The 132,838-nt window shown below is 38.6% G+C and overlaps 4 protein-coding genes and 1 pseudogene across 9 annotated transcripts; 2 read left to right on the top strand and 3 right to left on the bottom strand.

The window, feature by feature from the left end:
• Positions 1 to 19,951: 19,951 nt before the first annotated feature.
• Positions 19,952 to 32,792, bottom strand: MAPK1IP1L (mitogen-activated protein kinase 1 interacting protein 1 like). The gene is made up of 4 exons (XM_036264136.1): positions 32,694 to 32,792; positions 25,093 to 25,114; positions 23,743 to 24,450; positions 19,952 to 22,688 (listed from the first exon to the last, which is right to left on the bottom strand). Exons 2-4 carry the CDS (start codon positions 25,108 to 25,110, stop codon positions 22,677 to 22,679), a joined length of 738 nt encoding a protein of 245 aa, XP_036120029.1. The 5' UTR covers positions 25,111 to 25,114; positions 32,694 to 32,792; the 3' UTR covers positions 19,952 to 22,676.
• A 6,292-nt stretch (positions 32,793 to 39,084) lies between these two features.
• On the bottom strand, positions 39,085 to 66,233 carry SOCS4 (suppressor of cytokine signaling 4). Its single transcript, XM_036241607.1, has 2 exons — positions 65,987 to 66,233; positions 39,085 to 42,341 (listed from the first exon to the last, which is right to left on the bottom strand). The coding sequence occupies exon 2, from the start codon at positions 42,247 to 42,249 to the stop codon at positions 40,927 to 40,929; it is 1,323 nt and encodes a 440-aa protein (XP_036097500.1). The 5' UTR covers positions 42,250 to 42,341; positions 65,987 to 66,233; the 3' UTR covers positions 39,085 to 40,926.
• Positions 47,880 to 48,557, top strand: LOC118616176 (ubiquitin-conjugating enzyme E2 L3-like). Of its 2 annotated transcripts, XM_036241633.1 has the most exons (2): positions 47,881 to 47,907; positions 48,004 to 48,345. In XM_036241633.1, exons 1-2 carry the CDS (start codon positions 47,881 to 47,883, stop codon positions 48,343 to 48,345), a joined length of 369 nt encoding a protein of 122 aa, XP_036097526.1. The 2 variants fall into 2 exon arrangements, with proteins under 2 accessions (XP_036097517.1, XP_036097526.1); XM_036241624.1 differs by having other exon boundaries at positions 47,880 to 48,557.
• Positions 66,234 to 66,392: 159 nt separating the features above from the next.
• Positions 66,393 to 129,225, top strand: WDHD1 (WD repeat and HMG-box DNA binding protein 1). Of its 5 annotated transcripts, none has more exons than XM_036265617.1 (26): positions 66,393 to 66,428; positions 66,643 to 66,735; positions 77,098 to 77,209; positions 81,632 to 81,783; positions 82,989 to 83,100; positions 83,293 to 83,343; positions 84,548 to 84,643; positions 86,888 to 86,980; positions 87,765 to 87,871; positions 88,441 to 88,582; positions 95,030 to 95,237; positions 97,639 to 97,826; positions 99,274 to 99,458; positions 101,899 to 102,140; positions 104,956 to 105,093; positions 106,869 to 107,025; positions 112,863 to 112,977; positions 113,608 to 113,739; positions 115,928 to 116,148; positions 116,253 to 116,371; positions 117,777 to 117,833; positions 120,349 to 120,386; positions 120,780 to 120,950; positions 122,627 to 122,757; positions 125,750 to 125,888; positions 127,597 to 129,225. In XM_036265617.1, the coding sequence occupies exons 2-26, from the start codon at positions 66,659 to 66,661 to the stop codon at positions 127,795 to 127,797; spliced, it is 3,384 nt and encodes a 1,127-aa protein (XP_036121510.1). In that variant the 5' UTR covers positions 66,393 to 66,428; positions 66,643 to 66,658; the 3' UTR covers positions 127,798 to 129,225. The 5 variants fall into 5 exon arrangements, with proteins under 5 accessions (XP_036121510.1, XP_036121500.1, XP_036121528.1 ...); XM_036265607.1 differs by having other exon boundaries at positions 66,395 to 66,428; positions 120,343 to 120,386; positions 127,597 to 128,118; XM_036265635.1 differs by lacking the exon at positions 66,393 to 66,428 and adding an exon at positions 73,102 to 73,197 and having other exon boundaries at positions 66,671 to 66,735; positions 120,343 to 120,386.
• On the bottom strand, positions 94,144 to 95,052 carry LOC118632485 (annotated as a pseudogene).
• Positions 129,226 to 132,838: the final 3,613 nt, after the last annotated feature.

Raw genomic sequence — 132,838 nt, 5'->3', positions numbered from 1 at the left:
GGGGTGTGTGTGTGTGTGTGTGTGTGTGTGTGTGTGTTTGGCCCTGAACCAAATGTCCTTGTCCCATGGATGGAGAGAGCCAAACTTTGACCTAACGTATCGTTGTACTTTTTGTCCTTTAAGATTTTCAAGTACCCTGGTCCTTCAAGAAGCAATAAGGGCTAATGAGAAGCAGGCTATCCTCTGGGAAACAGAAATCTGGTTCCGTTTATGACCTCGCCAGGGCCTGCCATGGAATTCTGAGCAGCGTCAGTGTGCTGCCCGTGCTGTCGGTGTCTCTCCTCTAGAGGTGCCTCTGGGATATAGGGGTTAGGTTTCTTGTTCCCCCTGCAAAGTAGTGCTAGTGTCATTGGCTCTTAAAAGTGGGACAGTCATTTGGATGAAATGTTTGCTGTGTTTGGCATACCCTGCTTGGATGGATGTTTTGTTCCTCCTTACTTTCTGGACACACAGAAAGAACATGTGTTTGTGGTATGGGAGGCAGGGGATGGACTTCCTGTGTGGTAGCCCTACTGAAATGCAGTCTTGTACACACAAATGCAAAGGCAGATGCTGACCTGCTCCCTCAACCCCTCAGAAACTCTTCAGGGAATGGTGGTGTTGTCACTGTCAGAGTAGAACAATAAACAAATCTGCTTTAATCAGGAATAAGCTACGTTTGGGCAGTTTAAGCAAAACTAAAGCTTGCTCATGGAAAAGTAATTTATTTAGACAAATCACGATTTTAAAACTTTTTATTGAAGTGGAACATGCATACAGAGAAGTGCATGCATCACACATGGAGATTGGTGAATCTGTGCAAAGTGAACACACCTATATACCCAGGTAACCACTGCCTGGTCAGGAAATAGAACATAAACAGCACCCTGCAGACCCCTCACCTCCTCCCAGTTACTAGTTCATTGAGGTATAACAGCCTGACTTTCAATATTTTACATTAATTATGCCTGCTCTTTTTTTTTTTTTTTTACAGTTTGAAATACTACTTATTTAGTTATCAATATGGATGGTCTATTATGGAACATTACAGATGTCTTTCAAAGCTCTAGTAAAATATAGTCCACTCTCCAGCCCAGGAGAAGACAGTAGACAAGACCATTCTCATAGCAAGTGTAGCATAAGCACTCACAGTCACAGTTCTTTTTTTGGATGTCAAAGGGAATAATCAGTGAAAGGGTTCTTTACCTCCACTGGGATTTAAACCTTCTTGAATTATAGCTGTTTCAGAGTCAAAAGCCCAACTTCGCTCACTCTAGAAATATACTCTAATTGTGCCTGTTCTTGAACTTCCTATATATTGGTGAAATTTACTCACATTTTGTGTACGCTTGTTCATTTATTCTCATTACTATATGGTATTCCATGATAGAAATATAGCACAGTTGCCTGGCCAGGGGGCTCAGTTATTTGGAGCAGTTGTCCCATAGCCCAAAAATGTTTTGGGTTCGATTCCTGGTCGGATGTGTACAGGAGGCTACCGATCAATGTTTCTCTCACATTGATGTTTCTATGCTAATGAGATTTGGGATGTTTTTGGCTATTTCAGATAATGCTGCTATGAACAATTTTGCACATCTCTTGGTGCTCACACGTAGACACTTCTGTGGCGGACATTCCTACAAGAGGAATGACCGGGTCACAGTGTTTGCATACATTCAGCTTTAGTGGACCTTGGAAACAGCAGTGAATGAGAGTTAGGAATGTATTTCTGACAGGTGACAAAGCACAGAGCTAAGAGCAGGCCCCAGGCCTCTGGTCCCCTCCCAGGCTTGGATTACAGGGCAGCCAGAGCAAACCAGCTGTCAATTGGAAATAATTAGTACCTGCTCCATCACTTGCGGTGGGATGGGAAAGCCCTCTGTAAAGTCTCAGCTGCTCCAACATAAGCTGTCATTAAAACGAGAGCAAAGGAGGGAGGTTTTTAATTATTAATGAGAACTAAAGAAAAACTATACTTATGTGAATTTCCATTTCAAATTAAGAATCCAGAGATTAGATTAGCTGCCCTGCTAGACAGAGTTGCAGTGCCAGCGGGGCCTGGAGTGTTATTCTCTCAAACCCAGACACAGTGAGCAGCCTCCAAGCCTGCCCTCTGGATCTCACTGGAAGACTGACTGCCTGGAGCCCCAGGGGTCCTCCCAGTTCTTTCAATCGCCAAGTGTCCCGGCTTCTTCCCTCCCGCCTCAGCCTGAGTTGGCCTGATCTGGAAAACTGGTTGGGCTGTGTCGGAGCAGGCCAGTTACAACACACCAGAAAACAAGGGGTACGATCACTTCACGTCTGCATTAATGAACCTAAAGTCTGAGTCTTGTCAATGAGGTGCTTTGGTCTTACCATGGAACGAAAAGCTCATAGGCACTTATTCTACCAAAATTGAAATCAGGGGCTGTAAAAAATAATTGAAAGTGTCAAAATCTCTTCCATCCTATTGGTTCCCATGCGGATTGTTACACAAGTAGAAGGCAGCGCCCTCTTCTGGCCAATGCGAGGCTGTAGCAAGGGAATTGCCAGCTCATGAGACTGGTTTCCACTTGGGAGCGGGCTCATCTTGAAATGAGTCTTGAGTATCGCGTGTTTGGGGATCCATCCTCTTCAAAAAAGAAAAATCTTGGGGGTGGGAAATGGGGCGAAATTGGGAGGAGGGTGTCTGGGGACAAAAAGGAGAAATATCTGTAACAAAATAAAAATTAATTAATTAAAGAAAAATCAAAGATGTGATGGTTATAATTGGATTAAGAGGTGCTGATTGGTAGTTACAAAATAGGTGCGGGGATGTAAGGTAAAGCATTGGGAACATAGTCAACAAGGTTGTAGTAACTATCCTTGGCGCCAAGTGGACACTTAATATGGGAGGGAAAACTTTGTAACCTATATGACTTCTATCCACTGTGTGTACACCTGAAACTAATACAATATAGCGTTGAATGCAAACTGTAATAAAAAATAAAATAGTAAGTCCTGCCAAATTTGCTCAGTGGTTAAAGCGTCGGGCCCACCCCGTGGATGGAAAGGTCTCGGTTTTGATTCCTGGTCAAGGGTTGCAGGTTATATTCCTGACCCCAGTCTGGGTTGTGAGGGAGGCAACCAATTGATGTGTCTCTCATATCAATGTCTCTCTCTCCCTTCCACTCTATCTAAAAAATCAATAGAAAAATATCCTTGAGTGAGGATTAACAACAACAACAATAAAACAATAAGATAAAAACTGTGATGGTTAATTTTATGTGATTAACACTTAAATCGGCACTTTTTTTTTTTTTACCTTCCATAATGTGAGTGGGCTTTATCCTTAGGAGCAAACACTGAGGTTTCCCAAAGAAGAAATTCTGCTTCAAACTGCAACTGAATTTCTCACCTGCCATGGTGATCGACGGATTCTAGACTTGTAAATTCCCACAACTGCATGAGCCAATTGCTTAAAATAATACACATGCAAACACACGCACTCCCCATTGGTTCTGTTCTCTTGGGGAACCCTGACTAAAACAAAACCTAACTCCAAGACCCATTGTATGTCAGTGACATCTCATTTGAATGAACGTAGGCATAAAGAATGGCAATTGATCTTTGAGTTCAGGTTTAAGTCCTAATCCTACCTAGCTACTCAATCATACTTGGTTCTTCATTTGTATAAAGAATAAAATAGTAATATTTCTTGAATAGATTGTTATAAAGATGGAATAAGAAAACGCATGCTTAGAACAGTGTCTGGCTCAGAGTTAGCACTTGATAAATGCGAGTAGTTATTATTATTATTAAGGTCACGAGGGAAGCTATCAAAGAAGAATGAGGGGTGTGCAGAAGGGTAGCTAGTCCCGCTCGCTCCTCTGCCCCTTGTCTCCCGCGGTTCTCATGCACAGGCCGTCTCTGCCTCTCAGCACCTGTTCCTGGGACATCACAAAACACTTTCTTGTTAAGTGTGTATGTCTTCCCATAGGAACCCAGTCAAGATTAAAAGTTAGATTCCAAATCAAGGACTAAGTCATAGAAGAAACCATTGTTATGGCACAAAAGCCAAGTTCAATAAATCTTGGTAATCATTTAAAACAGTGAAATTATTCTTTTAACACTTAACATGGAGCCTCTATAAAGTTTAAACCTTTCTCCACAATGCAACTTATTGATTTAATTAGAAGTTTTGTTTGCTTCTCACAGTTTAGAAGGACTTTTATATCAAGAATGATTTGGTTGGGCAAAACCTGTTTTTAAAGCTAGCCAATGATCTCTAGGTGAAGGGATTTTGGTTAATTTATATTTTCTTTTCTTTTTAAAAAAATGTGTGTGTGTCATTAGGTGATTCGCCAGAAGGACCCACAGAGATTATCTACTCACTGAGGTTTATTATAGCAAAGTGTACCTAGCAAAAGCAGTAGGAAAAGATATGCATTAATGGGGTCGGAAGAGGTTCAACCCAGGCTCCCAATGTCACTCCTTGTCTGAGGCTACACAGGGTGCTCTTTCCCTGACTGTGGGGGCGTGTGGGGCGTATTTGCCCGTGGAAGCCTGTTTGAGCGTCAGAGTGCAAAGCTTTCATGAGTCACTCAGGGATATATTGCTATGCAACCACCTGTGGCAAACAAAACTCAGGACCCTAACAATAAAACCAGGTGTACATGGTCGATTTTGATGTTTGTGCAAAGCAACCTGACAAGCAGGTGTGTCCATTGCCCCAGGTGTATATAACTGACCCATCAGTCAATAACATAAAAGAACACTCTGCAGTCTCATCCCCAGCGTTTGGCCATTTGGCCGAGGGTGAGTCATGGCTCCCTGGGTGGTGAAGGAGTGAGCACCAGACCTCCTGTGTTAACTCTTTCCTCACAGTCTGTATTTTCTAAAAGGCCCATAATTAACCTGCATTACTTTTACAATCAGAAAAGTAACTATTAACATAAAGGCGTCCGCAGTTAATGATTTCTTTCTTGGTGATTTAATGCTGCTGCTTTGTAATCTCAGTACATTTCCCTGTAGTCAACTGAGCTACTCGACATTTCAGTGATGCCCACAGAACCCTTTATGGAAAACCATAAAAACAGGCCAGGACAGGGCCTGTGAGACCAAGCAGGAGCCATGGCAACACCTAGTCGACTTCCCCACTTGGTGTGAACACTGAGCAGTGAAGACTCACTCACGGTTCTCAGTCTTCGGTGTTTCCTATTTAAAATTTCCCTCAGAGATCCTGAAATGGAATAAGGCAGTGTTTGCTTAGTTGCTTCTAATTGTCTTCATGTGGGCAGAACGGAGGAGCCCTGACTGGTGGAGCTGCCTGAAGCAAGCGCGCGTGGTCCCACCTGCTTTCGCCCGGACAGGCTCCCCACCCTTCGCCAGGGCTCTGCGCCCAGAGCGGTGCCCATGCCTTCGGGGCAATAGTCCGGTTCGGAACCTAGCAAGAACCCGGTTTCATCGTCACTAAAACGTCCCCTTCTCTGACTCTCCTGTGAATTGGGCGGGGGTGGGGGTGGCAGTGTCTGTCTCCCTGCTGGACTGCAAGGTTATACAGTGGCTGTGACTGTGGGCAGTGAAGTGAAATGATCCCAGGTTTGAATTCTGGCTTAGCCTCTCACTGGCTTGTGTGATTTCACTGCTTAATGGAAATAATAGTACTTCCATCATAAGATTATTGTGGGTATGAAAGGAAGTAATAATTATTTTATTTTATTGATTGATTTTAGAGAGAGAGGAAGTGACAGAGAGAGAGAGAGAGAGAGAGAGAGAAACATAGATTTGTTCCACTTATTTATACATTCATTGGTTGCTTCTTGTATGTGCCCTGACTGGATATCGAACCGGCAATCTTGATATATTAGGACAACACTAACCAACTGAGCTACCTGGACAGGTTAGAAGTGATAATTCTGATTAACTAGCATAGAGTTTGGCATATAAAAAGTGTTCAATAAATATTAGTTATTTTTTTTTAAAATAGGTATTTCATTTATTTTGGAAAACTATTTTCTGAACTTTTAAATAGTTTTATTGAAGTAACTGACATACAATATACACTGTACATGTTTAAAGTATACATTGTCATAAGTTTTGACATACATACCTGTGAAATCATCCCCATAATTAAGTTAACAAACCTATCTATAACTCCCCAATGTTTCCTTATATCCTTTGGTAATCCCTTTCCATCCCCAAGCAACCACTATTTACTGTCTGTCTCTGTACATTAGCCTACACTTTCTAGAATATTATATGAATAGAATCATATAGTATGCATTCTTTTTTTGGTCACTCTCACTCAGCATTATTTTGAGATTCATCCGTGTTGCTGAGTGTTTCAGCAACCGTAGACATACTTGCTCCGTAGACATATTACAATTTGTTTATTCATCCACCTACTGCTGGACATTTGGGTTGTTTCTGGTTTTAAGGTATTAGAAATAAAAATTCTATGAAGGTATGTGTACAAGTCTTTGTGTAGACACATACTTACATTTCTCCTGGGAGTACAATGGATGGGTCATAAGTATGTATTTGTGTAAATTTTTAGGAAACTGCCAACTTGTTTTACAAGTGTTCGGACTGTTTTGCATTCCCACCAATAGTGTGTAAGAGGCCCAGATGGCCCACGTCCTTGACAACAGGAATACCCTCCGGCAGTCTTGACGTAGAAATGTAGTTTTTCCAGACAAAGAGTTCCTGTAGTTAAATACATGAGGAAAATACTGAGTTTCTTTTCTTTTTTTTTTAATCCTCATTCGAGGACATTTTTCCATTTTTTGTACAGACAGAGTGGGAGGGAGAGAGAGGAAAAGAGAGAGAGGGAAACATCGATGTGAAAGGGACACATCGAGTGGCTGCCACCCGCACGACCAACCAGGGCCGGGGACAAACTGCAACCGAGGTACATGCCCTTAGCGGCAACCGAACCCGGGTCTCTCCGGACCGCAGGTGGATGCTCTAACCGCTGAGCCAAACCGGCCAGGGCCTGAGTTTCTTTACAATAGAACTTGTTAATGCCTCAATGTACTAATATGGTGGTACCTTTCTGCCAGCAAATTATTACATGCAGTCTCCTCAAACTTACCCATGGAACCCTTCGTTCGAGGTTCCTCTCTAGCAGTGTGTCTTACAGAATACATCTTGGGAAATGCTGTCTTGGGGGTTGCCCAGTGCCAGGCCTGGGGAGTGTAGATGTTACTATAGCAGCATAGACTAAGCAGTTGATCTGAAATTCCCTTGTGTACCTTTTAAGGTAAAAACATTCTGCTTTTCTGGGTGAGGAAGAAAACTATGACATGAAGCCAGATGGAGAAGTTGAAGCTATTTGGGTGTGAGCTGACCAAATTATCCAGTCAAGGGTTTCTCTAATTTCCCTTTTGGAGTAAATCCAAGAGTGATAGATACCCCATCGCCCAATCCTCACAGTGCTGACATTTCCCCACAAATGGCTTATAGATTGTTGCATAATCAGGTGCTTTGAAAGATATTAAGATTATAAAAAGGGGACTTCTTCTTCCACCAGGCTGGGAAAATATGCCTAATGAGACCTTGAGGAAGCCAGATATCTGTGCAAAGATCTCCCCAGTATGGTTACCCTGGAGGGTCAAGGGATTCTAAAGACGTGCAAATGAGTACGCTGGAGCCCTCTGCAATGGTTTTTGGGAGGGCAGCTAACAGTCTAGTAGACCAAACAGAGGGAAAGAAGTTGAGCTGGTCACAGGCTTCCTACCCTATTGTGTTCCACTTCACACCTCTGTCTCCACAGCATGAACCGCAGGCATGAACCCGAGCTCCTGGCCCACTCCTTCCTGCACACAAGGGCTGCCTTTTTCTCGCTCCTTTTGCATCCGCTTCCTGGCACCCTTCCCCCAATTTATCTCCTGCCTAAATCCTGCTCATCCTTCAGATTGCTGTTCAAATGTTGTTTCTCTGGTGAACTCTACTTGACCCCTACATACTAGGTTATACGCCCCCCCCATCACCTATCACAAGTGTAATTAATATTTTTTAATGATCATCTCTTCTACTAGCTTGTGAGCTGCATGAGGGCAGAAATAATTTGACAAGTTTGCTACCGAAGTACCAGCACATGGCACAGAGTAAGTAGTCAATAAGCACCTGCTGAAAGATTGAAAAATCTAGTGCTAATATATTTTTGCTCATTTAATTTAGGGCTGTTCTGTCTCCCTTTGTCCTAGGTCAAAGTCTTCTTAATTCCTTTTGTCCAAGGTTCAGATTCTCCCATATTCATCCCAAGAAATACCTCTGTTATCTCTTCCCGGATCAGAATTGTTGACGTCCGTGTATACGGCTAGTTTCTCATGTAATCTGGACCAAAGGAGCCAGGGAAAGAAAAGCAACTTTCTTTTTATTTTTTTTATCCTCATCCAAGGACATTTTTCCATTCTTTGTTCGGGTAAAGTGGGTGGGAGAGAGAGGAACAGAGAGAGAGAGAAACATTGATGTGAAAGGGGCACATCAAGTGGCTGCCACCCGCACGACCAACCAGGGCCGGGGACAAACTGCAACCGAGGTACGTGCCCTTAGCGGGAACCGAACCCGGGTCTCTCGGGACGGTAGACCGATGCTCTAACCGCTGAGCCAAACCAGCCAGGGCGCAACTTTCCTTTTAAATATGAGGTGTTCCGAGGGCTGGTGGAGGGCAAAGTGGGTAAACTGGGTCAAATCCATGGGAACAGAAGGAAACTAGACTTCAGGTGATGAGCACACAAAAGAGTATACAGATATAAAATTATGTTGTACACCTGGAATTTATATAATGTTACTAACCAAGTTACCTCAATAAATTAAATTTTTTTTAAATGAGGTTTTCAGCCCAGCTGGTGTGGCTCAGTTGTTGAGCGTCGACCCATGCACCAAGAGGTGGTCGCTTTGATTCCCACTCAGGACACATGCCCAGATTGTGGGTCCGATTCTCAGTGGGGGGCATGCAGGAGGCAGCCAATCGATGTTCTCTCTCGTCGATGTTTCTATCTCTCTCTCCCTCTCCCTTCCTCTCTCATTAAAAACCAATAAAGATAGACCCAGAAACATGGAAGTAGGGCACGTCTGACATCCCTCAGAAGAGGGGGTGGGGGGTGGGAAGAGATAAACCACAGAACTTACATGCATATATGCATGACCAACGGACATGGACAACTAAGCCGGGGATGGGGCGGGGGTAGGGTGGGGAGGGGGGTGCCAATGGGGTAAAAAAGGAGAAATATCTGTAACAAAAAAATAAATAAATAATTAAAATTAAAAAAAAAAACCCAATAAAGAAAAAAAATTTTTTTAAGTAAATAAAATGAGGTTTTCAGAGTTCGCAGAGGGTCTGAGACTGCAATGAATAGCTCATGTGTACTCCCCAAACCCAGCAAGAACAAGTGGTGCAGCCGCAGACAGCTCCGAGCCCTTCTATTCCCAGGTATGTCACTGGGGGCAATGCATGGAAAGCTGTTCAGTGTGAGGCCAGTCTCTGGAATGCTGGGAACATGTCATCCCTATTGTCTCCTGTGTGTGTGTGTGGCTCGATTTATTCTGTGACCCTCTTTGTGCTGGTCCACACAATGCCCTACACACGGAAGGCTTTACAACCGCCTCTGCATGCGTCGAGTGCTGGGTTTGGCATGCTGGGTTTATGTTGCAATTATGCTTTCACAAAAATCTCTTGGAGCCATTGTCAGACTCCACACCAGACTCTGTGGCCCACTGTGCAGACCTTTGTGCTTACAACTGTTTGTTTCCTAACGTAACCTAGAGCTTCTCTTTTAGCCTAAAGGAAAAACACTGGCTTGAGGCATGACCTCACCCACTGTTACAGGCCTCGGGCATCAGTCACCACTGAAGTTAGGTCTGCTCACCATTCTCAGAGAGTATGGGTGAAACTGGAGTTTCCTTTCAATATTAGGTACTCATATTCCATAGGCTTTTAGAAAAATGTGTAAATTATATATCCAAAATAGTATTACATATCTTTAGAGTTAAATAATACAATGAATACTCATGTATAGCCATCAGTCCTGTCGACAGAATATTATCAGACTCTATCAAGTCCCCCAATTGCATCCTTCTCCCAGCCCTCCCTTCATAATGGTAATATGCTTTTCATTATACTAGAGTATGAGTGGGCCTTGGTGGGTGTGGCTGTTGGTGGGGCACTGTTCCACGAACCCAAAGGTCGGTGGTTGGATTCCTGGTCAGGGCACATGTCCAGGTTTTGGGCTCGATCCTCAGTAAGGGGTGTGCAGGAGGCAGCTGATGATGTTTTGCTCTCCCATCGATGTTTCTCTTTCTCTCTCTCTCCCCCTTCCTCTCTCTCTAAAAAGTAATTAAAAATTTTTTTAATTAAAAAAAAAAATGAGTTCAGAGTGATGATTTTCTGATGAATAAGTCAGATGTGATTCCTGAATCCTTTGTTATGAAAGGTGCTAACAGCAAATGGATATTCAAATTTAGGGTATTTTGAGGTTTCACTTTCTATTCAAATTGATGTTTTCAGTGAGCTGTTTCTGATTCTGACTTCACAATCATTGCAGCATAATAGTGTGCTGAGAATAGTTGTGTCACGAAATTGTGGTCAACATGCAAAATTAATTTTTGCCACAGTTGGGGATATGTATGTTTTGGCAATGGCTGTCAGAATGTTAAGCTTAGAGGGTGCTACAGATAGTGAAGAGCGGGATTCAGACTGCAGGAGGGAAGAGGGAGTAGCCTATTAAGCCAGCACCAAAGAGAAAGTGTTTCCTGCGACATGCAAGAAATTTGTGGCATAACTATGTGAAAGAACTTGGTTGTGGTAGTAGGTGTTCTACTCAAACAGCTTGATGAGTACTAGTGTGCTAACTCACGAAGCATTTAACCCTTAGAGGAGAGCTACAGGTTCTAGTATTTAAAAATGTGCCCCAGCCCAGCCAGTATGGCTCAGTGACTGAGAATAACCCATGTACTAGGAGGTCACTGGTTTGATTCCCAGTCAGGGCACATGACTGGATTTCGGGCCATCCCCAGTCGGGGGCGTGTAGGAGGCAGCCGATTGATGTTCTCTCATCAATGTTCTCTATCTCTCTCTCCCTCTTCCTTCCTCTTTCTAAAATCAACAAAAAATATTTCTTAAAAAATGTGCCCCAGCCCTGGCCGGTTTGGCTCAGCGGTTAGAGCGTCGGCCTGCGGTCTGGAGAGACCCGGGTTCGGTTCCCGCTAAGGGCATGTACCTTGGTTGCAGTTTGTCCCCGGCCCTGGTTGGTCGTGCGGGTGGCAGCCCCTCGATGTGTCCCTTCACGTCGATGTTTCTCACTCTCTCTCCCTTCCTCTCTCTCCCTCCCATTCTATCTGTACCAAAAATGGAAAAAATATCCTCGGGTGAGGATAAAAAAAAAAAAAAAAATGTGCCCCAAACACCAAAAAACTGAGAACTATTACTTCAACCAACAGATATTTCTGAAGTGGTTTAACAAGTTTTATCACTTACTCCTGCCACTAATGTACCCTATGAAATAATTTCACCGTTTCTTCCCCAACACGGTTACTGTGATTTAGAAACTCATGTCAGCTCAGGTCTGGAGGAAACAAAATGCAATTCTACCACAGATTTGGTAATGTTTGTATGCAGCAATGAAAAGACTCCCCAGCCCCCTTCACCTCAATAAAACCTGGAAATAACTCCAGTGCTACTCAGTTTATGAGAAGATTACATTAGGAACAAACTTGGAACTTTTAAGGGAAATTACTTTCAGAATTGGGGGAAAAAAAGACACAAGCCATGAGGCAGAAACCGTTGGAGAGATGCTCAGAAAAGTAGGAAACCTTATTCCCATTTCTCCTTCTCTATCTATAAAACTTCTCCATCCTAAAAACAAAACAGAAAACAAAATGAAAAACCCCTGTCTTCCTGTCCTACGACTGAAACACGCTCCCTTCTTGCTTTTGAGATTTGCTGAAGACAATGTGGCTGCAATAAAGTGACATGGTATTTTTCTTCACCATTAGAAGATGCAGTGTAAGTAATAATAAATATTATATGTGAATCAAAGTTAACTTCTATGCTAAAACATGATTTTTAGGATGAGTTTCTTTTTTTGGAATATGCTCTTTATTGATTTTTTTTTTTTTTTTTTTTGAGATAAAAACATCAATGTGATGCCCTGGCGGGCTTGGCTCAGCAGTTAGAGCATCGGCCTGTGGTCCAGAGAGACTTGGGTTCGGTTCCCGCTAAGGGCACGTACCTCGGTTGCAGTTTGTCCTCGGCCCTGGTTGGTCGTGCAGGTGGCAGCCACTCGATGTGTCCCTTTCACATAGATGTTTCTATCTCTCTCTTCCTCTCTCTCCCTCCCACTCTGTCTGAACAAAAGGTGGAAAAATGTCCTCGGGTGAGGATAAACAAACAAATAAACAAACAAAATACATCAATGTGAGAAACATCGATTGGCCACCTCCTGCATGCCCCCCACTGGGGATTGGGCCTGAAACCCAGGCATGTGCCCTGACGGGAAATTGAACTGGGACCCCTCAGTCCATGGGATGACGCTCAACCCACTAAATCACACCAGCCGGGTTAGGATGAGTTTTTATCTCAGGAAATAAACACATAAAATCTTCACTAATTCATATTTTGTTATAGTTAGAATAACCATATAATTTATCCTTAAAACCAGGACACTTTTTTTTTTTAATCCTCATCCGAGGACATTTTTCCATTTTTTGTTCTGGTAGAGTGGGAGGGAGAGAGAGGGAGAGAGAAACATCGATGTGAAAGGGACACATCGAGTGGCTGCCACCCGCACGACCAACCAGGGCCGGGGACAAACTGCAACCGAGGTATGAGCCCTTATTGGGAACCGAACCTGGGTCTCTCTGGACCACAGGCCGACGCTCTAACCACTGAGCAAAACCGGCCAGGGCAAAACCAGGGCACTTTTGAGAATGCATGGGGCATGCTATTAATAATTATGCCTGAACAACACAAACCAGAATTGTTCCAGGCAAACTGGCATATCCACTACCTACAGTGCAAGTTTGGTGCTCAGTAAATGCTAATTATCACTTGTGTAACTTTTAGCCCTCAAGCTTAACAATCTGGGGGGGGGGGGGAGGAACTTTCATATAGATACTGTTAGATGTGTATTCTTTTAGTTACACTAATATACCAAATATATCCCTTTGTCTAGAGGGAAGTAAGAATGTTCCGTTTTTCCCCCTTGTGGTATTTTGAGCAATATTATGTTTCACAGATAAGGTAAATGAGCACAGGAAGCAAGTCAATTGCACCAAATCACTGCAGAGCTGAGCTCAAAGCTAAAAACTCTCCCTAAATCCCCAGCCATCGGTTGCTCACTGAACCATGAAGTTTGTCTTCTAGAATTTGAATGGATTTCTATTATGGGTTCACCAGAGGTGGAGACTAGTTACCACCTTTCAGATAAAAAAAATCTCGTGAAGGCCCTGGCTCATAGCTCAAATAAGTGGAACAACAAATCGATGTCTTTCTCTAAACAAAAAAAAATCTCAAGTTGTAAAGAGGCTCTTCCTAGTGCACATGACTGTAATCTCCAACTCTTCACACCACCTCTACAAAGAGCCCAGGACAAGTCCTGATCATTAGTCACGTCATTTCGTCTTTTTTGTTCAGACTTCTTTGCACATTCAAGGGATCCAGGTATTCATTTAGTGTAGTACTTGGGATTTTTGTGTGTTGCAGTAACTAAGCAACAGTTGAGACGTTTTAATTTAGCATGTCCTGCATTGGCAAGTTGAAAAAAGACCTGTCAAGCCATACTTGGCAGGGCCTGTCGGACTCCCCCACCCGCTGTACAGTTCCTGTACATCTTGGCTGCTCATCCACTGCGAACAGAGACCTCTTCTGTCTCGGCCGCGCTGACAGTCCTGTCTGAGCTGTTCCTACTGCAGGGCAGCTGGACACCCGTGGTGTCTTCAATAACTGGCAGGCTGGCACTAGTCATCATTTAGTAGCTTTCACAATTCTCACACCCGTATCTTAAATCTACTCTTAACTGCTACCCCTTTGACACCATTTACCTCTGTTTATGAAAATATAACTAAGTTCTTAGTGTAAGAACTGGGCCGATTCACTAAACTGGAAGGACATGCATATTTCAAACTTCAACGCCGGCTTTTTAGTGACTATCCACTGAAACTCACTCAGGGCCGAACGTGTGCAAACATCTGCCACGCAGCGATCATAGCGGTAGGTGGGTGTGCCGCGCCAGGTGCAGCCGGGAGCAGGCGCAGCATGAGCGGCCCGGCAGCTCGCGGCACAGACCTTCTCAGGGAAGCAGCACTCCGCGCGTGCGCTTTACAGTGAGGCTGACACCGGTCGCACCTAGGATTCTGTCCCACAACACATGGCCTGTGGGGTCCCTACAACTTTCTAGCCTTAGTTTCTTCATCTGTAAAATGGGGATAAGAACAGTGCTTATCTTAGAGGCTTGTTGGGAGGCTTAACCGAGACTGTCTGGGCTAAGTTGTGTCAATTAGACTTATTTCTGTTTCCTCCTGGATGGCATCTCCGAGCAGGAGTGGTAAGAACTGAATGAACTATGTAAAGTATACCTAAGAGCTCTCATTACTAGCTGCCAGGAAATGAAGCTGTGTAAGAACAAGGACAATACATTGAAGCTCAATTTAACTTGGCCTCTTTAAGAATTTGACTAGTTGAGGAGCCCCGCCCCTTGCTTCGCTGCCTCGCCGCCGTCTGGCCCTGCGGACCCACTACCGACAAACCTGCCCGGCTCTCGCGTGGACCATGTCTGGTTCCTCCAGCGCCACCGCTATGAAGAAAGTGGTTCAACAGCTCCGGCTGGAAGCCGGGCTCAACCGCGTGAAAGTTTCTCAGGCAGCTGCAGATTTGAAACAATTCTGTCTGCAGAATGCTCAACATGACCCCTGCTGACTGGAGTATCTTCAAGTACCAATCCCTTCAGACCCCAGTAGTGAAATGAATATTTGAAGGTGTTCTAAGCGACTTTTCTTGAACCGATGACTATTCAGAGTTATTAAATTGGAAGCCTGTATAAATGCTTATCTTACAATGTGCCATACTATACAATCTTCTGCTTTTGTCAGTCCTTAACATCTACCTCTCTGAATTTTCATGAATTTCTGTTACACAAGGGTGATTATTTTATATACACTGGCAGCAGCATACAAATAAAATACTCAGTATAAAAAAAAAATTGACTAGTTGAGTGTTACCTTGGGACAGTTTTCCCACAGCTTTGGGACCTACTCAGAGGTGTCTTCAGGACAAGAACAAGTCAGGATGCCTTATGGGAGAGAGGGCAAGGGTCCACTGGTAACCAGGGAACCACATAAAAAGGGTACTGGATGCTTGAACAAAATATAATCTAGTGGGGAAAACCCTAAGTATTTATGACCAAAGCGCTGGTGTGATCATTTATGTAGTATGACCATGGGAATTTAATTTCTTTAATGATTTCCTTTTTTCTTTTAGGGAAAGAGATACCTTTTTCTTTTTTTTTATCCTCACCCGAGGACATTTTTCCACTTTTTATTCAGATAGAGCAGGAGGAAGGGAGAGAGAAACAGACGTGAAAGGGACACATTGAGTGGCTGCCACCCGCACGACCAATCCAGGGCTGGGGACAAACTGCAACTGAAGCACATGCCCTTAGCGGGAACCGAACCCGGGTCTCTCTGGACCACAGGCCAACACTCTAACTGCTGAGCCAAACCAGCCAGGGCGAGAATACCTTTTTAATCTAAGCTTTAAGGAATGCTAGTCTAAATGACCATTTAAACGTTATCTAACATACCACATGACCACAGCAAAATCTTTTTTTGTTAGTCCTCACCCAAGGATATCCTTCCATTAATTTTTTGAGAGTGGAAGGGAGGGAGAGCAAGAGAGAGAAACATTGATGTGAGAAATACCCATTGGTTGCCTCTTGCACACCGACTGGGGCCAGCAATCAAACCCGGGATCTTCAGTTCCCAGGGCCAACACTCTGAGTGCTGAGCCAAACTGGCTAGGGCGCAAGAACTCAGGAAAATGTCAAATTTCCTCAATTCTTATGCGACACTAACACTTTTAAGCATGGTTTAGAATTCTAGATGGCCTGAGATTCTATTATACTTGTGAAACTGTGATAACAATTTTGGCAAATTGCAACTAGGAGACATGATTATGTATTGTTTTTAAAAGCACAAAGCTTTTTGTCTCCCCAAACAACGTATAAGTGCTATCTAGCAAATTGTGTGCCCCACCAAATTCGTATGTTGAAGCACTAACCCACAATGTGGCGGTATTGAGCTGGGACTTTCGGGATGGGATAGCATCTTTGTGGAACATCCAGGAGCTTCACCAGAGAGCTAGCTCTCCCCATTCCAGCACACGAGGGCACCGAAGGGTGGCCACCTGCAAGTCAGGAAGCACCCTCACCGGGGAATCAAATTGGCCAGTGCCTGGATCTCAGATCTCCTAGCCTCCAGAACTGAGAGAAATAAATGGATCTTGTTTAAGCCACCCAGTCTGATGTTTTGTTACGGCAACCCAAGTTGACTAATACTGTAGGTAAAATACATAGTGGAAGAATGGACCTGGTGGGTAGCTCAGTTGGTTAGAGCATTGTCCCACTACGCCAAAGTCTCGGGTTCAATCCCCAGTCAGGGCACATATAAGAGTCAACCATTGAATGCATAAATGGTGAAACAAACGTTTCTTTCTAAATCAATCAATTAATCAAAATTTTTTTTTTTTTTTAAGTGGAAGAATGGAATTGCTCTAGTGAAAGCAGGGAGCAGAGACAGGCTCTGCCTCCTCAGCTGGAGCTCCAGAGCACCACAAAGCATAGTATGAAAAGAAACTGTTTAATGCACCAACATAAAAACCTGCCCAAATAAGAATAATGTTCAAATGCTACAGGAACAAATTCTAGGAGCTGGCCCATTCTCTTCTGGTATTGAAATTCTAGCCTTGTCTTATTTAAAATAAATGAGCTAACAGAATTCTATATTGCCTGAGAAATCTGTTGCAAAAGGGTTGGTGCTAAGATTTTGTTTGGTGGTAAAAAAAACAAAACAAAACAACCCTGCTTGGGCCCTGGACGGTGTGGCTCAGTGGTTAGAGCGTCAGCTTGCAGTCCAGAGACCAGGGTTCGGTTCCCGCTAAGGGCACGTACCTCGGTTGCAGTTTGTCCCCGGCCCTGGTTGGGTTGTGCGGGTGGCAGCCAATTGATGTGTCCCTTTCATGGCAACATTTCTCTCTCTCTCTCTCTCCCTCCTACTCTACCTGAATAAAAAATTTAAAAAATGTCCTTGGGCGAGGGAAAAAAAAGAAAGCCGGGGTGGTGGCAGCAGGGGCAGATATAACTTTGTATATACAGAGAACCTGGCTACAAAGAATAGCTTGGCCCTGAAGGGAGAAGAGGAAACTCACATTGGCACCATGTTGCTGAAAGAGGGTTTGTGGAGGAAGGGTTGTTCCCAGATAGCCCATATAAATGCCTTAGTGAATGCAGTTCACACACAGAGGGGCATCTCAGGCCCTTTGTCTTTCTTTATGTCAACAAATTTGCAGTTAATTAGGCTCTGGACTTGTTCAAGGAAGCCCAGAATAGGGCCTAAGAATAAAATACATAGAAAAACTGTAAAGCCATGAAAATACATTTTAAAAAAGTTTTCAGGTATAATACACAAAAGCAAACAAGTTTATCTTAAAAAATATCAAGTATCACATCCATAGACTATTCCTAATTATAATTACTTCTTAAAGCAACATATTTGTCTTTGTTTACAAATACAGCAGCAGGTGATAAAACCTAACGTCTGAACAGATTGCTTACAGTTCATAATACAAACAAATGTATATGTCTCAAATCACATTTTAGGCAGTTTAACTTAAAATGCATAGACAATTACATACATTAAATTTGTCATCATTAAGTCAATAAAAAAAATAACAATATCAAGAAAAAAATACAAAAAAACCTTTATAGAGCACAAAGAAATCAAGTTTACTTAATGGCAACAAATCAGTATCTGCTAATCAATGACAGGCAGTGAAAGTGCCTTTATCCAGGGGAAAAGAGGAAAAACATCCCATTAATTTGCATGCTTCAAAAGTTATACTGACAAACCTGTAATTTTGGAAAACATTAATTTCTTACTTAAAAAAGAAAAAAAAAGGTATAGTATACTTTGCTCTTTAAAATGCCCAAAGGCTGGTCTAGAATTTCCACCAGCAGGAATACCAAAATAAGTTGATCTAGGTGGTTGAACTAATAATGGGTATACTAATGAGTTCTGTAATGCCATCCCTAGGCGGTGACCCTCTCAAGGACAGGCATTTTCTTTCCTCTCTCTCTGGCATCTGGCTAAGCACCTGGATCACAGACATTTAAGTGTCTGTTGAATGAATGCAGTTCTCAGAAATATTCTACAGCCAGAAGCTTGCATGGTATTTCTTTAATACTGATTATTTTATTGGCAACTTTTAATTGGCAGAATTCTGAAAATAAAAAGAGCAGTGTCTTCCTACTAAATATTGCTCTATTAGGATTAGTCTTCCCTGAAAGCCACCCACCACTTTCTATGCATAGCACAGTGTATCAGTGTGATTCTTCTGCATTTAGCCTTCTGCTTTTCAAAAACGTTAACACTAGAAGGTCTATGCTCAGGTTTAATTCCTAGGGTTTACAACCGTGGCATTTTAATAAAGCTAGCACTGGATTATTCAGGGTGAGGAAGACATGGCACTAATCATTTAAAAGTGTAGGCAACTGATTGGTAGGCAAACTAGGCACAGTATTTTTATTGAAACTTTTAATAGAGCTATGGTTTATCTACACATAGTTTCAAAAGCTGTATATCTGAGTATAATAGGTAGCACTAATTATTTATGAGGTAAAATGTCATGGGCACAACTTCTTTCCTACAAAATATTCTAATATTCCATTGTAGTGGTGTGACAGCTCAAGGCCAAAAATTCACCCCTTTTCTTCTGTCCTATTACTGTTCTCTACTGAAAACAATGAACAGTAAAATGGACAGGTCTTGTTGCTCCTTCCAGCCAGAGCAAGGCCATAGATTGCCACGATCTCATCAGGTACAAGCTCTTGTGAATGTGCTTTAAATATACTAAGATATGGAGACAGGGTCAAGGAGCTGAACCCCCAGAATGCCCAGTGGGGAGCAGCCAACTCAAATAGAAACAGAAGAGACAGAAGCCAGCTCTCATGGGTCCCTGATCCCTTTGATTGCAGGCCATTTTTCTAAGGAAGAAGAGGAACTGTCTTCTCAGATGTCCAGCTTTAAATGAAGCCATGACTCAGATCAGGGAACTGGAGGAGGGCCATGGAAGAACTCAAGGAGATTATACAGCAAGGGCTAGGCTGCCTTGAGCTCTCTGAGATGACTGAGCACCCAGACTACAACCTGGAGACCTATGTGAACAAGGTAGTCTGCCCTGGCCCAGCAAACCAAGCACCTCTCAGCCCTGCAAGGTGTCATCAAGGCCTTGCGCCTGTCCATGGAGCTGGAAGAGCAGGCCACCAAACACATAAGCAGCAAGAAAAGAAGAAATGCCCCAGTGACACTGCAAATATAGATGTTTGATTTAAACATCAAAAAAGTCTTGTCTGCTCCTGCATAATCAATAAATACCAAAACAGGGCTGTAGAGTCAGAGCTGCAAACAGCCATCCTAAAGCATGAAAAGGTCAGGTAATTCCAGTAAAGACAATCCAAGGTACTTTATAAACTCCTTTAATAAGGTGCCTTGAGTCTTGGGAACTGAATGTGTGAATATATGGTCTATATTTTAATTTTTTGTCATTTTTAGGTTTAACATTTCAAAGTCTAACTCAAATTACAGAAACACTGTTCCTCAATACATCTCAACAATCTCCACCAAATTTACTTAAAAATTCCTGCTCTTAGCTGGGCTGGTGTGGCTCAGTGGATTGAACATTGTCCCACGGACTGAGAGGTCCTGGTTCAATTCCATCAGGGTGCATGCCTGGGTTGTGGGCTAGATCCTTGGGGGGTGGGGGGTAGGAAGAGATCGATGTTTCTCTCTCTCTCCCTAAAAAAAAAATCAATAAAAACATATTAAAAAATTCTTGCTCTTAAATCCAAATGCCAGCGTATTCCATACTTCATATTCACTTATGACTAAATACTTGGTAACAAGTAGTCTTCCATAAACTCATCTTAGCCTAGAATGACTTATTTTTTAAAGTAAATTATTCCCTTGTAAAAAGAAATATTCCTTAGATGTTTCCCCCACTGAAACGTCCGATTTTAACTCCACCCTGAACCTAAAAATATTTATTGCCCAGAATACCCTTGAGAATTGTGGCACCTTTCCCAATTTCAGAAATTAGACTCTAAAGAATTACAAATATAAAAGCAAATTCTGTTCCCTTTGATTTCCATTTTTCATAAGACAAAACAAAACAAAAAACCTCCAAATATCAGTTGGAAAGTCACTGTAAAGCAAAGGTTAAAATAGCAGTATTGTCTAGGGAACACTGAGCAGTATAGGCCACTAGCAAAATTAACATACTGGGAACAGTAATTCCAAATCTTGTGTTCATGGCCCCTCAAATCCTTTAACAAAAGATTTTCTGCAGTAATAAATGGGCTCCTCAATTACAGACCCTCAAAATGGCTACCTCTTTTTAGTTAAACATTATCCTTCCTAGTGTTACATTAAATATCGCACCTAAAGCCAGAGTTGTCGACTTAATCCTAATGCATGGCAACCAAAATAAGCATAAGATACCTTCTCTGCCATCTCAGTTTTCCTATCATCTTATGCCTCCAGGGTTAGCTTACATAATACTGACTGATAATTTATGATATGACACCTTCTAGGGCTATCTGCTTTGTAAATTGAAGGCTACTTTGCAACAGACTCCAACAATGTTGTAAAATAGCTGCCACGTGGCCTTGCAAGGAAGTGAAAGATAAAAAGACCATTTGAGCCACTATATTATAAACTAACACTCACTATCTGAAAATATCTAAACAAATTAGTTTCAATTCTGGAAGCTTGAATTTATCATCTACTTATAAAAGGGAGGTTTAACACTGAATGTTACTCCCAAAGGTGACCATCTTGCTTTCTTAAAAGGAGGTAGCTATCAAACCATTACATTGGCAGCATTTGGCATTCTTGACATTTTAACTATAAGAGAAATAAACTACTAAAATACTTTATTTCTAAGCAAAAACAAGAGTGCTAGCATAAATCTGTCCTATACTGGTGAAGAAATTCACAATACATTTTAGTAATCCAACGGATATATTTTAAGTTTCAAAATGTTATTTCACAAATAGTCAGTTCTATCCCAAAATTAAGAATCTGATTTAAAGATAAGGTGCCAAAAAAACTACTCAGACTATTTTGATGGTTACAAACAACAATTATTTAAGTAATACAATCACACTTCTTTAAACTCAATTGCAGAGATCTACAATTTATTATTTTCAGTGTTAAAGTAAGAGAATAATTTTCAAGATGGCACTTAATTCTACCTATTTACCTGTTAACAAATACAGAACTGAAACCATAGCACTTTACAAACAGATCCAGGAAACTATGCAAGAGACAATGACATAGCTTAACCAGACTCTGAAAGACAGATACAAATTTTTGATCACACTTGTACAAAAAGAATAGTCATGCCTGTGTGACTAAGGTTCTTTAAACATAACCGCTATATCGTGTTTATGACAGACCCCTAGAGTGTGCCAGTTTTCCGTATCAGGGAGGAATTAAGGGATGTGCTCCTAAAGAACTGAGGGAAAAGGCGCTACCAGGAAGGCTCTGGGTGGAACAGTGATTCATGGGATTGCAAATTACTTGTCACTATGATGCAACTCCCAAGGTTTCTCTAGTTTGAGGTTCAAGACAAAGGAGAGAATTATTTCCTTCCTTGAGCTCTTCCCAAAGCAATGTGGACATCCAATCTATTCTAAGGTAATACAGAGATCACCCATTCTTTAAGAGCATAGTTTACATACATGTTGGCCTGCATTAAAAAGGAGAAAGTTTCCATAAATGGCAGATTTTAGAGCTGGTTGACCTATTTGGCTAAGTAACATAAATCAGGTGAACTCAAAATCAAAGTTTTTACTAAAATCTCAAGGATAAAAATGAACACTGCCTAATAAACTCAACATCTGACAATAATTGCTGCCAGTTTTAAAATGTATATTCAAAACAGAACCTCAGGAGAACTAGGTTTATTTATTCTATAGGTAGAACAGCTCAAGATGTTGATAAGCATCATTTGTTTAAATTATGACAATGTTTTCAAAGTGTGTTCACTTAGGGAAAAAGTGATTATAGAAAAATACTTGAAATAATTTGCCAAGGAGGTTGCAGATTCGAACAATAATCCACACATCATCTTAGATTTTTAAGTGTGTAGTTTCATAATTTAAACAAATCCGAACTTTGTTTTAAACAAATTATATCAAAGAGCTATTCAATATACTTATTTTAACTTTCCATAAAAACTGAATAAAAATCACATTTGAATGATTTACTTTTACATTTTTATCTGATTGTATCCATCTGATATATTATACATCCAAGTACAAGAGGCAGATATCTTCTGAGAGGTGCAAGAGTTGTTCTTTCATGAATGCCCTCTAATAGTGAAACCAGCAATTTTTATATATGCGTTCATGCGCATATATATGTACTTCAAAAAGCAAAGCGTCATCTCTTCATCCATTAACTTAATGGTAAGACTGCAATAGAAGAAAAAAAAGTAAACTTCTAGATTTTGTAAAATGGAGTTTATTAACTCCTGGCTGTGGTATAAACTTATTGCTTAATAAATCCAAAGAGCAAGCCATCTCACTTATTTTGGCATACAACTTACAAAAATAACTTTTCAAGAGAACACATAGCAAGAAGTTATACTAATGAAAGGAAACTGGCGGCACTTAATCAAGATTTTCTTCCTTTACAGTTGGGTGGGGTGTGTGTGTGAAGTTAATCTAGTTGGAGATTTGATTATTTTGTTAAGAGTAAATAGATGTTTTCCCTCAAGAAGAATCTTGACTGCATTTGAATACTCACTTGGCTTACTTCATGGGAGAAGTGGGGTGCTTTTCTATTTGGTCATATGCCCAAGATAGGCTCCTCAACTATGATGTCAACCCTACTCCAGCTGGGCTAACAGACAGTAAAGCATAAAGCATTACACATAACTGACAGTTTAGAATATGGTAGAGTCTTGAGCTAATTGCTGCTATGAATCTAACAAAACCTTGGCTAAAAGGCACTATGGAAAGTTGCATAAAAGACAATGTTACACATTCAATGCCCTGGATGCTCTAGTAAAGATCTCTTTGATCTGTTTCTAATAGAATAAAATTTGTGTATAAATGTTATACAAAAATAAACATAATGAGCCCTGGCCAGGTAGCTCAGTTGGTTGGAGCATCGTCCCGATACACCAAGGTTGTGGGTTTCATCCCAGGTCAGGGCACATGTAAGAATCAATCAGTGAATGCATAAATAAGTGAAACAACAAATCGATTTTTCCTCTCTACATTACAAAGTTTTCGGGGATTTTTCAAAATTTTTCCTTTCATTTTTAGTACCGGGAACCATTAACCTGTTTTCATCATTTTAAATGCTTTACCTGAAATTTACTCTACACACACAAACATACACACTTTCTTTTAGAAAGTTTTAAAAGCTTTCTAATCCTTCCCCTCTAACTGGAGACAAATAAATCTTTCAGTTGTGCTTATGTGACTATTGTGCATGCTAAATAACAAATTAAACACTCACATGGGGGCCACCAGGCATTGGTGGAGCACCAGAAGGTCCTGAAGGCACTTGAAAAGGATTATTGGGACTGGGATAGAGTCCTGGTGTGGGATATGATCCTGCAGGGGCAGGATATGGTGCCGGTGGTCCCCAGGCTCCTGGTGGAACAGTGCCCCATGGAACAGGTGGTGCTGCCCCTGGTGCTTGGGGAGGAGGAGGTGCAGGATATGGCCCTGGAGATGGATATGGCATATTAGGGGTAGGATACTGCCCTCCCATTCCTGGTGCCCAAGGTCCAGAAGACATGGATCCCCATGGACCTAAAGGACCAGCTGCAGGTGGATCAGTGGGTGCACCATATGGTCGAGGAAGCTCTGGAAAGGGCATATTTGGTGTAGGATATGGCCCTGTGGGGCCAGGACCTGGCACAGTTGGGGCTGGATAAGGACCACCGGGTGGGGGGCATGATGGTCCAGAAGGAGGAAAGGGTGCTGGGGGTCCTGGAGGTGGTCCAGTGGGAGGCACAGAGGGATACATTCCTGCTGGTGCTGGTCCGAAAGGCACAGTGGAGGGTGGTGCACTTGGTGGGAGTCCGGATGGCACAGAAGGTGGAGCACTTGGGTTATTCCAAGGGTTGGAACCTGGCCAGCCTTGAGGAGGCTGGGTCGGTTTTGTATTGCTCACTGCAGAAGTTTTGGCAGGAGAGTGGTCAGGTAGCGCATCTGCCAACTGCAATACAAAAAAGGCATGTCTTACCGATCGTATTTAGGAGTAAGTCACGCTTAACATGATTATAAACCTCTATAACATCTTCAAAAGCCGTAATGTTCAGTTTAAAAACAACTCATTTAATACAAAACTTGAGGGGTTACCTTGAATATCAACTTTACAATGCAAATTTCTCAAAGAAGCTCAAGTTTCCTAATGCAGATAATTAACACTGTAGATTTGAATCCCAGCTTTATCTCAAACAAGTTATATACTTTCTCTGAGCTTTAGCTTCCTCAACAAACAGTTTTAGGGTTAACTTGAGGCTTAAATGAGATAATTTAAGTAATGCAGTTAACACAGTGCCTGGTATTTAATTTTCAATGAACATTGGCTATTATTAATAATATGAGGTTAAAAGAGAACAGAATACTTAAGGATTCATACAGAAACACTCCAATATATATTTTCAAACGTTATATATAAGCAAATTAAGGCAAATAACCTAACAAAATTGCATACCACTCCCCCCACACCCACAGACCAAAACCCAAGAATCACAGAAAGCATCTCTTTTAAATTGAAAGACTTATGGCCACTATTAGAACTATGCTGTTTTCTTAAGAGCTAAAAAACTTATAAAGAATAAGTGCATCAACTTACCGAAAATTCATCAGACATTTTCCTAAAAACAAAAACAGAAAGAAAGGAAGAAAAAGAAAGGAAGAAGGAATATTTCAAAACCAGCTTTTACTATTTCTTATATATTCTTTAAGGAACTTTCTTTGCATACATTATTTTTATTTAACTGGAATCTTAATCATTCACATAAAGTGTTTTTCTTTATGCAGGAAACATTTCCGTAACAATTTATATAGCTCTATCAACTTCATCCCTTTTTACTGGCTGCACAGCATACAAAAGTGATCCATAATTCAGTTTACACACTCATTTTGGTGGCAGTTTAGTTTGTTTGCATTTTACATTGTTTGAAACAATGACAGCATGAACATGTCTGAACACGTATCTTTGCTCACTCGTGAGATCTATCACCAGGAATTTTACTAGAAGTAAAATTTCCAGTCAACAGGTAGTTATCTAAATTCCACCTCAAAAGCCTATGCCAATTTTAAAGTCCCTTGCCAATTTACATTTCCTACCTTCTCTTCGCCACCACATATAATAAAATTTATAAATTTTCAATTATGGCACCTTGTTTTAACTGATAAGTAGCAAGTAGAGCATCTTTTAAATTTAATACTTCATCTATACTTCTTTTTCTGTAAATCTGCTCATGTGCTTGGACCACTTTAATTAACTTTTAAATTGAAGTAAATTAACACTTAATAAAATGCAAGGATTTTAAGTGTTAGGTCAACAAGCTTAACAAGTCTGTGTGTCCAAGATACAGAACATTTCCCTTACTCGAGGTTTAGCCATGCTCCTCTCCAATCAACTCCCCTTCCTACCTGGTAATCAGTTTCTGACTTAATTTTTTAAATTTCCTATGAATAGAACAAGAGAGTATGCAGTCTTTTGCCCTTGATAAATTTACTACTTAGTAGTATACATCTTTCTTAAAAAAAAAAAAACAAACAAAAAAACAACTTTGTAAGATAGTAAGGAAATTGGCTAGCTCTGTCATATATGAGACAAAAAATAAATAAATTTATCCGGAATTCCCTTTATCTGTAGATACTTTAAATGTTATTTTTTGGGGGTACTACAAATATTTTTAATTTCATATAGTTGAACTATCAATCTTTCCAAAGTATATGTGGCTTCTGTTTTATAAAGTCCTCGTCTACTCCAAGTTTATAAAAAAATTCACCAGCCCTGGCCGGTGCGGTTCAGTTGGTTGGAGTGTCATCATGTATACTGGGAGATCTTGGGTTTGATTCCTGGTCAGGGCATATACCTAGGTTGCAGGTTTGATTCCCCAGTCAGGGCGTGTACGGGAGGCAATTGAACAATCTCTCTCTCTCACATCAATGTTTCTCTCTCTCTAATAAAAATAAATAAATAAATCACCTATGTTTTCCTACAGTATTTTTATGGTTTAATTTGTTTAAACTCTTTCTGTTCTTCCAAACAATAATTATGGAAATATCTATCTTTTCTGAACTGATCTGTGGACCTACCTTTAACATATTCTACTGTTATTAACAACTAATATTAGCCCTGGCCAGGTAGTTAAGAGCATCGTCTTGATAACCCAAAGTTTCAGGTTTGATCCCTGGTCAGGGCACATACAAGAATCAATCAAAACAAATAAGTGGGCCCTGGCCAGTTTGCTCAGTGGTTAGAGCGTCGGCCTGCAGTTCAGAGAGACCTGGGTTCGTTCCCGCTAAGGGCGCGTACCTCGGTTGCAGTTTGTCCCTGGCCCTGGTTGGTCGTGCAGGTGGCAGCCACTCGATGTGTCCCTTTCACGTCCATGTTTCTCTCTCTCTATCTGAACAAAAAATGGAAAAATGTCCTTGGGTGAGGATAAAAAAAAAACATGAATAAGTGGAATAAAAAATCGATGTCTTTCTCTCTCCGTTCCCTCCTCTCTAAAACCAATAAAACAAAAACAAAACAACAACGAGTATTTATTGAACATCCATGGAACAGGCACCATGCTAAGTGCATAATCTCATTTAGTAGCCTCAAAGCCCTACAAATGCAAATTCTATTACCACCCCCAGTTTACAGCTGACGAAAAGGAGGCTTATCAAGTTAACTTGTTTAAGATCACAGAGCTAAATGACCAGTGGAGAAAGGGTTCAAACCCAGGTATAGCCTAATTCCAGAACCAAGCCTCTTTACCACCACCCCGCCATCATTTCCCACAGGTACTGTGGACTCTCTTTTCTACTAATCTGCACCACAAAATTCTATCTTAATTATGCCAGCTTTAGTTTGTAATATATTTTAACATCAGTTGCCCTATTACTATTCGTTTTTTCATATTATTCTGAGTATTGTCATGTTTACCTTTTTCAGATCTTTTTATAACAAAAATTCTAAAAAATGTTGATGTTCTGGCCCTGGCCGGTATGGCTCAGTGGTAAGAGCATCACCCACAGACCAAAGAGTCCCAGGTTCGATTCTGGGCAAGGGCACGTACCTTGGTTGCAGTTCATCCCCAGCCCATTTGGGGTTATGCGGGTAGCAACACCTTATCGCAACACTTTATCGTGTCTCTCTCACATCTCTCTCTCTCTCTCTCTCCCCCCCTCCCTCCCTCCCTCCAGCTCTATCTGAAGATTAAAGTAAAAATATTCTCAGGTGAGGATCCAAAAAAATATGTTGGTGTTCTGGTTGGAATTGCATTAAATTTACAGATTAATTTAGGGGACATTTGATATATTTAAAATATCAAATCCCATTCAAGAACAAGGCATGTTTTCCTAGTTCCAATAACTGTCATTTATTATCACTTAGTAGTTTTAAAAAATCATGTCTCCTATACATTTCTTGTGAGGTAGATTTCTAACTGGTAAAATTTTTCTTGTGGTCATAAAATTGGCTTTCACTGTATTTCTGATTGGTTATTCATATGTTATATGGCAAAGGCTTAAAATTTTTAGTGTACTACTTTTGTAAGCAGCGAATTACTGAATTATTTTATTCTTGAAAGTTTCTCAGTTAATTCCCTGGCATTTCCAGGTAAAGAATTATAGCATTTGCAAAAAATAATTTTACCCTCTTTTCCATCTTTACAGCTCTTTTCTCTTTCATATCAACTAGGACTTAAACAACAAAAAAATGTTAAATAATGAGAGTAAGCACTTGTTCCCAACTCTCCTGTTTAAGTTAATCCTCATTTTTAGTTTGAGGTTGAAAAATTACATTAAAGAAGTTTTTGTTTACGCCTATATTGTTATAATTATTTATTCCTATACACTAGTGTTCTTCAGAAGGTCTTTTGGCATCTAATGAGTTGATATCAGTTTTTTTCTCCTCTGACCCCATCAACAGTGAATTTTATATATACAGATTGCTTAATATTGAGCCACCCTTGCATTCGTAGAGTCATTATTAAGTATAATTTGGTTATCATAAGGAATGATGAAGAAACAGAACACGAGGCTTACTAATTCACAACTGCTATAACTTTGCTTTTTATTCAGAATATGAAAAAACTCAAATGTATAGCAAATATAATTATCCACTCATTCCAAAGTTAAGGTTTGTTTTATACTAAAAGTCAGTCACATAATAGTAAATTCTTAGGACTAACTAACACCTGAAGAAACTTTTATCAGTGAATTGCAAGTCTGAAGTCCACAGTAGGCTAACATGCTTCCAACAGGGTGAACCTTGCTGAAACAGAAAATGGTTGTGTCAAAGTTCACATTAATTCCGGAGCAGAGAACTAACAAAGCAAGCAATTCAATTTCATATGGTCTTGCTGTTCAAATGTTCAGAATTATTCTTTTCCCTCTTAGTTTTTGAAAAACATACATACATAATATAAAGTTAACTAGTCATAGAATTACATCAAAATATAAGTTATACCATAAGTTAACAGTATTAAACAGATTCAAAATTCTTTAAAAACATTTTTTTTAGATTTTTTTCTTTATTGGTTTTAGAGAGAGAGGAAGGGAGGGGGAGAGAGACAGAAGCATCGATGAGAGAGAACATCGATTGGCAGCCTTCTGCATGCCCCCTACCAGGGATTTGGCCCACAACCTGGGCATGTGCCCTGACTGGGAATTGAACTGATGACCTCTTGGTGCAGGGTCGACGTTCAACCACTGAGCCACACTGGCCAGGCTGTCTTTCAAAATTTTTAAAAAATCAAAATCAAATCCTTGAAGGCAGAGGAAGCAATAGAATCTTATTAAAATAATGAAGCTCTGACCAAAGGAACGGAAAATAGGTCACTTCCTGTTCTATACAGGTGCACAATAGTGACTTGCCCTCCATGCCTAGTGTTCATGTTAACTGGAAATAGTCCAAATTTACATCTTGGGGAATACTTTCATCATAAAAAGGTTAAAAAAACAAACAAACAAAAGAAGCAGGACATTAGTTTCAACATAAGAGAGGCAGAATGTTAAAAAAAAAAAAAAAAAAAAAGACTTTCAGATGAGATTAATGTAACCTTGAACTGGCAAAAAAAAAAAAAAAGTTTATAAACAGGGAAGATTTACTTCTTTTTTCTTGGAATAATCTAAAGCTATTCCTTCCAAAACTATGTATCAACTGAAAAATATTCATTTTATATTATGAGCAGTAACAGTAATTTTAAAACTGGTAATTCAATCACAGGAAGGTTTAAGGAAGTTGACCTCCATAAATTACTATTGACTACTGGACAAGAAATATTTCAAAAGACCACCAAATTGCAGTGGAGAAACAGTCTGGGACTACTTGGTTATAAGAACTGCACAACAGTCCTTTAATTTAATTTATTATTTCTTTAAAAAAAATTTTTTTTCTTTACTGATTTTAGAGAGAGGGAGAAAGAAAGATAGAAACATCAATGAGAAAGAACATCTACTGGCCGCCTCCTACATGCCCCCCACTGGGGATTGGGCCCACAACCTGGGCCGGTGACCTCTTCTTGGTATACGCGTCGAAGCTCAACCAGTGAGCCACATTGGCTGGGCTAATTTATTATGTCTTAAAAAGGTTATTTCTGTTTTTAAAAAATTGATTTTAGAGAGGAAGGAGGGAATGGGAGGAAGAGAGAGAGAGAGAGAAAAAAAAGAGAGAAACACTGATTGGTTGCATGCAACTAGACTGAGCTAGAACCTGAAACCTAGGCATGGGTCCTGTCCTGGAATCAAACCCAGGACCCTCAGTTAGGTGCATGGGACGATGCTCCAACCAACCAAGTCACATGGGCCAGGGCCGGACATCAGTTCTTTTAACTGAGTCTTTAGATAAAGACAAGCTTAACCAGAGACCATGTTTTCATCTGCCCAGCAGGTATAATAATTCCTACTACTTCACAGATAATTAAAACTACATTTAATAATTTATCAAGTACTACAGACATGTCAGATGTCTATTATGAGAAATCAGAATTTTTGGTGATTAGTTAGGGGTGATGATGGTAATCAGTGTATTGAAAATACAAATTTTGAATTAAAATATACGACAGTTTTGAGGATTTGGAAGTTTCTGAACATTAAAATTTTTTTTAAAACATAATTTTAAAAAATCATTTTTCCAACTTCTTATAAGCCACATTGTCTACATTTATTCAGCTAGTTCTTGGAACATATGTACTAGGCACTGTGTTGGGCTTTGGGGAAATGAATAGTATTATACAGAATAAATGCTCCAAGAGTTCACAGTCTGGTGTTTAAACATGACTTGGGTTAAACACAGGGCTCTAAGGGAATACTTCAAAGAGCTCCTAAGGAATTAAGAAAGGGAGGAATCCTGAGAAGTGTTCTGTCTCTGCAGTCTCCAAGAACAATAAATAGGGGGATGGTGGATAGGCCTTAGGGAAAGGAGAGCAATTTCTGCAAAAGTTGAGAGGGAGGCCAAAAAAGAATTGTGGGTAGTGTTAGCAGGTCAGATAGGTTAGAATATAGAAAGGGGAGGGATATGAAAGTTTAGCAAAAAAGAGCCTTTAGACCAAGGTTTGAACACCTCAGTCAGTGTCAGTTCACCTGAACAAACCTCAGTTTCTTCTACTGTAAAGAACTGGCTAGTAATGTGACAGACTAAATGGGACTCATAAATCAAGTGCCTATAACACTGGGGGCTAGGAAAACCGCGGGTGGGCAAGAGATATATTCTTTTGTCTTCCTTTGTATATGGGCATACAGCATATGGTTGTAAGAGTGAAGGCTAAAAGTATGACTGACTAGATAAAATGCAGCTCTTCCCTGGCTGGCTCCGGACAAGGTGAACTCTCCAAATCTCAGAGGTAAAAGTAGACAGAAATAGTATCCACCTCACAGATTTGCAAACAAATCTCTTGGGCACTGCCTGGCCTATAGCAAAAACTTAACAAACGTTAGCTTTTACAACTGCTACGATAGATACGTAAACCTTTATCTGCAGTTCTCAACTCAGAAACCTCCAAAATTCAAAGAAACGGTTCTCAAGTATATAGGGCAACTCTTTTGGTGGCAAAACCTGACCTGAGGCTATTTGTAGTTTCCATTAATTCGCTTATGGCTGCACAAATACGAAGGCTGGGTTAGAAGATGCTGCCCCAACCTGCTGGGGGGTGCCACGTCTATGCACTTTATTGTCTTCCTAAAATCTGAAGACAAAATTCAATTTCTAAATTTCAAAACACACCAGGCCCCAGGATCTGTTCCTCCTGGAGGGAGGACAAGAACACGCCAATATTCGAAGTTCCACTCAAGTTCCTGAGACAAACTAATTTTGAATAGGAGGTTCAGAGGCGCCAGCAGCAAGAAAAATGTTTTTTCCCTGCGCAATAAACACTTCTGAACAAAGAACTTCTGAAAGATTTCTGACGACTACCTTCCTTCGCCTGTTATGAGGGTTCGTTTTCGAAACAGGCCTTAAAATCACCAGGTGCACGAGTATTTCTTTAGTGGTAATGCTATAAAAATTTTTTTTCGGTCTGGTGGGCATGGTTTGATGCTTCAACATTAGAATCTTTATATATTAAAAGCACTACTCTTGGTTTTCAAAGAGGAAAATGGCTCAGCTGTTTATAAGCTACCATGCATAATACACGTTCCTAAATCCTAAAAACCAAAATACTACAGAACTCAGTAGTTTCGAATGGGTATTTATCCAATATAATGTACTTGCTAGCAACTCCTCCAGTAAGGATTGACCGGAACGTTGTCACACTCGATAATCTCAAACAAGGGTCAAAGACTCCCCGAAGAATCTTTTCAGGCCTAGCTCTTCCCTTTTATTAGAAATTAATGAATGGGGGAACTCGGGGCCAAGGGGCTCGCGGCCGGCGGCCCTTTAGGGCTAAATGAACAAAGGGAGCCGGGATCAACCGGAACGAACCGGCCTCTGAGCGGGTCTTGCCCGCCCGGCAAGGGGTGGGGGAAGGGCCGGGCCCGCTCCCCGCCCCACCCCCCAGCCAGGCCTGACGTCAGGAGCGGAGAAACCCGTCGGGCGCGACCTCACCCGTCTCCGTCTTCTCCCGGGGGCGGACGGGCAGGCGGGGAACAGCCCGCGGCCCCAAGATGACGGGAAAAAAAACCCTTAGCCCCGGAAGAGCGACTCGAGGCAGCTCCGCTCCCGCGCCCTCCTCCCGCTCGGGCGCGCTCCCTCGCCCCCCTCCGCGACCCCTATTAGTGCCGAAGCAGCCTCACCCGGCAAGATCCGAGGCCGCAGCAAGGCCGAGAAGCAGCGACGGGTCCGAGGAAACCAAGGGCTGAAGTACCAAGCGCAGGCTGACAGCAGCAGCGACGACGGCCCCAGCGGCGGAACCAGCAGCACCAGCAGCAGCACCAACAACGCGCGGCTCCTCCTGGCGCCGGAACAGGAAGCACCGGCGCGGAGCGCACCGCCCCTGCGGGCGCCCCTCCCTCCCCTCGGGGCCGGCCCGCGCACGCCCCCCGCAGGCCCTCGGCAGCACTGCGGCCCGGCCGGCCCCTCCAGCGTGGCTGCCCCTGGCGCTCGCTCCGGGCGGCTGCTTTCTTCCGTGGGCCACCGGAAAGCTCCCCAGTTTTCCGGAGTTCGGAGCGCTCGGAGGGAACGCCTGTGGCTAGTGACGTCTGGGCAGCCTGGCGGAAATTGCTAAATTGTTTCCTGGAATGGCTCAAGGGCAGGCTCCCTACGCTGCCGGCGTTTACAGCCCAGGCCTGGAAGCGCGCTGTGTGCGGCCCGACTGGGGACAGGAACCCTCGGGCCAAAATTGGGGAGAGCTAAAGGAACAATGAAGACGTTGCCAACGGCTTCACAAATTGAAATTAAGGAAACAGCCTCTTTGCAGATTTTTGCTGATCAGTACCTCTTCTCCCCACGTTCATTTTTGAATAAAACCTTTAAAGTACTCCCGTGCTAGGCCTGAAAGACTGACACATGGTCCCAGACATCAAGGAACCTGGTAGCTAGTAGTGATGCCACAATTATATGGAGTGCAAAATATATACATACAGTACTTACATATACATTATAAAAGTATTCTTTAATTGATTTTTTAGAGAGAGAGGAAGAGATTGAAACATCCAACAGGGAATAGGGGCATATATGCTGACCGGGCATTGGACCAGCCACGTGTGTGGGATGCTCAACCAACTGAGCCATACCTGCTGGGCTAAAAGATGCTATATTCTTTCTTTTTTTTTTTTTTTATCCTCACTGGAGGACATTTTTCCATTCTTTGTTCAGATAGAGTGGGAGGGAGAGAGAGGAAGAGAGGGAAACACTGATGTGAAAGGGACACATTGAGTGGCTGCCACGGCACAGCCCAACCAGGGCCAGGGACAAACTGCAACTGAGGCACGTGCCCTTAGCGGGAACTGAACCTGGATCTCCCTGGACCACAGGCCGAGGCTCTAACCACTGAACAAAGATGCTATATTCTTACATTTTGCTTCTTTGTGTAAGCTGTTATTGGGTCAGTGGGTGGACGTTTTACTATAAACTTTTTTTGATTGATTTTAGAGAAACAGATTTGTTGTTCCACTTATTTATGTATTCATTGGTTGATTTTTAAATTTTATCTTGTTTATATTTTTAATCCTCACCCAAGAATATTTTTGTCTTTATCTTCAGAGAGAGTGGGAGAGAGAGAGGGAGGGAGGGAGGGACAGACAGACTAACTGGTTGACTCCTGTGCAACCTGGACCAGGGCCATACAGAACCGAAACCAAGGCACGTCCCCTTGACCGGAATCAAACCTGAGACTCTGGTCTGAGGGCCCAGCTCTAACCACTGAGCAAACCAGCCAGGGCTCACTGGTTGATCTTTATATGTGCCCTGCCTGACTGGGTATCCAACCTGCAACCTTGGCATATCTGGATGCCACTCTAAGCAACAGAGCTACCCAGCCAGGGCTACTATAAACTTCTTAAATGAAGACTTATCTCTGGATATATGGTATAGCACACATAATTCTCATACCAAAAAATAAGCTATAAAGGAACCTCAAATACCTAAGCCTGGGAAGGCAGATTTTTGGATAAAGGCAGCGGTCTATGAAAAATGATACCACTGGTGTGAATGACCTAACCTGCCCTCATAGGAGGCAGTGAAATAGCAGTGTCTTGAGAAGCCATAAGGAAGCCTGAGGCAATAATACAAAACTAGTGTTTAAATTGTTTTACTTTTTTTGCATTCTGATTTTAAAATGTTGCACCATAATATTACTTTTCATGACTGAGCTTTTTGGCCAAAGTACATTTTGTGCCCAAGTTGAGTGCCTCTCACATCACCCTAATCCTGATCGTGGGTATCAGTTACTGATGGCTTCCAACCTCTCCCATGCTCCCAGCCAATACCTGAGCAGGATGGGAATTCTAGCACTAGGTCTTTCCTGTCCCAAGTGGGACAGACAGCCTTGGCTCGGGATCTAAATTGCCATCTAGCTTTTTTAGAACTGCACTGAACTCTGGAGCTCAACCAGTCCAATCCTTCCATTTCTTTCACAGATGTCAAACCTGCAATATGGTATGAAGACTTCAGCTTCTTCACCTTCATAGGTATCTCCCCTCACCCCGGCCCCAGTAAATCTCTTGCACATTTAATCACATCTTGACAACTGCCTCTGGAAGACCCAAACTGACACACTAAACACTGAAAGGAGTGTATTATAAATTAGAAAATGTGTAAGAATATAGACTTTTTTTTCAGATTCTTAGCTGAATGTATGAGATAAGGACATACAATGTTTTTAAAACAAAACACAAAGCCTTTGGATTTTATATGAAGTTTTTAATTAAATGAAAATTTATTCAGTTCAATTTATTTGAACTCATATCCATAAAGAAACAATCAACTTAAGGATTTGAAATAAAAATGACAACAATATTCTTTTTGGGTAAGGTGGATCATACAACCCTGACTGACAAGGGTACTAATATCTTTGTGAGTTACTACTTAAACTCTGCATAATCAAGTATATATCAAATTCATACTTGGTTTATACAGAATTTATCCAGTTCTAGCAAAGTTAGCATAATATGAGTAACCTTCCTTGAGTTTTATACTTTTGAAAGTCTGAAAGCTTAGATTTAATTATAACCACATGAAAATGATTACAGGTATACCTTGGAAATATTGCAAGTTCAATTCCAGACCACTGCAATAAAGTGAATATTGAAATAAAGCAAGTCATGTACTTTTTTGGGTTCCCAGTCATATAAGTTATGTTTATACCATACTGTATTAAGTGTGCAATAGCATTAGGTCTAGGAAGTATATACCTTAATTAAAAATATTTTATTGCTAAAAATGCTAACCATCAGCTGAGACTTGACAAAGATCACTGATCACAGATCATAACAAATATAATAATGAAAGTTTGAAATACTTAGTTACCAAGATGTGACACAGAGACACGAAGTAAGCAAATGCTGTTAGAAAAAAGGTGCCAATAGACTTGCTTGTCACAGGGCTGCCACAAACCTTCAATTAAAAAAAACAATATCTGGGAAATGTAATAAAGTGAAGCACAGTAAAATGAGGTATGCCTGTATCTTTACTTCCTGCAAATGTAATCAACTTTTAAAATAACTTAGGCAAACATCAATTTTACATAAACCTTATTAAGAGTCGGAGGAAATTGCAACTCTTCATCTAATTGCAGAGTCTAAACCATAAATCCAAATTGTATTATCTCTATTGTTATATCAAGCCAAGAAAATCTATTACAGACAAAAACAGTGAGTGTGAATCTGCAGGGTCCACTAAGGGGATACTTTGAAAACCTATTATCACATTAGCACTTAACAGCTATACAGAAATTATTTTAAAGTATGCTCCAAGGATCACCTCTTAACTGAAGAAATTAACCTTTAAAAAAAAGAAATTAACCTTCAGAAGTCAAGTGACAACTATTACCAACATTTTATATCTTAGGAAATAAAGACAAAGAAAGATTTAGGATTGAGTTGCCTATTCAAAATAAAAAAAATAAAAAAGATTCTGGCTTTATTTGAAATAAGGTTCATGTTCCCCCAAATCCCTTTCCATTTGGTTATATCCATTGGTCCACATTTCTACTTAGAAACCAATGCATTTCAAAGTTACCTCCATTTTGTGTCCAATATATATACAGAAGGGTGTGTGTGTATGTGTATATATATATAAATAAAATGTTTTTATTAATTTTTTAGAGAGAGAGGAAGAGATAAAAACATTGATGTGAGAGAGAGACATCGATTGGTCACCTTCTGCACACCCCCTACTGGGGATGGAGCCCAAAACCTGGGCATGTGCCTTGACCGGAAATCAAATCGGGACCTCTCAGTCCACGGGACACTCAATCCACTGAGCCACACTGGCCAGGCTTGTGTCCAATATCTTAATGTATTAGAATAGTATAGACAGATTCTTCTGTTGCTCATTTCTGGTAGGCCATTAAAAAAGTAAACACTTTGTGCTTTCTGTTCATTCTTCAGAAATAAAAATGAATGTAAAACTGATTATATTAAAATCAAAATTGTAAAGATATTTTTTCCAAAGTAGAAACAATTTGCTTGAGTTAAAAATGTTTTTTTTTTTTTTTCTTTATTGATTTTAGAGAGAAAGGGAGAGGGAGAGAGAGATGGAAACATTGATGAGAGAAAACATCAATTGGCCACCTCCTGCATGACCTCCCACTGGGGATCAGGCCCACAACTTGGGCATGTGCCCTGACCTCTTGGTTCATGGGTTGACGCTCAACCACTGAGCCACACCAGCCGGGCTTGACTTAAAATTTTTTCTTCATTTGGGTATTAAATTACCAAACACACACGCTATTTTAAATTTCAGCATTGTTTATCTTGTGTTGTCCCCAGGAATCTTATAATTATTTTAAGTCTACTTCCCTATGAAATTTGCTCTACCAAAATCAATATATAACTGATTTGACTAATTATAGCTAAAAGTGACAAAAATATTTTTAATGTAAACTAAGCATATACTTATGAGTTAGGTCTCAAGGATTTTGTTTCATAGGAAGGAAGCTCTCTATTATGTGGATCTATAAAATGATCCAAACTTCAGAGACAGGAAGCTGATAACTTGATTTATCTTAATGGCTTCGGTTCATGAATAAATGATAATGGTTTGTGTTTTACTTATAAAAAGAAATGGAATTTGTATAATGATATGAGTCCTAACTGCCACATTTATTCTACTTTTTAAAGGATTTCTCATTTCTAAGACATTCTTTGTATTATTATTTATAATAAGAAGTCTAAACTTTAATTGAAAGCCATTCTTTGACCACAGTTTGCCATCAGCTGAAATTCAGGAAAGAACACAGATCTGATCACCAAATCAATAAACCTAGCCACAGGCTGACTAAAAGCTTCCTTGAATCTTTTTCTTTTAAATTAAACCATTGCTGTTATTAATTATTTAAGCGAATGGCATGGTTATAGAATATAGAATATATTTTTGTATTCTTCATACAAAAATGCCCAAGAAACCTAAAAAAATCCATCACCATATTTTAGGAATCATAGTATGACTCAAGATATTGTAGTTTAAAAAAAATGGGGCTGGGGGGCATTAATGTACCGAAAAACTTCAGAGAGAAATAGAAAAGTCAAGTTTATTTCCTGACTAGTGCAGGATGACTCCCAAAGCGCTGTTAAGTGTGTGGTCCAGACTAGCTATTAGCAATTAAGTAGTTCCCTTTCTCTGTCAAGGCTTTTCCCTGAGGTAATGCCTAAATTCTTAAGTTTAATATTTTATCTTGTTTCTTTTAGCCTCATCCTCTCTTAACAACAAGTTTCACACCTTTCTATCATGCTGAATGCTTTCTCAACTCTAGAATTTACTTTTAAAACTGTCACAATATCTTAGAGCTACAAAATTTATATTTAGATATATTGGTTTCTTTCCATATTGTTCTCTCAGAACTTCCTCTTTTTACTTATATATCCATAATTACATTTTAAAATGATTATTGGATGCTCTTCCAAATATGTCCTCACAAAGTAACCGAGAAAAGGGTTAACCTTTCTAAATTCTGATCTCTTAATATTTAAAAAATTTATTATTACTCTTTTCATTTTCTTTCATGGTAAACAACTTCCTTCTCAAGTCCTTATAATTCTACTTTCCAGGTTTCTTTTTACTGTAGTAAATACCAAAGGAAAAATACAAACTATTTCAGAGTAAATGAGTCTCTTCCCTGCTCTCATTTATTAGATCATCTACTTCAAGGCTATATATATGGCAGTATTTTGAAAATGTTAACAGCTATTAATACCTTAAAATAAGAAAGCCAGAGAAAATATATCACAAACAACCAGTTTGGCTATATGAAAAGCTACTTAGATCTTGATTTTTATATAAACACCAATCTTTATCATTATAAAAGACAACATAATTATGCTTCATTTTTCTTTATAAAATTACCTTTTAACAGAATATTTGTTAGTTGGTCATCCTATAGGTTTTTCTGTATTGATAAAAAGTTATTTTTAAAGAAAAATATTTAAAGTAATTGTTTCATAGAAACAGAAAGTCTCATTATCAAATTCTGATAAAAAATTATAGTCATGGATAGAGTATTACCATACTATTAATTTTCTTTCACCAAAAATGAGTATTTAGGAAGTATAATATTGGTAAATAAGATAAGCTTCTCAGTGATCTGCAAAGTGCCACAATAAAGATGAGGTAGTATGAGACTTTTCTTTTGTAAGAGGGAAATATTATCTTTAGAAGAGATATTTATCCTGACATTGGTGTTGAGATCCTGAGCCTCATCCCTGCTAAGAGAGTTGCTATTCTAATAGCTACCCTTCATTGGAACCAAGACAATCTTGAGATCACCGAGAAAAAAAATGCTAGAAGATAATAGGAACAGATTTTCTTGGTTTTATTTTGTGATAATTGCTAAAAACTTACTTTAACACTATTATTGAAAAATGCCACCTTATATTAGCAGAACTGCAGGAAAGAGAAATGCTACTTTAACATAAACGCAATTATACTTAAAAAACATCTGTTCTAACTTGAAAATTTGAGTCAAATTTCTTTCAACCCAGGTAGAATCAGTTTCCTATTAGGGCTAAACTAACATCAAGAAAGTAATTACTACAATATTAAAAATGAGTTTACAAAGCAGTAAACAGCTCATCAGAAGAAACAATTGTCTAGAAAATGTATTACTGATGATTCTTTTAAAAAAGAGGGGATGGATATAATTTCAGTTATCTAATATAGGGATAATGATGTTTCTAAAAATGCTTGCCTGTTCTTGAGACAGTAAATTAAAAATATTACACCTGTTGCCCAGTACTGTTCAGTATGGCATAAGCCAGCCTCTCAAAATGTTTTCCTTTTTTTGAAGCCACAATAAAGGCATGTTAATTCTGAAGGTAGGAATAATTATTTGAAACCTGAAGATCAAAAACAATATTAAGGTTTCTGAATACTAAGCTCTATGTTTACTTCTTGAATCTTTATTCATGCACAATTTAAAATAATGAAAAACTACTTAGGGACCAATGAAAATTTGTGATTGTTTATAAACTGTGGCATTTCCCCAAATAACAAGCTGAGTTTCTATAAAAGAGCTAAGTAGAAGCAACAGTTCATAAGTAAATACAGAAAAACCCCATAGTTGTTTTAGTACTTTAGTAACCACCAGTTACTAACAGTGTTATTATTTTTAAAGCTTCCAGTGAGAAAGGAACAATATTTATGTTCTGAAGATAGTAACTCTTCCAGGTTTCAAGAGAGACCCATTCAAGGAATAAAAAAATGACCACGCCACATTGTAGAAGAATAAAGTAACCTCCAACAATGTCACGCTCTCATCTGATTCTTACTGATGAGATGAATAAAATTGTTATCCTGCTTTAGAGCCAATATTTAAAATACTGTAAAAACACACCAAGTTGGATTTTAAGCCATTTTGTTACTTCTAACATCCCTATTAGTCAATTACATTAGTATGGGTTGTGAATTATAACTTAGTTTTACTGAAGAATTTTAAAACTCTGAAAAGAGGGATGAGGAAACCTCATTTTATGTATAGGAATGTCAATGGCACAGGTTAACAAAGCATTTTACATATAGCAAAGGACACAGTATTATTTTTAAAGAAAATAATGAACTACAGATTAACTGTGTTTACAATGCCTACCAATTTTCATATATCCCTGGATCATATGCAAATTACAACTAAGAAAAGAAAAAACAATTAAGTATACACTCTATATGTTAAAAAGAAAAACCAAACACTTGGTCAAAAATATCCATTAACCCTTAGTGTGTAACCTTAAACAATTAGTGTATCGTAAGAAAAATAAACTGATCTGGAAGCAAAATCTAGGGCAGAGGTTTATTTTGGACTCTAACTGTTCTTGTAGAAAAATTCAAAGTAGTATTAAGAAAAATAAAATATTAAATTCCCACGTCCTTACCCTTTACCTAGCATTGTTGTTCGGGTGCATCAATCCTGAGTACTCTAACTTTTGATTTATAGTGATATTCCTTCAGATATAGTTTCATAGAAGAAGGAATTGGAAGGGCATCAATGCCATCATAAGTTGTACAATTACAAATAACTGTCCTGCATATATGCTGCAGGGAAAAGGGGAAAGTCCGAATTAAAGGAGTAGATAAAAGTGGTTCGAAGAACATACAGGCACTTGGGTCCTTATAATGTTCTAGGAGCCCAGTAATATCAGGAGAATGGAAGACACAAGGATCATGTGCATCAAAGCTAAAGTTGTGATTCCACTGTTCAATTCTAGCATGAAGAGAACGACTATACCGTCTAAAACTAACAGAGAATAAATAGTCTTCCTGTGCTGAGTCTCGAAGTAAAAAGGTACCCTCTGGTTTTCCTTCTAGTAGAGCTTCAGCTGCATATTTATCCATAACTCCCCAGTAACATGGATTGTTATTGATCTGAAGGAGATCGGGTACAAGACAGTGGACATAATCAATCTGGGTGTGGTACTTAGGAGTTGTTTCCAACTGAAGGATTTCTTCATCCATTTCCCATCTGGGTTTGTTTCTTTTCCTGGAACTTGTGCAAAGTGTTATAATTTCATCATCTGAATCCATATCACTATCTTCTGTACTGTTATTTGAAACCAGGTTCATCACAGAGCCAGTCATAGGACCACCTCTACATGAAGCACTGTTGGTGGTTATGACACAGGGCTGAACATTGGGATGTGAGAAACAGTTCACCTCTTCTTCCATGTTTCTTCGTTTTAGCTGACCATCCCTCAATTCATTCTGAGACAAATCTGTGCTTATCAATTCATCTGATTTGGGATTTATAGGAGCAGTGTGTCGTTTAATAAAATGCCACCTGAAGGCTAAATCTGATCGAGGTGGAAAAGGACACTTATCTAACATGAGTTCACTGATATGAATTTTTCTTTTAGATGGAAGCCCTGAAGAGTGCCGACTACTACAATTTTTTATTGGGAAACACTGCCCCACAGCATCTTGCAGTTTCTGTTTAAGCGATCGGCCTAAAAACCTATGCCCACAGGAATGATCTAAATCCAACTCGATGGATGAACAGCTGTGCTTTCTTTCTTGGCTCTGTAGAGGAACTTCAGTTTTCTCTATAGCATTTACTGTTTCAGCATCTGAACAACTTTCACTCTTTTTTGACCAAGATAACTTCTTTCCACTCCACACATAACCATCCCTTCTGTCAGCACTTCTACTCCGACTAGTTTTGGGCCTGACATCTAAATTTTTACTATTACTTTCACTATTTTCTGCCATTTTAATAAATTATCCACAAATTCCAGTGTTATGAATACTGCTTTTTCAGTTTTTCTGGCAGGAAGTTTCTTCTGGGCACTTTCTGGATGTACCTAAGGGGAGAAAAAAATTCATTAATCACTTTTCATTAATATTGTATAGTTTACATATTAAGCCCCAATTAGACCCAAGATGTAAAAGCATAATTAGTATAAGAAAAAGATGGAGTATTGCCCTGGCCAGTTTGGCTCAGCGGTTAGAGCATCGTCCAGAGAGACCCGGGTTCAGTTCCCGCTAAGGGCGCGTACCACGGTTGCAGTCTGTCCCCGGCCCTGGTTGGTCGTGCGGGTGGCAATCACTCGATGTATCCCTTTCACGTCGATGTTTCTCTCTCTCTCTGTTCCTCTCTCTTCCTCCTACTCTACCTGAACAAAAAATGGAAAAATGTCCTTGGGTGGGGATGATGAAAAAAAAAAAAAAGATGGAGTATTTAAATAAACCACTTTACCATATACTAATAATTTCGTAGTGCCATGGAATCTGAGTTACTTTCTCACAGCTAATTCTCAATATGGATCGGTAAAAGCCAAGTCTCCTTTATTAGCCAAACTATATGCCCAAAATGTGAATAATTTCTAGTCTTGAGGTACATCTTATACAAATCTCTTTTCCTCTTATTTTTTATTTCACGGCAAACCAGTGAATTCGTTGTAAGAGATGGTGAGAAATTTGTGAGCTGGTGTTTGAAGTCCACTAACCTATATAGTTCCTTCACTTCCCTCTCCTTGCTTTTATTCCTATTAATTGAAAATAGGAACAGTTTTAAGTTATAAAAAAGAATTAAATAAATAAATAATTGCTACAAATCGTACAAATGTCACATAAGCATTCCCAATGCAGTTTTTTTTTTTTTTTTTAAATCCTCATTGCAGGATATTTTTCCATTGATTTTTTTTTAGATAGAGTGGAAGGGAGGGAGAGAGAAACATCAATGAGTGAGAGAGGAACATTGATTGGTTGCCTCCTGCATGACCCTGGCCAGGGGTTTGAACCTGCAACCCAGGTATGTGCCTTTGACCAGAATCGAACCCTGGGGACCCTTCAGTCCCTGGGCTGATACTCTAACCGCTGAGGCAAACCAGCCAGGGCCCCATGCAGTTCTATTGAGGGGGTGGGGGATGTTTCAATTTTTATTTATAAGACACAAATAATAGCCATCATGTGTTTCAGATCACTCTGAGATAACCAGTGTTATCAAATTCCAGCAACCCACAAAATATTTTTTAGCTATTTTTCTCAAAGGGAAATATAAAATATCCACTGAAGTTTTAAAATGCTGAAAATGAAAAGAAATAAAGAAGAAAGGGAAGTTGGGGGGGAAAGAGCAAAGGAAGAAAAGAAGAGTAGGAAAGAGAAAGGAAGAAAATAAGGAAGGGAGAGGAAGAGAAAGAGGAAGTCTCAGACCCATGGCTTCCTAGTTCCTTTGGGATTCAGAGACTCAGGTTTTGAGAAACACCAATTTTAGTCAGTGGAGTCCGAGTATCTTCTCAGAGTAGGATAGTTATTTTCTTTTTCTTTTTCTTTTTAATCCTCACCCAAGGACATTTTTGCATTTATCTTCAGGGAGGGAGGGAGGGAGGAAGAGAGAGAAACACTGATATGAGAGAAACCCATCGACTAGTTGCTACCCACAAGACCCCAAATGGGGCCGGGGACAAACTGCAACCAAGGAACATGCCCTTAGCAGGAAGGGAACCCGGGTCTCTCTGGTCCGTGGGGTGACACTCTAACCACTGAGCCAAACTGGCCAGGGCAGTTATTTTCCTTTTCAAAGTAGGATAGGCATATGTCCTTAATCTATTCTTTGGTTGGGGAAGGACTATATGCTGAAGAAATCTTCTAGCTCAGGCAAGCTCCTAACCACAAGTTCTTGGCCAATTATAAACTTTTTGGAGTTGAAGTGGTGGTATTTGGCATCAGGTGAATTTCAGCGTCTACTCACATTTTGATGCCACAAGCTTTCAGGGAGGAGACATCAGGCCAACTCGAGGCAAAATGAAATTAAACACCTTGACAAGGTTGTAATCTGCTTGAAGCCAGGGACTCTATATACTCTATGTCACTTTTTTTCTCCAATATCACTACAGAGTTTGGCACACAGTATAAATGGACTGATGATAACGTATTTAAAACCATTAAGTATTATAAGCCACCTGATGAAAAAAGCATCAATTCTTTAATCAATGACCCTTAAGGTATGTGTGAAAATGGGCAATGTACTATATGTCCATGATTTAGAAATATGATTCATTTTTAATGTTCAAGTTAAGACTTCAACAGTTGACAAAACTCAGACAATCCCAATGTAGTTTTGTCAACTGATTTCAATAACTTCACTATTAATCTTGGCAGGTTTTGGAAAATATAGAATTGGATAAGAATTTGTTATTTCACACACACACACACACACACACACACACACACCCATTCATGTATTGTTGATAATTTTGACCAACAAGCAGATAAATTTCTATAGGGCAATGCCTTTCCTGTGAAACTGGCTAGATATACTAAAATTTACAATGTAAAATATTGAGTTTTATTAAGACTAATACTAACGATTGGTCATAGATGGAATTTACTTGACTAATCTTAGGTGGAGTGAGTCCAGAATTGGGGGGAAGGGTTCTATAATTTTAAATGTTTTAAAATTAAAGTTGAATTTTGTGACTAAGAAAATAAAGCACACTCAACATTCTGATTATGATTACATTTCCGATTATGTCAGAGGAACATAAACAATCCCAGAAGTAAATGTTAGAGCCACTTGAATCCTTTTCAAACAGTAGGGTTTGAAACAAGCATCTGCAGTGGCAAATATAATTGTTACATGCTTAAAAGTGTGAACTAATAATACAGACTTACAGATTTGCCATATAAAATACTCCATTTCTAAACACTGAATAGCATCTAGTGATTATACTTATTTATTTTTTATCCTTACCCGAAGACATTTCTGCATTTATCTTCAGATAGAGTGGGAAGGAGAGAGGGAGAAAGAGAGAAACATCGATGTGAGAGAGACACATCGAGTGGCTGCCACCCACACGACCCCAACAGAGGCAGGAGACAAACCACAACCAAGGTTCGTGCCCTTAGTGGGAACTGAACCCAGGACTCTCTGGTTCACAGGCCAATGCTCTAACTGCTGAGCCAAACCGGCCAGGGCTATACTTATTATTTTGATTTAGTGAGCTCATGGATATATAATCATTTAAAATCCATAGGGAAAAATATTTTAAAATCTAATTTTAAATAAAAGAAATATCATCAGTACACTGAAATTATATTTAGCTGTATGCTTTGTTTACTCACAGACTAAATTCCACTCAACAGAAATAAACAAGGAGAAGCAATGAAGTAGGCTGAAGAAAATTAAGTCACTGATTAGAAGAGACACTTTTTACTGCCTGAGAGCTTACACTTCAATATCTTTTTCAAAATAAAAATAATAATGAGTCCCAGCAGATATTTTTTTGGTTAATATTATATATTTTCAACTTTTTTACTCAGCACGATAATGTGAAAAATATACCATCTAAGGTATGAAATACATGGTGCTTTTACTTCTTAAAAAAATACCAAAATAGCAGTTTATTAGATATATGACCACCTTTAGTCCAGTGGGTTTGAGTTCCATCTTGCCTCTTTGCTACCTCTAAACTGTGTCCATTCTAGCCCTGGCCGGTGTAGCTCAGTTGGTTGACCACCCTCCCATGCACCGAGAGGTTGCACATTCAACTCCTCAGTCAAGGCACATGCCTGAGTTGCAGACTGGATCCCAAGTAGGGGGGGGTCCTGCAGAAAGCAGCCGATGGATGTTTCTCTCTCCTTCCCTCTCCCTTTCTCTAAAATAAAAAAAAATATATTAAAAAAATAAATCAATATATTGGGTCAGTTCTACATCACAGCTAAGCTCTCTATCCTCTTTTCTTTTTAAAAGAGAGAGGAAAGGAGAGAGAGAAACATCGATTGGTTGCCTCCTGCATGTGCCCTGACCAGGGATTGGAACCCACAATCTGGGTAGGTGCCCTGACCAGGAATCAAACCTACCACCTTTCGGTGTATGGGTTGGTGCTCCAACGAACTGAGCTATACAAGCCAGGGCTAATCTCTATTCTTGATAACATTTCCTACCTTTACCAGAGTCTACTTCAATTTTTCTCTGCCTTCAGACATAACTAACTGTCCTATAAAATCTTTTAGTGATTCTAATGCTTTCTTTAGTTAAAACTGCTGCTTTTAATTACTAAATTTCTTAATGAGTAGTGTAACTTGATCTCCCCTTTAAATGAAAACAGCTGTTATTTTTCTGATTAGAAAAGAAAAATGATGTTTTGAAAATGTCTTAAAAATATTTTAGCTCCATCCTTTTCCCAGAAGCCAGCCCAAAACAAGAAAAAGAGAGAGAAAGAGAGAAATAAAAACACAGATCTCATCTTCAACGAGACTAGAAGATATCTATAATTTGAGTTACAAAAGATGAGGACAGAAAACGAATGGAGGAGCAATAACTGACTCAGCAGTGGAGAGGCAGGTGACACCAGGCACAGAGGCAACATGAACGAGAAGCAAGTCAGAACAGGCAAAGTCCAAGACCCAGCGGCACCAGGTGATACAGAAAGTGTGAGTAGAGAACAGGGTGGAAAATGGGAGGTAGGTTGAAAATCTGCTTGAAAATAGATCGCTCTGGTTATTACTCCCCCACTTTGAGTAGATTTATTATTTGGAGAAACTGAACCAGAGAGGTGTGGGACTTTGGATACAAGACACAGCAAGGCTAGAGGGGGGCTTCAGACTAAAATCTGAATGAAAGTTCCCTGTTCCCTTAGCAGCCAGACTTATATCTCCTAATAAAAAAACTGGAAGGCAAATTGCAACCAAGGGTACATACCTCGGTTGAAGTTTGTCCCCCCCCCCATGCCTTTGGGGTCGCGTGGGTGGCAACCACTGGATGTGTCTCTCTCACATTGATGTTTCTCTCTCTCTCTCTTTCCACCCTCTCTCCCTCCCGCTCTGTCTGAAGTTAAATGCAAAACAACAACAACTGGAAGATACTACTTTACTGGAGAACTAGAACGGCCAAAAGACCCGTGGAGGCTGCTACCGGGAACCCCAACAAGCAGCTGGAAGGCCAGCCACACCGCAGGGCAGCGCACCGGCCACAACCCCGCTGCTCCCACGCGGCTTCTGGGCCTCACTCACTCTAGAATATTAATGCTCACAGGCTATCAGTTTTGAAGGAAGTCCCTAACATAAACAACAGAGGCTAAAACATAAGAAACTTGGAGAAAACAGTACCCATAAAAGGAGCAGAAAATAAAATGGGTTTCTTCCAAATCAAGAGAAGGTATAACATTTAAAAATGACGAAGAGGGGGTGCGGGGCAATGAGAGAATAAAGTTTTGGAAATTAAAAATATGATTTCAGAAACAAAATATTCAATAGGAAAGTTAGAGGATGAGTTAAGGAAATAATGAAAATAAGAAGAAAAAAAAAGGTTAACTAAAAAACTAAGAAAATTAGACCGAGGAAGCGCAGGGGCTCCAGCGCCGCGGTGCACACTGGGAAAGCAGCAGCACCAGATCCAAGATGGCGGCCAGCAGGAGGCTGATGAAGGAGCTGGAAGAAATCCGCAAATGTGGAATGAAAAACTTCCGTAACATCCAGGTTGACGAAGCTAATTTACTGACTTGGCAAGGACTTATTGTTCCTGACAACCCTCCATATGATAAGGGAGCCTTCAGAATCGAAATCAGCTTTCCAGCAGAGTACCCATTCAAACCACCGACGATCACGTTTAAAACAAAGATCTATCACCCCAACATCGATGAAAAGGGGCAGGTCTGTCTACCAGTAATTAGTGCTGAAAACTGGAAGCCAGCAACCAAAACCGACCAAGTAATCCAGTCTCTCATAGCACTGGTGAACGACCCCCAGACGGAGCATCCCCTTCGGGCTGACCTAGCTGAAGAATACTCTAAGGACCATAAAAAATTCTGTAAGAATGCTGAAGAGTTTACAAAGAAATATGGAGAAAAGCGACCTGTGGACTAATATCTGCTGCGATTGATTCCAGAGAGTGTGAGCAGAGACCCCGAGCAGTTCATTCAGACACCCAGCAAAGCAGGACTCTGTGGAAAACTGACACGTGCCACCGCCTGGCGTTTGCTTGTGGCAGTTACTTTCTACAGTTTTCGTAATCAAAAGTGGTCTTGGTAACCTGTAAATAAAGGATTAAAATTTATTTAAGATGTTCTAGTTCTGCTTTCTTTTAGATCGCTTTAGTCTTAAAAAGAAAGAAAATAAAAGAAAATTAAGAGGATCAATACAGATATGTCATAGAAAATAACAAAATGTAGGGGGTAAATTATGAAAGAAACTATATTAGAAAATTTTCCCAACTGAAGGACATAAGCCTCTATAATGAAAGAGCCCACTGAACACCCAGCAACATGGGGGAAAAGTACACCTAAAGTTATATTATTCTAAAAGTTAGAACCCTTGAGATAAGGAAATACTAAAGTCTTCCTACCTTATAGGCAACAATACTTTATTGTATGCCTAAAAATGTGTTAAGAGGATAGATCTCATGTTGTGTTCTTACCACAATGAAATAAAATAATAAATAAATAACTAAAATAAAAGTAGCCCCCACCCCCCTGAAGTTTTCATGAGGGAGAAAACTCACAATCAAATGTCTAAATAAAATAGCATTTGGTTTCTCAACAGTACCAACTAGAAGCTAGGGGCTAGTTTCCAACTTTGAAGCGATAACCAGCCAAACAACCAAATATGAGGATAAAATAAAACCATTTTCAGATATGTAAAGTACCAACAATTTTACCTCATACTGAATAATGTCCTTTTCTAAAATTAGGGTATAAAGCCAAAACAAAGAAAGCAATACAGGAAACAAAATATTTAACATAGGAAAAGAGGAAAAGTGAATTCTTGAGATGACAAAAAAGGGAGGTTTTGGGATAACAGGGTATTCAGAGTTGCTGGAGAGAAAGTCATTCGCAAAACCACACAAGGACATAAGGCTCCAAGGTGGAAGATCTTAAGTAAAAAAAAAAAAACTGAATTGATGTTTGGAAAATTCAATTGAGAAGACAGCAATGGGAAAGAATTGGGCAATTATCATTTAAAAAATTTTATTTATTTATTTATTTTAGATAGAGGAAGGGAGGAGAGAAAAACATCGATTTGTTGTTCCACTTTTTATATATTCATTAGTTGCTTCTTGTATGTGCCTTGACCAGGGATCTAACCTGCAACCTTGGTCTATCAGGATGACACTCTAATTCCAGCCAGGGCAAGAATTGGGTAATTATCGATTATAGAAAAATTAAAACATTATATAAGAAAGAAAACAGAATTATGAAATACATGGCTCAGCAGTGAACTGTATTTACATAGTCACCAAAATTGTTATATAACTGTAATAAAAGAATGGTAAGAGGAGACTAAAATAGAGATAAATCTTCATGTATCATAAAAACTCAACCGATAATGTCTAATAATTAATGTATCAAAAAAGCAAAGTATAAACATATTTAGAAACATGAAGGTAATTTTCAAAAAACAGTTAAAAATTTTGGAAGTAGATGCCTTTGGGATGGTCAGAAGAAAAGTGTAGTGTTTCTTAGCTTATCTAAGCTTTTCAGCTTGATTTTTTAACCTAGGAGCATATATTATTTTCATGAATAAATTTAAAGTAATTCATACTCATTGAAAAAACTCAAAGTAAACAGTTGTAAAGAAAAATGTAAAAGTTATCCATAATCCTACCACCCAATAACAATTTTTTTTAGCATTTTCAGTATCTTTATACATTTATATGACGATGCAGTTCTACAAGAGTGACAGTAGGCATTTAAAATATGGTTTGAGTCCAGTTTATTTTATACTAGCCATATGACCTTGAAACCTGAGTTACTTTGTAAAGAAGAGGTACTGATGCTATCTATTTCATTGGGCTGTTAGGGATTAAATGAAATAATTATGTAAAGTACTCAGCTCAGATTCTACATGTATTATGTACTTAATAAATGTTAACATATCAAAGCACCTAAGCCAGTTTTATGCAAATAGCTCATAATGAAGAAATCACAGAGTATCTCCTTCTCTAGCCCAATGCAAAACACAGTTTATGAGCAAATACAATTTTTGGAAGGATAACTAACTCTTCAAAATCAAAAGGATCAATACGCCAGATATTGAAACTCAACAGACCATGGCCGCACTGGAAGCACTGGAGAGGCTGAGGTAATGCTGGTGGCACGCATTGTCATGGGATCAACTTCAAGCAATATTACCCAGGTTACTTTGGGAAAGCTGGTATGAGGCATTACCACTTAGAGATGAACCCGGGTTTCTGCCTAAAACTTGATAAACCAGCCCTGGCCGGTTTGGCTCAGGGGTTAGACCGTCCGCCTTCGGTCCAGAGAGATCCAGGTTTGGTTCCCGCTAAGGGCACATACCTCGGTTGTAGTCTGTCCCTGGCCCTGGTTGGTTGTGCGGGTGGCAGCCACCTGATGTGTCCCTTTCACGTCAATGTTTCTCTCTCTCTCTCTCTCTCTCTCTTCCTCCCACTCTATCGGAACAAAAAAAAAAAAAAATGGAAAAAGATGTCCTCGGGTGAGGATAAAAAAATAAAACTTGATAAACTGTGGACCTTGGTCAGTAAGCAGACACGAGTAAATGCTGCCAACCAGTAAATGCTCCCTGGTTGGTCGTGTGGGTGGCAGCCACTCGATGTGTCCCTTTCACGTAGATGTTTCTCTCTCTCTCCCTCTCCCTCCCCCACTCTATCCAAACAAAAAATGGAAAAATGTCCTTGGGTGAGGATAAAAAAAAAAAAAAGATTAAATAAAAGATAAACATGTGTATAAATTTACATTTAAATTCATAGAAAAAGAATTTTCATTAAACCAAAATTATTTTCCTTTTAAAAAACAATTATTTGCCCTGGCCAGTTTGGCTCAGCAGTTAGAGCGTTGGCCCGTGGACTGGAGAATCCTGGGTCCAGTTCTAGCTAAGGGCATGTACCTTGGTGGTGGTTTGTCCCCAGCCCCGGTTGGGGTCTTGCGGCTGGCAACCAGTTGATGTGTCTCTCTCACATTGATGTTTCTCTCTCTCTCTTTCTCCCTCTCTCCCTACTGCTCTATCTGAAAATAAATGCAAAAATGTCCTTGGGTGAGGATAAAAAAACAATTATTTTATTTATTGATTGATTAATTTTAGAGAGAAAGAGAAACATTGATTTGTGTTCCACTTATTTATTCATTCACTGGTTGCTTCCTATATGTGGCCTGACTTGGGATTGAACCCGAAACTTTGACATATTGGAACAATGTTTTAATCAATTGAGCTACTTGGCCAGAGCCTCAAAATTCTTAAAAAAAAAAAAAAAAAAAATTATTAATATTTTGCCCTGGCTGGTTTGGCTCAGCGGTTACAGCATTGGCCTGCGGTCCAGAGAGACCCGGGTTCGGTTCCCGCTAAGGGCACATACCACTGTTGCAGTTTGTCCTCGGCCGATTGGTCGTGTGGGAGGCAGCCACTCGATGTGTCCGTTTCACGTCGATATTTCTCTCTCTTTCTTCCTCTCTCTCCCTCCTGCTCTATCTGAACAAAGAGTGGAAAAATGTCCCGGGGTAAGGATAAAAAAAAATATATTAATTTTTAGTAAGAACAAAACTATTTTTATCGTCACATTTTAAGAGACTAAAGACTGGTGTTTTTTTTTGTTTGTTTGTTTTTATCCTCACCGGAGGACATTTTTCCATTTTTTGTTCAGGTAGAGTGGGAGGGAGAGAGAGGAACAGAGAGAGAGAGAGAAACATCGATGTGAAAGGAACACATCGAGTGGCTGCCACCCGCACAACCGACCAGGGCCGGGGACAAACTGCAACCGAGGTACATGCCCTTAGCGGGAACCGAACCCGGGTCGCTCAGGACGGCAGGCCGACGCTCTAACCGCTGAGCCAAACTGGCCAGGGCAAGACTGGTTTTTAAAAAGTACACTGGTGCCCTGGCCGGTTTGGTTCAGCGGTTAGAGCGTCGGCCTGCGGTCCTGAGAGACCCAGGTTCGGTTCCCGCTAAGGGCATGTACCTCGGTTGCAGTTTGTCCCCGGCCCTGGTCGGTTGTGCGGGTGGCAGCCACTCGATGTGTTCCTTTCACATCGATGTTTCTCTCTCTCTCTCTCTCTCTGTTCCTCTCTCTCCCTCCCACTCTACCTGAACAAAAAAATGAAAAAATGTCCTCGGGTGAGGATAAAAAAAAAAAAAGTGCACTGGTGTCTTACGTATACATGCAAAATCTGAATGTAAAAAAAGTGTGCAGCTCTGAATCTGAATGAGTCCTTTCAAAAATAGCCTATGTTTATTCTTTTTTGTTCTTACATTGAAGTATAAATGACACACAACATTATTAGTTTCAGGTATTCTTGGAATTTTATACAAACTTTGTGTGAGGTAGAAGAAAAGATAACAAAATGATAAGAAGATGGCTTTACTACCCTTCTTATGTAGTACCAAAATCAAAGATATTTTGAAAGGTACTGATAAATCAAAGATCTTTGTTGGTAGCTGCAAAGAGTTTTTAAAAAAAATATTTTTTTTTATTGATTTTAGAGAGGAAGGGAGAGGGAGAGAGATAGAAACAATGATGAGATAACATCTATTGGTTGCTTCCTGCATATCCCCATACTGGGGATTGAGCCCACAACCTGGACATGTGCCCTGACCAGGGATCAAATCGGAGACGTCTTGGTGCATGGGTTGATGTTCAACCACTGAGCAACATCAGCTGGGCATAAAGAGCGTTTAAAAAATAAATAAATAAAAAGAGGGTGAAAGAATCACTTGGGAGAAGGTTGCTTTGGCTCTTGATTCAATAATTAATTTTTTATGAAGGCAGCTAAGTTACATTTCTCTGCAGAGTACACAGTGACATCTTTTTAAAAACATATTATTTCTTAATGAGCCAGAGGCAAAAGTCTAAAAAGCAAGTTTATATAAAAGCCTTTTTTGAAAAGTTCCCAGATTCAGTAGCCATTTGGTCCCTGATTCTAGTACCAACTGTAATGACAGTGATAATAGAATGAATACCCGACATGGCCACTGTACACTAATAAAAGATTTAAATAACATTTAGTTAGTTCTATCGAGGCCTGGAAGGTCATTTAAATTCAAGATTTCTATAGAAACTGTTAAAAATCCCATAATTAAAAGGTTAAATTTCATTTATCTGGAAAATTCATTGATATTCTCTATGATGTTGGATAAAAATCATTATCATATATATTATTCATTGAACAACTACTAGATCTACAATGGTAATGTACATGTAAGACCAAAATTCATGTTAATACTAAATTAAATTTGATCCTATAAAGAATACTTTACTGCCCTGGCCGGTTTGGCTCAGCGGTTAAAGCGTCGGCCTGCGGTCCCGAGAGACCGGGGTTCGGTTCCCGCTAAGGGCACGTGCCTCGGTTGCGGTTTGTCCCCGGCCCTGGTTGGTCGTGTGGGTGGCAGCCACTCGATGTGTCCCTTCAAATCGATGTTTCTCTCTCTCTCTCTTCCTCTCTCTCCCTCCCGCTCCATCTGAACAAAAAATGGAAAAATGTCCTCGGGTGAGGAAAAAAAAAAGAATACTTTACTATATTACATAAATAATTCACAAATAAATTATTCTAACAGTAATGCAGCTGGAAATTCCTTTTCAAATCCATAATTCCAAAGTTTAGCTGCCATTATGTGCCTAAAACCTTTTTGAAAGCATTCTGATCATAGCCTGTGATATCTGAATTAGATTTTGTGGGTCACAGTTGTTGATATTTGCAGTTTGATATTTGTGTTGGATTCTGTGGATACATTTAGGTTCCACAAATGGAATATATTAGATAGTAGAAAACAAATGAATTCCTTGGAATGGTAAAGAAAAAAATATATGAAAAATGGGTTTGTTCATATGAGAAAAATCACAGAACTAAAAAAATTTTTTCTCATTACAAAAGCAATACAGGTTCATTTTCCAGTATGTATTTTATTTAAAAAATTCTCCCCCCATTATTGATTTTAGAGAGAGTAAAGAAGAGGGAGAGAGAGATATGGAAACATTGATAAGAGAGAACATTGATTGGCTGCTCCCTGCATGCCCCCCCAATGGGGATTTGGCCCACAACCTGGGCATGTGTCCTGACCAGGAATTGAACTGGTGACCTCTTGGCTTGATGCTCAACCACTGAACCACACCAGCTGGACACCAGCATATATTTTAAAGTACAGTTGATCCTTGAACAATGTGTGGGGGTTTAGGGGCATCAACCCCTCCAGGCAGTTGAAAATTGGTGTGTAACTTTTGGATCCCCAAAAACTTAACTCCTAATAACCTACTGTTGGCCAGCAGCCTTATGGATAACACACACAATTAACACATATTTTGTATTATAACATATATAAATATACTATATGTTATCTTATGTATACCATATATGTATTACATACTGTATTCTTACAATAAAGTAAACTAAAGAAAATAAAGTGTTGTTATAAAAGTCATAAGGAGACTGGCTTGTATGGCTCAGTGGGTTGAGCAATGTTCCATGCACCAAGAGGTCACCGGTTGATTCCCAGTCAAGGCATATGTCTGGGTTTCGAGCTCAATTTCCAAAATGGGGCATGCAGGAGGCAGCAGATCAATGTTTCTTTTTCATGAACGTTTCTATCTCTTTCCCTCTCCCTTCCTCTCTATCTAAAAATCAATAAAAACATATTAAAAAAAAAAAAAAGTCTGGCCGGGTAGCTCAGTTGGTTACATTATTGTCCCAATATGCCAAGGTTGCAGATTTGATCTCTGGTCAGGGCATATTCAAGAAGTAACCAATGAATACATCAGTAAGTGGAACAACACATCTACTTTTTCTTTCTTTTTCTCTCTCAAAACAGTAAGTAAAATCAAAAAGAAAAGTCATAAGGAAGAGAAGATACATTTACCGTACTGTGCTATATTTGTGGATACCATTAGTTTACGTCATCCGTTTACAAAATGAATTGTCTGTCAGTACCTATATCAATAATGTCTTATATAATACAAAACACCTTAGATGTTATATATATTACTAACACCAGACATCAAAACTGAAAAGATAATGTGTAAAAGAAATTCATATTTATTTATAGGTACAATGATTCATGCACTGATAATGAAGCAGCAATATGACTGCTTTATGGTAGTCTCATGTAATTGATACCATTGCTTCATGGTGCCTTAGCCCATACACTAATGAATGAATTGTTATAAAATTTTTATGGCATACCGTAATACAGTCATTCATAATACAGTATTAAGAACATTATTATATATATATATTTAAAACCACTTCCTTATGATGATAGGCTGATAAGCAGTTTATCCAATTATGAGAGAGAGAGGCATGCTGTACAGTAATGTAATTCTTGGAAAGCAAAGTTTTAAAACAGTAAGAAAACTGCCCTGGCCAGTTTGGCTCAGCGGTTGAACGTTGACCTACAGACCAGAGAGTCCCAGGTTCGGTTCCCACTAGGGGCACGTACCACAACAACAACAACAAAAAATTAAATAAAACAGTAAGAAAACTAACACATTATTAATTTTATATTAAGTATCACTCACCTATGCCTATGGTAAGGACAGGCTATCTACTTCACAATACAAGTTTTACACATGATGTTCTACACAAATATTTAGGCAATGATGATGACACAAAATGTCTGATACAGTTCTAGCCATATAGTAATTAGTTTCACACACATACACAATAGATACGTTTACTAACTGTATGACATGATGATTATTTACTATTCATTAAGTGGTAGTGGAACATCATAAAGGTCTTCATCCTTGTCTATAGGTTGAGTAGGCTGAGGAGGTGGAAGAAGGGGAGGGGCTGGTCTTGCTGTCTCAGAGGTGGCACAGTAGTAGAGGAGGTGGAAAGGGAGACGAAAGAGACAGCGACATTTGGTATAAGTTTATAGAAATACATTGTAATTTGTCAGATATTTTTGCTTTTTCATTTCTCTAAAAATATTTCTATAAAGGACCAAAGCTTCTTCCACCACTTGCTTTAGTTTCAGTGACTGTATCATAGAAGGGTTCATGTCATATATAGAAGTCAAAAAGCCACCTTGAATAATCGAAACCCTTCTGCCAGATTGTCTAATGTCAATTTGTTTTCTGATGCTGTTTCTTCTACCTCTTCTTCCCCATCATCTGGCTCTGGTTTAGAAACATTCATCTCCATCAAGTCATCTCCTGTTAATTTCTCTGGTGTGGTGTCTATCAGCTTTGCATTAAAAACCTGTTCAGGCAGATATTCTTCCTCCTCAATGACTTTCTTAATGGCTTCTGGGAACTTGTCTGCTGTCTTTTGGTCAGCAGAAGCTGCTTCTCCTGTTATCTTGATATTAAACCAAAATCTCTTTCTAAAATTATCAAACCATCCTTTGTGGGCATGAAAGTCTCTCGCTTTAGATCCTTCACCTTCCTTTTGCTTTAAGTTGTCATATTATGACTTTGCTTTTTCTCAAATCATATTAAAGTCTATAAATATGACTTTTTTTCTAAAAAAATTTTTTTTTTGCTTTTTAGAGAAAGAGGAAGGGAGGAAGGGAGAGAGGGGGAGGGAGAGAGAGAGAAAGAGAGAAATATCGATGTGAGAAAGCAACATTGATTGGTTGCCTCCTGCATGTGCCCCAACTGAGGATCAAATCCACAACCTGGGTATGCGCCCTGACTGGCAAGCAAACCCACCACCTTTTAGTGTAGGGGTTGATGCTCCAATCAACTGAGCCACACCAGCCAGGGCTAAGTATGCCTTAAAAACAAAAAACAAAAAACATTTTTTTTTTTTTTTTAATCCTCACCCGAGGATATTTTTCCATTTTTTGTACAGATAGAATGGGAGGGGGAGAGAGGAAGGGAGAGAGAGTGAGAAACATCGACGTGAAGGGACACATCGAGTGGCTGCCACCCGCACGACCAACCAGGGCGGGGGACAAACTGCAACCGAAGTACTTGCCCTTAGCGGGAACCAAACCCGGGTCTCTCCGGACCGCAGGCCGACGCTCTAACCGCTGAGCCAAACTGGCCAGGGCACAAAAAACATTTTTATTGATTTTTTTTAGAGAGAGGAAGGGAGAGAGAGAACATCAATGTGACAGAGAAACACTGATCAACTAACTGCCTCTTGCATGCCTCCCCCTGGGGTTTGAGCCTGCAACCTGGGCGTGTGCCCTGACCAGGAATTGAACTGGGACCTCTCAGTCCATGGGACCATGCTCAATCCACGGAGCCACACCAGCTGGGCTAAGCATGCCCTTTTTTTTTTAAATTCTCACCTGAGGACAGTTTTGTATTTATCTTCAGACAGAACTGGAGGGAGAGAGGTGGGGAAGAGAGAGAAACATCAATGTGAGAGAGACACATCGACTGGTTGCCACCCACACGGCCCCAACTGGGGCCGGGGACAAACTGCAACTGAGGTATGTGCCCTTATCAGGAACTGAACCCAGGACTCTCTGGTCTGCAGGCCGATACTCTATCCGCTGAGCCAAACTGGCCAGGGCTAAGCATGCCTTTCTCATCACAATCCTGCACCCACACAAAAGCTGCATTTCCGATACAAGATAAAAAGATATCTCGCAAAAAGTGCAAGGTTTTCACACCTGCTGGCATAAGCAGCAGCAAGGTTCATGAATTTCCTTTCTCCCCCTTAGCCCCCCTTTTTTTTTTACCATGGCCCTTACACTGGATTCATTTATCTTGAAATGATGGGCAACCATAGCTGCAGACGTCACTCTATGATACAAATCAAGCAATTCAACTTTTTCTTGTAATGTCATGACTTTTCTCAGCTTCCTTGACATATTAGGACAATGCTCTAATCAACTGAGCTACCGGGCCAGGGCAGGACTTAACTGGATTAAAACGAGTCATTGATTAGTGCTGTACCCTCCTCTTCTCCTACTTTCTCCACTTACTTTCCTAATAGTTTGCTAATGCCAGTGTTCCCCAATCTGTAGTCTTGTGGAGACTAGACCTAAAAGATGCTAATGTATCTTTTACAGAAACAGGAGTGTCCTTATGAAACAAGTTTGGGAAAAACCTCTCCTCTGAAAGAGTCCAGTGCATATTTAGCAAAAGGTTCCACGAAGTCCTTCAGTTAAGAAACCTGCTTAAGACACAGTTTCTAATATTTAACTTACTACAAATTTTGGGGGGACAATAAGGTTTGGGGAAACATTTAACTTGGGCTAATGTTAAAATGAGTGTACATTTCCTAAACATGCTAGGTGAAGATAAAGAGAAATACCTTAGCTCTGGCTGGTTTGGCTCAGTGGTTTGAGTGTCGGCCTGTGGACCAAAGAATCACGGGTTCAAGGGCACATACCTTGGTTGCGGTTCGGCCCCCAGCCCTGGTCACAACCAATAGATGTGTCTCTCTTACATCAATGTTTCTCTTTCTCGCTCTCCCTCACTCTATCTGAAGATAAATGGAAAAATATCCTTGGGTGAGGATTAAAAAAAAAAAAGAGAGAGAAATGTCTAATAACTTGTAACTGAAGGAAGTTAATTTAGAGCAGCAATTTTCAATTAATGTGCCACATACTTAAAACATGCAATACCTGACTATTTAGTCAGGGGCACTGACCTCTTTTTCCTTAGATTGTCAAATGAAAAAAATGACAACAGCCAACACAACAATGTGAATGAATCAAAATTATACCTTTTTCTTTTTTTGATTCTCACCCGAGGACACTTTTACATTAATTTTTCAGATAGAGATGGAGAGAGAGAGGGAGGAAGAGAGAGACAGAGAGAAACATCGATGTGAGAGAGACACATCGACTGGTTGCCACCCGGACAACCCCAACTGGGGCTGGGGACGAACCACAACCGAGGCACAGGCCCTTGTCCGGAATCAAACCTGGGACTCTTTGGTCCACGGGTGACGCTGTTACTGCTAAGCCACACTGGCCAGGGCTATACCTTTTTCTTTTTGTCAGATTGGCAAAGAATGTATTTTTTTGGTGTCCCACAGAATTTTAGTAATTTGTTTATGTGTGCCATGAGATGAAAAAGGTTGAAAATCACTGATCTAGAATGAAGAGAGAGCATAAAACTAAGAGCTGGCCGTATATGTACTTCTAAAAGTGGAAGAACCTTAACAGAATTTTAGAAACCACAATATTTAAGATATACTATTATAATACTTTAGAGAATAAATTGGATTGTACAGATATATTTTTCCTTACAATTTATAATTTTTAACTATAAAAACAATACATTCTCATTATAAAAAATATAAACATTCAGAAAAGTTTTAAAAAGAGGAAAAACAGCTCTGGCCAGGTAGTTCAATTTGTAGTGTCGTCCAAATACGCCAAGGTTTCGGGTTCAATCCCCAGTTAGGGCACATACAAGTATCAATCAATGAATGCAGTGATGGGTAGAACAACAAATTGATGTCTCTCTCTAAGAATCAATCAATCAATCAATCAATCAACCAATAAAAGAGGAAAAACACTATACAGCTGATGCTTGAGCAACACATGTTTGAACTACACAGGTCCACTTATATGTGGATTTTTTCCAATAAACACATATACTACTATAATATATTTCTCTTCCTCATGATTTTCTTAATATTTTCTTTTCTCTAGCTTTATTATGAGTATATATATATACACACACACAAATATAAAATACAAACTATGTGTTAATAGATAGGCTTATAGTCAACAGTAGGCTGTTAGTTAAGTTTTTGGGGAATCAAAAATTATACTAAGATTTTCGCTTGAGCATGGGGACAGAGGATTGTGACCCCTAACAGTTGTTCAAGGGTCAACTGTTAATTCAATTAGGCAGTCAATTTAAACATCTTGGCTTGTTTCCTTGCAGTCTTTTTTCCCTATAAGAGCAATTTAGTCTAAAGAGAAAATATTAAAGTTTTAAAGCTCCATACATAATAATAATCTACAGTTTTTCACTATACTATAAAGCATGGTACAGATGAAATAGCATAAGTTACTAAATCATCAAACACAGGCTAAAATTAAGACTTTGCCATGTACTAGTCAACTGATTTTAAATATTTCATTTAGTCTCAGTATTCCTTTTTAAAATCTGGATAATGCCAGCTGCCTCATGTTTTTACTGCCAGGATTAAAATGTACAAAAACAGCATACACTGAGCTTAATGAAAATACGTATTAGCTGCTATTAGTCCTCATAACTTTTCACGTAGAGCTAATTAATAAACATGAAAGGTGGGAAAGTAGAAAATTAAGATTAAAAAAGGAAAGAGATGAAGCAAAGGCTACTTATACATAAGGCTAGAAAAATCTGCACAAAAACATACTTCAAAAAACCGAGGCTGAAGAGGCTTTGCATTTTTGAAGTATCATAAAGCGCTTTATATTACTCTTTATATTACTGATAATAACCATGCTATTTTTAAAAAGTCTTAATTAACACTTGACATTCTTTTCGTTTTTGTTAATCCTCACCCAAGAATATTTTTCCATTGATTTTTAGATAGCGTGTAAAGGAGAGAAAGTGAGAGAGAAACATCAATTGGTTGCCTCTTGCACGACCCCGACCAGGGCCAGGTATCAAACCTGCAACCGGGTAAGTGCCCTTGACTGGAAATCAAACCCATGACGCATAAGTCCCCAGGCCAGAGGTATCACCTCACATCTGTCAGAATGGCCACCATCAACAAATCATCAAACAACAAGTGTTGGTGAGGGTGTGGAGAAAAGGGGACTTTAGTGCACTGCTGGTGGGCAGACTGGTGCAGCCACTATGGAAAACAATATGGTGTTACCTCAAAAAATTAAAAATTGAACTTCCATTTGACCCAGTGATCCCACTTCTAGTAATATACCCTAAGAAGCCTGAAACACCAATCCGGAAGAATATATGTACCCCCATGTTCATAGCAGCACTATTTACGATCGCTAAGATCTGGAAACAGCCCAAGTGTCCATCAGTAGACGAATGAATAAAAAAAGCAGTGGTACATATACACAATGGAGTACTATGCAGCTGTAAGAAAGAAAGATCTCTTATCCTTTGAGACGACATGGACGGACTTGGAAAGTATTATCCTAAGTGAAACAAACTAAGCAGAAAAAGACAAATACCATATAATCTCACTTATATACGGAATATAATGAACATAACAGTCTGAGGAATACGGTAGACCCAGAAACGTGGAAGTAGGGTACAGACTGACAACGCTCAGAAGAGGGGGTGGTGGGGGTGGGAAGAGATAAACCACAGAACTTATATGCATGTATGCATAACCAATGGGCATGGACAACAAAGCCGGGGATGGGGCGGGGGGGATGGGGAGGGGAGTGCCAATGGGGTAAAAAAGGAGAAACATCTGTAACAATAATAAAATTAAAAAAATAAATTAATTAAAAAAAAAAAAGTCCCCAGGCCACCACTGAGCCAAACTGGCCAGAGTCATATTTTAAATTATTTAAAAATTTTATGGGCAGCCCAGCTGGTGTGGCTTAGTGGACTGAAGTGTGGTACCATGGACTGAGAGGTCTTGGTTAGATTCCCCATCAGGGCACATGCCCAGGTTTCAGGCTTGATCTTCAGTGAATGGTGTGCAGGAGGCAGTCGATTGATGTTTCTCTTGCTCACATAGATGTTTCTCTCTCCTTTCCTCTTTCTTTAAAAAAAAAATCAATAAAAAAAATGTTTTTAAATATTATGGGTGTATATAACCAAAATTAATTATAAAACTTTTTGTAGTTTTTGCAAGCTAACTTAGTAAAATAAATAAATTTCAACAGAAACAGAAGGCAAAAAAGTTTTTTTAACTGAATAATAGATTATTCTTTTCATTGCTTTACAATAATTACATATTCTTACATTTAAGCTTGGGAACAAGTTTTACTGACAAACTAGGGTAAGGTGATTCTGGACTTACATAAAATTGCTTTAATGTCCTGGTATGTTTCACTAAATTCTAAGTTTTATGGCAACAGTTATGATTTGGAGAGGCAGTGTGGTAAGGCTACCTTGGATTAGAAGGTAAAAGTCTTGGGTTCTTATTTGTACCTCTGACATCTGGTAGCAGTGTGACCTTGGAGAAATTACAAACTTTCTGAGTCTGTTTTTCTCATTGATAAAACAGTGATTATATCTCTCTGGCTGAGGTAAGAATCCAGTGTTTGTTTGTTTTTATCCTCACCCAAGGACATTTTTGCATTTATCTTCAGATAGAGCGGGAGAGAGGGGGGAAGAGAGAGAGAGAAATATCAATGTGAGACACATCAAGTGGTTGCTACCCACACGACCCCAATGAGGCCAGGGACAAACTGCAACCGAGGTGCCCTAAGCAGGAACCAAACCCAGGACTCTCCGGTCCATGGGCCGACGCGCTAACTGCTGAACCAAACTGGTCAGGGCAGGATCCAGTGTTAATGTAATAACTAAGACTTAAACACTGGCTGTTTTTAGGCAGCAAAACTAGGCAGCTAGGAGTAGGACTTTTACTGTATTCCCTTTTATAGCTTAGGAAGTTTATACATGTGCAAGTATTTAACCAAAAAATAAATTCAAAAGGCTGGTGAGTTTTAGGATATGTTCAGAGATATAAAGATCTTCAGATTTCTAAACTCCCTTCAATGTTATTTTTTCAATTCTCTGTTCTCCTGTTATCGTTATACTCATTTTTACAGGATTAATGATTTTAAAAAAATTACGTTTTTATTGATTTTTAGAGAGAGAGGAAAGGAGAGAGAGATAGAAACATCAATGTGTGAGAGAGAAACATTGATTGGCTGCCTCCTGCACACCACCTACTGGGCATGGAGCCAGAAACCTTAGGCATGTGCCCTGACCGGGAATTGAACTGGGACTTCTCAGTCCATGGGGCGACACTCAAACCACTGAGCCACACCAGCTGGGTGGGGATTAATGATTTTTATATAAAGCGCATATGTTATTGAAAAGGTATATTTAAAATTCCTTCCATAAGGCAATACTGATATGCCTCTTGGATAAACTGACTCTAACATTATGATATTATTATTTATGTGGATGATACCACCATCAGTGAATGGTAATATATTCATGTTTTCTTATCCTATTGTCCTTGAGACCAACAATTATTTATGAGCCTAAAGGTACTATGAGTGACCACAACAGAGCAAAGCTAACTAACTTCACTGCAATTGAATCTGTGACCTTGGCATCATTTTCAGTGAGTTCATTCAGCTACCCACTTTTGTGAGATATGCATTGTTAATGATAAATAAATCCATTTGGAAATAAATCCATTTGGAGACAACTACATTGGTTTCTTTCAAAAAGCTATGTGATCTTAAATAACCAGAAATTTTGCTAACATTTAAGTTACACACATTTCATTACTGCACTATCATCTTGTACATATTATCTGAATGTGTTTTTTCCTCAAGAAGACCATGGACTCAGTGAAGACATTAAAATTTGCAGGCATTTGACTGAAACTGAAATGGAATTGTACAAGTATACTAGCAAAAACAAGATTACAGTTCAGCCTGTATGGGTCTGTGGATTGATACTGGTCCCATGCACCAAGAGGTCACTGGTTTGACTCCTGGTCAGGACACATGCCCAGGTTTCCGGCTCCATTCCCAATAAGGGGTGTGCAGAAGGAAGGTGACTGATGTTTCTATCTCCTTCTCTCTTCCTCACTCTCTAAAAAAATCAGTAAAAACATATTTAACAAAAACAAGATTACTTCTTTTAATATTTGAAAAACTTTACTGGATAATGATTTACACTGACTCCATTTTAATTTTTTTTTGTTTAATCCTCACTGGAGGATACTTTTCCATTTATCTTCAGATAGAGTGGGAGGGAGTGAGGGAGCCTGGGAGCAAGAAAGAGAGGGAGGGAGAGGAGGGAGGGGGAGGGGGGAGAGAGAGAGAGAGCGAAACATTGATTGGTTGCTTCCCAAAGGACACAGGCTGGACCAGGGCCGGGGACTCAACCACAACCGAGGTATATGCCGTTGATCAGAATGGAACTCTCGACTCTTTGGCCCGAGGGCCGTTGCTCTAACTGCTGAGCCAAACTGGCCAAGGTTAAACTGGCCAGGGCTAAACTGACTCTATTTTAAATGAAATCACTAAATGCCCACCCAAAGCACCCCATTAGTAACATGGGACATTAATAATAATTAGTTTTATACATCCATTATTATCTCCTATATTTTACCAATGTGATGGAGGTATCATCTACATTTTAGGCATGAGGAACCTGACATTCTGAAAAAGTAAAGGAGCATATTCAGGATCACACCGAGTAACTGTCAAAGTCAAAATTAAAACCTAGGGATGTTTGACCCTCAGGCCCAAGCTCTTTTCATACATGTAAAATTTGTAAAGGAGTTTTGTTTACACTATGAATCAAATGGCTTGATTGCTAAGCAGAGTGAAAGAACAGGAGTGTGGACAGCATTCATAATTTTAAAGTCAAATGGTATTATAGATATTATAGTTAGGGCATTTTATAGCTGTAACTCTTGTTCTAATTTGCAAATTCTTCTTAAGCTGAGCTCTGAATATAACTACACCGAAATCTCATCATGATTTATTCCATATAGAGATGAACAATGTCAGAGTTCAGTTTGAATCCCGCTGTCTATCCAATGATATTTACTTGGGTAAAATTATTTTTATAAATCAGTCTATCTAAAAAACGAATTATCTACAAATAACATTAAGTCACTCAGATGAATTGTCTCAGGTATCTTTTGCTCTAGAGGGAATTCAACAATAGGTTGGTTCTTCTCCCACAAACCCCAAGTTCTTTTTCAGCCAATCACTCTCCCTCTTCATTCATATACTAAACCTCGCTGTCCAGCAAGCCTATTTGGAGCCCCAGTACTCAAAACAACCCTTTACATAATGCCGCCACGGTTAAGAACAATACCGCGGTGTGTCTTAACTATGTGTTTGCCACCTTTCAAAATGGAACGAGATCTTAAAACAACAGGGAGATCTCTACAACAGAAACACGTCTCACTTATGTCACAAACAATGTATGACAGGCTAAGTGTTGAGTACCACACACACACACAATCTGTGTGAAGGATTTCATCAGAGACCGGTCTACTAACATGGACAACGTGAAGACACAAGCAAAGTATAGACTTAACGGCAAGATCTTAGCCAAGATTCCAACGATCGAACGAAGTATTCAACAATACACTCCAGTTCTAGCTCCTGTTTTAGATCCAAATAAGCACGTCAGTGAACTTTAAGTGGGGTCTGAACATAGAAACACAACTTTCTTCTTCAGGGATATATATGCAGAGTCCCCAAGATCACGAGTTAATGTACTCGCTATACCTCCAGGGACCGCAAACTGAGATTAAGTTTTCCCTCTTTTTTATTTCTATAAAAATGACAAGGTGAGAGAGTGCGAAGGATGCCAAGATTCAAAGGCTTGAGCAGGGTCTCGCCTTCCTCTTCTCTAGAGAAGACGGCCAAGGATCACATTCTCCAGCGGGGCGCCAAGGCGCTGGACCCGTTTGGGGTCTCGGATATGGCTGCAAGCGAGAAGAGCCTGCAAGGTAGGAGCGGACTCCAATCGACAAGGCCAGGCAGCAACCACCCTTCCCCCACTCACCTCTCCGAGCGCAGTTTCACTGGGGCTGTCCGAGTAACTGCCGCCATCACCATCGCCATCAGTCTGGGTGCTCGCTGAGGTGAAGAAGGGAAGCCCAGCCACTCCTGCACCGCATGTAGGTCCTACAAGGCGAATGCCTTTCTGCAAGCTCCCCCCTCTCGGCGATGGGTTCCCGTCTCTGACGTCGCGGTCACCGCCTCCACGAGCTCCCCAGACGCCACCACCACTTCCGTGTTCGGCTCCTTCCCTTTCTTTCTCACTCCCCCAGCAGCCGGCTTTTTCCCTAGCAGCCCGCAAGCAGCTGACGTCACCAACCCGCGACCTTGGGTAGGGATTAGCGCTGGGCGTGGGCGGGCCGGCGCAGGCGCAGTGTGGCGAGCGCGCCTGAGCGCGGGAACCGGTTGCCTCTCCATTCTTCAGTCGTGGAGGCTCAGGCACCTTGGTGAGTCGTTCTTCTCGCAACACATGCCAAAGAGAAGAGTATCCTCTTCCCGGCTTATTGTCTGACAGATCCTTCATTTTTTTCCTTTTGTGACACTCGGGTGGGGTAAAAGGAGTTGTCGAGAGCGTGCCCTAGGGAGACTAACCCCCCTTCTTCCCCTGCCCCTGGCTTTTTCTCCTTTAAAATAATACTAGGTTTTATAACACATTTTCAGGTAGGTGAAGGAAAAGATGCCTGCCACACAGAAGCCGATGAGATATGGACATACAGAAGGACACACGGATGTCTGTTTTGATGATTCTGGGAGGTAAAGTACTTTGAGAAGCAAAAATCCGTTTCAAGTGTAAATATCAGAACATTTATATGTTGTAAGCAGTCAGTCTAAGACGATTCGTACGAATATAGAGAAATAAGGTTAAAATATAAAATGGCACATATATTTTCCTTAGATTTATTGTTCTGTACGGACCGTCATGGTAGTTTAAGGATATAAAGAAAGTTAAAGAGTGTAAAATCTTACTTCCAGGAGAGTTGGAAAGCTGTGAGCTTTCCTCAGTGTTTTACCTTTGTTCACTCCCTCACCGCATCTCACATTACTAGTTATTTTGTGAGATTGCTTGGTGCCTGCTTGTCAAATTCGGTGCCCCTTTCCATCTTTTTTGTATTTTATCCTCCCTTGGCATTCCTGATGCTATTTCCTTTTTTGTTGTTAACTTTCAGATTGCTTTTTTCCCTTCTAATTTATTTTCTCTGCTTGATTCCTTTGGTGATATTTTCCCAGAGTTACTCTCACCCTTCCATACCCCCCACGTTTAAAAATCTTCATCCAAGGATATGTTTTCATTGATTTTTAGAGAGGAAAGGAGAGAGAGAGAGAAACATAAATCAGTTGCCTCCCACATATGGCCTCCCATATGGGCCCAGAAACATGCCCTTGACCGGAATTGAAGGAACCCACAACCTTCTGATGTACAAGAGGACTCTTCCATACACTGAGCCACCTGGCCAGTGCTGTTCTGGTCCCTATTATCTTTCTAAATCCCATTTCCAATTGTGTGGCTTCCTTGGTCAGTTCTATGTTGATTTTTCATTGAAAAAATATTTGCATATCTATTCCACTGAGGGCTAGAGATACAATAGTGTAAACAAAGGACAATCTTTTCCTTCATTGACTTTAAGGTCTTGTCAGATTGACATTGACTACACATTAATCACATAAAATAAATGTACACTTAGAAATATTAAATTACATATGCAGCGATAAGCCTAAATGAGGGGAAGTTGATTTGATCTAGTTTGAAGAGGCAGGGAAGGCTTCTCTGAGGAAGTATTTTTATTTATTTATTTATTTTAATTGATTTTTGAGAGAGAGAAACATCAATTTGTTGTTACACTTATTTATGTATTCATTGACTGATACTTATATGTGCCCAGGGGATTGAACCTGCAACCTTCGTGTGTCAGGATGATGCTCCAACCAACTGAGCTACCTGGCCACGGCCATGAGGAAGTGTTTCTTGAGATGAAATCTGAAGACTTGAATAGTCATTAAGAAGTATCAGCCCTGGCTGATGTGGGTCAGTGGTTAGAGCATGTATCGTCTGGAGCACCGAAAGTTCTCGGGTTCAATTCCCCGTCAAGGGCATGTATCTGGGTTACAGGCTTTATTCCTGGCCCTGGTCGGGGGTCGGGGGTCAGGGCTCCAGGCATGTGCAGGAGGCAGCTGATTGATGTGTCACTCTCATATCGATTTTTCTCTCTCCCCCTCTCTCCCTCCCTTCTACTTTTTCTAAAAATCAGTGGAAAAAATATGGTTGGGTGAGAATTAACAACAACAGCAAAAAAGTATAAAGAGATAAGTGGTAGCAGTGGGGTGGTGGTGCTGGCATTCAAGGAAGAGGGAACACCATGTGGAGAGGCCCAGTGGGAGTAGGGACTGTCATACTGAAAGAAAGCTAGTGATGCAGAGGTTTACACGGGATAAATTAAGTTAGGCAGTGGACATCCTATCCAAAGCCTTTTGGACTTTATTAAGGAATCTTTATTTTACAATAAAAGTAGTAGGAAGGTATTAAAGATTTGAAGCAGAAAGGAAATATGATCAGACTCTTGTTTTTGAGAATATGCATGGAGGAAAAGGAGTAGGAGTGGATGCAGAGAAACTATTGGAAGGTATCTGTTAGTCTGGTTCAAGCGACAGAAGCTCAGACTAGAGTAGACATATATGTATATTGAAAAGAGGACAGCCCTGGCCGGTTTTGCTCAGCGGTTAGAGCGTCCGCCTGCGGTCCAGAGAGACCCGGGTTCAGTTCCTGCTAAGGGCATGTACCTCGGTTGCAGTTTGTCCCCGGCCCTGGTTGGTCGTGCGGATGGCAGCCACTCAATGTGTCCCTTTCACATCGATGTTTCCCTCTCTCTCTCTTCCACTCTCTCCCTCCCACTCTGTCTGTACAAAAAATGGAAAAATGTTTTCGGATGAGGATAAAAAAAGAAAAAAAAAGAGGACATATTCAGGAAATATTTAAAAGATAAAATCAACAGGATGGATCAGATATTAAGGATGACAGAGAGGGAGGTGTCTAGGATATTCTATCTGTGATTCTGGATGTAACTTTTGGAGAAGAGATAGTGCCATTCATATATGTTTAAAAAGAGGAGCATATTTCAGAGTAGAATGGGGGTGGAGATTATGAGTTTGCTTTTGGATATGAATCAGTGTAGAATTTCTTTTGAGATATTCAACTAGAGAAGTAGACAGCTGGATAAATGGATCTAGAGCTCAGAAGAAATGCGAACTAGAGATAGAAATCTACATATTTAACTGATACCTCCTGGCATTCAGGATTGCAGTCTTGGTTGGAAATCTAAATGTGGACGTTGTCAGTATAGAGATGATATTTAACACTCTGAACTCAGAAGAAATAACCTAGTGAGGGAGTGAATGTAGTTAAAAAAAAAGATTCAGGGCCTAAGCCCTGGAACAATTCAAAATATTTGGAGATCAAGTTAGACAAGAGGATCTAGTTAAGCAAATTAACAAGGAGTAGCTAGGAAAGTAGAAAACCAAGATGTAAGAATGATGTCTGGAAGTCAAAATGAAGTATGAATTTTGAGGAGGGACTAAACGATGTCAAATACTGCTGCTGCATTAGATTGAGGACTGAGAATTCACCATTTGCTTTAGTGATGTGGAGGACATAGAGGATCGTGAGCTTTTTTTATGGATTGGTAAGAATGAAAACCTTGCTCTGGACAGGTTGCTCAGTTGGGTAGAGCATCATCCTTATATGCCAAGGTTGTGAGTTTGATCTCTGGTCAGAGCACATAGAAGAAGCAATTAATGAATGCATAAGTAAGTGGAACAACAAAATCAGTGTCTCTGCCCCCTCTTCTCTTTCTTTAAAATCAATGAAAACCTTGTTGCCGTGGATTCAAGAGAATGGAAAGGGAAGAATTGGAGTTAGTGAGTATGACACTCAAAGAATAAGGGTAGTTGGTCAGGTAAGATTTTAACTTTTTTATTACTATTATTTTTTTAATCCTTACCAGAGGACACTTTTCCATTTATCTTCAGAAAGAGTTGGAGGGAAGGAGAGAGACAGAGAGACACATCAACTGGTTCCCTCCCGCATGACCTGACTAGGGCCAGGGGCAAACTGCTACTGAGGTACGTGCCCTTGACTGGAATCGAACCTGCGACTCATTGGTCCGTGGGCCAACAACTCTAACCGCTGACCCAAATTGGCCAGGGCAAGATTTTTATTTTAAGGTGAGAAAGATTATAGCATATATATGAAGTGGAGATGACCCAATAGAGAGGGATACGTTGATTTTATAGAGAAAGGGGGAGCATTGCTGGGGTGATGTCCTGATTAGGTGTGAGGGGCTAGTATATCATACACAAGAGGGAGAGATTGGCCAAACGTAGGAAGAGCACAGTTAAATTCATATGTGGAGGGAAGGAACGTTTAGAAGGGATGGGGAGAACATGTGGACAATTTCTATAGTTTGCTTCTGTTTTCTCAGTGAATAGGATGTAAAGTCATTAGTTGAAAGTGGGGAGGAGGTGGAGGTTTGAAAAAAGAGGAGTAGATATGAGATAAATAGAAGAGATGGAAAATTAATGAACCAGGGAATATAGTTGGATTCCCTGAAGGCCTACTTCAGGTTAATGATCATGAATTTAAAGTGAGACATAAAACCCGGTTAATATGTGTTTGTTTTTTCAGCGATATTTAGGTCTTCAAGTGCAAATTTATTAATAGGCAGAGAGTTGGATTTAACCAGGGTTGGGTTTTCGCCTGGTAAGTATGACAAAGTCAGAGAGGTCCAGGGGATTTGAAGGTGATGCAGAGGAGTGATTTTAGTAACAGACTGTGGAATCTAAGCCCATCTAGGAGGGATGTGAGAACTTGAAAGGAGAGACAGTGAAAAGGTAGTTTCAATAGATTGTAGATCCTAATGTAATAAGGGTGTCAGGTGAAAAGAGAAGTGATTAGAATGATTGAAGTTTAGATTATGGAGCAGCTGCATTGGTAAAGACAAAATCTAGGCTGTGACTATGGGAGTCTGAGATGGGTAGAGGACAAGATCCACTATCAGAAGGTTTCACCCATATGGTGATTGAAAATACTTAAGAACTATGATGGGAATAGTGTTATTAGAAAATAACAATGAGCCTTGTGCTAAAAATTTCTTAGGGAACAAGGGGGATTTCTCTTTAAGAACCTATAGGTTGCCCTGGCTGATTTGGGTCAGCGGTTAGAGCGTTGACCTGTGGACCAGGGAGTCCCAGCTTCGGTTCCCACTAAGGGCAAGTACCTTGGTTTGTCCCCGGCCCCGGTTGAGATCGGTGTCGTGTGGGTGGCAACCACTTGATGTGTCTCTCATGTTGATGTTTCTCTCTCTCTCTCCCTCCCGCTCTATCTGTAAATGAAAAAATGTCTTTGGGTGAGGATAAAAAGAACCTATAGGTGGTCTGATGGCAGTTCTAAGGTTTTTATTTTTTATTTTTAAAGAAAAGTTGTGGCGCCCTGGCTGGTTTGACTCAGCGGTTGGAGCGTCGGCCTGCGGTACAGAGAGACCCAGGTTCGGTTCCCGCTAAGGGCACGTACCTCGGTTGCAGTTTGTCCCTGGCCCTGGTTGGTCGTGCGGGTGGTAGCCACTTGATGTGTCCTTTCACATCGATGTTTCTCTCTCTCTCTCTTCCTCTCTCTCCCTCCCGCTCTATCTGAACAAAAAATGGAAAAATGTCCTCGGGTGAGGATAAAAAAAATAAAAATAAAGAAAAGTTGTGGCAATAGAATGCAAGTGGTAAAGAATGAAATATAAGGAAGGCCCGCCTCTAGGCCCCAGAGAGATATAGAAAAGAAATCAGCCACCACTTAAGAGGGCTTAAGAGGAAGCAGTATCCTTAGAGGAATGTTCAGAAAAAGAACTGATGATAATAGAAATTTTGCTGGTGCCTTAACCATGAATCTCATGAGGCCCAGTGGAAGGGTTAGGGAGGGATGGTCTGATAGGGGAAGAACATTGCTTACTGAGGATAAAGAATCCAGATGGTGAGAAATGCCTTTGTAATCATTGGCTTTTTGTAGTTATGTACTAAAGATAAAGGTATTAATAAAATTAGTTCTGATGCTCAGAAACATAGTTTATCATCTAAACTAGAACACCTTTGAGAATGGGGAGAAGGATTTTAAGAGAATTACTATTAAAGTGATATTATTTTGAATTATTTATTGATTGGCAAATTATTCTGATTTGTTCTGTAACATTTTTCTTCAAAAACTATTTTTGGTAGGTCTATAACATTTGTTTAAAAACTACTTCAAAAATTTTTTTCTAAAAAACATTTGTGACATTAAACATTAAAAAAAAATATTTTTACATTGATAATCTAAATGTATAATCTAAACGCTAACATAATCATTCTTTGTATATATTCATGTCTTTTAATCAGTGTTTTAGCCTGCTCCAACATGGTATTGCTGATATTTTTTTGAAAAACATATTTTTTTTTCAATATGATCTTATTTTTATTGTTCTTAAAAAATTGGCTGCAGTTATCTTCAGAATTGCATTTTATGGTTAATAAATTTGAAGTGAGACCTTCACTTAATTCTTTTCTTTATATCACAGTATTTTTCAAAAAAGAAATACTCTGTTTAGGTTCTCACATACCTAGTAAGTTCAGAACAATTCTACTAAATGGAAGAGTCTCAATTTTTTAAAACTGATTTTTAGAGAGAGAAGAAGGGAGAAGGAGTGAGCAAGAGAGAGAGAAACATTGATGTGACAGTGAAACATTGATCAGCTGCCTCCTGCACATCCTCTACCAGGGATCAAGCCTGAAACCCGGCATGTGCCCTGCTGGGCATCGAAACGGCAACCTTTCAGTGTAAGGGACAGCACCCTGCCAACTGAGCCACACTGGCTAGGGCAAGAGTCTCAATTAAAAACAAATTTTTAAAAAATCGAAATGTATAAATATTTCAACTTCAGTATTTTTTTAGGTTCTGGCTTTTTACTTGCGTTCAAAGTAGCCTTTTTCAATAATAAGATTTTGAGTATTTTTAAGACAAAATTCATCAAGTAAGTTGTCTCTATTTATGATTCCTTTGACTGTTTCACAAATTTTAAGCCTACTTAATTTCATTTTATTCTGGCATAGAACATAAATTTGTACTATTAAAAAGAGGAGGTGTTCCATCAAAAGATTCTTCCCACAAGTCAACATATTCCAAAGTGCAATTACAGAATTTCAAAAGTAAGTCATTCAGTGTTTCAGCTTTTAATTTGTTCAATTCTTATTTGCTTTTGTAGGGATAAATTTCAGTGTCTTCCTGTACATAGTTTTGTTTTCATTAATTGCATTGCACTATAGGCTTAAGTTGAATGCTTTGATTAAAGATTTCGGATTTTGTTTTTTGTTTTTTCTTTTTTTAAAAAAATTGATATTAGAGAGAGATAGGAAGGGGGAGAGAGAGAGAGATAGAAACAAAATGCAACAATGATTTAAAGGACTATTTCCAATAATGATGATAATAATAATAATAATAATACCATATGTGACAGGTTTTTATAAAGTCACTTCAAAGGCTTAAATATAGTAAAGATATAATTTAAAAAAATTATTTTGTTTCTTTTAATCCTCACTGAGGATATGTTTATTGATTTTTTTTTTTTTTTTTTTAGAGGGGGGAAAGAGATAGAGAAAGAGAGAGTGATCAGTTGCTTCCTGAAAGCACCCTGACTGGGGAATCAAACCTGAAACCTGGGTATGTGCCTCGACTGGGAATTGAACTGGCGACCTTTCTGTGCACAGGATGATGCTCAGTCAACTGAGCCACATTAGCCAGGGCTTAACGCTATAATTGATGATAGGTGGCAGAGAAAGCAAATGCAATGTTGAAGTATTTTTGTATATTTAATATCAATTTGTTAAAAAATTTTTATTTATTCTGGGTATAAATAAAATCTAAAAATTTGACAAGTATGGTTTCTGTTTTGATTGGTATATTATCACAGCTTATTTGGGCATAATTGTGAATGATAATTCCAGTTTCAAGTACATTTGTGTTTTATAGATTAGGAAGAACATTGTTTTTACAATGGTGTTGTGCTCTATGAGAATGTATATTGTTACTGTAAACACTGAGAATTTTATCTTTAGCATTGAACTTTTCAAATGAAGTTAGATAGAATTTCCAATAATGTCAGGTGTTTCACTTTCAACAGAATGAATTTACAGAAGCTGTAGTTTGTTTCTGTGAACTGAAGGGAAACTAAACTATTATTAGGATTAATCTGACTCACTTTCTGTTTCAAAATTCTGATGACATAAATATAAAACCAGTATCATTTAACTGTTTGAAAAGCTCTGTTACTGATGGAAACAACACATTAACAAGCTATCATTTCACTTTTCATACTTCATTAGAGAACTTAGAATGAAAAATGACAAAATTAATTTAGAATAACTGTCATTTGTTTTAATGCTCCACTGTCCAATGCGTAGTTATTAGCCACTTGTAGCTATTTTTATTTAAATTAGCTAAATAAAAAATTCATTTCCTCAGTCCCACTAGCCACATTTCAATTGTTCAGTAGCCAGATATAAACCATTTCCATCATCAGAAAGTTCTATTGGTCAGCAAAGTCATGATTGACAATATGCAAATTCACTGGGCAGCTGCAGAAGCATGGTTTTCAGGCAGTCTCAAGATAACTATGGACTTATGCAGTAGATGCTGATGTTTCTTCAGGAGTTGTTTATCTTCTGACTTGCCTGTGGTTGGTGGTGTCAATATAGCCCCCTTGGTAAATGTCAACTAAGATTTTGTTTAAGTTACACTTTTATTATTAAGTGCTTGAGAAGCAGATATTTAGTATTTAATTTTTTTTTTTTTATCTTCACTCGAGAACATTTTTCCATTTTTTGTTCAGATAGAGTGGGAGGGAAAGAGAAACATCGATGTGAAAGGGACACATCGAGTGGCTGCCACCCACACGACCCAAGCAGGGCCGGGGACAAACTGCAAACGAGGTACATGCCCTTAGCAGGAACCGAACCTAGGACTCTCTGGACCACAGGCAGACGCTGTAACCGCTGAGCCAAACCGGCCAGGGCTAGTATTTAATTTTTTATTAAACGTGTACTTGATGTATTTTTCTTCATTTCATTGCTACTGAAAGTTTTTTGTTTTTGCAAAATTTCAAAAGCATAGCCAATAGCCCTGGCTGCTTTTGCTCAGTGGTTAGAGCATCGGCCCGTGGACCAGAGAGACCTAGGTTTGGTTCCCACTAAGCACACATACCTTGGTTGCAGTTTGTCCTCAGCCCCAGTTGGGGTTGTGTGGGTGGTGGCCGGTCTACGTGTCTCTCTCACATCGATGTTTCTCTTTCTTCTTCCCTCTGTCTCTCCTGCTCTATCTGAAGATAAATGCAGAAAAAAAAAAAAAAAGTGTCCTCAGGTGAGGATAAAAAAAAGCATAGCCAATAATAAAATTAATAAGTAGCCCTGGCCGATTTGGCACAGTGGTTAGAGCTTTGACCTGCGGACCAAGGAGGTCCCGGATTTGATTCCGGCCAAGGGCACATACCTTGGTTGCAGTTAGTCCCCAGCCCCAGTTGGGGTTGTGCAGGTGGCAACCAGTTGATGTGTCTCTCTCGCATTGATGTTTCTCTTTCTCTCTCTCCCCCTCTCCTACTCTGTCTGAAGATAAATATAAAAATATCCTCGGGTAAGGATTAGAAAAAAAAATTAATAAGTAGTTTTATTTCTATAATAAATGACAAAAGTTTCACTATAGAAAGAATGTTCAGACTATACTAAAAGCTCTTCAAAGGACTACTTAACTATTTCTTGTATATATTTTTCATTAATTCCACTCTATTTCACTATTATTTCCCACTGGTCCCACCAACTGGCATCTACAACTTTTTATATCTCCTATGGTTCAGAGACCAAATATTTGATAGGGATGGCAACGTGAAATACTTCTCCCATCCCCACTGCATACTGAAAGAAATCACTTTCCCTAAGGACTCATGTTTGACAGAAGCTGGAAGTGCAAATAAGAGGTCTGTCAAACCCACCTCAACCAATTTTGATGCAACTAATACTCATTGAGGATAAATGCTAAACCGGCTGGATGTATAAAACAGGAATGTCCTGGGCAAACTGATACTTGTGGTCCTCCTGTGTATTTCCTATGGAGAGGAGTCAAGCTCCTCACTCTGGCATTAAGGTTATCCTAACTAGAATTATCCCAATCTACATTTTTTTCCTCAATTTCCTGGACTGTCTGCTCTAGTTAAACTCCCCTAAGCTTTAATTACTTCATAATTTGGTTCATGTGTTTTGTCTGTTATAAACTGCCTTTTCACCAGTGTCAGCATATTCTACTTATCCTTTGACTTCCCAGTGTAAATACCACCCTTCTAATTTTCTAAGTGGGAATTAATCTTCTTCTGAACATCCACAGTTCTTTTTATGGCTCCTCTTTGCCATTTTTCATGTTATTTTTATATTTCTGTATAGGACACATAATGGATGAATAAAAGCACTTGAAAGATAATGTGAGAATAAGATTTGAGAGCTGTAGGTACCATTTGCATAATCAGCCTTGGATAATTGAGCTCTTATATCCATTTATTTATTCATTCAACAAACATCAAAGTGTCTATATGACAGAGACTGCTTTGTGCTAGAGACACAATGGTGAGCAAGGGAGACCTGGTCCCTGCTGTTACAGAGATTACACATTCATCTTTTTTACGTTATTACAAATAAAGACTTATGGCCAAGCTGGTGTGGCTCAGTGGATTGAGTGTCGTACTATGGACTAAGAAGTCCCGGTTTGACTCCCAGTCAGGGCACATGCCCCAGTTGTGGGCTCAATCTCCGATGGGGGATGTGCAGGAGGCAGCTGATTAATGTTTCTCTCTCACACCGATGTTTCTCTCTCTCCCTCTCTCTCTAAAAAAAATCAATAAAAACATTAAAAAAAAAACTTATGACAGCATAGGAGGTTAGCTGAGGCTTATAACTATAAAATGAGAAAACATCTAAGACCTTGATTTTATTTTAAAAAACTTGAATAGCATTCCAAAAAAATAGGCCTGGAAACAGAGTGACGTTTTAATGAGTGTGTTTCCTTCACAGTTGTATGGTGACTTGTGGAAGTGATGGTGATGTGAGGATTTGGGAAGACTTGGATGATGATGATCCTAAGTCCATTAATGTTGGAGAAAAGGCATATTCATGTGCTTTGAAGGTATAAAAAACAATTGCAGCAACCGATGTGAAATTGTACTGCCATGTGATCGTTTTATGCTTGGATAAAAATTATTTTTTGAGATTTGAATATAGATATACCTTTCTGTTGATTTCTCTTACTAAGTAATATTTAAAAATATATAATAATATCATAACTTGCCCAAAATTTTTATAGGTAAAATCTCAATGATTTATTAAAGATGATTAATGGATAGTAATGGTGAACCAATTAAAGTATATACAAGAAAATACATCTTTTTTAAAGAAAGATATTTAAATGCCCCCCCTATCCCACGTGGCACAACTCAGTAGCATTTTCATGTTTTTAATTGTAGGTTATTTGGAGAATGAGGACATGTTTTCAAAAGGATTTTGCAAACCAAGAATCTAAAACCCACTAAATTTTTTATTTGTGAAGATTTTTAAGTTGGGTGTATTATATTTGGGTAGAAAAAAAGCTTTTCATAGAATTCATATTTTTAAAAATTCAGGCTAGCCCTGGCAGATTTTGCTCAGTGGTTGGAATGTCAGCCTGTGGACCAAAGAGTCGTGGGTTCGATTCTGGTCAAGAACACATACCTCGGTTGCGGTTTGGTCCCCAGCCCTGGTCAGGATCGTGCAGGTTGCAGCCAGTCAGTGTGTCTCTCGCATCGATGTTTCTCCCCTTGCCCCTCTTCCTCTCCCTCCCTCCCTGTCTGAAAATAAATGGAAAAATATCCTCAGGTGAGGATTGAAAAAAAAAAATTCAGGCTAATTTAGGTAGATGAGATGGTCTTTAGGTATTTTAGATATTCTTTTTTAAATGGTCATATATAATGGAAAATACATTCACAGAAGAAAAAAAATAACCAGAAGTATAAATGACCAACATACATTACATTCAAGCTAAATTTCACAAGCAAAGAAGTACAAATTAAACAGTTGGATTTTTTTCCCTATAAGATTGGCAAGGATGAAAAATACTGTTATCCCAGTAATAGCGAGGACTTGGAGAAGTATTTGTAAAGGAAAAACACTCTTATATGTGTGGGTTTTTTTTTTAACTCTCACACTGTTACTGTACTCACAACGCTTCTGACACCAAATGTGCTGATTTTTTCGCACAGCAGGCAATTCTCTGAAACACCAGCAGGGTGTCCTATAATTCAATTTAAATCTGACACTAACCTAAGTTAGTGCAGACCCCACAGGTTAAGGGCTCAGTCACACGAAACTGTCCCCCACTTTAGATAGCAATCACAAGCAGTAGGTCCCCAGGTTACCCACAACTTCTGTTCAACTTGGCTATAAATTGCAGGCTCCCATGACTGTCCACCTCCTGGATTCTGTCATTTGCTACAGCAGCTCACAGAACTCAGGGAAACACGTTTATCAGTTTATGATATAATAAGGGATATGATAAAGGATACAGATGAACAGCCAGATAAAGAGGTATATAGGGCAATGTCTGGGAGGGTCCCATATGCAGGAGCTTTTGTCCCCATAGACTTGGGGTGCACCAGCCTCCCAGTACATGGATGTGTTCACTAACCTGGAAGGTCCTCAAACCTTGTACTATTGGGATTTTTATGGAGGCTTTATCAATCCCAAGGGCACAATTGATTATTAACTCCATTTCTAGCTCCTTTCTCCTTCCCTGAGGGTGGCAGGTGGGGCTGAATGTTCCAAGCTTCCAACCATGGCTTTCTCTTTCTGGTGACCAGCCCACTATCTTGAAGCTGTCCAGGAGCCCAGGAAGAGTCCCTCATTAAAACAAAAGACACTCCTCTTACCCAGGAAATACCAAGGAATTTAGGAACTCTGTTAGAAACTAGGGTCAAAAAGACCAAATACTAGAACAAAAGATGTTACTAGTGTTCTTACCACTAAGAAAATTTGCCCTGGCCAGTTTGGTTCAGCGGTTAGAGCGTCGGCCTGCGGTCCAGAGAGACCCGGGTTCGGTTCCTGCTAAGGGCACGTACTTCGGTTGCAGTTTGTCCCCGGCCCTGGTTGGTCGTGCGGGTGGCAGCCACTCGATGTGTCCCTTCACGTCGATGTTTCTCTCTCTCTCTCTCTCCTTCCTCTCTCTCCCTCCCACTCTATCTGTACAAAAAAATGGAAAAATATCCTCAGGTGAGGATAAAAAAAAAAAAAAGAAAAGAAAATTACAAGGGTTTTCTGGCTGGTGTGGCTCAGTGGAGAGAGCGTTGTCCCATGGACTAAAAGATCCTGGGTCCATTCCTGGTCAGGGTACATGCCCGGATTGTGGGCTCGATCCCTAGTAGGAGGCATGCAGGAGGCAGCTGATCGATGTTTCTCTCTCACATTGATGTTTCTATCTCTCTCCCTAAGAGAAATCAATAAAAATATATTTTAAAAAAATAGACAATTTCAAGGGTTTTAGGAGCTCCATTCCAGAAGGGGGGGGCAGAGATCAATATATGTTTTCTGTATTTCACAGTATTATACACAGTTACTGAACATTTTTTTAGAATAAACTGGTATTACATATCAGAATGTACACATTGCCTTCTTTGCCATGTCTTTGTGTCTCAAATCTCTCTCTCTTTTTTCTTAAAAGGATGCCAATCTTCAACTTATTACATCTGTAAAGATCCTATTTCCAAATAAGGTCATTCATAGGTACCTGGGCTAAGGACTTAGACATGCCCTTTGGGGGCCATTGTTCAGCCCCACTATAAGTACCATAGTCAGTGCTAAAGTATTTTCTTTGGGTTTAGGAATGGAGTTTATGGGACTTCATTGAAGTGACATTACCAAATAGCCATGCATAGTTGGCAATTTTACAGTGTATTTCATTTAAAATATAATTGCTAATAAACACATACCTTTTGTTTTTGGATTCAGTCATATAGGAAAGTATAGTTAGATGCTTTATTTGAGAACAAAGTGGAGAAAAATCTCACCCTCCAAACTAGTGAAACTGGATGAATCAACGTTTGTGGGTAGTAATAACTTAACGCTTGCATAATATTTTATAGTATCAGGGCCTTTTAACAAAGATATGGAGAGGTATGTGAAATTATCTCCATTTTATTCTGGGGGAAACCAAAACTCAGAGGAAGATCAAATGACATAGTAAGGAACACGAGCTAAAGCTCAGGTCACCCTGTGCTGTGTTCCGTTCCTCCCAACTCACCAGGGAGAAGAGTGGTCTGACCAGATCCTAACCAGATCCCTGATCCTTTGAATAATTTTTCTTTTTAAAACTATTACCAGTTGATAAAGTACTGATAATGATTTGGTTTCCCAGTAGTTTTGTTGGAAAATGACTTCAGTTCTCTATTCAGGTCTTTCAGGTGAATGAGTAGTTAGTTATATACTTTAATATTAATAGAGAGCTAGTTAACATGTTACTAAAGAATTACCAAAATTTTTTATTAGCACTAAGGATTCTTAGTATTCTACTAAGAAATCTGTCTGCAAGAAAAGCACAGCCAAGTTGCAAAATTCCTGTAGACATGCATATATCAGGGTTGTGAGGGAGGCAACCGATCAATGTGTGTCTCTCACATCGATGTTTCTCTCCCTCCCTCCCTCCTTCCCTTCCTCTCTATCTAAAAATCAGTGGAAAAATATCCCAAGTGAGGATTAACGAAAAGAAAGAAAAGCAAAGCAATGGTATATGCTGATCATTTTCAGAGCCCAAAACTTTCTGTTTATTTAATGTTTATAAGAAGGTGCTGTGGATTCTGCATTTAGATTTTATCTATTCCAGAAAAACATGTGATGTAATGATTTTGTTATGGAAACTGTAGTGTGGCCATTGTGGCCATGTCTTTTAATGTGCTAGTCCCTCACTGAGACTAGCCGTGTTTTCTCTGAAAAGCTCTCCTTTGTCTTTATTTTATTTTATTTTTTTTATCCTCACTCGAGGATATTTTTTTCCATTTTTTGTACAGATAGAGTGGGAGGGAGAGAGAGGAAGGGAGAGAGAGAGAGAGAGAAACATCGACGTGAAGGGATACATCGAGTGGCTGCCACCCGCACGACCAACCAGGGCCGGGGACAAACTGCAACCGAGGTACATGCCCTTAGCGGGAACCGAACCCGGGTCTCTCTGGACCGCAGGCCGACGCTCTAACCGCTGAGTCAAACTGGCCAGGGCTGTCTTTATTTTTATGACACTTGGAAATCCATAAAAATACTAATTAAATATTTTTCTTAACCAGGTGTAAAAGAAAAATCAGAGGCTAAATGTTTGGCTGGTGAAGGGGGAATTAAGTTTTTTAAAGGTAGCAAATAAATTTTTCTTGCTAATAATACATTTCAGGAAAGTTGTACATTGATCATTTTTTTCTCGAGATGAGAAAACTTACATTTATAAGTGTTTTTTTTTTAAGGATTTTTAACTGTGAAGAGACTCTCAGTCAATTTAGATTTGTCTTGCTGATATTTCCTACCTTTATTTTTCTTTTAGTGTGGAAAATTGGTCACTGCAGTATCTAACAATACTATTCAAGTCCATACATTTCCTGAAGGAGTTCCAGATGGTATATTGACTCGCTTCACCACAAATGCAAACCATGTGGTCTTTAATAGAGATGGTACAAAAATCGCTGCTGGATCTGGGTAAGGCTCTTTGATATCAGAATAAGAAATAATGTTAGAACAGAATGGCCTCATTTATAGCTTTCAGAGTAACATTTTCAGGAGTCTTTTTGTTTGTTTACTTAATTTTTATATTAAAGTCTTTTTTTTTTTCTTTTAATCCTCACCCAAGGACATTTTTGCATTTATCTTTAGATAGAATGGGAGGGAAAGAGGGAGGGAGAGAGAGAGAGAAACATCAATGTGAGAGAGACACATTGACTGGTTGCCACCCACACAACCCCAACCGAGGCTGGGGACAAACTGCAACCGAGGTACGTGCCATTAGCGGGAACCGAACCTGGGTCTCTCTGGTCTGTGGGCTGATGCTCTACCCTCTGAGCCAAACTGGCCAGGACTATATTAAAGTCTTTTAAACTAGTAAAAATTTTTGAGGACAGTCTTATGCTTTTTGTGATTTGAGATATGAATGTTGCTTTGCAGACAGTCTATTTAGTAAATGATAAAAAATATTGTAGAAAGATGACAGTTTGATACAAAATTTAAAAAATTATTTCAGGTAGAACCAGGCCTGTGTAGTCAGAATTTTTCTGGTTTACCTTGATATTTATTTGTTATAGGAAAAATATGTAATTGATGAGATGCTGAGGTAGAATGAAAGGTATAGTCCTTTTAAAAATGGTTGTGACTGCCATGGCTGGTTTGGCTCAGCGGTTAGAGCGTCGGCCTGCGGTCCCGAGAGACCCGGGTTCGGTTCCCGCTAAGGGCATGTACCTCGGTTGCAGTTTGTCCCCGGCCCTGGTTGGTCGTGCGGGTGGCAGCCACTCGATGTGTCCCTTTCACATCGATGTTTCTCTCTCTCTTCCTCTCTCCCCCTCCCACTCTACCTGAACAAAAAATAGAAAAATGTCCTCAGGTGAGGATAAAAAAAAAAAAAAAAAATGGTTGTGACTGTAATTATATTAGCAAATAATAGAAGCTTAAATTTTAATTATAGAAGCCACTTAGGTACTTGTATTTTAACATAATGGGAAATCTTGACTTGTATTTCTAGTATCTTTTCAGACCAAAACTAAAAGGTCAGTTGTTAAATTTGGCTGTCAGGTTTCACAAGTTGCTTTAAAGAAATTATGGCATTCTTGTGGTTTTGAAATATTTGAGTCATGCTTTTAGGAGAATCTTTTGTATTGGCTTTTGTTCATGTACATTTCTCCTCTTGTTTATAGTGACTTTCTAGTTAAAGTTGTAGATGTTATGGATTGCAGCCAACAGAAAACATTTCGAGGACATGAAGCCCCTGTTTTGAGTCTTTCCTTTGATCCAAAGGACATCTTTCTGGTAATAATTTTCCTCCCTCTCTTTTTGCATTTTTCTTGATTGTGTTGAAAATTGTAAGATAGTTAACAGGAACTTTCCCACAATAGATAAAAGGCATTTGGGGAGTTATTTATTAATTGAACCAGTTACCATATAGTACTGTATAGTATTATGGTTGTAACTATAGAGAACTAAATTGTTTTATTCCTGCAGGCATCAGCTAGTTGTGACGGATCTGTGAGAGTGTGGCAGATTTCAGATCAGGTAAACTCATCAACTTGAATTTAAAACTTTTTTCCCATTTCTGTAACATATTGAGTGTTATATATTGTATTATTTGGTCAAATTAATAATTATTTTTCTTTATAGTTTGTTTCTTTTGAGTAGCATTAGAAACTTTTTATGATCAAATTCCATAATTAGTGCAAAATTAAGTATGTTAAAGACTAATTGTTTTTGTACTTAATCACAGGGAAAGATAGATTTATATTCTGTTTTAGGTTTTATAAATCAACGTGAAAAATTCCATCATTATCTTTTACAAAGTAACTGCCATCTGTTGGTCCCTAGATGTTAGGGATACAAAAATAAAATAAAGCATAGGCCACACTTGATTTGGAGAGTCATATAACAACTATTCTTTTAAAAAAAATTTTTTTTCTTTATTGATCTTAGAGATAGAGGAAGGGAGATGGAGAGAGAGATGGAAACATTGATGAGAGAGAACATTCATTGGCCGCCTCCTGCATGTCCCCCACTGGGGATCGGGTCCACAACCTGGGCATGTGCCCTGACCGGATTTCGAACCAGTGACCTCTTGATACATGGGTCAGTGCTCAACCACTGAGCCACTCTGGCCAGGCTCTTTTTGTTTTCTTATGATTTGCTTGTTTGTTTGTTCTTGATAAAAGTTTTAAAGGAGGTATGGAGAAAGTGCTCTCCAGATTGGCAGAGGAAACAATTTATTCTTCCTCAGGCAATCAGAGAGGCCTTGGCATTTGTAGAGATGTTTGGCTGGTTAGAAAAAGATCTCCTGTAGCTATGCCTCAATGGCCTCACTTTCTTCCCCTCATTCTTGAACTATTTGGAAGGGTTGACTCTGACACCATAACATTTTATAGTAGATCTCTAAAGTTTATTTTTGTAGACACTTTAAGATTTTAATATAATGGGATTATTCTCTGTGTGTATGTATGTATGTTTATTCAATGAGTATAGTGTTTACTTATTCAATATAGGAATTGTTTCTTTTAATTTAATTACTTAAAACTTGTGCTCTTTATACGTATCTCTGAAGGACTTAAAGTAATTTAGATAAATCAAACATTATCATAATTAAAGTGAATTAAGTTGTCTTTTTTCTGAACTATATACCAGTTTGAAGAACTCACCTATTAAATATATTCAGTTCTGCATATCTTTTCGGGAGAAGTTTTATAAATGAGAGTAACTTTTTTGTTTTCATCAGACGTGTGCTATTAGTTGGTCACTGCTACAAAAGGTCAATGATGTGATAAATGCAAAATCAATCTGCAGACTTGCTTGGCAGCCAAAAAGTGGGAAGGTAAGTAACTCTTATTTTTCAACCTTTAAAAAAAGTATTTGTTTCAGTTCTTATGTTTGAATGTGAGAATCGTTTTAAAATCATAACTATTTTATTTGGATTATAAATTTTTGAGGCCCAGGCCAACTAATTAATATTGAAATACTTTAAGAAATATTTCAGCTTGATACATGAACGAATGAATGTTTTTAAAAAATTTTTTTTTCTTTATTGATTTTAGAAAGAGAGGAAGGGAGAGGGAGAGAGAGATAGAAACATCAATGAGAGAGAACATCGATTGACTGCTTCCTGCACGCCCCCAATGGGGATTTGGTCCACAATGTGGGCATGTGCCCAGACTGGGAATTGAACCAGTGCTCTCTTGGTGCATGGGTTGACGCTCAACCTCTGAGCTACACTGGCCAGGCTTAATTTTATATTCTTTTTTTTTTTATCCTCACCCAAGGATATTTTTCCATTTTTTGTACAGATAGAGTAGGAGGGAGAGAGAGGAAGGGAGAGGGAGAGAGAGAGAGAAACATCGACGTGAAGGGACACACCGAGTGGCTGCCACCCGCACGACCAACCAGGGCCGGGGACAAACTGCAACCGAAGTACGTGCCCTTAGCGGGAGCCGAACCCGGGTCTCTCCAGACCGCAGGCTGACGCTCTAACCGCTGAGCCAAACTGGCCAGGGCATTAATTTTATATTCTTTACATTCATGTTTAGTGGAACAACTCTGGAAACAGTCTTGTTACGTCCACTCTCACCACCAGTATTTGACATTTTGGAGGTGTATTAGCAGATACATTTAGACACTAGAAAGATATGAGAGGTTGGGATGGAGGAAGGAGAATGCTTATCTTCCAATGAAATGCTTGTATATAAGGAACTTCTAAGAAAATGAACTGGGGGAAAATTGAGTAAGGTATCTATAAGCAAAATTAATATTCAAAACCAATAAAAATCCTATATACAGACAACAGCCATTTAGAAAATACAGTGGGAGAAAATAAAACATTGTTATTTAAAAAAATTTTGTATCAAAAATGATAAAATAACTAGGGATAACTTTGTAAGAAACAGAAATATGAAAGATCTATATAAAGAGAACTTTAAGATGCTAGCAAGAGGAGTTAAAGAAGACTTGTTTAGTAGAAAAATGTATCTCATTCTTAGGAAGGAAATAAAGATTTGATATAAAGATTTAGTTCTTCCCTAAATTATTCTGTAGTTTGTACAACATTCAAATATAAAATATAATTAAGATGTTTGGGGAAATCAGATAATGCTGATGATTCTGAAGTCCATGTGGAAAACTAAAGTGTTAGCCCTGGCGAGTTTGGCTCAGCAGTAGAGCATTGGCTTGTGGACCAATGAGTCGCAGGTTCTATTCCGGTCAAGGGCATGTACCTTGGTTGTGGTTTGTCCCCCACCCTGGTCGGGGTCGTGTGGGAGGCAACCAGTCGATGTGCCTCTCACATCAATGTTTCTCTCTCTCACCCTCTCTTCCTCTTTTCCTCCTCCCCTCCCTCCGACTCTATCTAAAGATAAAAAAATATATATATATCCTCAGGTGAGGGTTAAAAAAAAATTAATAAAAGTAACAGTTTTCCTGTTTGTAAATAATACTTAAAAAAATTAATATGCCCAGCCGGTGTGGTTCATTGGTTGAGTGTTGACCCATGCACCAAGAGGTCACTGGTTTGATTCCTGGTCAGGGCACATGCCCAGGTTATGGGCCCAGTCCCCAGTCGGGGACATGCAGGAGGCGGCCAATCAATGTTCTTTCTCATCGATGTTTTTCTCTCTCCTTTCCCCTTCCTCTCTCTAAAATCAATAAAGAAAAAAAGATATGGAAAGAATATATCATTTTTTATTTTTTCTACTAGTCTATTTCTTTGGAAGAATACATAGGAGGATAAATATTTGTTTTTTAAGATTTTCAAAGTATTCTGGCTCTATTTCTTCTAGCAAATGAGATGAATTTTCAGATTCAACGGGCTTACATACTTTAAGAAGTAGTATTAAAAATACTATTAACTACAAATATTCTGTTTTTCAGTGCAAGTAATAGGAATGACCATTACCCGTTCTTTGCTTATCAAAATTTTAAGTAATTTTCTGAGTGTTGTTAGTTGCCAGTTAAAATATATATTTTTTCTTATGTTTTGTAAGCATATTTGGATGAATATTCTGCCTTTTTTCTCTTCCATTGTAATTTAATGTAAACTTTTGTTTAAACTGTTTATTTTTTCTAATAGTTACTCGCAGTTCCTGTGGAAAAATCTGTTAAGCTCTATAGAAGAGAAACTTGGAGTAATCAATTTGATCTTTCAGATAATTTTATCTCTCAGGTAAGTTTGTAAGTGACACTTTAAATAGGCTAAAGGGAATATTTAATGCATACTTTGCCTAAATACAGTTACAGTTAAATATTGTTAGAAATGGAGAACTCCAGGCTGTTGTGCATGTATTCACCTTCTGCCTCTCAACCTATTTTCAACCTAACAAAGATAGGACTTTGTTAGGTCCCATGTGACCTTTCTTCTTTGTGAAATTTGGTAAGAAAATCTTTTAATTTATAAGAAGTCAAATTTAACTTTAGTATAGTACTATAACAAGTTATTCTCATGTTATCAGTAATTGACCTTTATTTTTAAATGAGTTTTACTAAGACTTGTGATGATAGACTCTGGAATTTTAGACCAGGAAAAGTTGTTGGTCTATATTCTCTCTCTCTCTCTCTTTCTCTCTCACACATACCCATTTTGCAGTTAAGGAAAACAGAGGCCCCAGTAGATGAGCAATAGCTTACTAAGGTTCACTTCCCGTACTAATTATCTTGATAGTGACTACTAACAGGATACCTTGTGTTATGTCTCTTCCCAGGATAATATTTTTTAGATTTTGCTTTTAAAATTGTGCCAGTATAATATTCTCATGATAAATTAATAGTTTCTTGTAATAGTTGAAAATTATTAAAAAAGAAGTAAGCAAACTTTGTCTCGCCATTTGTATGTCAGATTTAATTAGAAGTTACATGGAATACATCGAACAAAGGTTATAAAATTTGAATTTGGTTAGGTGAGTGTTTAGTTTCAATGATACAAAATTATTATTTATTGTTTTTCTTTATAGACCCTCAATATAGTAACCTGGTCTCCTTGTGGACAGTATTTAGCTGCCGGGAGTATTAATGGTTTAATTATAGTTTGGAATGTGGAAACCAAAGAATGCATGGAAAGGTATGATTCAATATATTTTTTGTCTCTTTCTTACTTATTTCAATTAGACTTTTGTCTTATGAAAATTTCAAATTTGTAATTATTATTGTCAAAATGCAAACAAACATCTATTGGTATGTCAGAAGTCATACTTCTGATTTTATTGATTGTTTTGGCCCTGGCCGGGTAGCTCAGTTGGTTAGAGTATCCAGGATTGCAGGTTCACTCTTCAGTCAGAACACACAGAAGAATCAACCAATGAAAGCGAAAATAAATGGAACAACAAATGATGTTTCTCTTTAAAATCAATAAATATTTATTGATTGCTTTATTTGACCATCCTCTTTATTTAAATCTTATTTTTAATTACAGTTGACATTCAGTATTATTTTATTATATTAGTTTCAGGTTTACAGCATAGTGGTTAGACAATTATACAGTTTACGAACTGATCCTCCCACTAATATAAGTACCCATCTGGCACCATATATATTTCCATTTAACCTTTTCTAACTAAAATTTACCTAAAGAAATGTATAGTTTATGTTTTTTATTGACAGTGTTTTAAGAACTTACTTTTTAATTTTTAGGGTGAAACATGAGAAAGGTTATGCAATCTGTGGCCTGGCCTGGCATCCTACTTGTGCCCGAATAGCTTATACTGATACAGAAGGAAATCTAGGGCTCCTGGAGAATGTTTGTAACCCTACTGGAAAGATATCAAGCAGTAAGGTAGTAAATAATATGATAGAACGGTTTCTTCAAAGTTTGTCTGTGGTTATATGGATTTGGAAAGCACTACAAACTATATTACTTTCCTGGAAAATTGTAATTCTTGTGACTATATTAGATGCTCAGTAATGATTATATAGTAAAGAAAGCTGTTTAAACTTGTTTAACCTAATGTTTCCCAAATATATTTTACTAAGAAACTGTTTTTTTTTACCATATAATTTCTACTAATATCCCTTGACTTTCCAAGGAACACTTTTGTGAAATGCTGTTTTCCCACCCTGGTGTTTTGGGGTTTGTTGTTTAAATACAGGCATACCTCGGACATACTGCGGGTTCAGTTCCAGACCACTGCAGTAAAGTGAATAGCGCATAAAGCGAGTCACACAAATATTTTGGTTCCCCAATGTATATATAAAAGTTATGTTTACATTATATTGTAGTCTATTAAGTGTGCAATAGCATTATGTCTAAAAAAAACAACATACGTCACTTAAAAATATTTTATTGCTAAAAAATGTTAATTATCTTCTGAGCCTTCATTGTTTTATAATGTTTTTGCTGATGGAGGGTCTTTACCTTCAGTTTGTAAACAACACATTATCTGTAAAGCACAATAAACTGAGGTATGCCTGGGATTGTTTTTTGTTTTTGTTTTTAATTTCTCACCTGATGATACTTTTTCCAGTTATCATCAGATAGAGTGGGAGAGAGGAGGAGAGAGAGAGAGAGAAACAGAGAGAAACATTGATGTGATAGAGCCACATCAACTGGCTGCCTCCCACATGACCCCACCCCGGCCAGGGACGAACTGCAACTGAGGTACATGCCCTTGACCAGAATTGAACCCGTGACTCATTGGTCTGCAGGCCGATGCTCCAACTGCTGAAACAAACTGGCCAGGGGCTGGGAATGTTTTATAGATAAAATTTAGTGTTAGCCTGGCCAGTGTGGCTCAGTGGATTCAGCATGGTCCCATGGACTGAGAGGTCCCAGTTTAAATCTTGGACAAGGTACATGCCTGGGTTATAGGCTCGATCCCTAGTAGGGGGCTTGGGGAAGACAGCTGATCCATGTTTCATGTTCACATTGATTTTTCTCTCTCTGCTTTCTCCAAAAAGTCAATAAAAACCAAAGAGTTGTGGGTTTGATTCTGGTCAAGGGCATGTACCTCCATTGAGGTACCTCCTCTCCTCCCCTCCTCTCCCCTCCCCTCCTCTCCCCTCCTCTCGTGTGGGAGGCAACTAATTGATATGTCTTTCTCACATTGATCTTTCTTCCTCCCCGCCCCTCCCCTCCCCGCCCCTCCCCTCCCCTCCCCTCCCCTCCCCTCCCCTCCCCTTCGTCTCTCCTTCTCCCCTGCCCCATCTGAAGATAAATGGAAAAATATCCTCAGGTGAGGATTAAAAAAAAAGATTGCAGACTTTATACATGCATTTATTTCTGCTCAGGTACCTGATACCAAAACCCCCATTAAAATTACACTAAAGGGCCCTGGACGGTTTGGCTCAGCGGTTGGAGCATCAGCCTGTGGAACCGAAGGGTCATGGGTTCAATTCCTAGTAAAGGGGACATTTCTGGGTTGCAGGTTTGATCCCCCACCCTGGTTGGGGTTGTGCAGGAGGCAGCCAATTGATTTATCTCTCTCATATCAATGTTTCTCTCTCTCTCTTCCTCCTCCCCCCTCCCACCCTTTCACTCTATCTAGAAATTGATGGAAAAATATCCTCAGGTGAGGATTAACAACAAAACTACACTATAGGGATTTATTTATTTATTAAATTTATTTTTAGAGGGAGAGGAAGGGAGAGGGGGAGAGACATCAACCTCAGAGAACCTCTCTCAGCTGCCTCCTGCACACCCCCTGCTGGGGATCAAGCCTGAAACATTGGCATGTGCCCTGACTAGGAATTGAACCGGTAACCTCTTGGTACATGGGTTGACACTCAGCCATTGAGCCACACTGGCCAGGCTAAAGGAATTTTTTATTTATTTTAAAAAATTTTTATTTCTTTATTGATTTTAGAGAGAGAGGAAGTGAAAGGGACAGAGAGATAGAAACACTGATGAGAGAGAACATCCATTGGCCGCCTCCTGCATGCCCCTACTGGGGGTCGGGCTCACAACCTGGGCATGTGTCCTGACCAGGAATCGAACCAGTGACCTTTTGGTGTATGGGTCGATGCTCAACCACTGAGCCACACCTGCTGGACAAAAGGAATTTTTTAAAATGTATTATCCCATAAGGTTAAGGAAGAGAATTGCAGTGAAGATGGTACCAGTATTTTGGAGGCTGGAAAATAGAAGAATGATTGGAAACTAACTTTACTTTTTCAAAAAGTTGAATCCTAAGACCTAAATGAGGAAAACTGAGATGCCTGGATGACTTTCCAAAGATTGAGAATTTGCTAGCACTAGATAGTTCTGAAAGTAGGGCTGAAAACAGGAATTTTGTTTTCATAAGGAATTAGATCCCTCCAGTGTCAACATCAGTGTGCACAGCTGGGTAACTCTCCTCCTTCACCCCTATACTTCTGGTGGAATGCTGGAGATTTATTCTTTAGTAAAGGTAAAATAGAGAATATTGCCCTGGCTGGGTAGCATAGTTGGTTACAGCATCGTCCTGATATGCCAAGGTTGTGGTTTGATCCCCAGTTGGGGTACATACAAGAATCAACCAATGAATGCATAAATAAGTGGAACAATAAATCGATGTTTCTCTCTCTCTCTCTGACTCTCTAAAATCAATGGGGGGAAAAAAAAAGATTACTGATCCTCTCTATTAAAAAAATAAAATAGAGAAGGTCATTCTTTGGTCCAGGTATACTTAACAGTTAAGTGGCATTGAGTGAGGGGGAATACTGTACTGAAAAGGATTAAATAAAAGTATATATGCTTATATCTGTATTGGGAAGATTAAGGTAGGAGAATAGTGTACATGCATAGGGGTAGGGTTGGTTGAAAAATCTCACAAAATCCTTATTTTCCTTAATAGAAGATAGTTAGGATCTATTAAATAAATAATGATTAAAACTGAAAAATAAAGAAATAGCACCGGGCCCTGGCTGATGTGCCTCGGTTGGAGCATATCCCCTGCATGAAAGGGTCTCAGGTTTGAATCCCATTGGGGGGGTGCTTTAAGGAAAGGTAGCTGATCAATGTTTCACACTGATACTACCCTCTTTTCCTTCCTCCTTCCCTTTTTCTCTCTAAAACAATAAAAAGAATATCCTTGGCTGAGGATTAAAAAAATAAATAGCACTGGACTGTTGTTTACAGATATGCAGGAAGGTATCAAAAGAAACAACTAAGCAAAGGCTATGCAGAAGACTATTTTCATTTTTATAATGCTGTTTGTGTAATTTATATTCATGTATAAATTCATGATTAAAAACAAGAAGTAAATTGAGAACTAATTTTTAGTTCAAAAGTCATCTCTTATAAAACCTATCTTCTATCCAGAAGTGCTCACTTTTTCCTGTGTTCTTTTACTCTTTGCAGTACATATTTTTCTTATAAAAACTTTGAACACTTTGTGTCCCTCACCATAAATGTAAGGCAAAACCCTCATTTTCCAATAAAATCCAAAAAATGTTTTCACCAACCTGAGTACATAAACTTTTCAGGCTATAAGTGAAATAGTTATGTATCGTAAAGCCTGTAGTTATATAATTACTCTCAAATCATAGGTTTAACTATGAATTTAGAGGTATTTTTGCTCTCATATTATTGAACATTAGTTTTTCAGAACAATCATATGAACTTCCATCTAACAGGTTTGTGATAGCCCAGCTGCTGTTGCTCAGTGGTTGAACAGTTGACCCATGCACCAAGAGGTTGCTGGTTGGACTCCCTGTCATGGCACATGCCCAGGTTGTAGGCCCAGTCCTCAGTGGGGGGCATGTAAGAGGCGGCCAGTCAATGTTCTTTCTCATCAATGTTTCTATTTCTCTCCCTCTCCCTTTCTCTCTCTCAAATCAATAAAGAATAAATAAATAAAAGGTTTATGATAGTCCCTTTTGAATTTATTAATGATGTTCTAATTAGAATTTTATAACAAACTATAAGTTTCCATTGGCTTAACATTTGTACAGTTTTCATTCACCTTATAGGAGTAATTTGTGATCACTACAATGTATTTCACTTTTCCTTTCTTACTTTTTAAAGAAAAAGTTATGACTTTTGAAAGAGAAAGAGATATCTATTTGTTGTTCCACTTATTTATGCATTCATTGTTTGATACTTGTATGTGCTGCAACTTTGGTGCATCAGGGTGATGCTCCAACCAACTGAGCTACCCAACCAGGTCCACTATTTCACTTTTTATTTTTATTAAAAAAAATTTTTTCTTTATTGATTTTTTATATAGAGAGAGAGAGATAGAAACATTGATGAGAGAGAACATCATTTGGATGCATCCTGCATGCCCCACACTGGAGACTGGGCCTACAACCTTGAAACGGCGACCTCTTGGTGTATGGGTTGACGCTCAACAACTGAGCCACACCAGCCAGACTATTTTACTTTTTTTTTTTATCCTCACCTGAGGACATTTTTCTGTTCTTTGTTCAGATAGAGTGGGAGGGAGAGAGAAACATCGACGTGAAAGGAACACATCGAGTGGTTGCCACCCGCATGACCCAACCAGGGCTGGGGACAAACTGCAACTGAGGTTGTGCCCCTAGTGGGAACCGAACCTGGGTCTCTCTGGATCGCAGGCCTATGCTCTAACCGCTGAGCCAAACCGGCCAGTGCCAGACTATTTCACTTTTTAAAGTGATCTCAAAAACTGTTCATAGTGACATTCAACACATTCAATGGTATGTTCGTATTCCTAGGAATCAATGATTAACTCTGTTGAATTTCATTACCTTCTTTGTTTTTCTGTTGGTTATATTCTGTTTACTTCTATAAGCAACAAAATAAGACTAGCTTGAACTGAGATAATTGAAAGCAAATACATCTTACCTAAGTAGTATTTTCAAAATAAAAGTAAATGAGGGAATATCTTATAACTAGGGACTTATAGGTACTTCTTTTCTGGGAAATGACTTTTAGGGAATAAAATCTTGCATTGTATTTGGGGATATACAGTATTTCTTTACCTCTTTATCTTACACTTCTGCCCTATTCATAGACTATAAGGCATTTAAAGTAAAGACTAAGCCCTGGCCGGATTGGCTCAGCGTTTAGAGCGTTGGCCTGTGGTCCCTAGAGACCCAGGTTTGGTTCCCACTAAGGGCATGTACCTCAGTTGCAGTTTGTCCCTGGCCCTGGTTGGGTCATGTGGGTGGCAGCCACTCGATGTGTCCCTTTCACGTCGATGTTTCTCTCTCTCTCTCTCTCTCTCTCTCTCTCCCCCCCCCCTCCCTCTCACTCTATCTGAACAAAAAAAAATGGAAAAATGTCCTCGGGTGACGATAAGAAATAATAATAAAGTAAGGACTAAGTCTTATATAAATATAATCCTCATATATACACTTACTAATTAGTCTTATCAGGGCATTTGCTTTTTTTTGGAGATTTGATGTTTCTTATGTATTTGTCACTCTTAGAAAAGCTCATTTTTGACTGGACTCAGACTTAGAGGTAGAAGCTTTCAGAGGACAGCCTTTGTCTCTTGGTCTCTTGGTGATCTGTTCCTGACACTTTTCTTTCGCCTCCTTCATTCTCTTAGCCTAAAGTTTAGCATATTCTGCAACCTCTTCCTTATTTTTCTTAGTACGTTGTTTCTTCAGAGCAATACGCCGATGTTTGTGTTGCAGGACACGTGGAGTAACAAGGCACTGAATCTTGGGTGCTTTAGTCCTAGGTTTCTTACCTTCTTTGTTTAGGGGCTTCCTCACAACATCCTGGTGGACATCATCTTCTTTAGAGAGATTGAAAAGTTTTCAGATTCTGCTAGCTCTCTTGGGACTCAGGCGACGAGGCACAGTAGTATCAGTGCGACCAGGAATATCTTTCTCCCCTTTTTTTACAATGACCAAATTGAAACACTGAGATTGGCATCCACAATGCAGCCCTGAACACATTTGCGCTTCCTCTCTCCTGTCCTCAATGGTCTATAGCAGGAATACCCCTTACTCAGGAACAGGCAGACACGGCCATGGGTCAAGACGCCCTGCTTCATGGGGAAACCTTGTTTGTCATTCCCACCACTGATTCGAACCACATAGCCCTTCCATTCTTCACCCAGGGTGTCAGCAGCAACTTCTGTGGCCACACGCTTCTCATAAAAGATTCGAAGTTTGCCTTCATCATCCACTTCAATGAGTTTCTGGTAGTGAGTGGCTGGGAAAGAGATGTTCAGCTTCATCTAGAAGCAGCCGACTGCCTCCGAGGCGCCATGAAAAAGAGCGCTTAATAGAGTTTTTAGGTGCATATTAAAAGATTGAGTTTATCAAAATAGTTTACTAATACTTTCTAATTTGTATTAATTTGTTCAAGGTAACTAGCAGAGTGGAAAAGGATTACAATGATCTTTTTGATGGAGATGATACGAGTAATGTTGGTGATTTTCTAAATGACAATGCAGTCGAGACCCCCTCTTTTTCAAAAAGGATTATAAATGATGATGAGGATGATGACATCATGCTGGCTTCAGGTCGTCCTAGACATCGAAGTCACTTCCTAGAAGATGATGAAAACTCAGTTGGTATGAATTGACTTGTGGATTGATGATCCATCAATTTTTATTTAAACTATTTAAACTATTATTTAAAGACATTATTGATTTTGTGGAATGTAGCTAAAGCAGTATGTAGAGGGAAATTTATAGCATTAAATACTATGTTAGAAAAGATTTCAGATCATTGAGCTATATTTTTGCTTTAGTGAACTCCAAAGAGAAGAGGAAATTAACCCCAAGCAAGCAGAAGAAAGGAAATAATAGAAAGCAGAATTAAATGAAATTGACAGTGACAAAACTATTTAAAAAGCCATTGAAACAAAAAGCTGTTTAAGTGATGAAAAAGGGGTCATCACCATAGATCCTATAATCCTACACTATTCAATATGGTCTCCACCTGCCACATGTGGTTACTGAGCACTTGAAAGGTGACTAGTTCAAATTAAGAAGTGATGTTAAGTGTATAATGCAATCAAATTTTCAAAAATAGTACAAAAATAAGAGCATAAAATATCTTAGTTCATGCTGAAATTATATTTTATTATTATTATTTTAAATATATTTTAATTGATTTTTTTAGAGAGAGAGATAGAAACATTGATGAGAGGGACACATCGACTGGTTGCCTTCTGCATGACCCCAACCAGGGCTGGGGACGAACCGCAACCGAGGTACATGTCCTTAATCAGAATCGAACCTGCGACTCATTGGTCCAAGGGCCGATGCTCTAACTGCTGAGCCAAACTGGCCAGGGCTAAAATTATATTTTAAGTGCAATATATTATTAAAACTAATTATCCCTGTTTTTACTTTTTAAAATATGGGTACCAGAAAATTTAAATTGCATATAGATCTCACATCATGTTTCTGTAAGACAACTCACATGTTTCTGTAAGCTTATAAAAAGTGATGATACTGCTATTAATATCATAAGGATAATAGAATATGATTAGTAACTTTGTGCCCATAAATTCAGCAATGTAGATAATGTGGACACATTATTTGGAAGATGCAAACACCCAAGGTAACTCAAGAAGAAATAGATCATCTGAATAGTACTGTATCTGTTAAAGAAATTAAGATTGTAATTAAAAAACCTTCAAATAAAGTGCCTATTGCAACAACTTACCTACTAAAGTAACACATTGGAATGTTAACAGTAAAATGCCAGTGTACAGTGGTAAATTGTGCTGAATTTAAATCACATTGGGTTTATTGAAGAGTAGTACACAAATGATTTGGTCTCGAGTTCACTGTACTGCTATGTATTGTTTTTGCTGGAAGTATATGAAGAAAAATCAGTACCACACAAAAATGTAGTTTGAAAAGGAAGTATTTTAATAGCCTATTCACATAATTGTGAATTTTCTTCATTGATACCTCACCAAAAACACAACACATGAAAGCTTCGTAAATATTACTTGCGTATGAAATCTGAAAATTTTTCTTTTTTTTTTAAATTTATTGATTTGAGAGAGAGAGGAAGAGAGAGAGAAGCATTGATTTGTTGTTCCACTTACTTATGCATTCATTGGTTGCTATGTGCCTTGACTAGAGATTGAACCCATAACCTTGGCATATTGGGATGACACTAACCAACTGAGCTATCCAGTCAGGGCTTGAAAACTTTTCAGTGAACTTTTCAACTCTATTACATTAAAATCTGTTGGTCTAACTTGAACTTTGAATGAATCTTTTACCAGATTTGATTTTGTAATATATGCGCTGGTGATCAGTAAATACTGGTTCACTAAAGTTTGTGGACCTTCCTACTATGAATGCATTATCCAAAATATATTTGTTAGTATCATCACCAATCTCATCAGAAGTTTTTAAATATTGGGAAGTAATCAAGCTTATGGTGGCAGATACAAGTTTTCCAGTATTCTGCTTTTCATTTTTAGCTCAAGTTTTATCATTGGCAACAAATTCAGTTACTCATTTTCAAGAAAATGTTTGCCAAATACCCAGGTCTGCATAACCATAGTTTATCTGGCATTCTTTCAAGTAAAAATTGTGTTTCATGAAAAAATCAGTTCAGTTTACAACTCGATTGCTCAAGTGTTTTTATTTTTTGAGACAACCATCATCATTTATTTACACTTCCCATTTTAGTACAGAGAACATTAAAAAAAATCTGTGCAAGGATCAAGCTTTAATAAAATTATGTTTTTACTGCAGTTGAATAGTGGTTAACAATGCATTGACCACTGATAGGTTGGTGCCCCTGCCTTGATTAATGCTAAGGCACCAGTAGTTTGACCCTCCATTGGTTTTGCACCATCACTGCAAATGTTAAAGGGAAAGAGGCAAAGAGCATGTGAGTATTACTAAGTATGAGTGAAAAGGTTATTAGATATCATAATGCTTTTCTTTTTCCAGGTCATTGTTATTTATGATTCACTGATTATAACCCCTTGTTTTTTAGATATTACAATGCTAAAAACTGGTTCTAGTCTTCTAAAAGAGAAGGAGGAAGATGATCAAGCAGACAGCATTTACAATCTACCAGTTGTAACATCCCAAAGGCCATTTTATGATGGACCTATGCCAACTCCCCGGCAAAAGCCATTTCAGTCAGGTTCTACACCCTTGCATCTCACTCACAGATTCATGGTAAGCCTTGGATCTACACTTAACTCTTAAAATAGTTTTATCTCACTATAAGCATTTTGTCTCACTATAGCTAATTACTTTGGTAAAAATATTTTTTAAAAACTTGATTTTTAAAAAATATTTTTAAAAAATGGGCCTGCAACCCTCTGGTGTATTTTAATTTTGTGGTTAATTTATATTATTGTTAACTCACAGCCTTAGTCTTATTTCATCTTTGTTATTAAAAATTGTGTTAAATAAAAATTTGCTATGCAAAATGATATATAATGAACCTAAGTAAATGTGACTGTATATCTTGTATTTCCTCTTGGCTATACTTCTAAGCCTTATTTCTCATATTATATGAGTTTTTATATATAAGATTATACTGACTCCAAAGTGCTAGTTAGAAGGTATTTTTTGGAAGGCAGCTTTTATAGTGATATTATTATGTGATACATCTATGAAAAAGAACTATCTGCTCCTTTTTTCTTTCTTTCTTTTTTTTTTTTTGGTATGTGCCCCTACGGAAACTGAACCCAGGACTCTCTGGTCTGCAGGCCAATGCTCCAACCGCTGAGCCAAACCGGCCAGGGCCTGCCTCTTTTTTCCCATCCTACCAGAATGTAAACTCCCCAAGGATAAAGATTTTTCTGTTTTATTTACTGATAGCACTTAGAACAATGTATGGCACATTAGGCATTAAATATATGTTTTCTGAATGGATGAATGAATGTTAGCTTTTTGTCTTAAGTTTGAGAGCTAAAGAAGTTTAATATTTTGATTTATTTATTATTTGAGGTTTTCCACTGAGGACTTGTCCTTCTTGAAAGTTATAGGCCTGGCAGAAATTTATATGTAAATATTAAAGGTGATGTTTTATTTTACTTTACTTTGCATCAGTAATCATCATCAAGTAATCTTAATTTTTTATTATTGTCAGCTATTTTATTTATATAGAGTTATTTGTTGTAGAGGAAAGGAAACACTAGGGCCTCTTGTGAGCCCGTAGTATACATCAGTGGAAGATATTTTTCCAAAATGGTAACAATTTTTGTTGCTTTAAAATGTATGCATTTATTACTATAACATAAACCAGTTATTTGGAACAGAAAAATATGCTGTCATTTATAACCATACTTTAAATTTTAAATATCTGTATTTTTTTAGGAATATTATTTGGTTGTTCAAAGGCCAGTTATAAAGTATTAAATGAAATATTTCATTTCTTAGTAAATTTGTATTATATATACTTTCTTCCCATGAAGATGAAATACTTTGTTATTGTAGCTTTGATATTACTAGTGTTACCTGAAACAATTCAGAAGTAGATGAGCTGTGGTTACTCCTATAACCTAAATCTTGATGTAGACTGAATTATAATATTTGTTCATTTGTATAACTTTAGCCTACTGATTCTTAGAGCTTTGGTTTTTCTCAGACTTGTATTTACCTTACATGTTTGTAGGTGTGGAACTCTGTTGGAATCATTCGCTGCTATAATGATGAGCAAGACAATGCCATAGATGTGGAGTTCCATGATACCTCCATACACCATGCAACACACTTATCAAACACTTTGAATTATACAATAGCAGATCTTTCCCATGAAGCTATTTTGTTGGCATGTGAAAGCACTGATGAACTAGCAAGGTAAATTTGAGATTATTAGGAAGAATTTGTTACTGTTGAACTGTTAGTTACAGTTGTTGAAATTCAGTACATGAGTTAAAAGTTAATAAAACAAAATTATACCTTTTATAGTATGGAATTTCAGAACGAAGAGCTTAGTATAAATACCAGCCGACCCATAATACCCCGGAACATATCTATTTTTGCCTAATTGTCCCTGTGTTACATTCTCTAAGTAAGTTTCAGAATGACATGACCTGATTTGTAGACAAATGGGACTATTTTTTACATTGTTACTGTTTTTTATTAGTATGAGAATAATATATATTAATTGTAAGCCAACTTAAGTACAGAATATTTAGAAAATGAAAGTTCTCCCCAGAATACTACTTAGATATCACTACTATTAACACTATAATATATATCCTTCCAGATTTCTTTTTGTGTGAACCCCACTTTTAAATTTACTTATAGAGATATCATTTATATACAATAAAATGCACCCATTTTAGATTTATAGTTTTGATAAGTTTAACAAATGAGTATATACTCGAGTAACCATTATGATAATCAGAATATTTTTTATTACCCAAAAATGTTCCCTCATATTTCTTTGTAGTTTTATCCATTCCTAGTCCTTGGACAATTACTGATGTGGACATTTTTGTTGTTGTTTTTTTTTGTCAATATAGATTAGATTTGAAACTTTTCTTAAAAAAAGAACACCACCAAAAAAATGTTGCTAGTACTATTTACCTGTTTGATTTTTTTTTTTTAACTTAGTATATTTTGGATTTCTTAGATATTTCGATAGGTAGGTAGGTAGACAGACAAACAGAAAAAAAAATATGATAAAAAGCAGCAGATGCAGAATTTTTTTTTTTTTTAAGAAGAAGAAATATTTTACTAACCTTTTGTTATTCCAGCCAGTTTGCTCTCTCTTGATCTTTCTTCAACTGTTTATAATATTTATATACTTAATAATAGATTTTACTAACTTCCAGGTGATTTGAAATTCAGATTCTTCTGATTAGATATATTAGTTCCTTGATATTTAAAGTGTAGTCTGCAAACTAATGGGGAGGGGCCACCTGAGAGCTTGTTGAAAACACAGAATATCAGGCCCTACCTCAGATCTGAATCAAAATCTGTATTTTAACAAAATTCTCAGGTGATTGAGCATGTATTAAAGTCTGAGAAATACTTTATTAGGTCATTTCTAAAATTAATTAAAAATTTTTTTCAATTACAGTTGACATGCAATATTATATTAGTTTCTGGTGTATATTAGGTCATTTAAAAATTTTATTTGGTTCCCTAATTTACACATTATAAAATTCAGCACTACATGCTTGAATTAAATCATTTTATTAAAACAGATCACTGTTGACTTAGTGTCTTTAATTCAGAATCTCTTACATAATGAGAGCTTGTATTTTAATGTGTAATTTTTTTTAACCATTAAATTTGTACACTTTCTTTTCTTTTTCTTTTTTTTTCTGTTTGTTTGTTTGTTTTTTAATCCTCACCCAAGGATATTTTTCTATTTATCTTCAGATAGAGTGGGAAGGAGGGAGAGAGGGGGAGAAAGAGAGAAACATCAAAGTGAGAGGGACACATCGACTGGTTGTCTTCCACAAGACCCCGACCAGGGCTGGGGACGAACCACAACTGAGGTACGTGCCCTTGATTGGAATCAAACCTGCGACTCATTGGTCTGAGGGCTGTTGCTCTAACCTCTGACCAATACTAGCCAGGGCTCATGTGTAATTTTGATTTCAGATACTCTTCTCTTTGTTTTTCTAGATATATCATTTCATAGCCATCTATAATATTACCTTTTCATTTTAAAATTGAATTTTTTAAATTATTGTTCAGAAAGTCAGTACTACCTCAAATTACCAATACTATGGTATCTGCATTCCGAAGCCTAAGTTTAATAATGTGTGTCTGTGTGCGTGTTTGTTTACACATACACATATATATTTGCAAAGAAGAAAAAAGAAACAAATTATCAGCAAGCACTAATAGGATTATATGGATTTTCATTCTCTTTTTGTTCTCCCATATTAATTTTATTATTACCAGTGAGAGAACTGTTGCCTAACATTTTGAAGCTTTCTTCTTTTTAAAAAAAATGTGGTTGTGATATTTGTATGCATTTACAACCTAGGATAATACTCTGCAGATTTTAGCCTTTTTTTTTTTAATTTAACATTATGTTGTGAGCATTTTTTTGTATGTTTAAATATTCTTCAATAACTTAACTGTTAATGGTTTTAATCTAGTTCATTTTAGGTATATTTCACAATGACTTTCTTAAAGATATTTCCTGTACTATTTGTATATAACAGAAAAATAAACTACATTATTTGGTTTTGTTACTGGGTATCATGATTAGTTATATATAAAATATCAAATATGAAACTTTGATTATTTTCCACCTTGTTTTCATTTTTAGCAAGCTTCACTGCCTGCACTTTAGTTCTTGGGATTCAAGTAAAGAGTGGATAGTAGACATGCCTCAGAATGAGGATATTGAAGCCATATGCCTTGGTCACGGATGGGCTGCTGCTGCCACTAGTGCCTTGCTCCTTCGATTGTTTTCTATTGGAGGTGTTCAGAAAGAGATCTTCAGTCTTCCTGGGCCTGTGGTGTCAATGGCAGGACATGGAGAACAGCTTTTCATTGTTTATCATAGAGGTAGGTTTTTTCAGTCTTTTATACTTTGTGGGTTTTTTTTGTTAATTCTCACAAAGGATATTTTTTCCATTGATTTTTAGAGAAGAAGGGAAGGAGGGAGAGGGAGAGAGAGAGAGAGAAAGAGAAACATTGATTGGTTGCCTTCTACATGTGCCCCAACTGGGACCTGAGATTGAACCTGCAACCAAAATATGTGCTTTGACCGGAAATCAAACTCGAGACCCTTTGGTGCATGGACCAACGCTCCAACCACTGAGCCACACTGGCCAGGGCAATTTTTTTATATTTTTACCATAACCTAAAGTAAATGTAAATTACTTGAGCTCGCTCTTTCTCTCTCTCTCTCTCTCTCTGTCTCTCTCTCTCTCTCTCTCTCTCTCTCTCTTTTTGTTTGTTTTGGATTATATGCCTCCATTTGCATTTATTTTAGCATTTGAATCAGTGTAATTTTTAAATGTAAAGAATTTTATTGTATTCACTAATAGCAATAAGAATGAAAATGTTTTGTTTATAGAAGAACTAGATTAGGGAAAGAATTTCACGATAGAGTTTGGTTAATTACTTCCATATCTATATCTTAAAAGAATTTTCAGTTTAAATGCCTCAAAAACTAAACTGTTTCTAGTCTGAAGGACCAAAACAGCTTTGAATATGACTTTTCAGAAAGTTACTGCTTTCTGTTCCTTACCTCGTAGTCTCTCTTCAGTCCCCACCACTCTGTTCAGACCAGTGATTTCTTGATGCTTGTTTTTAAAGAATAATTCTATCAGAAATACTTTCTTGTCTTGACTTCTGTGATATTACTCTCCTGATTTTTCCCCCTCATGGATAGTTCTTTCAGCTCTTTTGCTGGCTCCTCCTCCTATGCTGACCCCTGGAGTGCTCTAGCATTTAGTCACAGCCCCTCTTCTCTAGTAATCTTTAAGTCAGAAACTTTCAGTCTTTTGACTGCTTAGCCATAGTAAGAACTACATTCTATATTGCTTTTCCGAATATACTTGCAAATGTAACTGAAACAAAAGTCTCATGGACAATATTTACTCTGATTTTTTTCTTTAAATGATGATTGCAATTCTAAATTTATTTCATGACTCATAGGTCAAAAAATGCAGTTTGAGAAAGTATCCTGGGGCATCTCATTATGACTCATGTCTTTACTTACATCCATGTGTCTATGACTCTAAATCAATATCACCAGCCCTACTCTTGTTTTTTCAGACTTGCCCACTTAAAATTTCTATGTAGGTTTGATACACATATCAAACTTAACTTGATCATGATAAACCCTTTGATATATTTTTTCCCTTCAGACTTTCTTCTTACTTAGTTACTCCATCTTGGTAAACAGCATTCTATCAGTGCAGCTATGCAAGGCAGGGATGTAAGAGTCATCCTTGATTCTTCTCTCTCTCCCTACCCCCACACCCCAGATCAACTCTGCCAATAAGATCATATCATCCCGTCAGGTCTTTGGAATAACATATTCCAGATCTGTCTCTTTGTCTCCTCCACTAAAATCCTAGTCCAGCCCAGATGTCATCTCTTGGGCTGTTGCAACAGCCTTCTACCAGTCTTTCAGCTTCAATTCTTGTATTTCTGTAATTCATTCTCCACATAACAGCCTGGGTAATCTGTTAAACACAAGAACCTCTTCTTCCCACTAAGGGCACATACCTCGGTTGCAGCTTGTCCCTGGCCCCAGTTGGGGTCGTGTGGGTGGCAACCACTCGATGTGTCTCTCTCACATTGATGTTTCTCTCTCTTCCTCCCTCTCTCCCTCTCACTCTATCTGAAGATAAATGCAAAAATGTCCTTGGGTGAGGATAAAAAAACAAAACAAAACAAAAAACAACCAAGAACCTCTTCACTTAGATTCCTCTGATGACTTCCCCATGCTTTTAGAATAAAGATCAAACTTATCTTAGTTGACAGGGTCCTACATGATCTGATCTTTGCCTGCCTCTTCCATTTCATCTCTGACACTTTTTCTCTTGTTACTCATTCTGGCCATAGTGGCTTGTTTGTGTTCTTCAGACTCACCACGCTTGTTCCCACCTTAGGACCTTTTACTGTAGAGTTCCTCTTCCTAACATTTGGCTGGCTGGCTCCAACTTAAAATATATATCTCAGCTCGACCAGTGTGGCTCAGTGCACCAAGAGGTCGCTGGTTCGATTCCTGGTCAGGGCACATGCCCAGGTGTAGCCCCAGTCCCCAGTGTGGGGCATGCAGGAGGTGGCCAATCAGTGTTCTTTCTCATTGATGTTTCTACCTCTCTCTCCCTCTCCCTTCCTCTCTCTCTAAACCTCTCTCAATAAAGGGGGAAAAAAATCATATTTTAGCTTAAATTTCACTTTCTCAGAGGCCATCTCTGACTAGCCATTTTAAAGTAACTACTCAGTCTGGCACTCTGTATCACATTATTATTTTAACTCTTTGATAACACTTAGCATTTTTGTTCTTTTGTTTGTTCTTTAATTCATTTGTATTCTACCTGAATATGAATTCCATGAGAACAGTGACTTTGTCTTGTCTATCATTGCAGCCCCAGTGCTTGGCACATAGTAAGCTCTCTGTAAATATTTCTTGAATGAATAATATACTACTTATAACCACTTTATATAAATAGTCCATGTAACATAGTGTTCTGCCTCTAATACCTGAATGCACAGTGCCTCAGTTAGTTGGATTGTCCATAGAAACTAGTGCTGATTAATCTAAGAAACAAAATCAGTTCAATTCACAGAATATAATTTAGATTGCATTATAGTTAAATAAACTTTGATACCTGATTTATATTTATATTTTTTTCATTAGGAACAGGATTTGATGGGGATCAGTGCCTTGGAGTTTATCTGCTACAGATGGGGAAAGAGAAAAAACAAATTTTGCATGGTGATCCTCTTCCTCTTACAAAGAAGTCGTATCTTGTATGGGTTGGATTTTCAGCTGAAGGCAAGACAAATTCATTTATTTATATTAAAGACATTTTTCAAGAAAAAAGTTGTTTCATTGTTTTTTCCTAATTTCTTTATAGATAAATTGTTTAAATTGATTTAAATGTAATATGCTGACAAAACTGGAAACTGGGATTGTTAGGGAAGGTAACCATTGTTTTAGGTACAAAGTCTTTTTTTTTTTCATGAGAATTCTGATTAGAAAACTTATAGAGAGGAAATTAATTTTTCTGGAAGCTTACTGAGATAGCAAGGAGGAAATAGAAATCAATGATAAAATTGTAGGTATTCCAGCAGATTCCACATAAAAATCAGGAATTTTCTATTGCTGCACTGTCTGCTATAGTAAATACCAGGCACATGTGGCTACTGAATGCTTGAAATGTGGCTAATCTGAATTAAGATGTATTATAAGTATAAAATACTATCCGAATTTTGAAGACTTGTATGAAAAGAGAATGTAAAATAATTTTATTAATAACTATTTTATATTGATTACATGTTAAAATGATTATATTTTGTGTATGTTGGATTTAATGAAATATAAATTAGAATTAACTTTACTTTCCCCCCTTTCTCATGTGGTACTAGGAAATTAAAAATTATATTTGTGGCTCACATATTTCTGTTGGACGGGATGGTTGTCAATTCATATAATAGTGGCTGTAACAGATTATTTAAAGGATACTGAAGATTACCTTATTTTAATGAGCCTGTTAACCCTTTCTCTTGCCTTAAATATTTCTAGTATTGGAGATTCGTGTCCTTCGGTTACATCTTTAGAAACTCCAGTTTTATCTTTAAAACATCAATCATTTCTGGATGTGTTTTTCTGTTGGGATATTATTAGTCGTTTATGTTTTAATAATGTGACCATGGCCCTGGCCGGTTTGGCTCGGCAGAGAGTCCCGGGTTCTGTTCCCGCTAAGGGCACGTACCTCGCTTGCAGTTTGTCCCCTGCCCCGGTTGGAGTCGTGTGGGTGGCAACCAGTTGATGTGTCTCACATCAGTGTTTTTCTCTCTCTCTTCCTCCCTCTCTCCCTCCTGCTCTATTTAAAGATAAATGCAAAAATTTCCTCAGGTGAGGATAAAAAATAAATTAAATTAAATAATGTGACCGTGAATAACTTCCATCTATATATCTTTTTTTCCCAATTACCAATCAGATCTAGACTCTGAGGAAACTGCTGTTTGCAGAATGGGAGGGCTGTGAAGTCAGATAAGAAAAGGGGTAATTAGGGAGTTTGCTGGGCACTTCCTGAGATGGGAGCAGACTAGGAATGCTTACCTTGAAGTCAGGGGACAGAACAGTAATAAGCCTAAGGAAGAGAAGGGGAAAGAGGAATACTAAAGACAGATTCTTTACATCCTCACCTTGTTTCAGGTTTTGGTATTTTTCTAAGTCTCTTAACCAGGGAGGTTTCAGATTTAAGTTTAATTTTTTTTACTAAAATTGGCTTTTGAAAATATTGTTATGTTCCAGCAGATGGCATAGTTTTCACTGAACCTATTAATTTTTTCTCTTTATTTGGGTAAATATCAGTCATATCTTAGGTATTTTTTCCCATTTCTTCTTTTAGGTCTTACTCTATGTGGTTAATGAAATTTTTGTAAAAAAATAAACTTGCATTATTTGCCTTTTTGCTTTTTGGGTTTTTTTCTGTTTACTTTTGAATTGAAAGTTGAATCATTGATATGTATATTTAACATAGTATTTATTTACCAAATATGTAGCTGTGTTTCCAAGTGATTTGTTTTTCTGTTCATATATAGGTACCCCCTGTTTTGTGGACTCAGAAGGCATTGTTCGAATGCTTAACAGAGGGCTTGGTAATACGTGGACTCCTGTATGTAATACAAGAGAACACTGCAAAGGAAAATCTGATCACTACTGGGTAGTTGGTATCCATGAAAATCCCCAGCAACTGAGGTGGGCTGTTAGAACAAGCTTTCAAAGTGTATTTTTATTTGTTTTTCACCTTAGTGACTTTCTGTATTCACTAAATTATGAGTTTGTTTATATTCACTGTTAAGTTTTCAACCAATTACTTGACTTGGAAGTTATTGAACAAAATAGGAATTAAGTTTATTAGTGTGACCATAATGTCATTTCAGTCTGATAGGGATGGGAGGTTCTGGTTAGACATGGCATTTTATCTTTTATTACACAGAATTCTCTTTTACCTATCAAATTGGAGAAATCTAAAACTTTGATAATACTCTTAGTGTTTGTGGGGCTATGGTGAAATAATCATGTTTATGTGTTGCTGATGGGAGTGCACATTGGTTGAAATCCCTGTGGAAGGCAAATTGTCAAGAACTACAAGAATTAGAAATGCATATGGCCTTTGACCGAATAATTCTGCTTTTAGGATTTGTCCTAAAGATATGCTAGTACAGTCAAACCTTGGTTGTTGAACAGCCCTTTCATGCTCATGCATCAGCATGACAAAGTGTCTCTCAGGCCACAAACAAAGGAGAGAATGTGAGTCAGTTTACCACTGAATGTTGTGTTATTAATATCTCAAGAAATTGTGCTGTGAATATTTTTGTGCTTTTTTGTTTGTTTGTTTTTGTTGCTGGCAAAATGGACAATTAGCATAATTTTTAAATGTAAAGAGGCCATCAAGAGTGCTAATGTGGCTAAAAGAAACTGAACACAGGCAATTGAGGAGGAAAACTGATGATTTGGATAAAGGAAAAGTAGTTACCTAGTGACAGCATTTTCGAAGCAGTGATATGTGAAAAAGTGAAGATGGCCTGGCCAGTTTGGCTCAGTGGTCAGAGCATTGGCCTGAGGACCAAAGGGTTGTGGGTTCAATTCCCAGTCAAGGGCACGTACCTGGGTTGCAAGTTTGATCCTCTGCCCCAGTCGAAGTTGTGCCCAAGGCAACCAATCGATGTGTCTCTCTCATGTCGATGTTTCTCTCTCTCTCTCTCCCTTTTCCCTCTCTCCCACTCTATCTGAAGATAAATGGAAAAATATCCTCAGGTGAGGATTAAAAAAAAAAAATTTAAAAAAAAGCAAAGATGCTGCATGCTGACTTCTGAAAGACACCCCTGGCACGAGTGCTGAAAGTGTTCGTTTAAGGCTAGTAGGCGGTGGTTTGATATAAAATCTTTTTTAAAAGTGTTTGTTTATAGATTAAACAGTTCATTAGACATATACTGTATAAAAGAAAAGTTAAAATGGAATCATTTGGGGGTCTGGAAGGATTAATTCAATTTACATTATCTCTTTTATTTACTTATTTTTTTTAGATAAGAGAGAAAGGGAGAGAGAGAGAGAGAAACATCAATGTGAAAGAGAAACATCGATCAGCTGCTTCCTGCATGACCCCTACTGGGAGTCAAGCCTGCAACCTGGGCATGTGCCCTAACTGGAACTCTAAGTCCATGGGACGATGTTCAATCCACTTAGCCACACCAGCTGGGCTCAATTATTTCTAATAGAAAAAAATGATTTAGTTTTTCAACAAATCACTTCTCAAACAGCCTTCTTGAATTAAGTTCGAGAACTGAAGTTCCATTGTACTTGCTATTTAATGTATGATCCATGGACAGCGTCAGCATCACCAGGGAGATTATTAGAAATGCTGAATTGCAGGCACCATGTCAGACCTACTGAATGAGAACCTGCATTTTAACAAGCTCTTAATGTAATTTGTGTGCACATTAAAGTTTAAGAAATAGCCCTGGTTTGGTTTTGCTCAGCGGTTATAGCATCGGCCTGCAGTCCAGAGAGACCCGGGTTCGGTTCCCACTAAGGGCACGTACCTCAGTTGCAGTTTGTCCCAGCCCCGGTAGGGGTTGTGTGGGTGGCAGCCAGTCGATGTGTCTCTCTCGCATCGATGTTTCTGTCTCTCTTTCTCCCTCTCTCCCTCCTGCTCTATCTGAAATGCAAAAATGTCCTCAGGTGAGGATGAAAAAAAAAAAAAGCTTAAGAAATACTGCTACTAGCCCATGTGGGAAATGAAACATGTAAAAGAAAGCCTACATGGAAGGATTGTTAATAATAGCAAAAGATTGCAAACCTAAATTTTCTTTAGAAGAACAGAGAAATAAATATTATACATTTTACACTAAAGAACTATGTAATTTTCTAGAAGGATCAATCGAAGCATATATGTGATAAGTGATGTGTATCCAGAATATATAGAGAACTCTTACAGCTCAAAAAAAGACTCAATACAAAATGGGCAAAGGATTTTGAATAGACAGTTCTCCAAAAAGTATATACATGGCCAGTAAGCATATGAAAAAAAATATTCAGCAGCATTAGTCATTAGGGACAAATAAAAACCAAAGAGATATCACTTCACACACACTAGGATGCTATAATCCAAAAAACAGACAATAACAAGTGTTGGTGAGGATGCAGATAAATTGAGACCCTTAGCCATCGCTGGGTGGGAATGTAACATGGTAGATTTTGGCAGTTCCTCAAAAGTTTAAACACAGACTTAACACATGTCCCAGATGTTCCTGTCCTAGGCATATACCCAAAAGAATTGAAAACACATCCATACAAAAATTTGTAATTGAATGTTCATCATAGATTTATTCATAATAGCTAAAAAGTGGAAACAATGCAAATGTCCATCAACTGATGAATGATTAAGTTAAATGTAGTATATCTATACAATGGAATATTATTGGGCTATAAAAAGGGATAAAATACTGATACATGCTACAGCTTGGATAAACCTTGAAAATGTTATGCTAAGTAAATGAAGCCAGACACAAAAGGCCACATGATTCCATTTATATGAAATCTTCAAAATAGGCAAATCTATATAGAGATAGATAGTAGATTAGTGGTTGCCAGGGGGTTGCAGGGGAGGGGGCAGTGGAGAATAGGGAGTGACTGTTGATGGGTGTGGTTTCTCTGAGGTGATGAAAATGTTTTGGAATTAGTAGTGATAGATACACAACTCTGAATATACTAAAAACTGAATTATACACTCTGATGTCATGGCTGTGGTACATTGTATGTGAACTTTGGAATATGAATTATATCTTTTTATGTTTTTTTGTTGTTGTTAATCCTTACCCAAGGATATTTTTCCATTGATGTTTAGATATGTTTAGATAGAGTGGAAGGGAGGGAGAGAGAGAGAGAGAGACACATTAATTGGTTGCCTCCTACATGACCCCGACCAGGGCTAGGGATTGAAACTGCAACCCAGGAATGTGCCCTTGACTAGAAATTGAAGAGGGAGAGAGAGATAGAAACATCAATAAGAGAGAACATTGATTGGCCGCCTCCTTCATGCCCCGCACTGGGGATCAGGCCCACAACCTGGGCATGTGCCCTGACTGGGAATCAAAAACTAGTGACCTCCTGTTGCGTGGCTCGAAGCTCAGCCACTGAGCCATACCGGCTGGGCATCCGAGGACATTTTTGCATTTATCTTTAGGTAGAGCAAGAGGGAGAGAGGGAGGAAGAGAGAGAGAAACATTGACGTGAGAGAGACACATTGAGTGGTTGCCACCCACACGACCCCAACGGGGGCTGGGGTCAAACCGTAACCGAGGTATGTGCCCTTAGCGGGAACTGAACCCAGGACTCTCTGGTCCTTGGTCCAATGCTCTAACCACTGAGCAAACTGGCCAGGGCCTGAATTATACCTTAATAAAGCTATTATTAAAAAAGGGTAAGGATGCTCTATGTAAAGATGTGGGAAAGTATGTAAGATGTAAGTGGAATGAATACCATATTTTTTTGTTTGTTTTTAACTTTTATTTATTTATTTTTAATTCTCACCCGAGGATATTTTCCATTTATCTCTAGATAGAATGGGAGGGAGGGAAGGAGAGAGACAGAAACATCGACCTGAGAGGGACACATTGGCTGGTTGTCTCCCGTGGGACCCCTACCAGTGCTGGGGATGGACCAGGGCCGGGGACCAACCGCAACCGGGGTATGTACCCTTGACCAGTCAACCCCGCGACTCTGGTCCACGGGTTGACGCTCTAACTGCTGAGCCAAACTGGCCAGGGCAAAATGAATACCATTTGTATAAAAGGGAGAGAGAATAAGAATATGTAATTGTGTTTGTTTATATATGCAAAGAATTACTGGAAGAATAAAGAGGAAACTAACAATATTTACCTGGCAGAAAGAAACTCAGTGGATAGTACAGGAGACTTCTCTGTATTCTTTTTTTACACTTTATGCATGTAAATGTATTGCTTGTTCAAAAATTAAATACGTTGAATTTTTTTTAAATGAAAGATAATTCAATAACCTGAATCAAATAAGAAATTCAAGAAGACTTCTTAATTTGGATACATGGAAGTTATTGGTGACCCTTATAAAAGTGCTTTTATTGACATGATGAAATGTTAAATTCCAGAAAGGGGTTGTCTGAGAGCCTGGGAAGTAAAGAAATAAAAGTAAAATATGTAGATAACTCTTTTCAAGAAGTTCAGCTGTGAAGAGGAAGAGATGGGGGTGGAATCTCAAGAAAGCTGTTGAGCCCTGGCCGGTGTGGCTCATTTGGGTGAAGCATTGTCCCACACACCAGAAGGTGGCAGGTTTGATTCCTGATCGGGGCACATAGCCTGTGTTGGGGGTTCGATCCCCAGTCAGTGTGCATATGGAAGGCAACCAGTCAATGTTTCTCACATGGATGTTTCTCACTCTCTCTCCCCACCTTCCTCTCTCTCTGAAGTAAATGAAAAACATGTCCTCTGATGAAGATTTTTTAAAATAAAAGAAAGCTGGCTAAGTTGAGGAAGGGATTATTTAGTTTGGGTGATTCTAGACCATTTTTGTACTCTTTCAGCAATAAGTTCAGTAAAGAAGGTAAGATTGACAATGTAAGAAAAGGAAATAGTTTGAAGGAAGGAGTGAAATCTACACACACACACAAAGGTGATAGATCTTAGACCACCTGTCTAAATAGGAAGGTAAGACATTTTATCAGTTGGGAGAGGGAAGAAGATCGACAGTTGCAGGTACATTTATAGTTGAAGGGTGACAGGAATTCCTGTGTGATGGCTTCTCTTGTGTTGGCAGATTGTGAAGCAATGTTGAGGGTATTTTTGAAGGCAGTGGTTGGCAGTGTGGGATGTTTGAAAAAACATGGTCTTAGAAAATGCAAAATCAAACCTAGTGGAGAACCGTAGAAGAATTGCTGGCTAGTGTTTCTGTATCTTACCTGTTCAGAATCTCCAAATACTCCATTATGGACATTTTTAGTATCAAATGGAGTATATTAGTTCATTGTTTTTAGCAGTTCTTAGGTTATAAGTTGTTCTCAGGGATTTTTTTTTTTTTTAATTCTCACCAGAGGATATTTTTCCATTTATCTTCAGATAGAGTGGGAGGGAGGGAGAGAGAGAGGGAAAGAGAGTGAGAAACATTGATGTGAGAGAGAGAGACATCGATTGGCTGCCTCCCGCACGACCCCAACCAGGGCCAGGGACCAAACCTCAACCGAGGTATGTGCCCTTGACTGGAATCGAACCGGAGACTCTTTGGTCCACGGGCCCATGCTCTAACTGCTGAGGCAAACTGGTCTGAGCTGTTTTCAGGAATTTCTTGTATGTTATTCCCAGGAATCAAGTTATTTAGTAATTGAATGAAGGAATTCACATTTAAGAGGTTAAGTTTTGAACCTATAAGAATTTTTACTATTCCATCTAATGTTCATTCAAGATGATTCATTTTGTTAGTGAATGTCATTATCTTAAAGGGGTATATTTAGTTTAATATTATAAATATGTTTTTATGGTGAGACTTTTTTTTTTTACTGACAGGTGCATTCCTTGTAAAGGCTCTCGGTTTCCTCCCACTCTTCCACGCCCTGCTGTAGCTATATTATCCTTTAAGCTTCCCTTCTGTCAGATTGCAACAGAGAAAGGACAAATGGAGGTATGTGGAAATCTTGCACTGACACTAAATTTGATAATGCACAGCCTGACACAGCCATTTAAAAATTATCCTGATGACCAGTGTTGAGTACTCATTCCTTATTATTAAATAGAGGTAGCAGAGGGGGAGGGGGCTACTGATGATCACCGGGGCACCTGATTGCCATCACTGCTGCCAGGGACTTTGTCTCTCAGGTAAATTGGTGGTATCCTCAGTGCCTCACTAGTGTAAGGTACCCACTGTCAGGGTCTGGTTCCTCCATAAATTTTTGTGCCATAGGAACCTGGCTTGACTCACCCTTAGTCCTAGCTGGGCATGATCAAAAGTCATTTGAACTCTTCTAATTATTTATTTTAAATAAGAAGCAAATTGGCTTCTAAAAAACTAGTTTACCAACTTCTCTGAGCGTTAACTATAATAGCTAGGAAGATTTAAAATGCTTAATTTCTCCCCACCCCCCTTAAGGATAGGATATAAGGTCAAGCCATAGTATCACATTAATTAGAATTTGATGCTATAAAGATGCTATTTCAGAAAATATTTTGTGCAGAAACTAGAATGTTAAGATAAATATTTGACACCTGGTGTTAAGTGGTAGTTGATTCTAAGCAATTTTTTCCACTTTTATAGGAACAGTTTTGGCGTTCAGTAATGTTTCACAATCATCTTGATTATTTAGCTAAAAATGGTTATGAATATGAAGAGAGCACTAAAAATCAAGCAATAAAAGAACAACAGGAACTGTTACTGAAAATGCTTGCAGTAAGTAAAATAAATATACTTAAGAAGTTAAAGTTAAATGTTTTTCTAAGTTTCACTTTTTTAAAGGTATGTGAATTAGCACCGAGTTCCATAGGTAGAATTCTTAAGTTGTATCTGGTGGTGTTTTTCTCCCTTAAAAAAGTTTTGTTTTCCAGTTGACATTGCATTTAAAAAATTTAAAACATGACCTGTATCTAAGATCATAGGTAGCAATAAACTGTTCTGGTGCAACCTTCCTTTTTACTTTTACCCATCAGACTGCTTTAACGGGTCCTGCAAGCAGTTTTGATGCTTAGTAAAATTTGAGAACCAGGAGCTCTAGTCTTGCTTTTACCCTGTGCAACAGAGTTCCTGGACTTTTAAACCTCCAAGGGGGAGCAGTCTTAAGAACTTTCATCGGGTTTTTAGATATGCCTATTATTTGTCATCCTCTTAGGTAACTCTGTGTGGTAAAAGTTTGTCTATAGCCAGTGACCATGTTTGGTGCCTGGGATATTTCAGTAGTTTTACTTTTGGAGATAAGTGAACTTTTTGAAACGTAAGATTCATATTGTTATCCTCACTACAGGTTGGTTTATGGAGAGGAGTATGATATCATTTCTTCTCCACGCATCTTGTACTGGGCTCTAAATCCCTTGAGGCCAGTGTCCATGCCAAGTACTCAAGGATATCTAATACACAGAAGACCTCTTTCTTGAGAGAGTAAATGGGCCAGACTTTTCATTTTCAAGTTGAGGGAAAAGTGATATGTAAGACCACAGAGCTAATTATAACTAGTCTCCAAAAGGTGGTATTCACTACTGTCTCCTCTATGCAATACTGCCTTGAGTTTAGTTCTAAAGAGATTGAATTCGTTTATTGTAGAGTAAGTTTTGTTCCTTTTATCAAGTGTCATTTGTGGTCTAGGCACTAGTAAACTTTTTTTTTTTTTTAATTCCCTCCGATTTTATTATATTTTTAATTTTTTATTTATTAATTTGTTTTTGTTATAGATGTTTCTCACTTTTCCCCCATTGAAACCCCACTCCCACCCCATCCCCAGCTTTGTTGTCTATGTTCATTGGTCATGCATACATGCATGTAAGTTCTGTGGGTTTATCTCTTCTCCCGTAAAGGCCCCCTCCTCTGAGGCTTGTCAGCCTGTACCCCACCTTCATGTCTCTGGGTTAATTTTGTTCAGCAGTTTGTTTAGTTCATTATATTCCACAATAAGTGAGATAATTTGTCTTTCTCTGCTTGGCTTGTTTCGCTTAGCATAATACTCTCTAGGTTCTTCTATACCATCTCAAAGGATAAGAGATCTTTCTTACAACTGCCATTTGACCCAGTGATCCCACTTCTAGGAATATACCCTAAGAAGCCTGAAACCGATCAGAAAATATATGTACCCCTATGTTCATAGCAGCACTATTTACAATAGCTAAGATCTGGAAACAACCCAAGTGTCCATCAGTAGATGAGTGGATTAAAAAGCTGTGGTACATGTACACAATGGAATACTAATAACCTTTTTACTTCCTGCAATACATTTAAGGAAACGTTTGATTACCATTTAGTCTTAAAGGAACGATTCCTCTGGAACAGTGTTTCTCAGGAAGTTGTTTGCTAATTTGGAGGTTGTACAGCTGTTTCTGGTAGTTGGAGATATAGACAATCACATGTTAAAACTTGGATGTATCTGCTTGTCCCCACCCAAATTCATTTAGTAGCATTTGTGTGCCAATTCTGGGCAAAGTAGTAACAAATTATTTGCAATTTCTTCCTTCTTTGAATTTGCTACCCTATTTGGCAAAGGTGGGAAAAACAAATTTAGGAGAACCACATTTGAATTTTAAATGAATCTCTTTACTTTCCTTGCAGTGAATACCTTAAAATGTTATACCATAGTTTATTGAATCTAAGCTACTATTGATTGTAAATGCACTATTTTATTCATTTAAGCCACTAAGACAGAAAAAATAATTATTGCCAATTAAACTTTGACCTACTGTGAACTGTAACACACTTCCCAGTTTCAGAGATGTTAGAATGTGTAAAAATGTGCATCTTAGATTTAATGAAATACACTATCTGAAAAGCTTTTGTTTTAGTTTTACTGGTAGTTTCACGCTTCTATTTTTTAAAAGTTTAACTTAACATGATTTTGTTTTTTGTTTTTTGTTTGGTTTGGTTTTCCTTTTTGGGCTAGCTTTCCTGTAAACTGGAGCGGGAATTTCGTTGTGTGGAACTTGCTGATCTGATGACTCAAAATGCTGTGAATTTAGCCATTAAATATGCTTCTCGTTCTCGGAGATTAATATTGGCCCAAAGACTTAGTGAACTGGCTGTAGAGAAGGCAGCAGAACTGGCAGCAACTCAGGTGGAAGAGGAGGAAGAGGAAGAAGATTTCAGAAAAAAGCTGAATGCTGGGTAAGAAATATCCAGTTGTTTGAATTTTTCTTTACCATTCTGAATATTAACTTGGTCTCTGTGGGTGTATATATAGTTCTTTATTGAATAATATTGTCTTTTAGTTATAGTACTACTCCTACAGAGTGGAGCCAACCAAAGCTCAGGAATCAAGTTGAAGAAGAAGCAGAAGACACTGGAGAGCCTGATGATACAGAAGAAAAATCAGAAATACCTATACATGGTAAGATACATTTTTAAGGCAATCTAAAGATGAGAACTACACCCGGCCGATGTGGCTCAGTGGATTGAGCGTCATCCCATGGACTAAGAGGTTCCAGTTCTATTCCTGGTCAGGGCACATGCCCGGGTTGGGGGCTTGATCCCCAGTGGGGGACATGCGGGAGGCAGCCGATTGATTTTTCTCATATCGATGTTTCTGTCTCTCTCTCCCTTCCTCTCTCTCTAAAAAAAATTCAATAAAATTATTCTTTTTAAAAATGAGAAATATCATGTGTGGGGCTTTCCCTAATTTACTTAGCTAGGAAAATTAAATACAGTAGATCCTTCTTATCCGTGGTTTTGCTTTCCACAGTTTCAGTTACCCACAGTCAACTGTGGTTTCAAATATTAAATGGAAAATTCCAGAAATATACAGTTCATAAATTTTAAATTGTGTTGTTCTGAATAGCATGATGCAAACTCTCACTATCTGATCCATCCCACCCGGGATGTGAATTATCCTTTTTCCAGTGTATTTACATTGTATATACTACCCGCCCATTAGTCACTCACATGTCAGATCAACTGTGGAATTGAAGTGTTTGTGTTCAAGTAGCTCCCATTTTACCTAATGATGGCCTCAAAGCATGAGAGTAGTGATGCTGACAATTCAGATATGCTAAAGAGAAGCTGTAAAATTCTCCCTTTAAGTGAAAAGGTAAAAGTTCTGGACTTCATAAGGAAAGAAAAAATTGTATGCTGAGCTTGTGAAGATCTACAGAAAGAACGAAAAAGAAATTTGTGCTAGTTTTACTGTCGCACCTCGAAGTGCAGAAGTCACGGCCACAGTGTGTGGTGAGTGCTTAGTGAAGATGCGGGGGAAGACGTGAACAGAAACGTGTTCTGGGTGATGGCAGTGTGTTGCACCAGAAAGCATTGAGCCTTCAGAACACTTCAGCAAGGGTCCTCTGAAAGGAGTGACCACACTCACAAAACTTTTATTACAGTATATTGTTATAATTGTTCTATTTGATTGTTAGTCATTGTTGTTAATCTCTTATTGTGTCTAATTTATAAATTAAACTTTATCATAGGTATGTACAGGATGGGGCAAAAGTAGGTTTTCAGTTGTGAGTATACAAAACACAGTTTATTCTTGTATGATTATTTTATTTTCTATATAAACTATAAACCTACTTTTGCCTCACCCTGCATATATAGGAAAAAACATAGTACATACAGGGTTCAGTGCTATTCTTGGTTTCAGGCATGTACTAAGGATCTTGGAACATATCCCTCATAGATGAGGGGGATCCCACTCTATCTGAGGACTGCTGGACCCATACTTTTTCAAGACGACTATTTGTTGATTATGGAGGATGACTTTATCTTCCCATTTACATTGTATTACCTTAATTATTCCATAGGACAGAACCCATTTTCTAAGAGTGCAACTACCTCTGATGTGCCAGCTGTTAAGTCAGGTAAGAAATATTTATAATTCATTAATATCAAGAAAATTTTGCAAGTAATCTTTAGTGATACATCTGCCCAAATATACTTTACCCTTTAGGGCCTGTTTTTTTTGTTTTGTTTGGGAGTTTGTTGTTTATCAGAGATGTTTGTGAAACTGGTCATTTAACAACTATTTATTAAATGCCTGTTATGTATCAGGTATTTGACTAGATAGATACAGAATCAAGCAGACATGCATGGTTGATCCCTGTATAAAGCTTATAGTACTAATTGGCTTTTTAAACTACGTACATATATTTCTTTGACTTAAAAATTATTTTTAAAAATGTGTAGAGTATTAAAAGAGCATATAACAGGTGGCTGTAATTTATTCAGTGGTGGGAGGTGGGTTGGGTTCCAAGGAAGGCCTCATGGAATGTTTAAAGCAGATACCTGAACGATAAGAATAAGGTAGGCAGCCCTGGCCAGTTTTACTTAGTGGTTAGAGCATCAGCCCTTAGACTAGAGAGTCCTGGGTTCAGTTCCAGCTAAGGGCACGTACCTCAGTTGCAGTTTGTCCCTGGCCCTAGTTGGTGGCAACCAGTCGATATCTCTTTCACATCAATGTTTCTCTCTCTCTCTTTCTCCCTCTCTCCCTCCCACTCTATCTGAGGGTAAAATGCAAAAATGTCCTCGGGTGAGGATAAAACAACATCAATAACAAAAAAAAGAATAAGATTGGCAAAGGTGGGTGGGAGCAGAAGCAGAGACAAAACATGTGGGCTTAAAGAACATATGTGAAGACTATGTAAGAGTAGTGTGAAGAGCCCAGAGAGCAAAGAAAAAATGCTGCTGAATGGTTTTGGAGCAGTGGGTAGGAGCCAGATCATGCAGATTTGTGTAGTCCATCGTAAGGATTTTGATCTTTATTCTAAGGTTGCTGGGAGGCTGTAGATTTTAAGCAGGGCCATAGCATGCCACACTGCAGAGTAGGAATGCATATAAAGTGACCACTGAGGCAGTCCAAGTGAGACTGAATAGCGACGTAGCCTGGGGTAGTGGTGGTGATAGAAAGAATGGGAAGAATTGAAGAGGTAGTTCAGAAGATGACGTAGAATGTGTGGAAGTTCAGGTGTGAAGAATGACTCAGTTTCTTGGCTTCAGTTCTTGAGTGAATGAGGTGCCACTTATTGAGTCAGGAAACACTAGTGCAATGCGGGTTTAAGTAGGAAGATGATGAATTACTATTGGATATTTGGGTCAGGAGCTTGGGAAAGTAGTGTCTCTGGGGTGGAACTATGAAGTGAAAATCTTTGGCATAAGTATAGCAATTTAAACCATGAGCATGGGAGTCAGAGAAAGACATGTACCATATGATTTCACTCATGTGAAATTTAATTAACAAACTGAACCACCAAGCAAAATAGAGATAGATTCATAGATAGAAAGTAGGCAGAGAGCTTGGGATGGGGGGTGGGGAGGGCAGGGGGAAAGGACTGAGCAAAAAAGAGAACTATAGACATGGACAACAGTGTGCTGATTGCGGGGGTGGAGCAGGATGGTGGAAGTGGTAGAGGGGATAAAGGGTGAAGGAAAAAATTAAATTAAAAATAAGTTTGAAAATAAAATAAACCATGGGCATGGGTAAGGGAGCATTGGGGGAGTATGTAAAGTGAGAAGAAAAATGAGCTTAGGCCTAGGGAATTCCCAACATTTAAACAAGGTAGAGGAGGAGGAGGAGGAATGGGGCATCATCAAAAGAGAGTAAGACCAGAGAGGAAGGAGGTGAGCCAGGGTAATGCAGTATCTGAGAAGTCAAGGAAGGAGACAGTATCAAGAGAAAAGGAACACTCAGTTATGTGGGAATGCTGTTAAGGGAGCAAGTAAGATGATGACTGAAAAGTATCCAACAGATTTGGCTACATAGAGTTTTATTGAGTTCTTAGCAAGAGCAGATTATGTAGGGTGAGTAGTAGAGCCGTGTTATATTGGATGTTGGAACATAAGAGCATTGAGGAAATGGGAATAGCCATGTAGACAGCTCTTGAGAAATGTGGCTGTATGTGTGGAGGTGAGAAAACATGGTGATTGGAGGGGACGTGGGGTAGAGAGGGTTTGTTTTTTAAGTTGGGAAACTTGAACAGCCAATAAAGAGGGAAAAGTCAAAGGTGATGTAGCCATTGATAGGACAAGTTTCTTGACAGCAGGAGGGGGTAAGATGGAGAGCACAAGGAGAGGAATTACTAACCTTTGTTAAAATAAGACACCATTCTTCCATGGTAACAGGAGAAAAGGATAGACCTACATGTATTGGGTTGGTATATTTTTTAGTGGCAAGTTGCAGTAGTTTCCATCTGAAAGCTTTTATTTTGTCTTGGAAATAGGAAGGAGGTCATATATAGTTGTTAAGAGTTTTAAAGTTACAAAGTACTTTTATTTTGATATAATACAGATTAAAATATTCTATCTATGCTGACAGAAGACAGACGTCTTCTGTGTTTTTACTACTATTAAGTGAGGCTTTCTTTCTTTTGAAAGATGCAGTTACCTCTAGCAACCAAGGACGAGTAAACCCCTTCAAGGTAAACTCTTTCCAGTGATATTTTCTATTTAAATACATTTCCATCCAGGGAAATATTTCAAACCACCTAATGACCCTCCCCAGATTGGAGGCTTAAAGACTGTAGCAGATCTTTGTGAAAACAAAAGACAAAAGCAGCCCGGGTTCACACTTGGGCTACAAGTTATATTTTCTACTTATCTTTTAAGGACCTATGGTTTTGAAAACTACTCCCTGTTTTTCTTAGGGATGTGGTATTTGGGAATATGTGGATCAATCTTGATTTGTATTGTACCAAATGTACTTAGTTTCAAAAATGAGACTACGATACAAACAACAGAATTTTTAAGGAAAATGTTATTTGGATTCTTTTTTTTCTTTAAACATAAAATACTAATACAAGTTTGCTCCTTAGGTATCAGCCAGTTCCAAAGAGCCAGCCATTTCAGTGAATTCAGGACGTTCTACTAATATTTTAGACAACATGAATAAATCATATAAGAAATCTACTACACTTAATCGAGCTACAAATGATGAAAAGTCTCCAGTAATAAAGCCTCTCGTTCCAAAGCCAAGGTCTAAGCAGGTACTGTTTCAGCTACCCACATCTGCGGAAAGCACGAGATCAGTTTGTCTTACTTTAGTTTTGTTTACTGTTTCAGGTGTGGGACAGGAGGCTCTAGTTGTTTATAATTTTTTTGCCATTTAATCATTTTTTATTTTTCAATTACAGTTGACATGCTATATTATATTAATTTCAGGTGTACACCCCAGTGATTAGACATTATATAACTTACTAAGTGATCATCCTGATAATTCTCATACCCATCCGACACCATACATAGTTACTAGAATATTTTTTACTATGTTCCCTATGCTGTACTTTACATCCCAATGACTATTCTGTAACAACCAGATTGTACTTCTTCTTCTTTTTTTTTTTTCTTTATTGATTTTAGAGAGAGAGGAAGGGAGAGTGATACAGAGATAGAAATGTTGATGAGAGAGAACACCAATTGGCTAATTCCTGCTTGCCGCTTCTGGGGATTTGGCCTGCAACCTGGCATGTGCCCTGACTGGGAATCGAACCAGCAACCTCTTGGTGCATGAGTTGATGCTCAACCACTGAGCCACAACCGGCCGGGCCCAAATTGTACTTCTTAATCCCTTCACCTTTTTCACCCATCCTCCCAACCCCCCCCCCCACCCAGTCTTGCAACCATCAAAATGTTCTCTTTATCTATGAGTCTGTTTCTGTTCTGCTTGTTTGTTTATTTTGTTTTTTAGATTCAATTGTTGATAGATACGTATTTATTGCCACTTTATTGTTCGTATTATTATTTTTTTCATCCTCATCCTCGGACATTTTTTCATTTTTGTTCAGATAGAGTGGGAGGGGGAGAGAGAGAGAGAAACATTGCCATGAAAGGGACACATCGAGTGGCTGCCTCCCGCATGACCCCAACCAGGGCTGGGGATGAATTGCAACCGAAGTAGGTGCCCTTGACCGGAATCAAACCCATGACTCACTGGTCTGTGGGCCAACGTGCCAACCACTGAGCCAAACCAGCCAGGGCTCTGACTGGTTCATTTTTATGGTTTTGACGTAGAAACCATAAAAGGACATACTTTTTCATGTTGAAGTTCTCACTAAGTTCCTTGAGCATCCTTGTAACCATTGTTTTGAACTCTATCTGTAATTTACTTGCCTCCATTTCATTTAGTTCTTTTTCTGGAAATTTCTCCTGAGTTATTTTAATTGATTTTCTAGCAAGGGCAGAGGTTCTCAATTCTATTTTGCTTCAGAATCACTTTTTAAAAATATGTATGCCCGGACTCTGCGGACCCAGGCATCAATCTGTTTTTTTTTGTTTTTGTTTTTTTAAATTTCCCAGATGACTCTGATGCATATCTCTATTTAATGGTGACTGGTGTAGTACCTGGCTCTAATTTTTTCTCATTCTGTATTCTGATTTTGCCCACAGATCTCATCCCATATTTGTCATCAATAAAATAGATCTATTGTTTGTCTTTTCCATTTCATAGAATTTTATTCATTTAGAAAACATGGAATTTGAAATATTTTTGGAGGGGTACTGTGTGTATGCATGCTTATTTTCAACTGAGAACTTTAGGATTTAACATGTCAGTATAAGAATTCTAAATAATTATAAATATTTTTTCACATTTTCTAAAACTTGTTTGTAACATATAACACCATACTAGATTTTGTTGCAGTACTCATTATGTTTGTTTTCACAGGCATCTGCGGTATCCTATTTCCAGAAAAGAACTTCCCAAGCTGATAAGACTGAGGAAGTGAAAGAAGAAAATCCTAAAAATTCATCATCTGAAACCCCAGCTATGTGTCCTCAAAACACTGAAAATCAAAGGTAAGTACATAGAGAAATTTAGTGTTTTCAAGATGCAGTCTCCCAATAAAAGGCATACAGAAGCAGCAGTACAAAATTATTCAGCTCTGTTATTATTATAAATCACACATTAATGCTGGTAGTGAGCATTCTGAATACTTATAATTTTAAGGATGTCACAAATACTGATTTATGTCTATTTACATTACTTATTAAAATATGCTTTGATATATTGGATGTGTTTTAAATTATAGATACATTTTATAATTAGTTTTTTATTTTTAAAGTTTTATTGATTTTAGAGAGGGAGGGGGAGAGAGAGAAACATTGATTTGTTGTTCTTTATGCACTCATTGGTTGATTCTTGTATGAGCACTGACCAGGGATTGAAATTGCAACCTTGGTGTATCAGGCTGACACTCTTACCCACTGAGCAACCTGACCAGGGCCTATAATTCATTTGTTGTTATTGTTTTTTAATCCTCACCTGAGGATATTTTTTCATTGTTTTTGTTTTTAGAGAAAGAGTGGAAGGGAAGTGGGGAGAGGGAGGAGGAGAGAGAAAGAGAAACATTGATGTGAGATTCATTTATTGGTTGCTTCCTGCATAAGTGCTGGCAGGGGCCGGGGATTGAACCTGCAACCCAGGTACATGCCCTTGACTGGGAATCAAATACAGGCCAGTGCTCTAACCACTTAGCAAGCCAGGGCAATTTCATTTTTGAATAGATAATATATTACATGGGAGAAACATAGTCAAAAGAGGTGTGATGAAGAGTAAATCTTACCCTGGCCAGTGTGGCTCAGTTGGTTGGGCATCATCATCCCATGCACCAAAAGGTTGACGGTTTGATTCTGGGTCAGGGCACATGCTTGGGTTTCAGGTTTGATCTCCAGTAGGGGTCATGCAGAAGGCAGCCAATTGATGGCATTTTGCTCTCAAATTGATGTTTGTCTTTCTCTCTTCCTCTTCCTTCCTCTCTCTCTTAAAAAATAAATAAATAAATCTCTTTCCTATCTACCCAGTTCCTTTCTCCACAAATAATTACGGTAACAAGTTCCCTATATAGCCTTCCAGAATTAATCTATGCATGTACAAACACTTATATTGGTGTATTTTTTTTGTTGTTGTTGAGAAATTATAGCAACACATTGTTCTGTATGTTGCTTTTTTTTTCTTCATTGATTTTAGAGACAGAGGAAGGGAGAGGGAGAGCGAAATATCGATGACAGAGAACATCAATTGGCTGCCTCCTGCCTGCCCCCCAATGGGGATTGTGCCCTGACCAGGAAATGAACCGGCAACCCTCTTGGTGCATAGGTCAGTGCTCAGCCACTGAGCCACACCGGCAAGGCTGTATGTTGCTCTTTTTCACTTAGCAGCTTTTGCAGGTCATTTCAGATTACTACACAGAGTTTCTGTCATCTTTTTATACTCATTGAATTGATAAATCATAATTTACTTACTTCTCTACTGGCAGAAAAAGATATTTTACTAGTACAAATAGTATTGCAGTCAATAATTTATATGAATGTCACTTCTCATATAAACATATAGCAGTGGATTCGTGTGTGTTTCAAATTAATGTGCAATTGAAATTCTGATAGTGTCAAATTTTCTGCATTAATGTTATCACTTTTTTTTTTTTTTTAATCCTCACCGGAGGACATTTTTCCATTTTTTTTTTTTTTTGTTCAGAGAGAGAGAGAGAGAGAGAGAGAAACATCGACGTGAAAGGGACACATCGAGTGGCTGCCACCCGCACAACCCAACCAGGGCCGGGACAAACTACCCTTAGCGGGAACCAAACCCGGGTCTCTCGGGACCGCAGGCCAACGCTCTAACCGCTGAGCCAAACCGGCCAGGGCAATGTTGTCACTTTTATACACCCTAGCAATATGAGAGTTCCTATTTGTCCACACCCTATTTGTCTGCCATTGTAATATGTTACCAAATATCTTGATCTGTTATGCTAGATTTACTTAAAATGCATCAGTTAAATTGAAAAAGTCATTTTATTTTCACAATTTTGTGTTTCGCTTAATCATTATTTTATGTTAACCAGTTTAATTTGAGGGGGGTAACTATGGTTTTTATTTTTTCTATTTTGTTCTTAATTCAATTTAGATATTAAACAGTAAATAAGATTCAGTTTTTTATGCTAATAACTGGGCATACAGAACAAAGTACTCAGTAAATATTAAGTATTTTCATTAAACCCTCACTTGTAACCTAAAGACAATTGTATCACAAGTGAAGTCTGATAAAATTGACAAGTGTGCTCTGTCCATGTTTTACATAATGATGGTACAGGAAAGGACCATACTCCCATGCCAGCTGTGAGAGCCAGAGTAAGCGGATGGCTAAGGAGTTTGAGAGAAATCCTAAAGATTTCAAGTAGCTGGTTTGGGAAATTGAGGAAAAGCCTACCAAGGCTATCTGGAAGAATTTTACTGGGCCAGAGGGGCCTAAGTGGGATTAGAGATATTGAGCCTGTCAACATTAAAAGAAGAGTTGAAAGTACAGAATTCCTGATTGCTGCACTTGTAAAGTACAAGTGTGAATAATTCCTTTGAATTGACCTTACAAAGAATTTTTCAGTTCATTATTCCTGTTTTTCTTCAGGCAGTTTTAAGTAATATGAGTGTTAACAAGTGTAATTAAGTGTGTCTCACTTTATACAATTATATAACAAGTAGTGGTTAATTACTAATCTGAAAAATCATAAAGCACTTTAAATTTTTTTTCTTTATTGATTTTAGAGAGAGAGGAAGGGAGAGCGAGAGAGAGATAGAAACATCGATGAGAGAGAACATCGATTGGCTGCTTCCTACACGCCCCCCATTGGGGATTTGGCCCACAACCTGGGCATGTGCCCTGACCTGGAATCGAACCAGCAACCTCTTGGTGCATGGGTCGATGCTCAACCATTGAGCCACACCAGCTGGGCCATAAAGCACTTTAAACTGTGTCTCAAGTATAACATTTTCTCACATGATTGTGCTATTTTAGGCCAAAGACTGGGTTCCAGATGTGGCTGGAAGAAAACAGGAGTAACATTTTGTCTGACAATCCCGACTTTACAGATGAAGCAGACATAATAAAAGAAGGAATGCTTCGATTTAGAATTTTATCAACTAAAGAAAGGAAGGTAAGGGTAATTATGCTGAGATTGAGATCTTAGTGAATTTACAAGTTTTAAAGATTCTTATAGAAAATATCCTTTTCTGTTTTTGAAAATTGAATACATTTCAATAAACTTTGGGTGAAGAAGTAACTAAATAACTGAAATGTCAGCATGGAGTATATGGATATATACAGTAGTTATTGCTTAGTGTTAATGGTTCATTTGGGGGCAGGTATATTGTTTACATCTGTATAAGTTCCTCATAAGTTAGGGGAACTACCCCAAGTAAAAGTGCATTAGTTATCAATTAAAAGCAAATAAAACTAATAAGTAAAAATGAAATTAATTCACATTTTTAGATTAATACATAATTTAGGGTCTTGTAAGTAAAATTTTTATAAGTTCTATTTACTTACACTGAATTCTAACTGAGAATACTGCTTTTAGTATTCTTTTCCAGACTTTCACATGGAAATCAGAATAGGTGGCTTGTACCTATTGTTCCTCATAAATTTCTGCCATGTGAAGAAAGGCTAGGAGCAGCTTTCTTTTGTAATGGGAAGGACTGTGTGTGGTGTATCAATTAAATCCTGGGACTTCACTTTCTCACAGATGGCAGTGTGCAGCATGGGCACCTAGTGACATAGATTTCTGCCTTGATAAACTGGGTTTTATGAGTAAAGATATTGCGAAACGAGGAAGCTAGAAACTGGTCTAACCAACTCTAGCCTCATTTAGAATCTTGTCAGCAACTTTGTGTTTCTTGTTTTTTTGTAGGTATTTATAAAAGGATAAAAATTCTAAAGAATTAGATAAAATGGCCTCTGAATGAATAAGACCTTATGTAGCAAAAGAGGCCACAACTTGGTAAAATTTGTAATTGTTTTTAAAAGTTAGAATTACAATAAACCTTAAACACTTACATCCAGTCTTTTCATGTGAGAAATTCTACAGCTCAGAGGGTCTCTATTCTACAGTAACTAAGTTGGGAAGAATATAAAGTAGGAGAGACACTATTATAAATTTAGAGATTTAAGAGACGGATGAAATGAGTGAAGCTTGTTAGGTTCTTGCTCAATGAAATGAGGCCAATCCTAAAAGAATATATACTGTATATAACATCCCTGAAATGACCAAGTCATAGGAATGAAGAACAGAGTACTGATTGCCAGCAGTTGGGGCCTAATGAGTAGAGGCAACATGAGGGATCCTGGTGGTAATGAAACTGTTCTGTTATCTTGAATGTGGTGGTAAATACATAAACCTGCAGTAGAATCAAACACACGCACATCCAAGTAGAAGTAAAAAGGGGTTGTCAATGATAATATCCTGGTTGTGATACAGCACTATAGTTTTGCAAGATTCTACCATTAGGGGAAACTGGGTAAAGGGTACATGGGATCTTTTTGTATTATTTCCTGCAACTGCATGTGAATCTGCAATTTGAAAATGAAAAGTTTTATTTTAAAAAGTATTTTGCACTTAATATGGTTAAATACAAGAGCAGAGTTTAGACTGAAATATTATGGAGATAGAATGTAATTTTTTTTTTAATGTGCTCTGCAATTAAGTAATAAGAAATTTCTTAACATTGAGAATTCTTAATGATTTAACAATTCAGGTGCTAATTATGCTACTTTATATACAGGAATGTTACTTGGAAAAAAATTATTTTCTTCCTATTTCTTTGTTACTGTGTAAAAATCTTTTCTGCTCCAATATTGTCACAAAGGCATGGACTACCAAAGCCAAAGGTGGAACTCCAAGTGATGGAGCTGAAGCAAAGAAGCGAAAACATGTGGCCGACGAGAGTCAAGAAACTGAACACCAGGAGGAAAAAGCAAAGGAAAATCTGAATTTGCCTAAAAGACAAAAACCTTTAGATCTTTCTACGAATCAGAAACTGTCAGCTTTTGCATTTAAGCAGGAATAGAGTAAGGGTGTGGCCTTAGGAAAGTAATGGATTCTTTGCTCATCTTTGATGAATCTGGACTTTAAAAAAAAATCTTTAGGAAATGCTATATATATTTAAAAGCATTTAAAGACAATTGTCTTTCTAAGAGAACTTAATAATTATACTGGAGTAGGTAGCAGGGAATGTGTTAAAAACTATCATTTCTACAGATTGCTCTGCCCCCCAAATGGAGCACGATTCAGAAGCTTTGTGATTATGGTCACTGACTTGAGGCCACTAGCATGTCCCAGTTTGATTTTGTTTCTTACTTTCAAAATCACCAAAGCCAAGGTCTTAAAAGCTCTGGGCATTGAAATACCTTGTAGGGATTTCCTTTTTTGGTTTATGTTATATGCTGGGTAGTAGCTTTCTTCCCAAGTGTTACCATAGACTGCTGTCTGTCTATATTGGACCTAGGGGCCATGCTTTCTAATACAGGCCCTGAAAGTGTAAATACTTTTGTAGATGAGACTTTCTTTTTTTTTGTTTTGGAAATTTCTTCTTATATGGCTTTTAATTGTCTGCATAACGTAGTATTTAAAAAATAAATAAAACTTTCACATTTCCATATTTAGCTTGATGTGGCCATACATTTTATTTTTATGGGCTGGAAATGTTTTTTAAAAATATATTTTATATTTATTACCATAATTTCCTCCACCACCCCCATCCTGCTATACATTATACACACAGAAGAGAAGAATTGAAGGTGTTTTGATAGTATGCAGCCAGCATAATGTGCTCCTGGTAAGGTAATCCGGTTATGAGCATCAACTGTACTTTTCTGAGCAAGTCTTTGAAGCCTTGATAAGAATTAGGGAAAATGTTTAATTTTTTTATTTTGAGAAACAAGTTTTAATTATTTCATACTTTTTGGTTATTATTCTAAGCAGAGCTTAATATAAATACAGCCGCTTAATGAGAGCAAGATATAGGGATGGGGATGGGTGGATAGGAGTAAAATAAAATCAAGTAGTTCAAAATTGAAGATAGTTTTATAGGTTGGAAGGAACAAAATATGTTGAAAATTTAGATATATAGGAGCCAAAGGATACTCCTTATCTCACTATGATTGCAGTTAGGAAGGAATACATTTTTTATTTTTAAATTAGTATTGAGAGACATTGTAGCACAGTGGCTTGGAGTACAGTTTTCAATGCCAGACTACCCAGGCTTGAAAACCCACTGCAATACCTGTCAGCTGAATAACCTTGGGTAAGTTCTGCCTTTGTCCACTCATCTATAAAATGGGTATAATGATAGTATCTACTTCATAGGATTGTTGTGAGAATTAAATGAGACAAACACACTTAGTTCCTGACATACCACTGTATGATGTTTAATAGAAATGTCAGCTGTTGTTATATGTTGGCTATTTCATCTTGCTTTGTCATTTGGTTTGTGAGTACGGATTTGATTTCAATATCTTGAATAAAGGTTTTTTATAATACTTTGGAAAGCATGTCTGTAGACATGTATTTTTGTTTTGTTTTGTTAATCCTCACTCAAGGATATTTTTCCACTCATTTTTTTTTTAGATGGAGTTGGAAGGGAGAGAGGGAGGGAAGAAGTGGGAGAGGAAGAAAAAGAGAAACATTGATTTGAGAGACACATCGATTGATTGCCTCCCTCACAACCCTGACCAGAGTCAGGGATTGAACCTGCAACTCAGGTACATGCCCTTAACCAGGAATCAAACCTGAGACCCTTCAGTCCGAGGGCCGACGCTGTAACCACTGAACATAACTGCCAGGGCTAGACATGTATTTTTTGTTTTTATTTCCTCAACATGCTTATTGTACATAGTGTATAATAATTAAGGATATAATTCTTGAGTATTCTATTTCAGATCCATAGGAACCTGATACTACCAAGGATTTGCAAAAGGTTTTTTTTAATCTACTTTCATTTGGCTGAAGGGAGGTTTTTGTGTTGACGTGGTTTAACTTACAAATCAGAACACTGAAACCAAGAAACATTATCCTCGTGCCTTTGCCATATAAGATTAAACCTCTTTTTAAAAAATGTTTCAGAGCCTGGCTGGTGTGGCTCACTTGGTTGAGCATCATCTCATGCACCAAGGGGTCATTGGTTCGATTCCTGGTCAGGGTGCATGCCCGATTTGTGGGCTCGATCCTTAGTAGGGGGCATGCAGGAGGCAGCCAGTTGATAATGATGTTTCTCTCTCTCTCCCTTCCCTCTTTCTCTAAAATCAATAAAAACGTTGTTGTTGTTGTTTTTGTTTCAAAGATTCGGGGCTTAATGGTAGGAAAATGGGAATCAAAATAATTTATTAATCATCATCATGATATCAATAATATTGCGTATTCTGAGCTTATTATGTACTGTAGAAATTTTTCATGTGCTTAATTTATTTTTCAATAGCAAAAACTTCCCAAAGACAAGGTTATTTTATAGCTTTACACTCATCAAAAGGGCATTATCTTACTATTCCAGAGAGCAAGTGAGTGAGTGCTGGATTACGCCTGCCAGCTCCGGACTGATAATCCACAGCCTCCTGGATCAGTGCAGCAGCCTGTGGTGAGCCACTGTCACTGGCATGGAGCAGATCCCTGCAGACAAAAGGATGAGACCCATCCATGTAGAAAGCATCTTAATCAGTGGCTGGTTGTCTTATGGGCTTTTTTGTTTTCTAGCTGCTTTATTATAGAAGGATATAATTTTCCCCCAGATTTTCATTTTAATATTTTTAAACCTATAGAAAATTTCAGATAGTACAGTGAACACAGGCATACCCTTTATCTAGATTGACTTATGACATTTTCCCATGCATGTTTTATAAACAGGGTTTTTCTTGAACCATTTGAAATATGCAAGATGACACTTGACCCCTCAATACTACAGCATGTATCCCCAAGAACAAAGACAGTCTTCTACATAACTGCAGTATCATTATACCAAAGAAACTTAGCACAAGAATATTGCTGCCTAACATATGTTTTATATTAAAATTTTTCCCACAGTGCCCTTTAGCCTTTTCCCCCATCCCCAATGTAGGATCAGTCAAGAATCCTGTATTGCATCTAATTATTAGAAGTACATACTTTTTAATACAGGAAAGATGAGGAGGAAGGTCATCCCCAATCCTGATATCCAGAGGCAACCACTGTTCACATTTGGTATATGTCATTAGGCTTTTCTCTGTGCATTTTTTTTTTTTTTTTTCCAAATAGGTGTGAGTCCAAATTTATACTCTGTCCAGATGTTTAAAAAAAGAAAACAACTTGCTCTGGACAGTGCGGCTCAGTTGGTTGGGCATTGTCCCTTGCACCAAGGGGTTGCCGGTTCTATTCCTGGTCAGGGCACATACCTGGGTTGCAGGCTCCATCCTGGATTGCTGGCTTGATCACTAGTTGAGGGCATGCAGGAGGCAGCTGATTGATGTTTTGCTCTCACGTTGATGTTTCTCTCTCACTCTCCCTTCCTCTCTCTCTCAAAATCAGTTAAAAAAACAACAACAACAACAACAAACCTGAAGTCTAGTCCGGCCGATGTGGCTCAGTGGTTGAGCGTCGACCCCTGCACCAAGAGGTTGCCGGTTCAATTCCCCGTCAGGGCACATGCCCAGGTTGTGAGCCAGATCCCCAGTGGGGGGTAGGCAGGAGGTGGCCAGTTGATGTTCTTTCTCATCAATGTTTCTCTCTCTCTCAAATCAATAAAGGAAAAACTTTAAAAAAAAAACAAAACAAAAAACACCTGAAGTCTAAAATTTAAAGTGTGGCCTTTGTTCTGGAGGTTGTCCTGTGGTTGATGCCAGGTTCTACCTACTCTGGGACTGTATGGTAAAGGGCAAACACTGATAGAATAGAAAATAAATATAATGGAATCACAAAGCCAAAAGTTGTTGGATTTTTTAAATTATTATCCTCACCTGAGGATATTTTTCTATTTATCTTTAGATAGAGTGGGAGGGAAGGTGAGAGGCGAGACACATCAACAGGCTGCCTTTCGCATGACCCCAACCAGGGCCGGGGACAAATTGCAACAGAGGTATATGCCCTGGTCCAGAATAGAACCTGCAACTTGTTGGTCTGCAGGCCGATCAGTGCTCTAACTGCTGAGCCAAACTAGCCAGGGCTTTTTGTTGTTGTTGTTGACACGCTAATAAATTAGAAAAATATCTGGCAAAATTAATCATAAAAACACAAGTGATAGTAAGGATGCAAAAAAATTTATTAACTACAAATGGTACAGATTTTCAAAAGATGAGAGGCTTACGATGGTCAGTTATATGTGTCAACTGGCTAGGCCACCATTGCTAGTTATTCAGCCAGTCACTAACCTGTGTGTTGCTAAGAAGGTATTTTGTAGATTGTGTAAAGTTCTTAATCAATTGACTTTAAGTAAGTAAGGTTATCCTAGATAATAGATGTGGGCCTGATTCAGTCAATTGAAAGCCCTTAAGAGCAGAACTGAGGTTTCCCTAAGGGAGAAGACATTATACCTGTAGATACTATCTTCAGCTCATGCCTGAGATTCCCAGCCTGCCCTTCCTGAATGTCTACCCTATGCATTTAGGGTTTTAGACTTATTTCAAGCCTCTATAATTGTGTGAGTCAGTTCCTTGCAATAATTTTCTTAATATATATCCTATTGGTACCATTTCTTCACCTGAACACTGTCTAATTCAAGACTATTTTAAATAATTTCATGACAAATTGGAAATTTTTGATGAGATGAACAAGTAAGTACCTACAAAAGCAGAGCTTATTAAAACTCAGAACATCAAAAAGACTAAAATACTTAGGAATAAATTTAACGAATAAGTGCAAAACTTATACTTTTAAATACTAAGCATGTTGAAAAGATATAAAAGAACACCTACATCATGCAAAGACATCTCATGTTTATGGATTAGAAAATTTAGTATTGTTAAGATGGAAATACTCCCCAAATTGACCTACAGATTCAAAGCAGTCCCTGTCAAAACCTCAGCTAGCATCTTTGCAGAAAGTGACAAGCTGATCCTAAACTTCATTTGGAAATTCAAGGGACCCAG

This window comes from Molossus molossus, unplaced genomic scaffold (assembly GCF_014108415.1).
Source record: "Molossus molossus isolate mMolMol1 unplaced genomic scaffold, mMolMol1.p scaffold_m16_p_1, whole genome shotgun sequence".
In the NCBI taxonomy this organism is placed as follows: domain Eukaryota; kingdom Metazoa; phylum Chordata; class Mammalia; order Chiroptera; family Molossidae; genus Molossus; species Molossus molossus.
This window is presented reverse-complemented; position numbering and strand designations above follow the sequence as displayed.

Excerpts from the sequence above, each read along its gene's own strand:
- SOCS4 (XM_036241607.1), bottom strand. The coding sequence starts at position 42,249 with ATGGCAGAAAATAGTGAAAGTAATAGTAAAAATTTAGATGTCAGGCCC.
- LOC118616176 (XM_036241624.1), top strand. The coding sequence starts at position 47,881 with ATGGCGGCCAGCAGGAGGCTGATGAAGGAGCTGGAAGAAATCCGCAAA.
- WDHD1 (XM_036265607.1), top strand. The coding sequence starts at position 66,659 with ATGCCTGCCACACAGAAGCCGATGAGATATGGACATACAGAAGGACAC. Across the intron at positions 107,026-112,862 it reads GAAAATCCCCAGCAACTGAG|GTGCATTCCTTGTAAAGGCT; the intron begins GTGGGCTGTTAG and ends TTTTACTGACAG. Across the intron at positions 116,372-117,776 it reads ATCAGAAATACCTATACATG|GACAGAACCCATTTTCTAAG; the intron begins GTAAGATACATT and ends ATTATTCCATAG.